The sequence below is a fragment of the Notolepis coatsorum genome, assembly GCF_963971535.1.
Source record: "Notolepis coatsorum genome assembly, chromosome: 10".
Lineage (NCBI taxonomy): Eukaryota > Metazoa > Chordata > Actinopteri > Aulopiformes > Paralepididae > Notolepis > Notolepis coatsorum.
Genome location: NC_140174.1, coordinates 73,812,957 through 73,957,135, shown reverse-complemented (window position 1 = coordinate 73,957,135; position 144,179 = coordinate 73,812,957).

The following is a 144,179-nucleotide window of genomic DNA, read 5'->3' as shown; positions in this document are numbered from 1 at the left end:
ATAGGGAAAAAAGCTCCACAGACAGTGTGGAGGAGAGAAACCTTAGAAGGGCCATTCAAGGGGGGATCTCCCTTCTTAGATGTTGGTGATAGTAGTGTTGCAGACGGACAGTTGGTAACATGCACTCATGTGTGTGGTGAAACACAGATGAGTGCATGCAATAGCAACTGTAAATTTTGAAAAATTAAAGATAGAGCTAATAGCGATAGCAACTGAACATTTTGAAAGATTAAAGATAGAGTTGATAGCGGATCTATTTGAGGCACAGGGGCGGCGCAAAGAGGGTCACGTCCTCCCCGTCTTAGTCACGGGACATTCAACACTCCGGTCGTTGCTCAGGGACAGCCGGAGACAGGGAGATAGGGGGTGGCGCAGAGAGGGTTGCGAACTCCCCGACATCATCGCGGGACATCCGGCACTCCGGTCACCACTACGAGACCTCCGGAGACAGGGGGGCATGCAGAGGGGGTCGCAATCTCCCGGCCTTCGTCACGGGACGTCCAACACTCCGGTCAACACTCCAGGACAGCAAGTCATAGGAAGACAGGGAGACGGGACAGGCGTTAGACAGCTCATGAGATTGTAGTAGGCGGACATAGCAATAGATACAAGTGGTAGGCATATATGTGAATGGAGTAGATATATGAAGTAAGCGTATTATGTGAATAGAATAGAAGTACTTAACCCAGCAATGAAACCGCGTTGACTGTTAATCTGTTAACAGTCTGTTAATCAGTTGACAGGACCACAGACAGACGGCGGTGAATAACTGATCCAAGGCCTCGGAGGTGCATGTAGAGCAGTCACTACAAGCTTGGCCAAGACCCCGAGGCATCCATCACCTTAGTCAGCGCCAGGAGACGGGTACTCAGAGAGAAGGGGGAGGGAGGGTGGGGGGGAGGGGGGGGGGGGGGAGGGGGGGGGGGGGGAAGAGTTAGAGAGTTCCCATGTTTGTGGTGCTGCAAAGGAGCAGACATGCATTACCCTGTAGTGCCATGTAGTACCCCGTAGTGCCATGTAGTATCCTATAGTACCCCATAGTGCCATGTAGTACCCCGTAGTATCCTGTACTACCCTGTAGTGCCATGTAGTACCCTGTGGTGCCTTGTGGTACCATGTAGTACCCCGTAGTGCCATGTAGTTCCATGTAGTGCCATGTAGAGCTATGTGGTACCATGTAGTACCCTGTACCCTAACTAAACTACCCTATAGTAAACTACCCAGTGGTACCATGTAGTACCCTGTACCATAACTAAACTACCCTATAGTAAACTACCCAGTGGTACCATGTAGTACCCTGTACCATAACTAAACTACACAGATTAATCTAAAGGTCAGTCCCCGACCAGGTGAGATCAAGGTAGGTTGAAGGAGAGAGAGAAAAGATGAGTCTTAAGCAGGGATTTAAAAGCTTCGACAGAGCAGGCGCCCCTGATGACGGCAGGTAATTTGTTCCACAGGTAGGGAGCGCGGTAGACAAAGGCCGGCGGATTTCTTTTTAACCCTAGGGGTCGATAGAAGCCCCGCATTTTGTGAGCGCAGAGCACGAGCGGGCGAGTATCGGGAGATGAGATCGGATAGATAGAGCGGTGCAAGCCCATTTAAAATTTTGTAGGTGAGGAGTAGCACTTTAAAGTCAGAGCGGGCTTGGATAGGAAGCCAATGTAGCGCGGACAAAACTGGTGTGATGTGATCAAATTTTCTAGTTCTAGTTAGTATCCGTGCAGCCGCATTTTGCACGAGTTGAAGATTGCATTTTGCACGAGTTGAAGATTTTTGATGCTTGAATTAGGTAGGCCTGAAAAAAGTGCATTACAGTAGTCCAGACGTGATGAGACAAAAGCATGAATCAGGGTTTCAGCATCAGCCAGAGTTAAAATGGGGCGTATTTTTGCGATATTACGAAGATGGAAGAATGCAATTTTGGTGACATTTTTTATATGTGCATTAAATGAGAGGGAGGAATCAAAAATGACTCTGAGGTTTTTTATGGTGGAGCTCTGGGATACATGACAGGTATCAAAGTTGAGGGAGATGTCCTGAAACAGGCCTCTGTGGTTTGGGGGGCCAACAATTAACATCTCAGTTTTATCTGCATTAAGGAGTAGAAAGTTTTGCGACATCCATTTTTTGACGGCAAGCAAGCAGGCCTCAAGGTTTTGTAGTTGGGAGGAATCATTTGGCTTAATAGGTATATATAATTGGGTGTCATCAGCGTAAAAATGAAAGTTTATGCCAAATTTGCGTATGATATCGCCGAGGGGTGGCCGATCGGCAGATCGAAACCGGATGTCAACCTTTAACCCGGTAGGACTCACTCTATATGGGGTCCGGGCACTCGCTAATGCTAGAGAGACTCCGTCTTCAGTTCTTCACACAGTGAACATCGATCGGTGGAAATAACTCGAAAAAACAACATGATGTGCTCAAGTTGATTGAGGACTTTGGTGATTTATCGGGATTTAAGATAAATTGGCCGAAGTCGGCTTTCCTTCCACTTAACACCCCTGCAAAAAAAGACACAACCCTCCCAGGACAGATACCGATGGTAAAACATTTCAGATGCTTGGGAGTGGAAATATTCCCTACCATAAGACTAACGGTGAAGCACAACTACACAAAAATCCAAAACAAAATCAAAGACGACCTTGATAGATGGGCAAAACTTAAAAACACAGTACAAGCACGTATATCAATAGTTAAGATGGATGTACTACCTAAAATCAACTTCTTCAGTTCAATGCTACCGTTACCCCCTCCAGAGGGTTACTGGAAAAGATTACACTCCTCCACATACAAATTTATTTGGAATAACAAACCACCACGTATAAAAAGATCCACCGCACAGAGAAATAAAGCAGATGGTGGCATGGCATTTCCAGATTTTTTCCTATATTTTAAGGCGTACACATTAAGTCCATTGACAACATGGTTTGACTCCCAAGCATTAGCATCCTGGAGAAAAATAGAAGAAAACATAGTAGCCCCACATAGACTGAAGGACATAGCATACACTAAACTACCAATCAAGCACTGTGAACGAAAATTTGGCCCCATAATTACTCATGCGATCCGGATATGGCGTGAATCACAAAAAAAAAATCCTAACCCACAAAAATGGCACAATCATACTCCCTTATTCAATAACAATGCACTCTTAATTGGAAAACGACCTATAAGATTCCCTATATGGGAAGAGCAAGGCATACACTCATTAGGGGATGTTTTTAACAAACAGGGTTTTTGTAGTGATAAAGAAATACGCAAAAAATTTAATCTCACCAAGTCCACATGGCTTTTTCACAAACAGTTAGAGCTTTGTTTGAAATCTCACGGTGTTCCATTAGACAGACCAATTGAACACCACAGATACCACAAATTCTTCTACGCAAGAGAGACATCGAGAGGTTTTGTTTCAGAATTTTATCATCAATTACTAACGTCCTCGTATGAAACCCTCCAACTGGACTCTGTCTGGAGGAGGGATATACCAGACCTGGAAAATGACTTTGATTGGCAAGGAGCCTGGGCAAATGTCCGACTTACATCAAGGAACCCGGATCATCAACAAATCAATCTTAACTATATTCACAGGACATACTTGACTCCTATAAGACTGTGCCGAATGGGGCTTAAACAAGATTCCAAATGCACCCAATGTGCAAATGGGGACGAAGGGACATTTATGCACATGTATTGGGACTGCTCACCAGTTAAGGCATTCTGGAAAGATGTGACCCAACAAATATCAAAACTCGTATCTTGGAATATACCTGTACACCCCTCGGTATTACTATTGAATGATGTTTTTGAGTTTGCAGTGAATCCACAGCTAAAGAGATTGGTTTTATCGGGTATCACAGTAGCCAAAAAGCTGATCGCATCACGCTGGTTTCAACCGGAAAAAATTTGCCGTAAAGTTTGGTTTCTTACATATCTCGATGTAATTTACCATGAAATATCTACAGCAAGAATTCTGGGTCTCAATGAATCCAAAATGTCAATGTGGTTAGAAGTGGTGGAGAGAATAAAAGCTAGCTTATAATGGTAGTGTCTGGTTAGGTGCGAGGGATAGTGGAGGTACTTCTCAAGGTGGGGTCCCGGAGGGGGGGGTTCGAGCTGAGCATATGTGTGTAGGTTTTTTTTAGATAACAGGTATTAGGGGTATATCTTATATAAGACAACTAACTAAAATGTGATCTCATTGGATGTGCCCTGACAATTAATGCTTGTATATCTTATCGTGTGTTGTCATGTTTGTTTATATGTTTGTTTTAAAAAATAATAAAAAAATAAAATACAAAAAAAAAAAACATGATTTGGACGTATATACTATTATACAACCTGGAAATAGATCGGGCATTTCTACATCCCATAATAGAAAAAAATCTGTTCCACGCTCATCTGCCAGCGGCGCGAGGAAGCCACGGTAAGATTCAGCGTTATATTCTAACGTGTTCTTTACTAACTGCTCTGATGAACATATGACCCACTCTGGATGAATCATCTAACGCTGCCCACGGAATTATAAACGATCCCCCGCCCATCCGGTCATCATCAGATGATACGTAGAAACTTCTAGAAGAACGTCCAATTGAAATTTTTGATCTCGCACAGATTCCTACCAAACTGTATTTCATCATCAATATAATGCATTTGGGGCTATAAATCACGTTCTGGAGAAAGCTGCAGAAAGAGATGAAAACATACTTATACTTTAGACCATATTTTAGTATGAATTAGTGAATGAAAAAGTTTAACGTTGCTACACCATGAACAATACATATAGGACCTTGAATGGGCCCTAATAATGGCAATCTAGCAATAGAATTTAAAAAGTTATAGCCCTGCAAAGAAGGGGAACTTCTCCATGTTAAATAGAGCTGGCAACGGATGGTATATCATGAATTTAACCTTAGGCAATCAAAGTGTTAATGGGCTATGAGCCTCTATATAGAATAAGCATAAACATTCTAAATGGGCTATGATCCTCTATATAGAATAAGCATAAACATTCTAAATGGGCTATGAGCCTCTATATACAGTAGAATAAGCATCAACATTCTAAATGGGCTTTCGCACAGGGAAAGCATTTGACTGCAATTTAGCCTACATGTATGTTTGTATGTGACGAATAAACTTGAACTTGAACTATTACCTTTGACTTGTGTTAGTGTGGGTTCTTTAAGGGTTAGTTCAGATCTTTGAACCCCTAACGATAGGTTATAGGTTATATATGAGTATTGGCTGAGCGTCCCGCTCAAGCCTATTGAGATACCCCTTATCTCCTTGTACCTACTGTACACCACCACGAAACAACTTATGCACCCACACCTGACCGGGTCCCGCCTCTATGGAGGCGTAGCCTATAAGACCATGGTCCTGGTCACCAAACACCCTTCCTCGCCAAAATCCCTTTCCAGTAAAAGATCCCTCAAAAGGGAACTCAGGGCCGCTTAGAGCGGGACGCTCAGCCAATACTCATATAAACTCATGTATATCGTTATATTTCGTATAAGACGTAAGACGTACCAAGAGAGCACAGAGCTCACCCACGCGTTTAGCGGAAGTGACAGCCAGTAGGAACGCGGTCTTGAAAGACAGCCGTTCCAACGGCGCCTGCTCGAGCGGCTCGAACGGGGCCAAGGACAACCGACCGAGGACCAATTGAAGATCCCAAGTCGGAGCCAAGGAGCGTTGCACCGGCTTAACGCGTCGAGCGCCAAGAGGGTGGCTGAACAAAACAGTCCCCTCAATTCCCTCATGATAGGAGGATATAGCCGCCGCATATACCCTCACCGTCGAAGCCGACAGTCTACCAAGAAGAGACTGGAGATAACTCAGGACAGCATCCAGGGGGCAGGAGACTGGGTCCCAGCCCCCCGCCTTACACCACTCTTGGAACACACGCCATCTGCCCGCGTAAACCGCGACAGTGGAGGGAGCATGCGCACACCGGATGGTATCAACCACCGAAGGGTCCATCCTCTCCAGACTCACCCTCCCACCAGCCACACCAACAGCCGTTGGCCCAACATCGGAAACTGGAACAGTGACCCGTCGTGCTGTGAGAGGGCCGTCGCCGACCAAGGAATGACCCAAGGAGGAGCGACCAGAAGCTGGATCAAGACCGGGAACCATACTGCCTTGCCCCGGTCCGGCGCGACCAGGATCACCGTCTTGCGCTCCCTCCGTATCCGCTCCAACAGCTGACTCAACAGCTGTACAGGAGGAAAGGCGTACAGAAGACCGGGCGGCCATGGAAAGGTCGAGAAGGCATCCACCCCCAAGGGGGGATGATCTGCTCGACTCAGCGAGAACCACAAGGGGCACTTGTGAGAGCGTCGGCAGATCTACCGAGGCCTCCCCGAACCGATCCCAGATCTGTCTGACTATGTCGGGGCGGAGTTCCCACTTGTCGTAATGAGGACCGCCCCAAGACATCATATCCGCGCCCATATTCTCTGTACCAGGAATGTGGAGCGCCCTCAGACTGGGCAGCCTGCGGGATGCCCATAGCCAAAGTTCGACCGCCGCACGAGTCCCACCCTGCCTGTTGATATACGCCGCTGCCGTCATACTGTCTGTCCTGACCAAAACGTGTTCGCCTACCACCAGGTGGTCAAACCGTTTGAGGACCAGGAGGACCGCCTTCAACTCCAACACATTGATATGCGGGGTAGCTGGGCCAGCATGACCCGTCCAGCTGCCCCCCACTGCGTGGGTCCGACACGTCCCTCCCCAACCCGTGAGAGAGGCGTCCGTGAAGACCGTGACGTGTGAGCTCCTGCTGCCTATGGGGACCCCAATGGTGAGGATACCCAGCCTCCTCCAGTGGGCGAGATCTCCCCATATCGACAAAGGAACCGTCAACCGTTTCCTTTTGTCCCTCACCGGATCTATTCTCATAGAGAGAAACCACCTCTGTATCCTCCTCATGAAGAGGAGGCCAAGAGGAACCACCGTGTGAGCAGATGCCATAATGCCTAGCAGACGCATCACTTGCAGCGCCGTGACCGTCCCTCCCAGACGGAAACCCCCGAGCGCGTGACGGAGAACCACCCGACGCTGCTCCGAGAGGGTTGCAATCATGGGCCTTGACCTCAACGTCAAGCCCAAGTACTCCACCTGTTGACTGGGAAGAGAGGTACTCTTCTTCCAATTCACAGCAAAACCCAGGCTGGTGAGGAATTCCACCACCAGCCTGGTATGAGACCTGGCAACCTCCACCGAACGACTGAGGAGTAGAATGTCGTCGAGATAGAATAGAATTCGTAACCCCCGACGACGTAAGGGCTCCAGTGCAGTCGCCACACACTTGGTGAATGTGCGGGGAGCCAGAGAATAACCGAACGGCATCCTCTGGTACTCGTACGCTACGCCCTGAAACAGGAACCATAGGAATTTCCTGTGAGGAGGGTAAATGGGGATGTGAAAATACGCATCCTTCAGGTCTATGGAGGTGAACCAGTCTCCCCTCCTGACCACAAGCAGAAGGAGTTTGACGGTCAACATTCTGAACGGTCTCGCTACAATCAACCGATTGAACGCGGACAGATCCAGTATAGGTCTGACCCCCCCTGTTTTCTTGGGTACCAGAAAATAACGGGAGTAGACGCCTGACATTGCGTCCTCTCTCGGAACCACAACGACGGCCTGCTTTGCCAACAGAGATTGGATCTCGTCGGCCAGGGCTGTCACTGCTTCTGACCCTGACAATAGGGTCGGCACCAAACCTGAGAACGGAGGGTGGGGTTGTGCGAACTGCAAAACAAGCCCCTCCCTCAATGTTCTCTCTATCCACTGATCCAGACGGCATTCCTGTCACCATATGTGAAAATAATCCCACAGCGCACCCGCCGTCAACTGACGCTGGGCCGCAAGGAACAGTAGATAGTTGGCCCGGTCCCTCCCGCTGTGCGACGCACCCAAGGGGGGACCCCGACAGAAAGGGCTGGTTTGATACGGGAGAAGCTGTCATCAAACTGGTTGACACACACCCCCCCCTGAACACCCCTCTAGCGCATGCTGAGGAGTTGTTCCGCAGCTAGACACGCAAGGCATGAGGACCCCATGGGCTCCTACACGCCGAAGCCCTGCAGTGATATTGCTACCACCCAAATCACGCTCGCCTCTCCTCTCCTTTTTTTTTTTTTTTTTTTTTTTTTTATTGCAAAACAAAAATTATTAAAAGTCAGTACTCAACACACAATGCATAATGAAACTAACAATCAAGGTGGCTAAAATGACATGCAAGTACAGAAACAGAAAACAAACAAAATAGTCTATAATAATATTTTACCGTATACAGTATATATCCAACGAAATTACCAATTATACCAATGCCTTATACAGGATATACCCCTAATACCTATTTTCTAAAACCCTACACACATATGCTCCAGCTCGAACCCCCCCCCTCCCGGACCCCTCCTTGGATAGTACCTCCATTATCCCTCACTCCTAACCAGACACTACCATTATAAGCTAGCTTTTATTCTCTCCACCACTTCTAACCACATTGACATTTTGGATTCGTTGAGACCCAGAATTCTTGCTGTAGATATTTCTTGATAAATCACATCGAGATATGTAAGAAACCAAACCTTCCGGCAAATTTTTTCTGGTTGAAACCAGCGTGATGCGATCAGTTTTTTTAGCTACTGTGATACCCGATAAAACCAATCTCTTTAGCTGTGGATTTACTGCAAACTCAAAAACATCATTCAATAGTAATACAGAGGGGTGTACTGGTATATTCCAAGATACGAGTTTTGATAATTGATGGGTCACATCTTTCCAGAATGCCTTAACTGGTGGGCAGTCCCAATACATGTGCATAAATGTCCCTTCGTCTCCATTTGTACATTGGGAGCATTTTGAGTCTTGTTTAAGACCCATTCTGTTCAGTCTTATAGGAGTCAAGTATGTCCTGTGAATATAGTTAAGATTGATTTGTTGATGGTCCGGGTTCCTTGATGTAAGACGGACATTTGCCCATGCTTCTTGCCAATCAAAGTCACTTTCCAGGTCTGGTATATCCCTCCTCCAGACAGAGTCTAGTTGGAGGGTTTCATACGAGGACGTTAGTAATTGAATAATAAAAACCTGATACAAAACCTCTCGATGTTTCTCTTTCATAGAAGAATTTGTGGTATCTGTGGTGTTCAACTGGTATGTGTAATGGAACACCGTGAGTCTTCAAACATAGGCGTAACTGTATGTAAAAAAGCCATGTGGACTCGGTGAGGTTAAACTTTGTGCATATTTCTCCATAACTACAAAAACCTTGGTTATTAAAAATATCCCCTAATGAGTGTATGCCTTGCTCTTCCCATATAGGGAATCTTATAGGACGTTTTTCAATTAAGAGTGCATTGTTATTGAATAAGGGAGTGTGATTATGCCATTTTTGAGGGTTAGGATATTTTTTTTGTGTTTCTCGCCATATCCGGATTGCATGGGTAATTATGGGGCCAAATTTCCGCTCACAGTGCTTGATTGGTAGTTTAGTGTGTGCTAAGTCCTTCAGTCTATGTGGGGCTACTATGTTTTCTTCCAATTTTCTCCAGGATACCAATGCCTGGGGATCAAACCATATTGTCAATGGTCTTAATGTGTATGCCTTAAAATATTGTAAAAAATCTGGAACTGCCATGCCACCGTCTGCTTTATTTCTCTGTGCGGTGGATCTTTTTATGCGAGGTGGTTTGTTATTCCAAATAAATTTGTATGTGGAGGAGTGTAATCTTTTCCAGTAACCCTCTGGAGGGGGTAACGGTAGCATTGAACTGATGAAGTTGATTCTAGGTAGTACATCCATCTTAACTATTGATACCCTTGCCTGTACTGAGTTTTTAAGTTTTGCCCACCTGTCCAGGTCGTCTTTGATTTTGTTCTGTATTTTTGTGTAATTGTGCTTCACCGTTTGTCTTATGGTGGGAAATATTTCCACACCCAAGCATCTAAAATGTTTTACCATAGGTATCTCACCTGGGAGGGTTGTATCTTTTTTTGCATGGGTGTTAAGTGGAAGGAAAGCCGACTTCGGCCAATTTATTTTAAATCCCGATAAATCACCAAAGTTCTCTATCAACTTGAGTAGATGAGGCAATGTGGTGTTGGGGCTTTGCATGAACAATATTACGTCGTCCGCATATAGACTAATTTTATGTTGTGTGCCCTTGATTACGATTGGTTCTATGGATTGGGATTGTCTTTTGTGCTAAAGGCTCTAATGATAGATTGAATAGTCCGGGACTAAGAGGGCAACCCTGTCTGGCTGAGCGTGATACCGGAAAGATTTTGGAGATGAATGTACCTGTTGTAATCATGGCCGATGGGTCTTTGTATAATACTTTAATCATATCAATGAATCCTTTTCCTAACCCCATCCTTTCTAATACTGCCCATAGATACGACCATTCCAGCCTGTCAAAGGCTTTCATAGCATCCAGGGACAGCATCGCCTTAGGTATGGTGTCTTCTTTGTCTGCATCTAGTACGTGCAGTATTCGTCTTATGTTATCAGTGATCAGGCGACCGCTTATGAAGCCAGTTTGGTCCGGATGAACTAAAGACGTCATATGCTTTTGTAATCTGATGGCTAATACCTTAGAGTACAGTTTGACATCGGTTCCGAGGAGGCTTAAGGGTCTGTAACTACCGCACTCGGTGGGGTCTTTGTCTTTTTTGAGAAGGACTGAAATGAGTGCAATATTGTCGTGTTTATGGAAGCTCCCCTCCTTGACTGAGTATAAGATCATATTTAGTAATAAGGGTCCAATTATGTCCCAACAAGAAAGGTACATTTCTGATGGGATACCGTCTCTTCCAGGAGCCTTACCATTTTTCATTTCGGATATGGCCTTCTTGAGTTCCTCTAGTGTGATCGGTGCTTCTAACTGTTTAGCGTCATCCTCCGAAAGTTTAGGGAGAATAATTTGATTAAGATATGTGTCCATTTTGTTTTGATCAAAGGTCGTTTCTGATTTATATAAGTCGGAGTAGAATTCTTTGAATGTATCGTTTATTATTTTGGGGTCTGTTTCAAGTACTTGTTGTTTTCTAATGGCAGTTATATCTGCAAATTTTGCATTAATTCTTAATCGCATGGCTAATAGGTGACTAGGTTTAGAACCTTGGGAGTACTGCTGTTGTCTTGTGCTGCGTATTTGCATTTCCGATTGTTGTCTGTATATGGCATTGATCTCTGTTTTTAGTACGTTAACTTGATTTTCTAGTCTAGTTGAGTTGTTGTATTTTAAAGAATTAAATAACGTTGAGTAAAGCGTTTCCAGTTCAGACAGTTTTGTGCATTGATTCTTGCGCATTATGGAGGAAAATCTATCAGTGAAATCCTTGATCATACCCTTTACCGACATCCATATTATTCTGGGGTCTTGCACCGCGTTTGCATTCTCCCGTAGGAATACTCCTTTGTAGACCACTGCCGCTGTGACGGGAGTGGGAGGCATCAGCGCGATACCCCACCTGGCGAAGGCGAAGCCGGGGTAACCCCTGCTGTGCATTCAACAGAAAAGGCCTCGAGTCCCCCAGCTGACCACTGTAGCTAGTGGCAGCTGTAACACCAGGCTCATCCAACACACAACGTGTGGTGCAGGAACCACGCAATGGAACATTCTCACGGACAGACCCAGGCTCAGCCATCAACTGGGTGTCAGCCCCTGTCCCCATGAGAAGTGAAGAATGGGGCCGCATACGCTTCAATGAAGGTTCGCGGCCCGCAGCCAAAGGAGAACGATCAGAGCCCCGCTTCCGTGGGTAACAGAGAGAGGATTGAACGGGGAGCGGGCTGCTTGCGGCAAAGTGACGACGGCTTGTTTTACCAAACTCGAATTCACCCAAAATGGCCGATCCCTCGGCCGCCAAGGCTGTCGGCCTTGTGGTACCCTGTTGACTCTCCACCCAGGGCACCACTGGCGGGGGAAACATGGCCACCTGTCGAGGATCTCGCCACAGTCGTTGACGAGACCGTACTCCCACCTCTGGCTGCACAGCGTGAGGCGGTGTAGGACCCAGATCAACAACCGCCTGCGCCTCCACAGAATGCCCAAAAAGACTATCTGTGGAAAAAGGAGTCGTGAGGAGAGAAAACCTATCCTCTTCCCCAAGAGGAGATTGCTCCAACCAAACATGCCTAACAACCAACGTTGATAGCATCCTAATCCTCCCTGCAGTTATAGCTTGCGACTGAGTCAAGATCTCCATAACACCACAAACATGAACCATGTTTACAATGTCGGCTGGACCCAAAGTCCTACTACCCGACGCCAATGTGGATAGGAAACTAGCCAGCTGAGCCATAACACTGGCCGCCGCCAAATACCATCCTGTAGCAGTATACAACTCATCCGTCCATACTGCCACCCTCCGAGCCGATTCGCTATCAAGCATCGGCCGGGCGGGACGTCGTTCATCCCCGCCGGGGCACAGGAACAAAGCTACCTGGCTGCTTAGCCACGGTACACCCGGCCTGCACCCTGTTGTTAGCCCGTTCACCTGTAAAAAAGGTAAATAGGACTCAGCGAAACCCCCCACATCAACCACCGACTGACCTTCATCAATGAAGCTGGTAAGAGGAGGGAAAAGCGGTATCCCGCGGCAGGGATTATTAGAACAACGACCCATTTCAGCGTCAATGTTAGCATTAGCAGAAGTAGCAGTAGTAGCATTAACGTTAGCAGCGTGCTCCAGGATTGCCAGGAAACCGTCCACTGCAGTGGAACGATCACCAAGCCGCCCCGGCCCTGGCGCCGAAACATACTCCACAGCATTACCAATACTGACATTGATGCCTAATGACACAGGCCTTACCTTTGTACAAGCCGACTTGATAGTCAAACCTTGTACGCTGCCCCTCGGTCTGCCGTCGTCAGCCGAGGAAACATCAGCACAGGCCCAATGTGTCGCTGAAACATGCTCCGAAGATGCCAGGGAAAAGCAAACATCCAGTAAGCTTTAAACATTACGAACCTTCTCTAATCTTTTCATACTACTAGTTACATACGGTGCACAGCATCCAATATGATGGAACGAAAATAGAGGAAGGGTGTTTGGTGACCAGGACCATGGTCTTATAGGCTACGCCTCCATAGAGGCGGGACCCGGTCAGGTGTGGGTGCATAAGTTGTTTCGTGGTGGTGTACAGTAGGTACAAGGAGATAAGGGGTATCTCAACAGGCTTGAGCAGGACGTGATAGCCATACGAAATATAACCCTATTTCCCAGGCACCAGTGATGTTGTCGATGTTGTCCTTTCTCAGCACAATCCATGCTGTTCTTCACACTGGACACCCGCAGCATTGGTTAACTATAGCACAACGTATGAATGTAAAGTCATGGGGCCACATTTCAGTCTGTACTAGTCCTGACGTAAAGACTGAAACCCACTCCACCGTACCGCCGAAGCATAGTAAAAGTTTGTTTTCAAGTGTGTTTAAGTGCTTTTCACAGTGGCCCCATTAACTTTGTATTGTGGCTAACTAAGGAGGTGCTGGGTATCCAATATGAAGCTCTGCCTGGATTGAGCTGAGAAAGGACTAGGCTGTCCAAAGTTCTGAATTGATCTTTTAAGGAGATTACGATTATTCTATTGTCAGTGTAGCTATAACTATAAGACTATTTAAATTATTTGGTAACACTTTATAATAACACTCAGTTATAAGACCTTTATAAGGTATTTGTAGATAATGAACGAATCATGAACAAACCATTTATATACATTCGTAAATTATTATTAAATCATTTATAACTATATTTGTATAACATTTACAAATTAGTTACTACATTATTTATAACTCATTATCAACATTTTTGTACTTGCTTTGTTCATCATTAAATAATGTTGTTTAATGTGTAGTAACACATTTGTAGATGCTTTGAAAAATGGATATGAAAAAACAACTATACTGTACGCGTGTATGCTTTTACCAACGCATTTGTGTTTCCGGGTTCCCGTTTTGCGCTCTGATTGGCCACTGACCTACACGCGTACGCCCCCCTTGCTATCGCCTTTGGGGCGTGAGATATGAAGACAGATTTGCCTGGGTATAGGAAGAGTGAGTCTGCGACAACAACCCGAAACAGCTATTACCAGACAATTACAACAGCAGTGGTGCCTGCTTCAAATGTCACGTATTATAGGCTATAAGCCCATGTAGATCTATTCGGAATAATAAACATATATGTGATGCCCACTAGAAGTGGTATCATGTTAATATCTTTAGATTATGTGTCAAAACAGTGTGAACATATGGGTACAGGATTACCTCCATCAGAAACAAGTTAGAAGAGTCATTTATATGTAATGGGAGACATTAACATAATCTGGTCAATAGGTGGCGGTATAGGACTGGTGTTTAGTGACTTCGCCTTCCAGGGACCCGTTACTGTGTGCTTAGGAACGCACGAGGCAATCTCAGCCTCACAACCGGGAGGAGCCAGAGTCAATAACATCGTGTCTGCACCTCTCCTTTGTCAAATGATTAACTACAACCTGTTTCATAGGTGGGTAATATACTACAAAACACACATAAAGGTTAACAAGGATACATGCAATGTCGAGGGTTCAAATGAAGTAACTATTGTCGATGTTTGAGTCAAGTTTAAGAAGTTTAAGACGACAGGTAACGTGGTTGAGAAGCAGACCGTCTATTGATGGCGCCACGTTTCGTTGGTACATTTAAATAGTGTTGGAACACAATTGTCCATTTAAGCACTAACGTGTCGAAGTTAAGTATCTCCAAGGGGATTATAAAGGTTTATGTTTTGAAATACATACTGTGTTGGGTTGAATTGCTGTGTAGTAAATGTGTATATTGTGTACAAGATGGTTAGAGGGAAAGTACTTTAGCTTACCCTACCAAGAAGGTAGCTAAACACCGGGGCTGTACCACATGCTCTCTCTCTCTCTCTCTCTCTCTCTCTCTCTCTCTCTCTCTCTCTCTCTCTCTCTCTCTCTCTCTCTCTCTCTCTCTCTCTCTCTCTCTCTCTCTCTCTCTCTCTCTCTCTCTCTCTCTCTCTCTCTCTCTCTCTCTCTCTCTCTCTCTCTCTCTCTCTCTCTCTCTCTCTCTCTCTCTCTCTCTCTATTGCGCCCTCAGTTAAATGTAAATATAAATCTATTCCCTTGAGTTATACCATGGTCACGGTTTAGCAAATTCCTAGTAGGGTTGAGAACGGCCCGATACAAATATATATATAAATGTACTTTCAGTGCACATTTGAGTTTCAATAGAACTTGAGACAGGAACACAACTATGGATAACACTGAGGTGTGGAGGTATTTCGGTATACTAGAGAATAGTGGATATGACTGATGATAAGTGACTGATGATAAAGGTAACACTTATTGGTGATTTAAGGAATTGTTTGACAGACAATGAGAATGACAGTGTTGGTTAAAAGACATACTATGGTCCCTTCCAACATGCCTAGACATGTCTAGACAGAGGTTAACAGGATAATGTTTCTCTTCACACGTGCTTATATTTAAGACGCCAAATATGTATAAAGACATAAGTAATCACAATGTACAGTATATAATACTGGATAACTACATTTAAAAGGAAAATGCTATTGAAGTGAACCAGGGTATCCTAAAAGGGTAGAATGTGTGTTGCAATGATGAATATGCTTTTGAATTAATAACAAGTATGGGATTATAATTGAATGTATTGAAGTAATGTAACTAATTGAACTGGATGATGATACAATGATGATACAATGATTATACAATGATGATACAATGATGATGATGATTGATTGATTATTCTATTGAATGAATAAATGTTGTTGAAATATACAACCGGGAGGAGCCAGAGTCAATAACATCGTGTCTGCACCTCTCCTTTGTCAAATGATTAACTACAACCTGTTTCATAGGTTAAACATATCTCTGCTATCAGGTGCCATATCCTGGTACCTGTTACAGTTTATTGGGGGCTCGTCCGGGATCAGCGCCACCTGCTGGATGGGAGCTGATCCAGAGATCTTGACACCTGGACCAACCGCGACCCGATGAACCAGGAACCAACGCCCGGTGTAAAGGTCGTCGAATGAGGGATTGATCTGCGCAGTATCGACAGCAGTGAAGTGCCTCATCTGATGCCAGACGACAACGAGAGCTGCGTCCACTACTCTACCTGACGAGAAGGAAGACCGGTGTCGTGTAGAGGAGATCCACCCACCACGGAAAGTCGTCACAGTGATCCTGAACTGAGAGCCAAGTGCGAGGAATCGGGAAGCAGCCATGGGAGACAGCGAGAGGAAAAGCTTGGTGTGGGACATCAAGAAGAGCCTGCTCACTCTACCTGCGGATGAACTGTTTTGCCTTGCCGAGGCATTGGAACTGATACCAGGACTGGAGACGTCTGACCGAACCCACCTTACCGTAGACGACGTGGAGGGGTGCTTCAACTTTATCAACGACTACCTGTACAGTAAGGTTTTACTAGAGTTAGAGGATACAGGGTTGTCTTATTTATTACAGATAAAAGATGTGACTGATGGACTTATGCAGAGTGAGGTGGTGGGTCTAGAAGAGGGTAAAACCGAGGGCCTACGGTCCACCAGTCAAAGTGATGCAGTACCAGTCGACCCCGTTAGCGTCTTTTATGATGTAAGTGAAACCATTGAGGGTGTGCCCACTCCAAAAGTAAGCAACCAGGTTTTACAGTGCCTGCCCAGTGTACCACCACCCACAGCTCAGGCTGTGCCATTGAATAAGAGTGTAACAGACACCGAAAGTAAACAGGAAACCCCTGGTGTGTCGCCAGATAAACTAATATCTTTACGAGAACTGTCGTACCTTCACCGCAGGGAGTTTAAGCTCCAGGGAGGTCAGATAGGAGACCAGGGATCAGACATTAGTTACAACAGTGTCTGCAAACAGATCGACGAAGGTCTGAAGGAGCAATTCAGCGATGCAGAGGTTGTTAGAGCAGTCTTGAGAGTGATCAAAGCTGGCAGCTTTAAGGATATGTTAATGGTAAAAGACGATTTGACTATCAATGAGCTGAAGGGTTTTCTCCATTCTCACCTCGGTGAACAAAGTAATACAGAGTTGTTTCAAGAACTCATGTGTACAAAGCAAAAGGATAGTGAAACACCACAGCAGTTTTTGTATAGAGTCATAGGACTCAAGCAGAAGATTTTACTAGCATCAAAATATGCTGCTACTGACGTTAAGTACAACGAACGAACCGTTCAGGATGTCTTTCTCCACACTGTATATCAAGGTTTAGGACACAAACATGATGACATTCGTAGGGAACTCAAACCCTTACTTGAAGACAGAGTACCTGATGAGGCCATTCTCAGACAGATGAAAAAGGTCATGAGCGATGAGAGTGAAAGACAGCGACGGTTAGGGCCTACCAATCGCAATAGACCCCCCCATGTACATAGTGCAGGTGCTGAGGTGAAGGGAGCACAGTGTCCCCCCCCCACTAGGGAAGAAAATACAGGAAAGAAACTTAAACTAGACCCGATCCAGCAGTTAACAGAGAAAGTAGAGAAACTTACCAATCTAGTGGATCTCCTGCAACAACCACCCCAGGTCAGAACAGGGAGGATAAATAGGCAGAGGGACAGGCCATATGGCTGTATCAAATGTGTAGCACAGAATTTACCTAATTGCCCTCACTGTTTCCATTGTGGCGAAGAAGGCCATAGAGCGTTAGGCTGCCAAAAGAGACCACCACGTCAGGGAAACTGAGGCCGGTCACTGCAAGAGGACAACCATTGACCGGTTCCCCTTTACTGTCCCAACCTGACAACCGTCGTACTAGTGAGCCTGAGAAGGAAAGAGTAAGAGAGGAGAAAACTGCACCTAGAACAGGAACCAAGACGGTAAACCAGATACAGAAGCACACAGACCCCCCTAATTTACCAAACACTAAGAGTGAATGCCTCGCCAAGCTCGTAGGGAGAAGAGCTCTCACCCATTGTAACCTAAACGGTTTAGCAGTCCAAGTCCTGCTTGATACAGGGGCCCAAGTAAGCATGATTGACAGAACTTGGAAGAATAGATACTTACCTGACATGCCAGTCAGACCCCTTAGCGAAATCATCGAAGAAGAAGAAGAAGAGTTGAAAGTCTACGCGGTAAACGGTGAGGTCCTCCCATTTGATGGTTGGGTGGCCCTTACGGTGAACTTAAAGGGGAATGAAGATCCTAACCTGTCAATCACTGTGCCTTTCCTTGTAAGCAGCCTTGTCCTTGAGAGACCCCTACTGGGTTTTAATGTGCTGGAAGTGATGATACAAGAACAACCTGGAAGACTGATCCCAACTCTCACCAGCCTGCTCTGTAACGCCATGGTGATACCAGCCGAGAAGGCAGAACTCCTGGTGAGTTATATCCAGACTGACAGACCCCCTGTCCAGGTTGGTCGCCTACGAACAGGTAAACAAGCCACTGTCATCCCCGCCGGTCAAGTGGCCTGGGTCAAGTGCCAAATCCCCCCCCACGTGGACCTGTCTGACCCCACCTTCCTGTTCGAACCAGATGACAGCAGTTTAGCGCTGGCAGAACTGGATGTTGGAGAAGGCCTGCTGCAAGCGCAAAACCCCAGGAAACCGTATGTCACCGTGCCTGTGGGAAACAACACAAGGCATAACGTCACTCTCTCCAGGAAGACAGCTCTGGGCAGCATCCATTGTGTTGGGAAAGTCATCACGACAGACTCCCCACGGCAAACCCCCATCCCAACCTACTCACCTGAAATCTCCCAGCCCACGGTACCCCCCAACCGTGCTGCTACAACGTCGGCTGTGCCCAGCTCCATCCTGTTCAAACCCCCCGTCGATCTCAGTCACCTCGACGACGAACAACAGACAATAGTCAACCGGATGCTTTGTGAAGAGGCTGGGTCCTTTGCACAAGACAGTGGTGACATTGGGTGCATCCCGAGCCTGCAGATGACAATCGCTCTCCATGATACTGTCCCGGTCCAGAAGACGTACTCATCAGTACCAAAGCCACTGTTTAAAGAAGTAAAAGAGTACATACAGGAACTGTTAATGAAAGGTTGGATAGTCAAGTCAAAGTCTCCATATTCTGCCCCAGTAGTCTGCGTCAGAAAGAAGGACGGCAGCCTACGGCTATGCATCGACTACCGCCTCCTGAACAAAAAGACTGTGCCCGATCGTCATCCACTACCTAGAATACAAGACCTGACTGACACGCTTGGAGGCTATACCTGGTTTAGTATCCTAGACCAAGGGAAAGCCTACCACCAGGGCTTCGTCGCCGAGGGTTCACGACCCTTCACCGCCTTCATCACTCCTTGGGGTCTTTACGAGTGGGTGCGCATCCCATTTCGACTCTCGAATGCCCCTGCAACGTTCCAACGGAGCATGGAGGAGATGCTAGGTCCCCTCAGGGACGAATGCTGTATCCCGTATCTTGACGACGTACTCTGTTACGCAAAGACATTTGAAGAACATGTAGAGACCCTCCGCAAGGTTCTCCAAGCCCTTCAACGTCACGGAGTGAAATTGAGACCTGAGAAGTGTGACCTCTTCAAGCAAGAAGTCAGATACGTGGGTCGCCTTGTGTCAGCAGAAGGGGTCAAGATAGACCCACGAGACATTGAAGCCGTGAAAGCCCTGTCAAGTAAGACACCCAGAACTGTCGGCGAAGTGAGGAAAATAACAGGATTCCTGGGATATTTCCGTTCATACATTCAGGATTTTTCCCGAATTGCCAGACCCATCTACGAGCTACTCCAAATCAAGCCAGGAAAGACCCCAGCCCCAGCGCGGAGTAAGAACATCAAACGCCCCCAGTTGCCCTCCAGAGAGCCCATAGAGTGGACCACGGAACAGCAGAGAGCACTTGAACAACTAATTGACCTTCTCACAAACCCCCCTGTCTTGGCATATCCTGATTTCAACCTACCCTTCAGGTTGCACACGGATGCCTCCGACCAAGGCCTGGGAGCTGTTCTGTATCAACATCAAGATGGAAAACTGAGAGTCATCGGGTACGGGTCAAGAACATTGTCACCAGCCGAACGAAATTACCATATGCACAGTGGGAAACTGGAGTTCCTTGCATTGAAATGGGCTGTGTGTGTGAAATTCCGTGACTACCTGTATTATGCCCCACACTTTACTATCTACACCGACAACAACCCGTTGACCTATGTAATGAGTACTGCCAAGCTCAATGCAGTCGGTCATCGGTGGGTTGGAGAACTGGCAGACTTCCGGTTTGACATCAAATACAGACCCGGAAAGTCCAACATAGATGCAGACACACTTTCCCGCCTTCCCCTGGATATGGAGAGATATGAAAGGACCTGCACAGAAGAGCTCTCTAATGAAGCAGTACGAGCAACGTGGGAAGGAAGCCAAGCAGCTGAAAGGAAAGACGTGGCATGGGTTGCGGCGCTCAACATCGCGTCCCCAGACTCAAACCAGCAGTCTCACCCACACCTACAAACAATCAGTCACGATGAACTGGTGAAGGCCCAAAAAGAGGACCAAGCCATCAACACGATCAGGGAGTTGAAAGAGTCGAACACGAAATTGTCAGACGACGTACGAAGAACCGTAAGCGCAGCAACCCGAAAGCTACTTCATGAATGGAGCAGATTACATATTGAAAATGATCTCCTTTACAGAAAGACCAATCAATACCAACAGTTGGTCCTCCCTGTAAAATATAGAACACTTGCCCTGAAACATCTACATAATGAGATGGGTCATGTTGGAACAGAAAGAGTGATCCACCTTGCAAGAGAAAGATTCTACTGGCCTTTCATGTCCAGAGAGATTGAAGAATATGTGACCCGAAGATGTCCTTGTATCAAGTCTAAGAAGCCGGTCACCCATGTCCGAGCTCCCATGGGCAGCATTACCTCCAACTTCCCATTAGAACTTGTGTGTATCGACTATCTACATCTGGAAACCAGTCGTGGAGGGTATGAATATATCCTAGTGGTGATCGACCATTTCACAAGGTTTGCCCAGGCATACCCCACCAAGAACAAGAGTGGGAAAACAGCTGCAGAGCGTATCTTTAATGACTTTATACCCAAATTCGGTTATCCCTCGAAATTACATCACGACCAGGGTCGAGAATTTGAGAATAAACTGTTCCAAGCACTGCAACGGCTGTCTGGGGTCGGCCACTCTAGAACATCACCCTACCATCCACAGAGCAACCCAGCGGAGCGGCTCAATCGGACCATACTACAGATGTTGAGGACATTGACTGAAAATGAGAAATTGCGGTGGAAGGACCACCTCCCGCATGTGTTACACGCGTACAACTGTACCAAACATGAATCAACGGGTTACTCACCTTTTTTCCTCCTCTACGGTCATCATCCACACCTCCCCGTTGACCTGTTGTTTGGGTTAACGAAGAAAGAGGAACCGTACTCACCCAGAGGATACGCGGAGCAATGGGCTGAGAAGATGTCTGAAGCCTATCGGATTGCTTGTGAACATAGCAAAAAGTCCAGTGCAAGAGGAAAAGTAACTTATGACAAGAAAACAAAAGGAGTAGTACTGCAGTCAGGAGACAGAGTTCTGGTGAGAAACCTCAATCAGCGTGGAGGACCAGGCAAGTTGAGATCGTACTGGGAGAAGGCGATCTACGTGGTCAAAAGCCAGCTCGCTGAGAGTCCAGTATACATTGTCTGCCTTGAACATGGAGACCAGAAAAAGACCAGAACATTACACCGAAATCTCTTACTGCTGGTAAATGATTTGCCCGTGGAAATGACTCCACCACCAGCCAGAACTGTCCCTGCGAAGAAAACGAATGACAGACCAAGACAGGGAAGAATGTCAGACACACAAAGACAAGTAGAGACAAGGGACAGCAATGACAGTGATTCGGATGATGACAGTGACAGAGGATACTGGCTAAGGATACCTGTTGAAAGGACAGAGGAAAGATCACTTGGACACCGTGAACGACGACCTGAAGTCATGCCAGGCCTGCGCCCTGAGAGTGAAGACGACAGGGGAGGAAACATGGATGGGAATTTGCCTGTCTTGGCCAGACCGGAGGGAGATGTTAGTGAATCAGGGGAAGAAGAAGAAAGGGAGACCCCCCGAGCTCACTCTCCAATACCCCAAGCTCACTCTCCAATACCCGAACCCCACTCCCAAGCTCACTCTCCAATACCCCAACCCCACTTCCAAGCCCACTCTCCAATAGCCCAACCCCAACCCCAAGCTCACTCCCCCGTAGCCCAGCTCAATCTCCGAACCCCTCCACTCTCACCGGTAGAACAGGTCCAGTCAGAGGTTAGGAGGTCTGCCCGTGACAGAAGGCCTAAACAATGTCTCACGTATGATATGCTAGGTGAACCGTCAGTGCAGAACAAGGTGACCGTGAATTCAGTAGTACAGTGGCCACCGATGGTGCCCGCACCACACCACAGTCCACTAAGACGTCAATTGATACCCTTCGTAATGCCATGGTTGCATTCAATTTTTTACAGCCTTCCACAACATGGCCAGTATGCTTACCGTCCAGCCGTCACCCACGGTCCGCCCATGGGAAGTTTGTTAGGGGTCCACGCCTGAGGGTGATATTGGATGGGTGTATTTAGTGATTTTCGGAAATGTCAGGAGCCATTTTTTTAAGGTCAGGGAGTGTGTGATGCCCACTAGAAGTGGTATCATGTTAATATCTTTAGATTATGTGTCAAAACAGTGTGAACATATGGGTACAGGATTACCTCCATCAGAAACAAGTTAGAAGAGTCATTTATATGTAATGGGAGACATTAACATAATCTGGTCAATAGGTGGCGGTATAGGACTGGTGTTTAGTGACTTCGCCTTCCAGGGACCCGTTACTGTGTGCTTAGGAACGCACAAGGCAATCTCAGCCTCACAACCGGGAGGAGCCAGAGTCAATAACATCGTGTCTGCACCTCTCCTTTGTCAAATGATTAACTACAACCTGTTTCATAGGTGGGTAATATACTACAAAACACACATAAAGGTTAACAAGGATACATGCAATGTCGAGGGTTCAAATGAAGTAACTATTGTCGATGTTTGAGTCAAGTTTAAGAAGTTTAAGACGACAGGTAACGTGGTTGAGAAGCAGACCGTCTATTGATGGCGCCACGTTTCGTTGGTACATTTAAATAGTGTTGGAACACAATTGTCCATTTAAGCACTAACGTGTCGAAGTTAAGTATCTCCAAGGGGATTATAAAGGTTTATGTTTTGAAATACATACTGTGTTGGGTTGAATTGCTGTGTAGTAAATGTGTATATTGTGTACAAGATGGTTAGAGGGAAAGTACTTTAGCTTACCCTACCAAGAAGGTAGCTAAACACCGGGCTCTCTCTCTCTCTCTCTCTCTCTCTCTCTCTCTCTCTCTCTCTCTCTCTCTCTCTCTCTCTCTCTCTCTCTCTCTCTCTCTCTCTCTCTCTCTCTCTCTCTCTCTCTCTCTCTCTCTCTCTCTCTCTCTCTCTCTCTCTCTCTCTCTCTCTCTCTCTCTCTCTCTCTCTCTCTCTCTCTCTATTGCGCCCTCAGTTAAATGTAAATATAAATCTATTCCCTTGAGTTATACCATGGTCACGGTTTAGCAAATTCCTAGTAGGGTTGAGAACGGCCCGATACAAATATATATATAAATGTACTTTCAGTGCACATTTGAGTTTCAATAGAACTTGAGACAGGAACACAACTATGGATAACACTGAGGTGTGGAGGTATTTCGGTATACTAGAGAATAGTGGATATGACTGATGATAAGTGACTGATGATAAAGGTAACACTTATTGGTGATTTAAGGAATTGTTTGACAGACAATGAGAATGACAGTGTTGGTTAAAAGACATACTATGGTCCCTTCCAACATGCCTAGACATGTCTAGACAGAGGTTAACAGGATAATGTTTCTCTTCTCACGTGCTTATATTTAAGACGCCAAATATGTATAAAGACATAAGTAATCACAATGTACAGTATATAATACTGGATAACTACATTTAAAAGGAAAATGCTATTGAAGTGAACCAGGGTATCCTAAAAGGGTAGAATGTGTGTTGCAATGATGAATATGCTTTTGAATTAATAACAAGTATGGGATTATAATTGAATGTATTGAAGTAATGTAACTAATTGAACTGGATGATGATACAATGATGATACAATGATTATACAATGATGATACAATGATGATGATGATTGATTGATTATTCTATTGAATGAATAAATGTTGTTGAAATATACAACCGGGAGGAGCCAGAGTCAATAACATCGTGTCTGCACCTCTCCTTTGTCAAATGATTAACTACAACCTGTTTCATAGGTTAAACATATCTCTGCTATCAGGTGCCATATCCTGGTACCTGTTACATATACACGCTCTAGCAAAACATGACACAATGTGATCCTATCTCCGATAGAGCAGCTGGTCGCAGAGACGCGAGTTGAACGAACACATCGGGAGGAGAATGAATGAATGAATGAATGAATGAATGAACTTGATGTAAACAAGACAAAAGCCTTTCTCTGGTCTGCATCCCCTTAACAATTGTGTGTATTGAGCCGTACTGTATTGTACCCATTCTGCAATCTATTAAATAAAGTTCATTCATTCATTCATTCTCCTCCTGATGTGTTCGTTCAACTCGCGTCTCTGCGACCAGCCGCTCTATCGGAGATAGGATCACATTGTGTCATGTTTTGCTAGAGCGTGTATATGTTTATTATTCCGAATAGATCTACACGGACCAAATTTTTAGGTGAAGCACAAATTATTATATTATATATTAAATAATATTTTTTAAACATCCCCAACGCTGCAACACCCCCATTTCTCCCAGGTGTCAGGCTCCTCATTAGCTTCCATTCATTTTGGGGACCATGTTTAAATATCATCCTTCTGAAGTATAAACAAACTATACTGCTGTGACGATTTCAATAAAACAGACCTTTCTGAGTCAATGGTATGCAGTGGTGTTGCGCAATATGTCGGGGCCCCCCCGCAGGGCATACCACTCCCCTAAATCAAACCAAGCATACCATGGCTCGGCGGCCCGATCAAACCAAGCAGACCATGGCTCGGCGGCCCGATCAAACCAAGCAGACCATGGCTCGGCGGCCCGATCAAACCAAGCAGACCATGTACAGTATACAATGGCTAATATACTATCAATACTACTATTGAATATACATACACTATTCATTTCATTTACACTATGGGTCATTGACGGATAAGACTTTTCAATAGGCCAATTTTGAAATACAAAAAATAAGGATATATTTGGCCATTTTTCAAACATTTGGAATGCAGTGTATACATGCATTTATGCAAAAACCCCAAATTAAGAGATTTGAGTGTTTTTAAAGTTGAATTAATAGGACATGGCCTTAATAAAAGTCATTTGGGGCGACCGTAATTTTTCTCAAAATTAATATATTTCCTTAACATTACTAATATTTTAACAGGTATCAGTAATTAAATATACATCTTAAGAAAGACAGGCTTGTGTGCCCTTTAATTTTTTGTAAACCATGATTTCACAAGTTTATTCTATAATGGCAGTGTCTCCCTCGTAATGCAGTTACAATACCCATATATGCTCTAAAACCCATAAAACGGATTTAAAATGTGTACAGATAGTATCCACTTAAGCATAGTATACCAGTGATTAATATTTGAGCCAAAACTGATGGATATTCTATTTTGAATTTAGTACAGTTATTGACAATCATTGGTTACCCCGCATGACAAATGGTCGCCCCAAATGATGAGAGTAGTTAAAAGTCTATTTAAAATGTTACACAATGCAGTTCAGACAAAAGAAAACTGAACAATGTTTTATTACAATCTTTTCAAGTGGTCAACAAAAATATTCTTCAATTCATTCAAATATCACAAAAGTAAAACATGTTAACATGCGAGGGCCCACATGTGGGCCCTCTTGAGGAAGATTTTCCCACCTGCACTTTGGCAACCTCTACCGGCTCGGGTGTGCATATATTTTAATACAATATATATATCGAATTAAAGCCCTATTTGTTGCCTGTCGATAGCCATTTCAGGTGACACAATCCGTTCAGCGGTTCTCGAGTTACATGCCGATATGTGAGGTGTGCGCCGAAGTACACAGTGTTGTACAAATACAACACCGACTCCCGGGGCTCTAGCTCCGTCAATCATTTGGCACCGTAGGTTACAAGCTTCGTCAGGAACATTCAAATATCACAAATGTTAAAAACATTAAACATTCAAAAAGTTTAAGTGTAATATTACATGCTTCAGGAACTTGAACATTTCACAAATGTCCATTTTTATGTCCTCATATCATCATTGGTTTTGTCAATGTATGAGACCGAGAAGGTGGGTTAAGTAGCATCACTTTTGTGATGGTAGTCACATTGGACAGGGATTAACAATTTAAGTCAATAATAAAAGGTAAACAGAGTTGTATGTATGGAATAAAAATTAAACCACAACACAGTTCTATAGAGTCAATAAACAATAACCACCAACATAGTTGCATGGATGAAATCAACGCTAAACAACTACAACACAGTTGTATCAGTTCCTTTTAGGGATGGCACAATACCACTTATTCATGTCTGATACTGATATCACAGCCTTGAGTATCTGCCAATACCGATACCCATCCGATACTCCCTTAAAAAACAAAAACCTGTGTTTAACCTAGCCATCTATAAAACATCAAAAACTCCCCTAAAGGAAGAAATACATACCACACATGACTCAGTTATGCAATAGTGCTGCTGCTTTTTATTTTGTTCAAATTATTTAGTTAATACGTTAATAAGACTACAGCGATGTCATGACTGCTTCCTGTCCTCGCGTCCAGTGCTGAAAATATACACTTTGACTGCTGTTTTGATAGGGTTAGGGTCTTTACTCTTGGCTACATTTGAAAAAGAAACACAACATTGTACTTATTTGAGATAGCTGTGTCAGAGATAATGACGGTTTGGCAACATGAAGTGAGGCTAAGCGTCGGAAACCTACATTTTCAACAACAGAAAGGGGCTGGTCGTCCAGCACAATAAATGTGGTTATTTTCCCGGTTTTCTTCAGCTTTGCTTTGTTACTGTCTGCAGGGAGTTTCTCTCGCTTCTGAATGGTTTCCAGCTATGTTACTGCTGCAACAAAACTTTTCCTCTTGGCATTCGTTGCACATATGAACTCGGCATACTCCATTTCCATGATTAATCTGCAAGTGTTGTGTGGTGTTGAAGTTTCCAGTGTTGTTGCCACCCCTAGAAATACTTGCGTCGCAGATATTACACTCGGCTGTGTCGTGTTATTCCACAAGTATACATGCGAGTCCTCTGTATTTGTTTGTGCGTGTCTTCATTCTGTTAGCTCCACCACACAGGTCCGTTATTATCCGCTCTTAGTCTACTCTGCCCTGTGTACCTGTCTGTGACCCCAGTACGGTGGCCTGTACTCTGTCGTATTAATGCACACACATTAGCATAACACCACAGGCTGTTTTGCCTTTCTCTTCTTTGAGCTTAAAATAACTCCACACAGCTGACATGATCGCGGCGCGCTGCTAACAAGTTGACTTACGTTTAGCTAATGCTAACGTTGTTGTCACGCTACTACTGTTCACGTGATGGCATGCTTTACGGCCTGTATCGGATCGGAAAATACTTTTTCCGATATCCAATCCTGTGAATTTGGCCAGTATTGGACCAATACCGATACTGAGTATCGGATTGGTGCCATCCCTAGTTCCTTTTATATTATCTCATGGTAAACTGCAGGCATTTCAAATTGAGGTACATGTGCATGTTTTAACAAATCAGGCAACCTGAACACCTAGAATAAGAAGCACACCAAAAAACAAAACACTGATATTTTTTACATTTAGATTCATTATTAATGTTCGGTTATGACATCATACGGTGACATCACGAATGTTCCAGAACGTTCGATCATGACATCATACTGTGACATCAGAAATGTTCTAGAACGTGCGGTCATGACATCATACTGTGACATCACAAATGTTCCAGAACGTTTGATCATGACATCATACTGTGACCAAATGTTCTAGAACGTTCAGTCATGACATCATACTGTGACATCACAAATGTTCTAGAATGTTCTATTATGACAAATAAGATGGTTCAATGACTTTATCTAAATCCAATCAATATTCCTAATGCCGTGTCAATGTAAGGTTATAAAAATAAACATAAACATTCATACAATACAATATAGCTTTGGCTCCTACAGTCAACATTCCCCAAAGATATATCAAACACGAAACAAACTTTGATCAGATTATAATGGAGATGTTGCACAGTGCAATCCACTGAACATTTATTGTTGAAATATGTCACTGTTGATCATGAGCTAGATATATAACCTATGGTTTCAAGGGATGTTAAACCTACTGTAGAATCAAAGTAAATGTTAGTGATTCAAATCCTCGTTTAGAGGTAGGGGATCCACCACAGCTTGCCCTGCTGCTCTTCTCTACTTCGACACCAGCCAGAACTGGTGGAGTGTTCTCCATGGATGGTGGTGTCAGGTCCAGCATCGCCTTTTCCATCTTTTTCCTTCTCCTTGTAACCTCTGGATGCAGCCTTCTCCCTCTCCGATAGCTCATCTGACTTCACATATGGAATCTTGCCCTGTTGTTTTCTTCTCTAGTAGCTGAAACAATGGTGTATACTGTGATACTGAATCTGGTGGGCTAAATTACATACAAACTTAAGTTCAAGATATTACAGAAAAGGTCATTCCTAATCCTACTAACATGACAGTTTGAAATACACCAGAGAAAAATATACTGCATGTTACCTACCTATAGTTTTTTTTACCTTCTCTTTTCCCTGCAAGATAGTCGGCTCTTGCTGTAGGGTCTGCATTGACCCGCTGTCTGTAGTGAGCAGTCTTCTGTTTGCTTGTTTGTGCCATCTAGAAAATAGGTTAAACTAGTTAAACATGACTAATACATGTACAATTACCTAAATGGAATGTCATGTTATACCGTTTAAAAAAAAATCTCGTAAGATTGTACAATACTAAAAAAGAAACATTAATTCCTAAATTGGGAATGAAAAATTACAGAAATGTTGAAAAATATATGTTAAAGTATACAAAGAGTTATGCTAAAACAAAGAACTTTATGTATATAAATCATGAATAAAATATAACTATACAGAAACTACAAATACAGGACATATATCTATCATCTAAAACACTCAGCAGTGGTCGCCCCACATGATACTCGGTCGCCCAGATGATGTTTTTAAGGTCAGTCAAATATTACAGGCTAACCATTAGCTACAGAAACCAAACTAGCTAGCTCTTACCACATGTCACTATCAAATTCATCATCAAAATATAGATTTTCAGATCAAACGTATTATTCACAGTTTTGGGGCGGTCGTCCCACAAGACATCCAAAAGTGGCAACTACATTACAGCAGTTAAAAAAGAGATTAATTTGCCAATATGAAAGAGACTTACTAACCTGCTAGTTGTTTCTCTGGGTCCCTCACATGTAACTGGCTGATGCAACATCCTGTCCTTGAGGTGGTTTCAAAATAAAAGTCCCACAATTGTGTTTTCTTGATGGTCGCCCCAGATGATATTTCATAAAATTAACATATGCGGACAACATTCGTTTGTATATTATGATGGAAGTATATGTGCAAATGCTTCATAATTTTGTCAATGAATGCAAAACATGTTTGAAATTATGCCAAATAGGGCAAGGGAAATATTTAAATAGATTTAAAGTGATTTTAAGCCGGTTGTCCAAATAGAAGTCAATGCTGGACGGTCGCCCCACATGGACATTTGACACTTCAGATAGCAGAAAAATGACCAATAACTCAAATGTTTGGAGGAGTTAGAGTGGGTCTGTATATGGGGAAGGTATTAGAGATACATGTAATATTTTTATGAATTTTAATGTTTTTTTTAAGGTAAGAAATTCAGTGGGACAGAAAAAATAGGCGTCACGTCATTGACCCCTATACATTTCATCAAACCAGCATGTCATGTCTCCCTTAACTGTCGGTGAAAAGAGGGAGAACTACAATGACCAGAAATGCCTGGCAATGTTTACTTCCTCCTCCACAGAGGCACTAGTCACTAGATCTGATCAGTGCAACGTACGCTAGCCTAGCCACAAGCTAGCGGCAAACATTAATTCATTTAGGCAGCACCACTAACACACAGTGCACATAAATATTATCTGCAGGCTGCATTAGCAGCCAGCAGCCAACGTGATACATTACATTGTGTTTATAATGTGACATAGCCAAGTTAACAACGTTTCATTCCCTTATTCAAGTCTCTAAACAATTCGACTAGCTAACGTTAGCCATTAGCAAAGAACGCTAGCCTAGCCACAAGCTAGCGGCAACTAATTAATTTACACTAACACACAGTGTACATAAATATTATCTGCAGGCTGCATTAGCAGCCAGCAGCCAACGTGATACATTACATTGTGTTTATAATGTGACATAGCCAAGTTAACAACGTTGCAATCCCTTAATTAAGTCTCTAAACAATTCGGCTAGCTAACGTTAGCCATTAGCAAAGAACGCTAGCCTAGCCACAAGCTAGCGGCAACTAATTCATTTACACTAACACACAGTGCACATAAATATTATCTGCAGGCTGCATTAGCAGCCAGCAGCCAACGTGATACATTACATTGTGTTTATAATGTGACATAGCCAAGTTAACAACGTTGCAATCCCTTAATCAAGTCTACTACAAGTATGTATTGTTCTCTAAACAGTTAGCTAACGTTAGCATCCAGGCTAATCAGGCTTTCATTTTACAAACACTACAACTTACTTTTTTCTGATCCAGGTGCATAAGTCCACTTCTTCATGTTGCTCAGTTGCTGGTTTATACTTTGGTCCTAATGTTGGCGCAAAGTTTAATTTAGCCTACTGTGTGTTGTTACAGCTGTACTGTAAACTACTAGCTACAAGTTAGCTTGCCTTCACTGTCCAAGATGGCACGTTCACGTCAACTACAACTACACTAGTCTTCAACTGAGATTAAAAAAAAAAGATATATCATCCAGTGCACAACAATAAGTGAACAAGTGAATAAAGATCTTAAAATATGAATGATTATATTAGGCAAATTAATGTTCTTCTTCAGGCAAAATGCACACATGAGATGATGGAACACAACTTTGACTAGAACACTGACGCCAGCCCAGCTGCAGTTCTGCATGTATTTTACCACACAGACTCTGACTGGATTTGCAAGGCTGCCAATCATTCAACCTCTGTGTATTGGATGTCAAGGGCTGTCAATCATTAAATCCTCCATTCAATGGCAAGAGTTTAACTGCACAGTCCGTGCTTAGATGAAGTTAATAGCCTATTTTGATTGGCTGTTATTTATTATTTATTTAACAATGGGTCAACCTGTGAAGTATTCTGCACGAATAATTACTGCAGGCAATACTGCAGTGCAGGCCTGCTCAGAGCTGTCAATTTTTTATTTTTTTTTGCTCTGCGCAGTTTTGGCGCACCCCTCTATATCGGCAACCATTATTTTTACATAACAAATTCTAACATAAGGGAAAACATCGCCGCGCCACCAACCGGTTAACCCTTTTCACTGCGAAAATACACCGAAGGTTAAACCTTTCACGACCGTCGGTTGTGTGATAGTAAAGGGTTAACCCTCCGTCGTGTGGCAGTGAAAGGGTTAACAGTTATACAGTAAAGTACTGCACCTATAATTTTTACAAGCAAGAACAAGAGCTAAGAATAAATGTAAAATGCACACTAAAGAATTAAAACAAATAAACAACTTAGCTAACACACAATAATAATAATAATAATAACAAACAATAAAATAACGTGCAAATTTGCTTTAAAAGAAAATTATGTATTGTAAAATATGTTACACATATATAATCAAAATATAATATGCTAAATAAACAAACAAATAAATAAAAATTACAAATTCACTTTGTCTAAAGAACTATTTACATTCCACTCCCTATCATCACACTTCAAGGTTAGCCTGTAGCTCCTACTGGTTTCCATTTACAGTGCAATCCTTCTGGCCTTCCTCGCTGCAAAGTCATCAATCACATCAAATTGTCCAACTCCTGAGCCAGCTCCTTCCCATCCAAATCAGATTGCCCTCCATGGTTTAAGGTGTGTACAAGTGCCTCTGCTTGCTTCATCAGCTCTTGGTGTGGCAGGTCTTGGAAGTTGTACAAAATTGCATACCTTTCACCTTGGCACGTTTCTCGTTTTCTTCTTTTCTTCTCTTTTTAAACTGGATGGCCTGATGGCTTTTGCCTTTTCATAGTTCTCTAACGTTAGTCTTTCTTTCCTCAACGCTCAATTCTATAAACACTTGACCGATAGAACATGCTAGAGCACTGTGCATTGATGGGTGACTGTGAACACCTAAAGCTGAGGCTCATAACAAACTATCATTACACATGGGCAAAACAGAGTCCATTCTCTTCGGTTCAAATAACAAACTCAGCAAGACCGACGGCTTCTCAGTTACAGTGGGTGACAATATTGTCACAAGGAAAGATGAAATTACATACTTCCATCCTAGAGGCAAATCTTTCCAAGGTAATAAAAAAAGTCAACCAACGAACTAGATTATTGTACCGGATCTCCTCTCTGGTGAACAAGAATACCCTGAAGACACTGGCAGGAGCACTCATTCAAGGGTACTACGACTATGCTTGCACCTCATGGTACCAAAGCACCTCAAAGGCGCTAAAAACAAGATTACAAACATCACAAAACAAACTGGTCAGACTACTACTTGACCTTACTCCTAGAACCCACCTCACCCCTGCCCACTTTGACTACCTAGGATGGCTTAGAGTAGACGACAGAGTACAGCAACTTGCAATGGGCCTGGTCTACAAGATACACTATACAACTAAGGTACCCATGTACATGTCAAAATACTTCCCAAATGTCAGTGAATACCACGACCACAACACCAGAGGGAGCTCAACAAATCATGTTAAACCCAGATTCGGCTCAAACAAGGGACTAAACACGTTTCGCAATTATGCCACATCAATGTGGAACGCCCTACCCAAAGCTAGTGTAAAGGAATGTGAATCCCTACCCACATTCAAAACCGCTCTTAACGAGCACCTACGGGAGGCTGCAATTCGAAACTGGCCACCGTAAATGTCCAAACCCACCCACCCCCACCCCATCCTAATAGACAGTCTACTCCCCACCGTATGTATATATTCTCTCCCCACCGTATAATAACTTTTAATAACTTTATTTGTATAGCACTTTTCATACAGAGGTTGCAGTTCAAAGTGCTTCACAACAGTAAAAAATACAGGCATAAGCGAGGATAATTTTTTTTAAATGTAAATACAAAGAGATAGAGAGGTAGCAAGGTTAGGCAAATCACAGTTCTTCAGCTATACAAATAATAAAATAGAATAGATTTGTCATAGTCACAGCACAAGCGTACTTCACTCCCCCTCCTTTTCCCCTCACGTTCACCACACACTCCTCTTCATCCTCCTTTCCATCCACCACACACTCCTCCTCATCCTCTCTTCCTCCACGGAAGCCTCACACCCTTATATGGCCAGCATCCCTTCACTTCCCGTCACTCAGCCCAGCTGCACCTCATCCCTCTGATTCACACGCTGTCAGGCACCTCACTCCTCACAGCTGTATCCCATCCCCCGTTGATGAAGACCCTACTTCTACTTGACGACGCTGACCAGAAGTCGTCGTGGTGTTAAACATCACTACCTAGGTACGACGTCTCGGCCTGAAGCTCTGCTAACCTGCTCTTGTGTATTCCTTGCTCTAATCCGTTTCTCTTGTGCCCCAGGATCCCCGTTCCAGTGCGCCTTCCTGCCTGGACACGTGTATGCTTTTAGCAACCCAGTTGTGTTTCCGGGTTCCTCTGATTGGCCACTGACCTACACGCGTATGCCCCCCCTCGCTATCGCCGCTGGGGCGTGAGATATGAAGACAGATTTGCCTGGGTATAGGAAGGAATGCGACAACAACCCAATAATAAACACTCGAAACAGCTATTACCAGACAATTACAACAGCAGTGGTGCCTGCTTCAAATGTCACGTATTATAGGCTATAAGCCCGTGTAGATCTATTCGGAATAATAAACATATACACCCCTCTAGCAAAACATGACACAATGTGATCCTATCTCCGATAGAGCGGCTGGTCGCAGAGACGCGAGTTGAACGAACACATCGGGAGGAGAATGAATGAATGAATGAACCTGATGTAAACAAGACAAAAGTCTTTCTCTGGTCTGCATCCCCTTAACAATTCTGTGTATTGAGCCGTACTGTATTGTACCCATTCTGCAATCTGTTAAATAAAGGTTTCATTCATTCATTCATTCTCCTCCCGATGTGTTCGTTCAACTCGCGAAGGGTACAATACAGTACGGCTCAATACACACAATTGTTAAGGGGATGCAGACCAGAGAAAGACTTTTGTCTTGTTTACATCAGGTTCATTCATTCATTCATTCTCCTCCCGATGTGTTTGTTCAACTCGCATCTGCGACCAGCCGCTCTATCGGAGATAGGATCACATTGTGTCATGTTTTGCTAGAGGGGCGTATATGTTTATTATTCCGAATAGATCTACACAGGCTTATAGCCTATAATACGTGACATTTGAAGCAGGCACCACTGCTGTTGTAATTGTCTGGTAATAGCTGTTTAGAGTGTTTATTATTGGGTTGTTGTCGCATTCCTTCCTATACCCAGGCAAATCTGTCTTCATATCTCACGCCCCAGCGACGATAGCGAGGGGGGGTGTACGCGTGTAGGTCAGTGGCCAATCAGAGGAACCCGGAAACACAACTGGGTTGGTAAAAGCATACACGCTGCCTGGACGTCCCATACCACGCAAGAAGTGCTCTTGCTCTCTCTCCAGACACAGACCTGTGTCCTCTGCCCACAGCTGCAGCCGGAGTACATCTATCCTCACCCCCCCAAGAACATTCTAACCCCGTTCTATTGCACATTCCTGTTGTACTGCTGTCTGCTTGGGAAATACAATTAAAACCCCTTGAAACGCTCCATTCTCCTCTCCTGTGTTCAGCGATTGGGCTGTGTTCCTAAACCCACTTCTCACAGAACACCACGACCAAGATGACAGAACCAGCTGCACACGAGATCGAGGAATGGAGGAAATTTCAGAAGCAGTCCGTGAGTATAATCAACGGCCAGGCCGCTCGAGTGGACCCTCGCCCTCTCCATAGAAGCAGTCACACTCTGCTCCACGGAGCGAGAAAGACAATACGACTGTTTCGAGGCATACGTCGCGGCTCAGCAAGCTCCACCAGCCTCTCCCCCCACTGCTGCGATTCCCCCGCACAGGGAGCCTCATGTCCCCGCGCCGGAGCGTTATGACGGAAGCGTCTCCAAATGCCGAGCTTTTATCTTTCAGTGCTCGCTAGTTTTCGGACAACAATCACACACATTTCACAGCGATAGGTCTAAGGTAGCTTACCTGTCGGCCCTGCTCACGGGCGCTGCGCTGGAATGGGCCACCGCTCTCCACTTCAATAATTCTCCCCTCTGCGAGTCATACTCTGCGTATATCGATGACATGTGCAAAGTCTTCGACCACCCTCCAGGTGGCTCGGATAGAGCCTCCGGCTTGTTTACGATCCGCCAAGGAAGTCGCAGTGTGAGCGAATACGCTATCGATTTTCACATCCTGGCAGCCGGCTCTGAGTGGGGGGACACGCCACTGCGAGGCGCCTTCCGACAAGGCCTGAGCGACGTTTTAAAAGACGAACTCGCGTCCAAAGAGAGACCTAAATCCCTAAACGAGCTAATCCATTTGGCCAGGGAACTGGACATGCGTCTCCGTGAACGTCGCAGAGAGAAGGCTAGAACCGCTCGTCCACCTATACCCTGCCCAACCCGCTCTCCCTGCGCCGTCCGCGCTGAAAGTAGTTCCCCCGAGCCCATGGACCTTGACCGCTCACGCCTCCCCCCAACGAACGCCGTCACAGGCTCGCTACGGGGGCATGCCTATACTGCGGCCAACTAGGTCACTCCGTTGTCTCATGCTCGCTTTGCCCAAACGACGGAGCTCAACAGTAACGCTGGGCGTCTGTTCGAGTCTTGATATCGCTCCCAGCTCCGGTCCAAACATGCTATTCAGCGCCACGCTGTGTCTCAATGGCCAATCACTCCCGCTGTCCGCCCTGGTCGACTCAGGGGCAGACGAGAACCTCATCGGCGCTGGGGTAGTCTCCCGCTACCACATCGCTACGGACGCCCTGCCGATACCCTGTGACGCCCGCGGGTTAAACGGAAAACTGCTCACGCGAATAACTCGCCACACCGTACCCCTCCGCCTCCTGTTATCCGGAAATCATAGCGAGAATATTCGTTTTCATGTTACCAGCTCTCCCCACAATCCCATTGTCCTTGGCATGCCTTGGCTCAAATTACACAACCCTGTCATCAACTGGCCTACCGGCTTAGTGACAAGCTGGAGCGATCACTGTCACGTTGCGTGCCTACAATCAGCTCGGCCGCCACTAGGGGTTGCTGGTTCTCACCTCCCCAATGAAACTATTGACCTACGACGTCTCGGCCTGAAGCTCTGCTAACCTGCTCTTGTGTATTCCTTGCTCTAATCCGTTTCTCTTGTGCCCCAGGATCCCCGTTCCAGTGCGCCTTCCTGCCTGGATGTCCCATACCACGCAAGAAGTGCTCTTGCTCTCTCTCCAGACACAGACCTGTTTCCTCTGCCCACAGCTGCAGCCGGAGTACATCTATCCTCACCCCCCCAAGAACATTCGAACCCTGTTCTATTGCACATTCCTGTTGTACTGCTGTCTGCTTGGGAAATACAATTAAAACCCCTTGAAACGCTCCATTCTCCTCTCCTGTGTTCAGCGATTGGGCTGTGTTCCTAAACCCACTTCTCAGAAGATTAGATAGAGTAAAAAAGTGCGGTTTGATTCAGTTTAAAATAGGCTAGAAATAATAAGATAGAACGGACAGTAAAAAGTGTGATAAGATTGTTCAATAAAGAAAAATATATAACAACAGAGCAGTGTATTGCTCTTAGTACTTTGAGTTTCCATCGCTCTTAACACATTGGGGATGAAGCATGGATATATCCGGCTTTCGAATCCATGCGTTGTGGACAGAATCACAGAGATATCCGTGGGAAGTTGTTATTGCTTTTATTCCATTTTAATAACCTGTTCAAGGTCGCCGAGCGGCACTGCAGATCTTCCCTACTCTATGAATTCGACAATGTGCAATACCGGCCAGATCCTCTTAGGGGCGCTATCGCGCTACCGCAATGTGCCCTGTGGGCGAACGGATCAGTCTCTTTGTTGTCTTTCAACGGAGATTTGAGTAGCACGATTCTGGATCTGCAGCCTGTAGCTTGGATTACGTTTCGAATCGTAGATTTCACCATGCAATAAGGGGATTTATCATCAGCCAATGGACATATCGATCTACCAGATGGCGATCGATAACGGGGAAATGCTCGGGGGGATCCCACCGGCTCATGGTAAGATCTTTTTCATGTAAATTACAGCCCGATCAGAGCTTGCTATGATACTCAACCAGCCGACCAGCGTATGTGGCTACTTAGACAAACACGGTTATTGGTAATCAATAATAATAAACAACGTACCCCGCCCCCCCCCCCCCCCTTTCATGCATACATGCTTTGGGATCGTCCGGATCATATGCAGTTTGAGTTATTTCTGTAGCATCTGTAAAACGGAAATGCCATTGGATATAACGTTAGCAGCTATTAGCTATTATAACTAGCCTTCCAGAAAATATACTAGCTCAAATCCGCTATAAAGCTTATATTCACGGCGCTATAAAATGAGAACCTATTGATGCATTTTTCTTTAAGCCATTTTGAAGGGACGGTTTATGCACTCAATTGACAATGAGAATGGACAGATAGCAATACTATAAAGTATAGATTTAGCTGTACAAAAAGCCACACGTTTGTTTACAAAAGCTGGCCCTCAACCATTATATTAGACGGGCCCCAGTGGCCGCGAAAGTGTTAACAATTTGAGTTTCTTTACAAAGTACAGTTCTAAGTTACCTTAAAGAACAAGAGCAGTGTGTCGCTCACAACAACAGAGCATCACTCTAACATCATAGAACCGACATGTGAATTTCATTGGAAGTGTATGAAAGTAGGTAGGGTAATAATAATAATAATAATAATAATAATAATAATAATAATAATAATAATAATAATAATAATAATAATAATAATAATAATAAAAAGATAGACAGATAGCAAGGTATGGTAAATCACAGTGTTTCACATTAGGATCTAGCATCCCAATAGGCTCTCTGTTTACAGTTTGATTCAGTAATACAAATAATAAAAATAGTTTAAAATGATTCAGTTTAAAAATAGTCATCAGTAAGAAGTAAAAAGTGTGATAAAATAGTTATCTTAAAATTACAGTGCATACAGTAGTGAGATAAAATTAGCATAGAACCGACACATGAATTTGATAGGCAGTGTATAAAAGTAGGCAGGGTAAGAATAGTGCAGGTAAGTACAATTTGTGTCAGGATATCCCTGATGTTTCTATAATAATATTTCCCCTTGCTACTAGGTGGTAGCAGATATCTATCTTGAAATATTTGCCTGCATTACCCCACAGTGAAATGCCTGAGCAAAGAGATAGGTTTTAAGCTGTCTTTTAAAGATGTCTAGCGAGTTGGCTTCTCTGATGTTTTGGGGTAGTTTGTTCCACAGTTTTGGGGCATAGTTGATAAAGGCTGCATTACCGATCCTCTTTTGACTGTTTCTGGGAGCCTCTAGTAGTCCAGCAGCTGATGATCGCAGTGTTCTTGCTGGTGTGTAATTTATTAGAGTGTTGGCGATGTAGCTAGGTCCCTGTCCATTTAGAGCTTTGTATGTAAGGAGAAGGACCTTAAAGTAAATTCTAAATGTTACAGGAAGCCAGTGTAAAGCAGCTAAGACTGGACTAATGTGATCTCTCCTTTTGGTTCTAGTTAGCAGTCGGGCTGCAGAGTTTTGGATTAGCTGAAGCCTCTCTGTGGTTTTCTTAGGGAGACCTGTGAAAAGTGCATTACAGTAGTCTAACCGGCTAGATATGAATGCATGAATTCACTTCTCAGCATCGTTCTGATTAATAAATGGTCGTACTTTTGCTATATTTCTGAGATGGAAGAACGATGTTTTCGTCACTTTGCTAATATGAGAAGTTCAGTTCTGAATCTATGATAACCCCGAGACTAGTGACCTCAGATTTGATCCAATGTATGTATATTTCTCTCCCACCCACCCACCCCATCCTAATGTAGGCCTACAGTCTCCTCCCCACCGTATGTATATTTCTCTCCCACCCACCCACCCCCTCCTAATGTACAGTCTCCTCCCCATCATATGTATATACTCTCTGTTAGGATCTATGGGTAACAGTACTGTATATTTGCATATCGTATAGGTCACAAATGTAACAGTACTATATACCTGTATGTCATGTATGTCCCTCCCTATGCCATATATGTCATGATGTCATGTATGTCATAAATGTAACTATGAATTGAAAATGGGGACCCTGATGTAAACAAGACAAACGTCTTTCTCTGGTCTACATCCCCTTAACAATTGTGTGTATTGAGCCGTACTGTATTGTACCCATTCTACAATCTGTTAAATAAAGTTTTCATCCATCCATCCATCCATCCATCCATCCATCCATTCATTCATTCATTCATTCATTCATTCATTCATTCATTCATTCATTCATTCATTCATTCATTCATTCATTCATTCATTCATCCACCACAGAGCAAGCCTTCCTCACCAGCTTGTTCAGTTTGTTGGTGTCCCTCGAGTTGATGTAGCATGCCACAGCATAGAAGAGGACGCTGGCCACTACAGACTGGTAGAATGACTGCAGCAGTCTATTGCAAACATTGAAGGACCTGGGTCTCCTCAGGATGAACAGCCTACTCTGTCCCTTCCTGTAGTGGGCATCTGTATTGTCCGACCAGTCCAGTTTATTGTTCAGGTGTACCCCAAGCAGGGCCGCCTCAGGGGGTGTGTGAGCAGTGCGGTCGCACAGGGCCTCGCGGGAAGGGGGGCCTCGCAAAATAAAAAATAATTTTTTTTTTTTTTTGCAAGGCCCCCCTTCCCGCGAGGCCCTTTTTCATCACAGACCTAAAATCTAGTTTTGCTTATATGCTTATATATTTCACATTAGACACGTTTGTAGAATGTGTCTGACTTGTTCCTGCCTCTGCGGCTCTGCAGACTGCAGTGTTCCGGTTTCTGCGGCTTTGCTGCTCTACAGATTTTAGGATAGTGTTTCCGGGCTCTTCTCCCGTCCGCCGTAATACACCAAATAGAAGAAGAAGAAGAAGAAGAAGAAGAAGAAGACACACGAGGTAGAGGGATGATCTAATTCAGCGCTATTCAGAGGAGCGAGTGGATGTCTTTTCAAAAGCAGCATGGATCAGAAGAAATTACACCGTGGGCCAAGAAAGTCTCCTTCCAACTTTACCATTGGCATTGATACTGCGTTATGGTGAGTTCATGCAACCTATTATTATATTCCCGCCGTGGATCTCTCTCTCTCTCTCTCTCTCTCTCTGGAGCCAAACTGGTCGACTAGCTGTAGCCTGTTGTAGTATGGAGTTAGTAGCTAACGGTGTGTGGCCTGGTGTCAGCGCCTGTATTGCTTTTCTCATGTTGTAGTTTCAGTGGTAGTGCGTTAGCTAATGGTTAGCGATAGCCGGGTTGAGCTAACTGGCTAACTGATAGCATCAAAGTAACGTGCGCAGCCAGCAGCTAACGTCGTAGCTAGCTGCCGGCTAGCTGCCGGCTGCGCACGTTACTTTGATGCTATCAGTTAGCCTAGGCTAGAGTTAGCTCTTAGCTTGTGCTACGAGTCGACCATTGACATTAGCCGTGAGAATAGCAGGGGGTTCTGGCTTATTTTGTCCCGCCAGCGAGAGGCCTTTCGTCAACGTGCAGACCTGTGTTGCGGCCTTTCGCCCTGCGTTCCTTGGTGCAGGTAAGATTAATGAAAATGTCATGACATTACCCCACTCTTCCTTCCTTCCCCTCCCGAATGTTTTGTTAATAACGATGTTTTTTTCCAGGCAAAACATATGCTACTTCACAACATTTGGAGATACGACATGTGCTGTGTGTGAATGTCTTGGTCGTTTGTGTAGCTTGGGTAGCGTTGGGCCGTTGGCCAAAGCTGTGTGTGGCCTGGTGTCACAGTACCTGGCTAGCCTATTTAGCTGATGTCGGCCATTGGCTCCTTGCTGCTTTGGTTTTTCTGGTATAGACCCTCTTCTCTTTGGATTTAAGTGTTGATATTTGTCCTTTTGGATCTCTCATACATGCTCTCTCTCTAACACACATGACAAACACACATGCTCTCTCTCTCTCTCTCATACATGCTCTCTCTCTAACACACATGCTCTCTCTCTCTCTCTCTTTCTAACACACACAGTCTGCCTATGGCGGCCTTTCTCGATGGCTAGGCTGTGCTCGCTGAGTCTGTACATAGTCAAGGATCTTCAGTCACAGTGCTCAGGTATTCTGCCACTGTGTACTCTCTGTTTAGGGCCAAATAGCATTTCAATTTCTTTCCAATGTGTCTCTCTCTCTCTCTTTGGATTTAAGTGTTGATCTTTGTCCTTTTGGATCTCTCATACATGCTCTCTCTCTAACACACACACACATGACAAACACACACATGCTCTCTCTCTCTCTCTCTTTCTAACACACACAGTCTGCCTATGGCGGCCTTTCTCGATGGCTAGGCTGTGCTCGCTGAGTCTGTACATAGTCAAGGATCTTCAGTCACAGTGCTCAGGTATTCTGCCACTGTGTACTCTCTGTTTAGGGCCAAATAGCATTTCAATTTCTTTCCAATGTGTCTCTCTCTCTCTCTCTCTCTTTGGATTTAAGTGTTGATCTTTGTCCTTTTGGATCTCTCATACATGCTCTCTCTCTAACACACACACACATGACAAACACACATGCTCTCTCTCTCTCTCTCTCTCTTTCTAACACACACAGTCTGCCTATGGCGGCCGCTAGGTACATGCTCTCTCTCTAACACACACACACACGACAAACACACATGCTCTCGCTCTCTCTCTTTCTAACACACACAGTCTGCCTATGGCGGCCTTTCTCGATGGCTAGGCTGTGCTCGCTGAGTCTGTACCTAGTCAAGGATCTTCAGTCACAGTGCTCAGGTATTCTGCCACTGTGTACTCTCTGTTTAGGGCCAAATAGCATTTCAATTTCTTTCCAATGTGTCTCTCTCTCTCTCTCTGTACACTGTATATTGACTGTAGGACGGGAGCTCTCTCTCGCTCTCTCTCTTGCTATATGTTGACTGTATCATGCCCCGCCTCGGGCAGCGCTATTATTTAAGAATATGTTGACTGTATTAAAAAAAAAAAAAAAAAAAAATATATATATATATATATATATATTTTTTTTTTTTAACCTTTTGGAGGGGGGGGGGGGGGGGGGGGGGGGCTCGCGTTTAAATCTCGCACAGGGCCTCGCATTTCTCCCAGGCGGCCCTGACCCCAAGGAACTAATATATGACTCCACCACCAAGTCAGTCCCCCCTCAATAGTGAGTGCCGATGCCACTGATGAACTAAACTCCTTTTACGCCAGGTTTGGAGCGAGCAGTGGCGACGTTAGCTCACTGGCTAATGACGTCACTGAAGTGCCGGCTGCCGCGGGAAGGGGGGGCTCATCCACGGGGGGGACACTCTCTCATTGACGGAACACAGCGTGAGATTGATGTTTAAGGGTATGAATACTTGGAAAGCGGCTGGCCCAGATGGGATAACAGGACGAATACTTAAGTCCTGTGCAAACCAACTGGCCCCAGTATTTACATCCATATTCAATATATTCCTGGCTGAGTCCATGGTCCCTGCCTGCTTCAAAATGTCAACTATAATCCCTGTGCCAAAAAACTCCTCTCCAACAAGCCTGAATGACTACAGACCGGTGGCACTCACCTCTGTGGTCATGAAATGCTTTGAGAGGCTGGTCAAGGATTATATTTGTGCCTCTCTCCCTAGTAACATAGACCCACTGCAGTTTGCATACAGGGCAAACAGGTCCACTGACGATGCGGTCTCCCAAGTACTGCACAACACACCATCTCACATTGACAGTCAGAAGGGGGGCTATGTGAGATTACTGTTCATTGACTATAGTTCAGCTTTCAACACCATAGTCCCCACCAGACTGGTTGACAAGCTGATCGATCTGGGTCTATGAGCTCCGCCATGAGCGCCTGGATCCTGGACTTTCTAAGTGACAGGCCCCAGGCGGTCAGGGTGGGGGGGTCATACCTCCAGCAAAATCACCCTGAGTATCGGGTCCCCCCAGGGCTGCATTCTGAGCCCCCTGCTGTACTCACTGTACACACATGCCTGTGTCCAGGTTTAGCTCCAAATCCATAGTGAAGTTTGCGGACGACACGTGGTGGTGGGGCTGATCTCTAACAATGACGAGAAGGCCTATCGGGAGGAGGTTGATGAACTGGCACGCTGGTGCCGGGACAACAGCCTACTCCTGAACATTGGTAAAACCAAAGAGCTGATCGTGGATTTTAGGAGAATACAGCAGGGGACACACACGCCGTTGTGGATAAACGGGGCTATCGTGGACAGGGTGAGCAGTTTCAAGTACCTGGGAGTCCACATCACAGAGGACCTGACATGGTCTACACACATAGATTCTGTGGTGAAAAAGGCGAAACAGCGCTTCTATCACCTGAGACAGCTAAGGAAGTTCAGAGTATCGGGGAAGATACTCCACTCCTTCTACTCCGGGGGTTTGGAGAGAGCATTCTGACTGGAAACATCACTGCCTGGTTTGGAAACAGCACGGCAAAGGACAAGAAGGCACTGCGCTCAGCTGAGCATACTACGGGTATTGCACTACCACCCCTGCAGGACTTATATAACAGGAGGTGCAAATCCAGAGCCTGCAGAATTATGAAAGACCCTCACCACCCAAACAACAGCCTGTTTAAGCTGCTGCGGTCAGGCAAGCGCCTACGGTCACACGCTGCAAGAACAGAGAGACTCCGACTCAGCTTCTTCCCCCAGGCCATCAGAACACTGAACTCTCCACTCACAAATACACATGAGCACACACAGACACAACCACCCACACACACCACTCATGCGGCAACCGCTAAAAAAAGAAATCACTTTAAACAAAATGCCACTTTAAAAAAAAATGTAATCTTTAGAAACACTTTAAAAGAAGGAGGTACTGTATAGTTTAGATACATTAAGAGTTAACATTGTAAATTGTATATTGCATAGTAGTGTATATAAGAACCAGTTTCTCAGGAACCTAGCATGTCTTTTTTTTTACCATGCATATCTTGTGTCTTATCTATTTTATTTTTCTATGCCTATTTTATTATTGTATTTTGCACAATCAATGCGGGCAAGACCACCCACATTTCACTGTATGCTCTGGTATGTATGTGACAAATAAACCTCTTGATTCTTGATTCTTGATTCCACCTCCTCCCCTCGGATGGTGATGGGAATCGGGGAGGGCCAAAACTTAAAAACTCAGTACAGGCACGGATATCAATAGTTAAGATGGACGTCCTACCTAGAATCAACTTCTTCAGCTCAATGCTACCGTTACCCCCTCCAAAGGGTTACTGGAAAGAATTACACTCCTCCACATACAAATTTATTTGGAATAACAAACCACCACGTATAAAAAGATCCACCGCACAGAGAAACAAAGCAGACGGAGGTATGGCATTTCCAGATTTCTACCACTACTTTAAGGCGTACACTTTAAGACCACTAACAACATGGTTTGATCCCCAAGCATTAGTATCCTGGAGAAATTTAGAAGAAAATATAGTAGCTCCACATAGGCTGAAGGGCATAGTATACACCAAATTACCAATTAAGCAATGCGAACGGAAATTTGGCCCCATAATCACTCATGCGATCCGGATATGGCGCGAAACACACAAAAAATATTCTACCCCACATAAATGGCACAATCATACTCCCTTATTCAATAACAATGCACTCTTGATTGGAAAACAACCTATAAGATTCCCTAGATGGGAAAAGCAAGGCATACACTCATTAGGAGACGTTTTCAACAAACAGGGTTTTTGTAGTTTCAATGAAATACGCAAAAAAATGTATCTCACCAAGTCCACATATAATTTTTACGCACAGTTATTGGCATGTTTGAAGGCTCACGGTGTTCCATTAAAGATACCAATTGTACACCACAGATACCACAAATTTTTCTATGAAAGAGAGACATCGAGAGGTTTTGTATCAGATCTTTATCATCAATTACTAACGGCCTCGTATGAAACCCTCCATCTAGACTCAGTCTGGAGGAGGGATATACCAGACCTGGAGACAGACTTTGACTAGCAAGAGGCCTGGGCAAATGTACGACTTGCATCAAGGAACCCGGACCATCAACAAATCAATCTTAACTATATTCACAGGACATACTTAACTCCTATAAGACTGAACAAAATGGGTCTTAAACAAGACTCCAAATGCTCCCTATGTACAAATGGGGACGAAGGGACATTTATGCACATGTACTGGGACTGCCCACCAGTTAAGATATTTTGGAAAGAAGTGACCCAGCAATTAGCAAATCTCTTAACTCTGGATATACCTGTACACCCCTCTGTATTACTGCTGAATGATGTCTTTGAGCATGCAGTACCTCCACAGCTAAAGAGATTGGTTTTATCCGGTATCACAGTGGCTAAAAAGCCGATAGCATCACAATGGTTTCAACCGGAAAAAATTTGCCGGAAGGTCTGGACTCTTACATATCTCAATGTGATTTATCAAGAAATATCTACAGCAAGAATTTTGGGTCTCAATGAATCCAAAATGACATTGTGGTTAGAAGTGGTGGAGAGAATAAAAGCTAGCATATAATGGTAGTGTCTGGTTAGGAACAAGTTATAATGGTTGGATTATCCAATGGGGGGTCCGGGAGGGGGGGGTTCGAGCTGGAGCATATGTATGTAGGTTTTTAGATAACAGGTATTAGGGGTATATCCTGTATAAGACATTTGACTAAATGGTAATTTCATTGGATATGCACTGTGAATGAATGCTTGTATATCTTATCGTGTGTTGTCATGTTTGTTTATATGTCTGTTTAAAAAATAATAAAAAAAGAAAATATAAAAAAAAAAACAGTTTCTCAGGAACCTAGCATGTTTTTTTTTTTACCATGCATATCTTGTGTCTTATCTATTTTATTTTTCGATGCCCATTTTATTATTGCATTTTGCACAATCAATGCAGGCAAGACCACCCACATTTCACTGTATGCCCTGGTATGTATGTGACAAATAAACCTCTTGATTCTTGATTCCACCTCCTCCCCTCGGATGGTGATGGGAATCGGGGAGGGCCTCTTCTTGCCCCTCCGGAAGTCCACCACCAGCTCCTTGGTCTTACTGGTGTTGAGTTGGAGGTGGTTGCCGTCGCTCCACCCCACAAAGCTCTCCACCAGGGCTCTATACTCCTCCTCATCGTCGTCGGTGATGTACTGTAGCTTACGATGGAGGAGTCGTCAGAGAACCTCTGCAGGTGGCACCCGCTTAAGTTGTGGCAGAATTCTGAGGTATAGAGGGTTACACTCTTGAGTGCGTAGTAGTATAGACATATTAGCAAGATAGGTAGTAAAAGAAAAGTAGCATAGTATTAGGGTACATAATAGTAAAAAGACAGTAAGTAAGTAAGAGTTTTTCTTTTTAAGATATTATTTCAGATATTGTTTGAATTGAATTGTTGTTTGACATTTACATTTTAAATTTAGTAATTTAGGTGATTCTTTTATCCAAAGTGACTTACAATTGTCAACAAGAAGTCAACAGAAGGGGTACATTGTTCGTCAAACTGTGTCAAACTTGAGTGTTGCACACTTGAGTGCATGATAATAATACGTTTGAATTAATAAAGTGGGAAAATAGCAATTACAGTGAACTTTTTTCAAAATCTTAAACTAGGATCGCATTGGCGATCCTACAAACAATGCATGCGTGTGTGTTCCGGTGTGTGTGTGCTAACTAACCGCTGTGAGCCACTAACATTGAGTGTCGTTGCATGCCAATTAAAGACCTCTGCGACAGGTCCTGCATTATATTTATATTATTATTATTAGTTACAAGTATTCAAAAAATGTGTGATGGTCTATGTAGCAGATAGCAAAACACAAAAAGTTAAAAGGTCTTGAATTGTCCAAAAAGTAAAGAGCAAAATGAGATAGTCAGTTTATTTATAATGAAACACAAGATACTTGTGCCCTAATGATAAGGATAAGTGCCCAATGAAGAAACTCAAACCTCTTGCCAAACATTTATACTACTCATAGTGGTCAAATAAAAAGGTCATATGGGTGTGTGTGTGTGTAGGCGGGGGTGGTAGGATACAAACTCGGTTTAGGGTAAGGGGTGTGGGTGCAGGAGGAAATGGTTAAAATGTGAGCTCCACGTATTGACAATGCCGATGCTACATAACCTACCACATGGCCCCTAATGGCACACCACAACCCAACCTGTAGATCAGGGCTATTCAACTAAATTGTTCAGGGGGCCACATTGTCAGAAACCCAAGGGGCCAGGGGCCGGACTGCCACGGCGCCTCCCCGTGCTATGAATATATGTACACTTGACACAACACGCAACCACATTTTCACAACTTTTATTTAACTACATTGCAAAAGTAGTATACTTTTCAAAAAAAGTGCTTCATTTATGTGCCACATCTGCAACATCTCCTGCAAAAAGCGCTTCATTTATGACTGTGCAACAACTGCAACATCTCCTCTTCAACATTTCAATATAAAAATAAAATAAAAAAACAAACAAGTGCATGATGCATCTGAACATTCTAACATCAACACTTGAACAATTTATAGTGCAGCTGAGCTTATGAAAAAGTGCTTCATGTCTGTGCAACAACAGCAAATCACAGCATCTTATTAGCACTTATTGTCCACTCTTAACTCTCAAACATCAGGGGGGTGGGGGGCAGACAGGCCTAGCCTACATACACACATCTAATGAGAGCGATTGCACTTCTTTGACTGGGCAATGGCAGTGAGGGCTACCCGCAAACAGTGATGCAAATGCTCATTTGTCAAGGAGGCACGGTTGCTTGTTTTAATGGCATTCATGTGAGAGAAACTGGATTCACAGGTGTATGTTGAGCCAAACATTGTTAGCACAGATATTGCCAGCGTTTTTATTTTGGGGAATGTCTTGACATGAATACACTTTATCCAAAATGTTGTGGTGGAGTCATTCTCAAGTGCCTGCTTCAGAGCAGATGATGCTTGCATGTCAATTATTTCAAGTTGCAGGAGACCTTCATCAATGTGAAGTGATGCAAGGAACTCTTGTCCTTTTGTGGAAATAGCAGCTACATTGGCAAATGGGTTGCTCACAAAATGCATCAATTCTCTGGACATGTCAAATTCATCAAATCGACTTGCAAAGTTTTCCCTCGATTTATCAATGAAATCTGTCATTAAGTGAGTGACTTTTGGCTCAATTGTGCGTGTTAACGTTGACATGAAAAGAAAAAAGTCTGAAAAGTGCTGAAGTCTGGGGAAACAATTATAAGTCTACACTACAACCACTTTTTATACTCCAAAAAAGGGCCATAAGGATAGTTCACATTGCAGGTTATCGTGATCACACTAACATATTGTTTCTGGAGTCAAAGACATTGAAGTTAAATGATCTTGTGGAATTTAAAACGGCACAATTAATGTATAAAGCAAAAAGTCATGCACTTCCAAGAAACATTCAAGAATTGTTCTTTGATAGGGAGGGGGGTTATAATCTGAGGGGAGAACACAATTTAAAGGTGCTAAACGTACACACTACCATGAGAAAACACTGCATCTCAATATGTGGAGTGAAACTGTGGAACAGTCTAAATGTGGTGCTAAAGCAATGTCCAAACATGAGACAATTCAAACTGATGTATAAGGAAATTATGTTCACAAGGTACAGGGATGAGGAAGGGACTTGATATTCACGGGGTGTTTACATTTTTATTTTGTTTTCTATTTTATTTTATTTTATACATATATAGTTTTTGTTTTTTGTTTTGCATATATATATTTTTTTTTCTTTTCTTTTTTATGTTTAAAATAGTACACTCATTTGAGTAGTGGAAAAGGGGTAGGATTAAATAAGTGTATACTTCTTCCTACTCCTTTTCGAACATGCAGATTGAGTTGTTTTTCTTTTTTTTGTTATTGTTTGTTGTATTCATTGCATGTTCGAAATAAAGACTTCAAATCAAAAAAAAAAAAAAAAAAAAAAAAAAAAATTATTATCATGTAATCTTTGGCGGGCCGGTCAGAATCATCCCGCGGGCCGGATCTGGCCCGCGGGCCGCCAGTTGAATAGCCCTGCTGTAGATAGATAGGCAGTGAGGGCCAGCATATCACCAGGGTTATCAAGTGGGCACCTCCCTTCACATGGTGTTTCATCAAGTTAGGCCCATGACACCTCGGAAAGGCTCAACAGTTAGTTCCAGTGTCCCAGAACCACCCGCCTCCGCGCTAGCTCCCTTTCCCATGATATCCACATGTTGAACCGCCCTATGTTATCCTATGTCAAAAATAAAACAATTGCTGATACCAATATCACACATGAAACGGTAACAGAGAAGAAAAGGAATACTCTTACCCTTTGGTTTACTTTGGCCCCCAGCTGACATTATTCTTCAACCAAATCCACTGACATACAAATTAGGCTGTGGACCCATTTTATAAGATTTGAGACCCCCATCTGATTAGATTTGAGTTGAGTTAGATATTATTTACTGTATTTAAGTGAAACGTATGATCAGAATAATACTCTTGTACATTCTCTCATTGAGCTAACATTTAGCTACATGTTATAGTGAAATTAAACCCATGTTGAGACCCAAGCAGCAAGACACTAGGAAATATGCATTCCTGACTGCCTTGTTACTGCCTACCCCCCAAATCAATTTGCAAATGAAACTATACAGTGAATATCGAAATACCAGAGCCAATGGCCCAGACATAAATAATATAAATTTCTATAGCAAGTTGGCCACGCTGCTATGTCCATCTCATGATAGATTTGCAATTGAAAAGTCAATATGATGGGACTAGAGCAGGGGTTCTCAAACTTTTTTACACCACAACCCCATTTTATTTAGGATTTGTTTTGGGGACCCCACACTTAATGTATTGCGTAATTTCAACGTGAAATTAAGGAATATCAAAACAAAAGCCCACGTTGTTGAACTTGATCATGCATGCATATTTATTAGAAAATTTTATTACAGCACTATGTTATCAATACACATTTATAAAACGAGGCATATTTAGCCAAAATGTGTAATGTTGTATGTATGTTGCCAAAACATAAATTTGTATGGAAGGTGGCAGGTGCTCCATACAGTCCATGAAGCAAGGAATACTGACCATTAAGTGGCCGCTGGAGAGCCTGCAATACTACTTGTTTGGATGGGAATTTGATCTGGAAACGGACCAACGACCAACTCCATGAAGGACCACAACAGCCCGATGGTACCAGCCTTTTAGGTTCAGCATCCGACACCGATTGGCAAGGCCAATGTGGTAGCGGATTACCTGCGGGCAGCACACCAAACATTCCCCGCTCCCTTCAATTCTTTCTAAGTACATCAAAAACCTCACCATTATCCATCTTTCCTTTACTGTTTCAGTAGCGCGACCACGGGTGCACACTTGGGAGTTCCATGTTATATTTTACTCTGTTCTAAGGTAATTATTGCATTCTAAAAGAAACAAGTAAAAAGATAAACTAATAAAAATCCCTGGATGTTTTAGTTAACCAGAATATAAGTGGAATACTTCCTCCTGTTAAAATGATATGCCTGTGTTGAAACCGTCAGGGACGGCGTAGGGATGTTCCACACGGGGACTCATCAGACATTGAGAAATTCAAAGCCTAACCTGCCTGGTAACAGGCATAGGCGGCGGGTATATAAGGCCAGGGGGGGCTATGCCTACCCAAAATATTATGCTGGACATTTTTAAATGTATATATAATATATGTGTGCAGGCTGCTGGCTATTGTGTGTATCTTGTGCTGCAGCCCGCTGGCCGAGGTGTCAACAACGAAGGTGTCAGTCGGCTAGGTGGCAGCGTTTAACATTCCAGGTACAGGCAGTAACCAATCACGCATAGGCTTAGGTTAAATAATGTAGCCAATCACATCATTCACATGATCATCCTGATCCCGCAGGCAGAGTAAAGCAAACATCTGCGTTCTGAATCTCCACCCGCCGATCGCTTTGTAGCAAACACCAGCGCACTATTTTGAGTCAAATTTCAAAAAGCTAAATGGATATACGGTATTTTCCCAAGGCATATAAACAAAGTAATTTAGAAGCTGCACCGGGCTGCCCCTGGGCATAACTACACGGATCACCTGAGGCTATATGTTGCGTTATCTTGGCAAACAAGGGCTTGCTCTAAGAGGACATGATGAGACTTTTTAGAGCTACTGTATGTACATTGTTTTCAAAGCATGATGAGATCTAAATTACAAAAGACGTTCCCTTCATTGCTGTGAGCACTGCAACTTGTGATTCAATTCGTGAACGGTCTCTCAGCAATGAGGCACATCACATCCAAAACTGACTAAGAACAACAATGCGCCAGTCTGCTTCACATTGAAAGTGATCTCACAGACAAAGTTAAAGCAGAAAAGAGCATTGATGAAAAGAAAGACGAAACGTCGCATTTTGCTGCATTAAGGTAAGACAATGGTTAATCTATTATTGGATGCCTTCATTTGAACACTTAATTTGCACTGTGTATTGACAAAAAAGGAAAAAAAATTGCACGCTCCGCGCTATATAGCCTATACCCTAATGTCCGGTTCACGCGCCGCCTATGGTAACAGGATAAGCCAGCAGGTCACAAGTGGTGTCACCTTACTTACAGTTTGATTGTAGAGTCAAATTATAATTGTTTTGCTTAAAAGGCACCCTTGATGAGTTATAGAAATTAAAATGTACAAAAAGAATCTATTTGGTAGTAGTTTCTATTCAGTCATCATCACACACAACACAATACAATATGCACAATCATTCAACAATCTTTGATTTGGCAGTGACTGAAAAAGGTACAGGCTAAAGCATGCTTATACATGCCTGTCCAATATTCTTAACAAATTAAGACTCCAAAACAGAACAGAAATAATATGGTTATTTTGAAGTGCAAATAACTAGTTCTGTCAAGTAAAGATTTTTTAGGCCACTCTTAAGTTGGTGTTAAGACAGAAAGGAATCTTGAAAGTGGCTCCGTAGAATCAGTAGAGAAGATACATTCTAACTAATATAAATTGTAAAAAGGACTGGACCTAAAACAAGCGGCGCTCTGGTCATTGCCGAGGCTGTTGTGCTCAAGGAATTCAAGCGCATAAACGTACACAAAGCAGCCGGACCAGACGGCAGGGAGTAAAGCTAAAAATATCCTATATTCTTCTTATTTCAACCTCTACTGTATATTTTTTTATTTAATAGCGTAAGCGTTTTAAGAGAACTAGATTATTTTGAACATATTTTCTTTTGCCAGTTTGCTTTTAGGTAATATCAATGCTGTTTTCAATTCATTAAATAAAACTGATTTGCAAGGGTTGACTCTGACTTTGTCATACAAATAATCAACCATCTACATACTTTTCAGTGCACGTTTTATTTACATTGTGACAACTGAACAATTAAGCTTATGGCTTGAACAAGGAACTAAACAAGGGAAACAGTGCAATAATACATAATGCAATTTTACAAAAGCAAGAAGTGCAGCTTACATACAGAAAACTCATAATTCTGGGTTTTGTCCTGCAAAATTAATATTTTTAAAGAGAATGTAGGGTATATCAGGCTATAATTTTCAATCCCACAGGGTGCGTCATATAGCCTAGGTGTGTATCCTATTTAATTTTCTTAATCCGTAGCCTACAGGGTTAATTTAACGCAGGTCGGTCTTTAGAATTATAGCCTTATAATTGTGTTTTCTTTAGAAGGCTATAATAGCCTAATAATAATAACAACAACAACAACAACAACAACAACAACAACAACAACAACAACAACGTGTTTTCAGCTGATTTTGCATCACAGTGCCTGCTTCAGAAAAGATTAATCACTATCAGGCTAAATCCAAACAAATCCACAGATGGTGCAATAGCCACAACACTCTACAGCGCCCTCAAGGAAATAACTCATATGTGAGAAATGAGAATGCTATTCGATGACTACAGATCAGAATTCAACACTATAGTCCCTGCCAGACTCAACACCAAACTGAGGAACCTGTGAACTCAACCTGTGCAGCTGTATTCTAGACTTCCTCTCACCAGGGCCCAGTAGTTCATAACTTTTCATCCTGATCGGATCAGATTTGGATTTTGGTTAGTTCAAAACCAAAAAACAGGATTAGGATCACTTTGATATCCAATCAGATCAGGAAATCAAATCCAAGCTTTAATCTGGATCAAATCTTCAAAACGGGTAGTTCAAACCGACAACACAGGATTGGGATCAGTTTGATCCCCAAATAAATTGATTATCTTGATCCCACCAAAGGGGTGGATTTCCAGTGGATTACCAGAGCAAAGTGTACTATACAATTTATTTAAAAATGGTTTCAATATAAATAAGATGGCAAAGTTTGTTAACTGAAATAATACACAATGTTTAGCCTTCATGGCAAATACATTTGATTTTTTATCCTTTAGTCATGTTGTTTTCAACCAAATGTTGATGACATAAATGTTTATGCTCATAAAAGTATCACAACAAAGATTGTCAATCACAAATGTCATTTAGATTAAAGAAAAAATATATTAAACAAAAAAAAGTCCATCATCTGTCATCACCTTCAGCAAACTGAAACCTAATTTAGAATTCAGCTCCTCAAAGCACGCCTGGATGATCCAGCTGCCTTTGAATTAATGTTTTTTTGTTGTTAACACTTTGGCTGCCATGGGTTAAATTCATTATAAACCGTAGGTTGCCGGCTCTATTTGTCTATAGAGAAAGTCCCCTTCTTTGCAGGGCTATAACTTTTTAAATTCTATTGCTACATTGCCATTATTAGGGCCCATTCAAAGTCCTATATGTATTGTTCGTTGTGTAGCAACGTTAAACTTTTTCATTCACATATTCATAGTAAAGTATGGTCTAATGTATAAGTATGTTTTCATCTCTTTCTGCAGCTTTCTCCAGAACGTGATCTATAGCCCCAAATACATTATATTGATGATGCAATACAGTTTTATGGCAATCAGCGCGATATAAAAAATTCCAACTAGACGTACTTCTAGAAGTTACTACACGTCATCTGATGTTGACCGGATGGGCTAGGGGGCGTTTATAATTCCGTGGGCAGCGTTATACCAATCATCTAATGTGGGTCATATGTTGATAATAGCAGTTAGTATCGAAGACGGTAACTTTACACGCTAAAACTCACCCCAGTCTCCGCGCGCCGTTGGGCGATCATCGTAGAGTAGAAATTTTATCATTATGGGATGTAGATTTACCCGGTCCATCTCCAGCTTGTATAATGGTATATACGTCCAAATCATGTTGTTTATCGAGTTATTGGCAATCGATCGCTATGTAGTGTGTCGAGATCGAGTCCCTGAACCTATAGCTAGTGCCCGGAAGTAATACGGCGACCAGCACAATCTCCGTAGCACTTCCTGTTAAGCGATTGCGCCGATCGGCCACCAGATGGCGCTCCTGAACCGCCAGAGAGCTCAGTGGGTCCTCCTGGTGGATCTCAGGCCAGCGGAGGGGACATATGAATCCGATCCCAGATTTTTGAAATATTGATATTAAAGACGCTGTAAGGCGTCTTCGGCAACTTGAGCATGGCCGGGAATGACGTGCTTAGGCGTTTCCCGGCACCCAAAGTGTTAATTACAATTCCATTATGATTTTATGTCCTTCATGTATTTAAAAATATAATTAGACATTACAGTATACTGTAGATGTCTCTGCAATGTGGTATCTTGTCTTCCTTGTATTATTTTTCATATCAACTAGATGGAGATCGGTAGGGTCAGCAGTTTAAAGTTCCTCTGTGTTCACTTCACAGCTGGGACTTCTACTAATGCGCCATAGAAAACACACTCACTAAGCTGCATCACATTCTGGTACGGCAACTGCTCTGCCTCGGCCTGGAAAAGACTGCAGAGGGTAGTGAAAACAACCCAACGCATTCACTGGTACACCACTCTTCAGCTGTAACCATGGTGAAGGAATCTATGTTTTTCAATGCGTATATAATGTATATATCGGTGGGTGACAGCATCTACTCAGACGGATCTATAGATCTTAAAAGTAGCCGGCAGTCAGTGTGTGTTAGCAGCAGACTAATAGCAGAGCCCATGGCTCCGAGGTAATCAGCAGGTTTGTAACAAAAACACTGATAAGCACTGAGAGCAGGCAGGTTTGGTCAGAGAGAACTATGGGGAGAGTTTGACATCGATTGAACGGACGTTTAGTGTGTTAAAGGTGAAGAGCAGTTGCCATGGTAGCGTGTCACGTAGTAACGAGAAGAGGGGGCGGGCCCGATGTTATGGGGAGAATGTTATGAGCCATGGGTTCCATCTAGGGTACGTTTAGATTGAGATACGACGCACAGACGAGCAGACACGTTGATCAGACTTTGAGAGGCTCCCTCCACCCCCTCGCTAACAGGGAATGGTTGTTGGCTACAACAAGGCCCAGAACCATTGGATTAATGAGAAGAGACGGTGGAGAAGAATGAATTAAGACTGTTCAAGGACAATACAGAATGGGTTACATGTGATTACGAGGCTATGAAAATAAACATGAGAATCTAAGGAAAGAGATCACGTTGCAGTGTCGTTTCTGATGACTACGGACGTACTAACAGGGGTTGATACAGTGTGTGACAGCTAGGGCTGACCTTCGAAGCTTTTTTTGGCAATCTAAGCTTCGGGGCCGAGCTTCGATTTTAATTTGAAGCTTCAAAAAAAGAAAAAAAAAAAAATCTTATGTTGTGGGACTTGTACAGCACTTTGGTAAACTTTGTTGTTTTTAAATGTGCTCTATAAATAAAGTGGATTGGATTAATTAATTAAGTAGCCCCTTTCGTGACTGACGCAGCCAACAAGGTTTCACTCGGCTGCGCTGCCTGGGTGCAGTGGGGCTGCTCTCACAGCCAACGACATGACATTACATAATTATGTTGCAACCTTCGTCTATCAAGCAAACAATTATATAAATATTTATATGTAGTTGATAGAGACAAAGGCAGAATTCGACTTAATTAAGCATGTTTTATTAAGACATATTTTTATATGGGTCAGGACACTTTAAAAAAGCAGCACAATGAACACAAAAAACAGTCTTAAATAACAAACGGCATTGCTTCACTTCTTCGTGGACATGTCTGCTGCACATGTCCTTGTTTTCAACACAGATAATCTCCACATGCTTGTTGTAGAGAGGTGGAGTCGAGGCGCCGCTTACTTTCGTTTAATTGGAATGGAGGCGGGAAGGCGCCACTTACTTTCGTTTCATAGGAATGGAGGCGCAAGATTTGAGGCAAAAAAATAATAATAATAATAAAAAAAAGATTTATATTATATATATTATCTGAATAAAAAAATAAAATAAAATAAATAAATAAAAACTAACCCTAACTAACCGTACTGTCATGCACTGCTCCCCAGACCTGGAGTTTATCACGATAAAATGTCGACCCTTCTTCCTCCCAAGAGAGTTAACGTCCATCATCCTCATCGGAGTGTACATTCCACCACACGCGAACACTGAGGTCGCACTTTCAAAACTTCACGACGAGGTAAACAAACTCCAAGCAGCTAATGTTGACGCTGCCATTTTGGTCTTGGGGGATTTCAACAGCGCGCGTCTTAAAAAGGTGCTGCCGAATTTCTATCAGCATGTGACCTGTCCCACCAGAGGCGAGAACATATTAGACCATGTATACTCGCAATTTAAGAATGGGTACAAGTCACAGGCTCTTAGTCCATTCGGTAAAAGCGATCACGCCGCCATTTTCCTTTTGCCTAAGTACAAACAGAGTCTCAAGCGAACGCCGGTGGTCTCGCGAGAGGTTAAGCGTTGGGCCGTGACGTCAGTGGAGTCACTCCAAGCAGTGCTGGGAAGCACAGAATGGAGTGTATTCCGTGATAACACAGCCAATATTAACGAATACACCGAAACGGTGATTGACTATGTCTGTACTCAGGTAGAAGTAATAATCCCCACCACCAAAATTAATATCTACCCAAATCAAAAGCCCTGGGTAGACAAATCCGTCCGTGAGGCTCTGAAAGTGCGCACATCAGCATACAACACCGGGCTGGTGACAGGCAACATGGAAGAACACAAGATGGCAAGATACAACGTCAGGAGAGCAGTAATAGAGGCAAAACGGCGTTACAGGGATAAAGTTGAACTTCAGTTTGAACAGGCTGACTCTAGAGGCATGTGGCAGGGCCTCAGAACAATGACAGACTACAAAGGAACCCCCCTCAAACTGAACAGTGACATCTCCTTAGCAAATGATCTCAACTCCTTCTATGCGAGGTTTGAGGCTGTGAACAACAACACCAGCCTACAAACCACGGCAATGGGGGGGGGGGGGTCTGCTGATGGAGACTCAGTGTTCAGGGTAACAGAGCATGAGGTGAGACGGATCTTTAAAAAAGTGGATATCAGGAAGGCAGCAGGACCGGACGGCATCCCCGGCCGCGTCCTAAAAGTCTGTGCCGACCAACTGGCCCCGGTATTCACTGACATCTTCAACCTGTCCTTGGAACAGGCCGTCATCCCCACCTGTCTGAAGAAGTCCACCATCATCCCTGTACCCAAAAAATCTACGCCCGCTTGCCTCAACGACTACCGCCCTGTAGCCCTCACCTCCATAGCCATGAAGTGCTTTGAGAAGCTAGTGAAGGGCTACATCTGTTCCTCCCTCCCCATCAACCTGGACCCTCTGCAATTTGCATATCGCCCCAACAGGTCCACGGAGGACGCCATAGCCCATGTGCTGCACACAGCAGCATCACATCTGGACAAGAGGCAGGGGAACTATGTGAGAATGCTGTTCATCGACTACAGCTCAGCATTCAATACCATAGTCCCCTCCAAACTCATAGCCAAGCTCAGGGACCTGGGCTTGAACTATGACCTGTGCCAGTGGGTCCTGGACTTCCTGACGGGCAGACCCCAGGTGGTAAGAGCCGGCAACTGCACCTCCTCATCCATCACGCTCAACATAGGGGCCCCCCAGGGCTGTGTTCTGAGCCCCCTCCTCTACTCCCTGTACACACATGACTGCGTAGCACAGCGGAACAACAACACCATCATCAAATTTGCTGATGACACAGTAGTGGTGGGCCTGATCTCTGCCAACGACGAAAGGGCCTACCTGGAAGAGGTAGAGAACCTGTCACAGTGGTGTCAGGAGAACTGCCTCTCCCTGAACGTCAGCAAAACAAAAGAGATGATTGTGGACTTCAGGAGGTCGGGGGTCAAGGACTACAGCCCCCTCAGCATCGACGGGGCACCAGTTGAGAGAGTGAACAGTTTCAAGTACCTCGGAGCCCACATATCCGAGGACTTGACATGGACCACACACATTGACAGTGTTGTGAAGAAGGCACGACAACGCCTCTACTTCCTCAGGCGCCTAAGGAAGTTCCAAGTCAGTCAGAAGATCCTTAGGAACTTCTACTCATGTACAATAGAGAGCATCCTGACCGGCAACATCACCTCCTGGTTTGGGAATAGCACTGCAAAAGACCGTAGCAGACTACAAAGAGTGACACGTTCAGCCGAACGCACAATTAGAGGGGGGCTTCCCACCCTCCAGAACATTTACAACAAGCGGTGCAAGGGGAAGGCTAAGAGAATTATTAAGGACTCGAGCCACCCGAACAACTGCCTCTTTGAACTGCTGCCGTCAGGCAAGCGATACCGGAGTCTTATGGCGAGCACAGAAAGACTCAGAAGGAGCTTCTATCCCCAGGCCATCAGGCTGCTAAACGAAAATAATCGCTAAACGAACAATAATCACTATGCAACAACCATCAAATGCACACAGCACACACACCCACACGCACACACTCACTCAAACAAACAACACACTGCAGCACCCACTCTCCACACTTTAGATCACACAAACACACTTACACTTTATATTTATTGATAAAGGATTTGCACTACAACTCGTACACCTACTGTGAATTGTACCTAAACTGCACCTCGTCCATTTATGCCTTGCACTATATAGTATTGTATATTAGTACACTGCACAGTATTGTATATTGTATGGTAACTACGTCTACGAACATTGTACATATGTCTAAACTGAACACTGTGACCTCTTTTTTTACTTCTAATTTTTACTATTTTTACTATGTTTTTATTTCATACTTATCTTGTCATGCACAGTCTCTGGAGCGCAACAGTAAGAAGCATTTTGTACAAAAGTATTCTGTACTTCTGTATGACAACTATTAAAGAAACTTGAAACACTTGTCCTAATAAACTAACCTACACTGTAGCACTCAACACTTTGATGAACATTGTTGCTCAGCTGATAGTTGTGCCCTTCCTGATGGCTTGTCGTACAGAACATGTAAGTCGCTTTGGATAAAAGCGTCAGCTAAATGACTAAATGTAAATGTAATGTATATATATAATTTTTTTTAAACTTCGATTTTTTTTTTATGTTCGAAGCTTGTGCCATCGAACGAAGCTTCGAAGCTTCGAAGTATTTAAGACAGGCCTAGTGACAGCCAATGTTAAGTATTGAAAACAAACAACGTAGAACAGGGAGTCACGAAGGAGATGACGAGATGAGATTGGCTGATTACCGAACTATCTTTCAATGGTGACAGCCCACACACCACCACCTTGATACCTCCCCCATAACAATCACTCTAGCTACTCCAGAACTCTGAACTGTTGCATAATAAGCTCAATCTATACCAAATCAACTCTCTTTCTCCTTCTGCAGCTTTAAAAGCAGAATACATCAAATAAATTTATCCCCTGGTTGAGAACCACTGGCTTAATACATGAAAGCCACTTCCAAATCCTCTGTTTTGATGCTCCAGAGGCTCCGGCTCTGGTGGTGGTAGCTACCTCATAATCATTCTGTGTCCTTCAGCAACATGGAGTGACATAAAACAAATTACATAGGGTTCCTATTGTGCATACTGCTTAGTAAAGGTACATGGGGTATATATTAAGCATACATACATGATATTCCTATTGTGGATACAGCAAACTGTGTTTTGGAACCTGTTCTTTCTTCTTTTCATGTCTATTGTCAGCTTAAACTGAACAACTAAATGGTTCCTCTCCTGTATGAGCTCTTGTGTGTTTCTTCAGAAGTGATTTCCGACAGAACCCTTTCCCACAAACTAAACAACTAAATGGTTTCTCTCCTGTATGAGTTATCATGTGTGTCTTCAGACTTCCTGTCTGACGGAATCCTTTCCCACAAACTGAACAACTAAATGGTTTCTCTCCCGTATGAGTTCTCATGTGATTCTTCAGACTTGATTTCTGACTGAACCCTTTTCCACAGACTGAACAACTAAATGGTTTCTCTCCATCATGAGTTCTCGTGTGATTATTCAGACTTGCTTTCTGACTGAACCCTTTTCTACAAACGGAACAACTAAATTGTTTCTCTCCATCATGAGTTCTCATGTGACTCTTCAGACTTGATTTCTGACTGAGCCCTTTCCCACAAACTAAACAACTAAATGGTTTCTCTCCTGTATGAGTTATCATGTGTGTCTTCAGATTTTCCTTCCGACTGAACTCTTTGCTACAAACTGAACAACTAAATTGTTTCTCTCCATCATGAGTTCTCGTGTGATTATTCAGACTTGATTTCTGACTGAACCCTTTTCCACAAACAGAACAACTAAATGGTTTCTCTCCTGTATGAGTTATCATGTGGGTCTTCAGATTTTCCTTCCGACTGAGCCCTTTCCCACAAACTAAACAACTAAATGGTTTCTCTCTTGTATGAGTTATCATGTGTTTCTTCAGATTTTCCTTCCGACTGAACCCTTTTCCACAAACTGAACAACTAAATGGTTTCTCTCCTGTATGAGTTATGATGTGTTTCTCCAGACTTACTTTCTGAATGAAACCTTTCCCACAAACTGAACAACTAAATGGTTTGTTTCCTGTATGAGATCTCATGTGTGTCTTCACATTTCTCTTACAATAGAACCCTTTCCCACAAACTGAACAACTAAATGGTTTCTCTCCAGTATGAGTTCTCATGTGATTCTTCAGATCTCTCTTCCAACTGAACCCTTTTCCACAACAACTAAATAGTTTCTCTCCAGTATGGTTTTTTATGTGTTTCTTCAGATCTCCCTTCTTGCTTAACCCAGGCCTGCTGTTGGACAAACTTTGTATTTTCTCTGTCTTCTTTGGTTTCAGAGTCATAAAGCCTGGTCCTCCACCCTCCTTCCAGTCATCGCTGTCTTCAGTCTCAGTTTCAGAACTGGCATCATCACTGTCATCATCACTGTTTTCAGTCTCAGTTCCAGAGCTGTCATCATCACTGTTTACCGTTCCATAACAGTGTGAAGAGAAGAGCTGACCGTCTGTAGTTGGTTCTAATTCACCAGCTGGATCTACATTACTGGCTGGTTCTGATACTCCACAGTCCTCTCCATCAGGTTCTGTTTTCATCTGTTCAGTTGAGGTGCTGGGTAAAGAGTAAACTTCTCCGTTTGTCTCCCTCTGGGTTTGAAGAGGCTGGAATGGTAGAAAGTTCTCTTGATCATCTTCACATTTCACTGGGTGTACTGTGATCTTGGAGTGATCACCTTCTTCCAGCACTTTATGTGGTTCATCTTTAATCTGTAGCTCTGGGTCCTGGGTTTCGCTGAGCTGTGAGGACAGAGTATTCTCACCATAACTTTCATATTTCACAGGATGTAAGGTCATATTGGAGCCATCAGCCTCTAGATATTGAAATAGTTCCTCTTGTTCCTCTTTAATATGTAGGTGCTCTGGGTCCTGGGTTTGGTTAAACCATGAGGACTGAGGTTTCTCTTCATCATGTTCACTCTTCACATGGACAGTGGTGGGTGTCAACTTTATGATATCAGCCTCCTCCAGACCTTGAAGCTGCTCTCCCTCCTGACTAGCCAGTAGTTCCTCCTGTTCCTCTTTAATCTGTAAGTTATGTGGGTCCTCCTGGCCCAGACTGGGGCTCCTCTCCTGCTGCTGATGGGGAACCTCCTCTTCACAGATAAACAGCTGTAATGTGAAGTCTAGAAAAATGGAATAAAATAATTAACATTTTATGTAACCATTGCTTTTGAAAGTAACACAGGGACAGGTCACTATTTCAAACTACACTCTTACCAGGAAAGTAACACGTTGAACCAATATATAGGGATCAGGGTTGGGTACTGAACTCTGCACTTTTAAGGGTACCAACCAACTGAATTACATCGGTACAACAGAGTACCGATTCACATTAGATCAATCTGTGCCACGTCTGTACCGGTCCCAAAATGGCATCTGGTCATAAATCAATCTTTTTCAGAGTGTTGCAAAAAAGTTGTGATTTTAAAATCAAACGTATTCAAGTATTAACATGTCACAAAAGCATGTAGAATGTATATTATCATCAATACGTTAGTTTAGCAATAGGTTAAAGGGGAGATGAAGCATAGCGATATAAACATAGTCATAGCATCAAATTAGTATTTAGATAAACCACAGAAAAAAAATCACGTTATAAAAATAAGCAGTTTCTAAGAAAAAAACGATTTGTTGTCCTTTTTTGAAGCATTTATCAACATGGGCGCCGCCATTTTGTTGCTGACGTCACAGAGATGGTTTCACCGGCTCTGCGGCGCTACAGCTGCAGCCTGCATACTATTGCCAACCTCAGAGAATTGCACGCTGTAGCACGCTGACCTCCAGAGGCTGTAGTTAGAAATGGATCTGGAAAGTTTTGACGAGGTGGACAGACCCACAGAGAGTATAAGAAATCCAGTGGCCTATGCCTTTGAGCCAATTAGATTGACAGCAGTGAGACATTCTCCTCCTGTCGAGCCGGACGATGATGGAGAAAGTGGTGCGCAAAACTTGCCTGAAGATGATGATGGCCGTGTCGGGAACACTGCCTGGTGCCACTGTGGATATTGTATCCCGATGGAAACGCACGTTGAAAGCGTGTGCTGCCAAGATGAGCACATGGCTAACTTAGAGCATCTTATAATCGACAACTGCATAACGAGGAGTCCAACTTATAAAATGTTGTGTCTTGCGAGAGATGTCCTGGAGGTCTCGATGTTGTCGTTGAAGGATGTCCGAGCTGAGACGCTGGAACGGCCGATTAGTAGTAGGTAAGATTATGCATAATAACGGTAGCTAACGTCAGACAGTAGCTAACCTGAATGAATGAATGAATGATCAAATTGTTTGGACCACTGCTAGCCTCTGTAAAACGGCAGGGAGCATAACACATTGTAAAACAAAATAAGGGAGTTTTGAAGCTGTAAGCAGCACAATCAATACCTGTATAAGAATTAAAAACGCATTGCAAGGAGAACAGGTTATTTGTTGTTTATGTGTATACAAAACCCTTGCAATAAATGTGAATGAAAAGCACAGCCTAAATAGCACAGAATGCTGCTCTGGATACAGGTAGCTATATATCGTGGGTGTTAGTCACACCCCCTCCAAATTGTATCTTTCTGCATAGTAATGATGCATGATGCAGAAGCCAGATAAAAGAAAACCTATACAAGAACTTTTCCCATTCAAGTTATGACTATAACAATAAGATAATTTAGTCACATGGGTAGGCCTATAGCTTTGACAGTGGTCCAGTGCACACAGCTAGGTTGTAATATATTTTGACATACTGGAGAATAACTGCCTGGGGCCTCATTACAGAAACTTCCTAAGTCTAAAAGCCTATCTTCTTTGAGGATAGGATGGCATTTAGGCATTTCGGTATTACAGAAAGATGTTTTCCTAACCAAATTTAGGGTAGAATCCATGGACAAACTGTTAGGATTTTTTTCTGTAATGAGGGCCCAGGTTATAGAATGCATTCCATGCCATGTATGCTAACACCACTTATTTTCCCTTTCTTTTCAGGCTGACAGCCTACAGGCAGTTCACACTTTGGTCCAGAGGTCATCTGGGGAGGAGGAACAGAATTCCATTTCCGGCATGTGCTGTCAATGCCATCAGGAATGTCTTCCCATCCTTAGAATATGTTGGATTTGAGTACAATGACTTGTAAAAATTTAATTGTTTTATGATCCTTCATTCTCATAAGACTGTTATTATTATTAAAGTTAGAGGTTCTATGTAGATTTATATTTAGCTGACGCTTTTATCCAAAGCGACTTACAAGTTCTGTACGACAAGCCATCAGGAAGGGCACAACAAGCCATCAGGAAGGGCACAACTCTATCAGCTGAGTAACAATGTTCATCAAAGTGTTGAGTGCTACAGTGTAGGTTAGTTTATTAGGACAAGTGCATGACAGTATGGTTAGTTAGGGTTAGATTTTATTTTTATTTTTTTAATTCAGATAATGGTTGAAGAAGTGCGTCTTTAGTCGACGGCGAAAGATTGGACGTGTTTCGGCTGTCCTAACTGGGGTGGGTAGTTCATTCCACCATTGTGGGGCAAGGACTGAGAATAGGCGACTTCTCTTTGATGACCCTCCCGGAGCTTGGATAGGAGTAGGTCTGAGGCGGCCAGAAGATGCAGAGCGTAGGAGTCTTGAGGGTGTGTAGTTAGAGACCATTGACCGGAGGTAGGCGGGAGCGGTTCCCTTTGCCGCACGGTATGCTAGGTCGAGGGCCTTGAAGCGGATTCGTGCAGCAATGGGGAGCCAGTGCAGGTCGCGTGAATATTAAAGGCAACCAACTTGTGTTCAGCCTTTCGTTCAGCGTTTCTCTGATTGGCCACGTGACCGCGCGGCAGAGAGTTGCGCCGCCCGCGTTTAGCGGCCGTCTTCCGTTGTAGAATTGTTTACATCAGGGTGAACGCTATTGTATTAGCAAATATGAGAGCCAGCAATACGCAGCTCCAGTTAACCTAATTTATACCGTAATGAATCATTAAAAAAATATACCGTTAACTGGAATATGTTGTTTCTTTACACAAATGTTGGGATTATGTAATTGGTTTGTCATGACAAAACAATAAAAATCGCTACTTTACATCAGGGTGAACGCTGTTAGTAACGCTGCCACCACCCACTTCAATGACAGAGCTCTCATATTTGCGAATGCATAAACTATATCTTAAATTATGGCTATGTGTCTAATATGGCTGTCGCGAAGTCATTGATAAGCGACAGCCATATTAGACACATAGCCATAATTTAAGATATAGTTTATGCATTCGCAAAATATGAGAGCTCTGTCATTGAAGGGCTTCTACAACGGAGCACGGCCGCTGCTGCTGCTGGAGCTGGACCGAGTCAAGCCGGCGGCGGCGCACGGAAGCCGGGGACAAACCACCGCATCGCCCCGCTGGCGCTTCAGCAGCCTCCACGGATGTACAGTGACGAGTGAATCTGGTAGTTGGTTTATGACGTTAAAAACGCGAAATAATAACGTTACAGCGTACAGTTCCACACTGATGTACAGTGACACCCAGAGTTTCTAGTTACAGTAGTGACGCGTGAATCGAGATAGTCCTAACAGTGTTTATTATTAAGAGTCAGATAGTCCTAACAGTGTTTATAGTCCTAACAGTGTTTATTAGTAAGAGTCAGATAGTCCTAACACTCTAACAGTGTTTATTATTAAGAGTCAGATAGTCCTAACAGTGTTTAACAGTGGCCACTGTAAACCAAATCGAAAGAAAATAACTATTCCGAAAGAAAGAAAGAAAGAAACAGAACACCAGGCACCATTAATTATGTCCTTACTTATGATCCATTTAGTTACGTTATCAAGTCCACAGTCATGAAACACTGGCACATTCTATCATCGGATAGAACGTTAAATGATCGCTTCCAACACCCTCCACATTTAACACATAAAAGGGCTACAAACCTGAAGGACCGCCTTGTCAGAGCGGACTCGTATTCAAAGCCAGAACCTTTTATTCATGGAAGCTTCCCATGTAGATCATGCACATCTTGCAGCCACATGATCAAAACAAACACATTTCACGACTCCCACATCGGGAAGAATTACAAGATCAGATCGCTAATAACATGCAATTCCACACACATAATTTATCTATTATTCTGCCCATGTAAAAAATACTATATTGGACAGACATCCCGCAAATAAAAATCAGATTGAACGAACACAGAAGCAATATAAAGCGGACTGACATTAATTCCCCTGTGGCACGACATTTTAACGAAATGGATCATAAAATTAATGACCTCAAGTGCATAGGTCTAGAGATGGTTTTTCTTAATAGAAGAGGTGGCAACCATGAACAACTGCTTTTGCAACGGGAATGTGTATGGATTCATCGGCTCAAATCTATGTATCCAGTTGGGATGAATGAAGAGTTCAATTTGACTCCATTCCTCTAGCTATCATAAGCTATCTACTGTATAAACAAAAAACTAGTACACTGATTAATGAACGGTCTTACAACCTGATACCCCCAACGTACTGTGTTTTTTGTTCCATACAGAGTGCCTCTGTGACCGCAATGAGGGCTGTCTCTGTGGAGTGACCAGTCCTGAAGCCTGACTGATTAGGGTCTAGGACAGGGGTCGGGAACCTATGGCTCGCGAGCCATATATGGCTCTTCTGGTGACAGCATATGGCTCCCAGAAATTTGTGAGTAAAAAAAAAAACATTTTTTTTTTCTTTTAAATACTTGTGATATTTCTTAATAATACTGTGTCATTTTAAAGTAAACAGAAATTAGTTTTGAAGATACAGCTAATAGTATCTGTAGCTGAAGATATAGCGAGCAGAGCTGGCGAGGGAACACAAGTGGACAGAAATGAAAAATCTTCAACCTGAAGACCAGCTGATTCTTAAAACTTGTAACGAGCTTCCTGTGACATACCACACAATGCAGCGTGAGTATTGCCGTATTGACCATGTTTGGCTCTACATATGCATGTGGGCAGTCATTCTCGCATATGAGGAACATTAAGACCAACCTACGCTCACGTTTAACTGATGGAAGCCTCAACGCCTGCATGAAGCTCAATCTCACCACGTGTGAACCAGATTACAAGGCCATCAGCAAAACCATGCAGCACCAGAAGTCGCATTAAAAGTAAGACATATTTAATTTATTATATGTTAAAAATACTATATGGCTCTCAATGAAATATATTTAGAAATATTTGGCTTTTATGGCTCTCCCAGTCAAAAAGGTTCCTGACCCCTGGCAGGGGTCGGGAACCTATGGCTCGCGAGCCATATATGGCTCTTCTGGTGACAGCATATGGCTCCCAGAATTTTTTGAAAAAAAAAAATACTTGTGATATTTCTTAACACTTTGGCTGCCTAAGGTTAAATTCATGATATACCATAGATTGCCAGCGCTATTGGTCTATGGAGAAAGTCCCCTTCTTTGCAGGGCTATAACTTTTTAAATTCTATTGCTACATTGCCATTATTAGGGCCCATTCAAAGTCCTATAGTATTGTTCATTGTGTAGCAACGTTAAACTTTTTCATTCACATATTCATAGTAAAGTATGGTCTAATGTATAAGTATGTTTTCATCTCTTTCTGCAGCTTTCTCCAGAATGTGATATATAGCCCCAAATGCATTATATTGATGATGAAATACAGTTTGATGGCAATCAGCGCGATATAAAAAATTCCAACTAGACGTACTTCTAGAAGTTACTACACGTCATCTGATGTTGACCGGATGGGCGAGGGGGCGTTTATAATTCCGTGGGCAGCGTTATACCAATCATCTAATGTGGGTCAAATGTTGATAATAGCAGTTAGTATCGAAGACGGTAACGTTACACGCTCAAACTCACCCCAGTCTCCGCGCGCCGTTGGGCGATCAGAAATTCTATCATTATGGGATGGCGATTTACCCGGTCCATCTCCAGCTTGTATAATGGTATATACGTCCAAATCATGTTGTTTATCGAGTTATTGGCAATCGATCGCTATGTAGCGTGACGAGCCAGAGTCACGGGACATGTACCGAGTGGCCGGAAGCAATACGGACGTCTAGCACAACCTCTATGGCACATCCTGTTTAAGCGATTGCGGCGATCGGCCACCAGATGGCGCTCCTGAACCGCCAGAGAGCTCAGTGGGTCCTGCTGGTGGATCTCAGGCCAGCGGAGGGGACATATGAATCCGATCGCAGATTTTTGAAATATTGATATAAGGACGACGTAAAGCGTCCTCCGGCAACTTGAGCATGGCCGGGAATGACGTCTAAAGACGGTTCCCGGCACCCAAAGTGTTAATAATACTGTGTCATTTTAAAGTAAACAGAAATTAGTTTTGAAGATACAGCTAATTAGTATCTGTAGCTGAAGATATAGCGAGCAGAGCTGGCGAGGGAACACAAGTGGACAGAAATAAGAAATCTTCAACCTGAAGACCAGCTGATTCTTAAAACTTGGAACAAGCTTCCTGTGACATACCACACAATGCAGCGTGAGTATTGCCGTATTGACCATGTTTGGCTCTACATATGCATGTGGGCAGTCATTCTCACATATGAGGAACATTAAGACCAACCTACGCTCACGTTTAACTGATGGAAGCCTCAACGCCTGCATGAAGCTCAATCTCACCACGTATGAACCAGATTACAAGGCCATCAGCAAAACCATGCAGCACCAGAAGTCGCATTAAAAGTAAGACATATTTAATTTATTATATGTTAAAAATACTATATGGCTCTCAATGAAATATATTTAGAAATATTTGGCTTTTATGGCTCTCCCAGTCAAAAAGGTTCCTGACCCCTGCCTCAAGGGAACACTAAAACCCCCAAAGTATCTGACAGACTATGCCCGGAGAGGAAGTGACGAGGATGACAGTACACTTACCACCATTGATTACTGCTACAGAGTAGTCAGTGGGGTACCTCAGACCTTTAAAGAGGCCATAGTGTCCCCTGAATCAAGTAAATGGGAGAGAGCAATGGATGAGGAGATGAGGTCCCTAGAGGTCAACCACACCTTTACTCTAACCAAGTTACCAGAGGGCAGACAGACAGTGGGAGGGAAATGGGTGTATTCAATCAAGGAGGGTATTGATTGATTGATTGATTGATTGATTGATTGAAAACTTTATTAACAGATTGCAGAATGGGTACAGTACAGGCTGGGCGATAAAACGATAACGATAACTATTGCGATAAATTATTTCCTCGAAATAAACATGAAACGTGGTCGCAAAGTTTCAATATATCGATTTTCCAAGCTTGGATATGAGCACGCACTAACAACCAATCGGTGAAGGAGATGGCCGAGAGCGAAGGAGACCAGGAAGGAGACCCAGCGCTGCACCTCTGGGTAGAGAGGTAGGACTCACTCAACAACAAGGCTTGCTAGGCTAACTAGCTTGCACGGCAATGTTTTATATATTTACGTGCCGAATATGTGTGCGGCGTGAATTCTGAGGCCACGTTCATAGTAGTGTGTGGTATACAGTGGACGTCGTTTCAATATATTGTGGCGAAAGAGAGTATTTTAGTGTCATATTTATTACACTGCCATGAGATACTTCGCTTGTCGGCTAACTTCTAACGTGCGCGGACTGATGACGACATCAACTCGACTCGAGACATTCGCAGCAGCATAATAAGACAACAGGCTGGCTAGGCTAACTAGCTTGCACGCCGATGTTTTATATATTTACGTGCAGAGTATGTGTGCAGCGTGAATTCTGAGGCCACGTTCATAGTAGTGTGGGTATACAGTGGACGTCGTTTCAATATATTGTGGCGGAAGAGAGTATTTTAGTGTCATATTTATTACATTGCCATGAGATACTCCGCTTGTCGGCTAACTTCTAACGTGCGCGGACTGATGACGACATCAACTCGACTCGAGACATTCGCAGTCTCGCATTCGCAGCAGCATAATAAGTTAATTAAACTTGACATACATTATATCGACGATAATTATCGATATCGAATTATATGAAAATAATTTTATAATTTTATCGCGATAACGTTTTTGGTCATATCGCCCAGCCCTTGTACAGTACAGCTCAATACATACAATTGTTAAGGGGATGCAGACCAGAGAAAGACTTTCGTCTTGTTTACATCAGGGTCCCCCATTTTCAATTCATCGTAACATATATGACATACATGACATACAGATAGACAGTACTGCTACATCTATACATTTATGACATACCAGATTTGCAATTACAGTACTGTTTGTGATACAAAAAGAGTCCAGAAAAAAAAAAAGTATATACATTTGACGTAGAAACTGTACATTGGATTGGGTAGGTGGGGGTGGACTGTACATTAGAGGTGGTTGGGTGGGTGGGGGGGGGGGGGGGGGTTGGGTAGGAGTGGGGGGGGGGGGTTGGGTAGGAGGGGTGGGTGGGGGACACTGTACAACTGTACAAACAAAACTGTACATTGGTTTATTGACAAGACCATACTTGGTAATTTACTGTACATTGGAGGGGGTTGTGTTCGGACATTTACAGGGGCCAGTTTCGAGTTGCAGTCTCCCTTAGGTGTTTTTTGAGAGTGTTTTTGAAAGTGGGTAGTGATTCACATTCCTTTACAGCTTTGGGTAGGGCGTTCCATTGAAGGCCACGACAAGTACAAAGTGAGGTTCGTAGCTATATGCTTAAATGCAGGAGGAGGATACTCCAGGTTTAAATACAGAAGGAGTAGATTCCATGTTTAAATACAGAAGTGGATGATTTACCATATTCAAAATGATTTAATAATGTGGAAAAGATCCTGAAACGTTTTGACTGTTGTAAAAAAATACAGAGAAGCTGTGGGTAGCCTCATTTATTTGACAACGTGTACTCGCCATGACCTATGTTTTGTAGTGAGTAAATTGTCACAGCATTTAGCTGACCCCACAGAGGAGCGCTGGATTACAGCAAAACATGTTTTTCGTTATCTCAAAGGTACATCAGATAAACAGCTGTGTTTCAGAAAAAGCAGCCCACAGTGGCACTATCAACTTGTGAAGCCGAATATATGGCTCTAGCTATGACAATACAGGAATGTATTTATCTAGAACAACTGCTCGAAGGAATGGATACCCATGTATATAAGAAGACTGTTGTTTATGAGGACAACCAGGGAACCATTGCGATTGCTAGAAACCCTGTGTGCCGGCATAGATGTAAACATGTCGATATAAAATATAATTTCATCAGATCCGTCATCAGAGAAGAAAGAATGAGACTGATTTATTGTCCAACGGACGACATGGTAGCAGACACTATGACGAAACCTGCTTCCAAACTGAAATTGAAGAGATTTGCAGGTCGTGTTTGGTGTGTAAATATTGACTGCCATATTCTTTTTGATGTTCTGAACTGTATTATTTTCTTTGTAAATTGTTTTTGAAGAAGTTATACAGTGTGCTATACAACCCTAAGTGGGAGTGTTAAAGTTAGAGGTTCTATGTAGGATTGCAAGTAACTGTCTAACTGTACACAACTGTTTCCACTGACTGCACATAACTGTTTCCACTAGAGGGCGCTATAGGCGGAGCCGCTAATGCTACGACCAGGTGGAGAGTATTTAAGGAGATGTCTCCTCCCGCTCTACCTCTTTCCCACCTGCCTCTCACGGAGAGGAGAACTCATGTACTGCTGCCTTCCCATGTAAATAATAAACCACGCCGATTAAAGGCTGAAGGTAGAAACCATGCCTCTTGACCACATTATTGTCGCCCCATAGCCAGACTCTGTCAACAATTATTTTACCCCACATTCCCTTATTATCGATCAATGATAACACTTGCAATGAATGCACAAAAGGAAACATGATAAAACAAGGGAATAATCAAATGTTTATTAATGGATTAAATAACATCAAAATTCAAAATCTCATTGAAAAGAAAGGCTAATTATGTCTGCTAAAACTAGGGGTGCACCGATATATCGGTCGGGTATCGGTATCGGCCGATAAGTGCCTTGTTGACTGCTATCGGCCTATCGGCCGATAAGCTCAAATGTGCCGATAGCAGTCGCCGATAACTAACCATCCATTTGTGTAGCGTCAAAAGGCAAAAAAAAAAAAAGTTCACTCGCGACCCACCTGCACAACGCCCGCCGTCCCCCCCACACACACACAAGCTACTGCATCAAAGTTACTATTTATGATTAACAAGGCATTCGTTTTGTGGCATTAACGTTATATAGTTAGTGTTACACGGACAATAACATCAGCATATTATTATTACCCATAGCAGCAAGGCATTACTCCGAGTCCGTTCATAGCCGGGAGGCAGAAGACTAACGTTACTGGTGAAAATGTGATTTACGTTGGAATACTCCTTTGCCAACTTGCTGTACTTTGCTTGCAGGTCTGCAGCCATTATTACTGGATTAAGAATAGCCCCAACTTTAGCCAACGTAACGTTATGGCTAAACCTTTAACATTAGTTAACCCTAGCTTTCGGTTAGCTGTTCAATGCATAGTAATAACACAACCAAGCGAATCCATCAGAGCTCCCCATCAACACCGCTCTGTCGGGAGGATGGCATTTAAGAAAGTATCTGCTGTTAAAATGACACAAACATTCGTTTTGTGGCATTAACGTTATTATAGTTAGTTACACGTTCAATTACATCAGCATAGTATTTACCCGAAGATAGCAAGCAAGCCGTGCATAGCTCGGTTACATTCCGTTGCTCATTCCGTACACAACTACACATTCTGCAATCTGTTAATAAAGTTTTCAACCAGACAAATGTATAGAAAGGCTTTGTTTTATTATAACATTTGTTGCAGTAAAATCATTGTGTCTCGTTTGGCCATCCTGTGGAGCGCGCTGGTCGGCGGGCACTGCCGGGCAGCTAACGTATTAGCTTGTTGTGGTTCTGAGTTTGACTCGCATTCTCGCAAGCAGATCATCAATGGCGGCATGCCCCGAAGTAGAAAAATGAATAAACGCTTGGTGGTAAGCAGGAGGTGGGTGCTAGCGGTGTGGCGTAATTGGCCAAATCGACTGTCAATCAAAATGGTTCCATTGCATTGGTTGAAAGCTCTGGTTGAGAGAATAGTATCCCGCTGCAGGCCGCCAGAATGGTTCCATTGCATTGGTTGAAAGCTCTGGTTGAGAAAATAGTATCCCTCTGCAGGCCGCCAGACGATACTGGGAGAGGGATCAGTGATACCATAAACATATTTCTTGATGTTTCCTTTTTTAAATAAGTAAAGAGGCCTACAAATACAAACACACATACAAATATACAGTAGTTTCATTAAAAAAATAAAAAAAAAAATATAAAAAAAAATATAAAAAAAAAATTAAAAATACTTATTTTTTGCCACAATTATCGGTATCGGTATCGGTATCGGCCGATTGTGTTAGTTGAACAATCGGTATCGGTATCGGTGGCCAATTTTCATATCGGTGCACCCCTAGCTAAAACATGAACAAAACTCTGTTTTGCAATAACTGTTGATTTGAACTTTTTTTGGTTGCCATTAGACTGAAATTTGAACTTGAAATTCTTGATTAAAAAAAGGGCCATAAGGATAGTTCACATTGCAGGTTATCGTGATCACACAAACATTATTTTTAAAGTCAAAAACATTAAAGTTAAATGATCTTGTGGAATTTAAAACTGCACAATTAATGTATAAAGCAAAAGGTCATGTACTTCCAGGAAACATTCAAGAATTGTTCTTTGATAGGGAGGGGGGTTATAATCTGAGGGGAGAACTCAATTTAAAAGTTCTTAGTGTACGCACTACCATGAGAAGACACTGCATCTCAATATGTGGAGTGAAACTGTGGAACAGTCTGAATATGGTGCCAAAGCAATATGAGACAATTCAAACTGATTTATAAGGAAATGATGTTCACGGGGTACAGGGATGAGGAAGGGACTTGATATTCACGGGTGTTTTGCATATATAGTTTTTGTTTTCTTTTGCACATATATATATATATATATATATTTGTTTTGAAATGTTTTAAATTAGTACACTCATTTGAGTAGTGGAAAAGGGGTAGGATTAAATAAGTGTATACTTCTTCCTACATCCTACTTAGTGATCGGCTGGAAATCTACTAAGGTGTTTCGCTATTGAAAGTGCCTTGTCTGGTTTCTGGATTCCTTTATGCTGCGCGATGGTCACTGCCTTCTCTGTTGCATGCTCCCTTAGTGCTGCCCGGATGGAGATTGCCTCGCAGCGCTTCAGTGTTCCTGCCACAATGTCCTTTCTGAAGCTGTAGTCTTTTGCCATCTTCACGGGTGCCACCACATGCTGCCCAGAAGCCTTAGAAAAGTAGTGCTTCATTTGTTCCTCTCCTTCTTTTGTTTTTGCCGTTTCTCTGATCACATTGAGGTTGTGGTCCAGCGCAGCTACATGAAGTCGAGCCTCAAAGCTTGCTCTCATGAACTTTTTTCTTTTTGTGGCATACTTGGTGTAGAGGGAGTGGAGGCTCTCAAGTTGTCCGGTGTGGATTCCGTCTGTCACTTTGTCCAGTTTTTTCATCAGCAGTTTGTCTAGGACCACCTTCTTGAGATGAGCAAAAGCAGCAGAGCCAGGATCGAGCCATGGCCGTAGGCTTTCCTCTTCAGGACTGTAGGGAGGGTGCTCACATTTTATCATTGTCTCCCCTGAGTTCCAGTTGTGCACGTTGGCGATGTGGTGAAGCACAGACATCCACTTCTCTTTCAGCCTGCTCGCACTTCCATCACATGTGGTTGCACAGTACCACAGGTGGTTTGTAACCATCCTGATCCACTCGAGTAGGTCCTCACTTTTGCACTTCAACAGACTCTTCTTCATATTTTTCACTGTATGCCACAGATCATATTCATGTTTGATGTTGTCATGCTCCTCTCACATTACTTTCTGGACAAATGGATGGCAGTCAGTTGCTAGCACTGAGACGGAGACCCCATAGTCTTCCAGCTTAGCAAGGCATCTCATCAGACCTTCTACCTCTAACCAGTAACTGTTTTTCACCTCTGTGACGTTCACAGTCTCCTGGGCTACCACCAGCCCTGACTTTGTGTCCAATAGTGAATAGGTGCCACATGATGCGCTGTGACCCGGGCTGTCATACCTCCCATCACAAGAAACGACCAGGGGTTCATCAGCAGCTGCATTCATTATTGCCTCATTGTGTACAGACCATTTTTCCTCTACTTCAGGAATGACAGGCCTTCTGTATGTTGAACCACTGCCTCTTAGAGAGGCTCTGCAAGCCAATTGCTTCACAGACCTCTAGGAAAGGTGTACACTCATTCCCTGTTACAAACACTGCTGCAGAATTAGACACATTGCACTCCATCACACATCCTCTCAGCACAGGCTGGGAATGCCATGTATAGCTGTGACCATCGATGCACTTGGTTTTAACCGTCAAACCGAATCCACTTTTTTTAAGTGTTGGTGACTCCACAAGACATTTCCTGCAACTCTCCCAGTGACACACATTAAACAGTTTCAGCAGCTCCTAGGTATTTACAATATTTTTTTAGTCTTCTGAGAGATTAGGCTCTTCATCCTAATTTCACTTTCTTCACTTAGTTGAAATTCCTCATCAGAGTAATTTATGCTCATGTCCTCTGCACTTTGCTCCTCACCTGAACTCTCACTGCTCATGCACACCTCACTGTGCTGTGGTGATGATGATGCTATTGGCAATGGCATGTCAATCATGTTTAAGTCATCTACTGATGTACAGTAGGAATGGTCATTGGTGACTATTAACCTATTGCCTATGTCATCAGTGACTGTGCCTTTGCTCACAAATCCCTTACTCTCATCCATCAGATCAGTCTGAGTACTGGCATGCACATGGTTGATGTCCACACCTCCTGTCTCCGGCACCTCCACCAACAATTCTTCTCTGACCTTTGGGGAGTGTAGAAGATCATTCTTAGATAAATAATTTTATCAACCTACTATATATTGGTACTAAAGAGCTGTTGAAACTTAGTAAAAGAAAAAAATTTCTTTAACCAATGAGACATAAAATCAGGGCTGGTGGTAGCCTAGGATACTGAAAGCTGACTGGGGATAAAAACAATTACTGGTTAGAGGTTGAAGGTCTGGAGAGATGCCAAGCTGGAAGGATATTATAGGTAGAGCTGCCGCGGTATCGGTATTACCACGGTATCGCTGTTACATCACGCCCACCGCAGAGTTAGGCTGAATAGCGCATCACCGCTGTTTTTTATAATAATAATAAAGTACCCTGCTCTCGTTGGGCTTGCGGCTCTGCAGATATACCCTACTCCTCTGTCGAGGTTCCAAGCGACCCTATTGGGTACCAGAAAAGTCACGTGAAACACTGCAGACCACTGATTGGTCAGAAGAGAGACGAGTCACACGTTGGAGCGTCCTGCAGTGTGTTACCACCAATCGGCAAGCACGTATTCGGTTTTTACTTCCAGAATGTCAGCCATTGATCAGAGCTCACAACACGGCTAATACGTTAGCTCCCGCCGGAGTGGATTACCGTCGCTCCTCAGGAGTACTAAACGAGGCATAATGATTTTACTGCAACGAATGTTATAATAAAAGCCCTTCGTTCTATACACTTGTCTGATTGAAAACTTTATTAACAGAGCGCAGAATGGGCACAACTCGGCACGCTCTGAGCAAAGAAAGGAACTGAGATATGAATTGAGTAATGCTTGCCTTGCTATGGTCCGGTAAATACGCTGATGTTATTGAACGTGTAACCATATAACATTAATGCCACAAAACGAATGCCTTTGTAATCATAAGTAGTAACGTTATAATAAGAAGAAGAAGAAGAAGAAGAAAGGGTCGGGGGGTAACCGCCGGGCGCGCCGCTACCACCCCTGCCCGCGACACAGAGTGAACGGCGCACGACCAGAGGGGGGACTTCGAATCAGTGTTTCACTTTCAATAACGAATGCGTGCTTGCCGAATCCCAAACAATATTCATGCTGCAAAGTCATCTTCTAAAGATAGACATTTAGACTAGAGGCAGGCTCTATGCTATAAAGAGTAGACTACAAAAAAAATAAAAAATGCATTCAAACTTAATAACCTCACCGGTATGAAATATTTCGCAAATTTGTGCGGTAAGGAAAACATCAATATCGCGGCAGCTCTAATTATAGGGTCACCATCTCTGTGCTAGCAACTGACTGTCATACATCTGTCCATAAAGTATGTGAGAGCAGTATGATATCAAACATGAGTATGATGAGACTGTGGTATTTTGTGAAAAACATGAAAAATAAACTGGAGTTCCACAATGAGGACCTACTCTAGTGGATCAAGATGAACCACCTGCTGTTCTGTGCAACCACATGTGATGGAAGTGTGACAAAGCTGAAAGAGAAGTGGATGACTGTGCTTCACCACATCACCAACATGAAATCTGGGGCGACAAACCAAATGTAAACGTAGCCTACGGGGTACGGCCATGGCTTCATCATCCCTCTGCTGCTTTTACTCATCTCCAGAAGATGGTCCTGGACAAACAGCTGCTGAAGAAAACTGGAAAGAGTGACCCACACCGGAAACTGGAGTACCTCAGGAGCAGGTGGGAAAATACTTCAGCTTCAGAAAGGATACACAGCTGATATCAGCTGGTATTCTGCTTCGGAGTAGCGTTGCTATTGACAGTGCTTTGACATTTCTATTCATAATTAATAGTACAAGTTACTGTCTAAACATTCACACTGTTTACTCTGCATTTACTAGCGTTTAGTCTATTTATTATGATATACATAGTGTAACTGAGGGGTACAATTCCCTGACTGTATTGATAAGTATGGTATCATTAAACCACTACCGCTTTATGTACTTTAATTACTGGCCATACAGTACACGATATATGAATATGATGAACACTTCCCACAATGAAATCGGTTCCAGTCAAAGGTATAATCAAGTATTTAATGGAGCAAAAGGTACATAGGATACTTTACATTATTCTTTGAATGCACTTGTAAGGCAAAGGAATATGCGTAGGCAAATCAATACTGAATGTCCATTCTCTGGTTACGCAGGAGGTAATTATACGACCTGAATCTTAGGGAATTATATCTATGGTACACTAGTAATATAGCGGGAGATACTGGAAGGGGTTCCCCCTGGTTGTAAGCCAGCGGGGGGGTAGAAGATCTGTCGGTAGTAGGACGTCTGGTCAACGATGACTAAGGAGACTTCAGGTACAGAAGCCGGTTCAGTAGCCTCTTGATCCACAGACGAATACAGCTGTTCTCCGTAGACTGTAGACTGTAGCTCCACAGTGAAGAAAGGTAGTCGGCCTCAGGCTCTCTGAGGCGCCGACTCGACTTGACTCCTCGCGGGGTAAATCCAACACGTGCAGGCGTCGGCGATTATCCGCTCCATAAATCACAGGACCAAAGCAAATATATTCCAGCCGCAAAGGGCTATGTAGTCGTCGGGTAGATTAATCCAGTGTACATGTCCATACGGTTCTCGTCTAGGTCTCCTCGGGTGAAAGCGCCATGTGGTCAGCCCAGCCTGGATAAGAACTCTAGCTAATACGAGGAAGCGTTGGAGATGCTGGTCACTGTAGAACTTTAACCGCACAATACACTATACACAAATAGACTATTATTGACTTAATAGAAATATGTCGCACTCGACGGTATAGCGCCAAACTCTGACAATTCAGTTGCTAATTCGCACGCGGTCTCAATGCTCTATTCTGGGGCCAAACAGGCCATACTTCACCGCACGTTGTATCGTGGGTGAGGCTTCAACTTATCGGTAACATACTAAAAGGACGAAGGGTAAGGGGGTAAGGGGCTTCTATATTCACCTGTGCCGTATTTATACGCACGGTGAACAAACTAGTTCCAATCTCATTTCTGTCGCGTATCCCTGGGCACGGCCGGGCATGTCCAGACACGTCTTGACGGTGACTTTGAACCTGACCCCGGAGGCCGGTCCCTGGCGCCGGTGGACCGCTGTCCAATAGGAGAATGAACTATTATGGTCTGGGCTAAAGGGATATTCCGTGTATATGTACAAGGAATATACAGGGGATATCAAACGATATACAAATACTATGCAATATATATCAATAAATAAATATATATATTCGGTTTAATCTGATCCTTTGTAACACATAGCATACATACATATAGCCAAAAACATGGCCTACTGCACTTCACTGCTAATAATACTTTTTTTGCACTTCTGGTACATGCTTAAACGGGACTATAATACTAAAACCAGACTATTATAAACAGGGGCGTAATGTTGGAAGGTAAATCGTGTGTTTGAAATAACTCTCCTTTACTTTGTTTTGCTACTCGGCTAGGACTAGATTGATTGATTGAATTTAATTTAATTAACAGATTGCAGAATGGGTACAATACAGTACGGCTCAATACACACAGAAAGACTTTCGTCTTGTTTACATCAGGGTCCCCCATTTTCAATTCATAATGACATTTATGACTAACGTTATGATACAGAAAGCTAACAAGGTATCAGGTGAGACTAGTCATTTAATAAGCTAATGTTATGATACAGAAAGCTAACGTTATAGTTAGGGCTGTCTTAAATACTTCGAAGCTTCGTTCGATGGCACAAGCTTCGAACATTAAAAAAAAATCGAAGTTAAAAAAAATAAAAATAAAAATAAATTCAAAAACAAATTTTCAAATTATTATTTTTTTACTTCGGTTTGTGTGCGTGTGCGTGTGTGTGTGTGTGTGTGTGTGTGTGTGTGTGTGTGTGTGTGTGGTGTGTGTGTGGTGTGTGTGAACTACCCATCCCAGTTAGGACAGCCGAATCCCGTCCAATCTTTCGCCGTCGACTAAAGACTCACTTCTTCAACCATTATCTGAAATGATTAAAAAAAAAAAAAAAAAAATCTAACCGTGACTAACCTTACTGTCATGCACTTGTCCTAATAAACTAACCTACACTGTAACACGCAACACTTTGATGAACATTGTTACTCAGCTGATAGAGTTGTACCCTTCTTGCTGTCTTGTCGTACAGAACTTGTAAGTCGCTTTGGATAAAAGCGTCAGCTAAATGACTAAATGTAAGTGTGTGTGTGTGTGTGTAGGTGTGTAGGTGTGTAGGTGTGTAGGTGTGTGTGTGTGTGTGTGTGTGCGCGCGCCTTGTAGAATTCCACACATAAGAAAGAAAGATACTGGGATGAATAAACAAAATAGGAAATAAAATGTAGAAATGCATGCAATACATAAATAAATATGAATCTCCATATATGAAATATAACATTTAGATAAGGTGCTACTGAGATGTTTTGATGAGTTCTTTGTTTTTTTGTGGAAGTTGCCCTTCTTAAAAATGCATGAACATTCACTGATAATTGGTCTGTAGTGGAGTCTACAAGGTCTACATTGCCGGACCATGTAGAATCCGGACCTTGTAGACTGACATAATTCTGTGCATAGTTTAGTCTACACAGGCCATATTTCAAATAATCAAAATCTTACTTCATTCATCTTAAACATTCTTGATTTGGGGGATTGGTAGTTCCCATGAAATCTGAAGTTGTTCAAACGACAACAGCGATCCACCTTGAATTAAATCACACAGCCGAGTGAAACCTGGGGTGGACGGTATAAACGGTATACGGTATAAACGGTATGAATTTGCTCTACGGTATGGATTTTGACTATACCGTGTAACCGGTAGTGCAGCTCTAAAATAGCAATGACGTCATGTAACCACAGCGCGACTATTTCACTCGCATTTGCCCCTAAAAATAGATAGAATTAGTCATAGATAATAGATATGTGCGAACTGGAAAAAGTTATTTAGGAGGCTTCGCGCAGTGGGCGTGCCAGCCCCTACCGCACGCATGTAAACACGGGTCTAGGGAGCTGTCGGGAGGACGGCGGCGTCTCCCTGAGCTAACGTTAGCTTAGCTACCGTTACAAAATGACCCAGTCAACTATTCACTTTTAGTTTAATACATGATGGGGCATTGTCTAACCGAACGGTATCTAGTCGGCCAGCTACCGATAGCTCCTGACATCAACAAACGCTCCACAAAGTCTAGTACTAGAGACATGTATGCTACCCGTTAGCTCACGTTAACGCAAGTTAGTTCACCGTTCAAAACGAAATGTCCCATTGAACTAAATAATTCACTGAGGCGTTGTATTAACGTTATATATGCAGTAGCTACAGATAGCTCCTGATATCAATGTCTTATACACTGATTCGATGCGTATTCGAGCTGAGGGCTTGCTAACGTTATACCAATACAATAGGGTCCAGGTGCAGCGTCGGAAAATCCTGGCCGTAGCTCTGCTCGAGGCTACTCGAGTATAGGTCCAGGTGCAGCTCCGGAGAATCCTGGCCGTAGCTGGAGGCTACTAGAGTACACACAGACAGTGGAGCTTGTTGCGTGGTGGCGATGTCTCGCAGATAATACAAGTACAAGTCTAATTATATAATATATATATTTTATAAAAAAAAAAAAATTATATAAAATTAAAAAAAATGTTTTATCAAAAACGATGATACCGTGATATATACCGTTACCGTCTATGCTTCAAATTATACCGTGATATAAATTTTAGACCATACCGTCCACCCCTTGGATGCGTCACAGTCACGAAAGGGGCTACTTAATTAATTAATCCAACCCACTTTATTTATAGAGCACATTTAAAAACAACAACGTTTACGAAAGTGCTGTACAAGTCACACAACATAAGATAAAAAAAATAATAATAAATTAAAAAGGATATTAAAAAAAAATATTTTTTTTTATTTTTTTCGACGCTTCGAATTAAAATCGAAGCTTGGCCCCGAAGCTTCGATTGCCAAAAAAAGCTTGGAAGGTCAGCCCTAGTTATAGTACCTACTGCATATCACTACAGGTGGCTAGTCTAAATATAGACAGTCTGCAAAGATGATATGCGAAACACTGATCCAACACCCCTGATTATACCTCTCGCTCTTTTGCGGTACAAGCGCGTCTTTGAGCTCTGTCTCTCCGGCGCAGGGCTGATGCTGGCCGAACTGCCTGGGCTGGTCTGTCTGTCTGTCTCTCCTCCTGCACTATAGCCACTGAAGTCGAAGACCGAGGGAACCGCATCGGGCTTCAGCTGATTAGTGGTCTTCTGGACAAACCGCCCATCCTCTTCAAAGACACCCTCAACAACATAATCCGAGGCAATGAAATGTTCGCTGCAGATCTTCGTCCCCTGTCCAACAGGTGGATCGCGCCACTTGAGTGCAGCCAGCCAACGTGCCAACAACACTGTTTTTTTCACTGGTAGTTTGTGGAAATGAACCAACTTTCATCTCTTTCACGCGGTAAAATTCGTTTGAACAGCCGGGAGCAATACAAAAAGAACCACTGCGGTCCCGTTGTTTTGTAGGCAACGTTGCATTTACTGACTGACCTTCAAGACACTCCATGTTTACTAGGCAGCTAACCAGCAGTGTATACCAGGAGCCAGACCAAACCATCACCGTGACGTCAGCAACAAAATGGCGGCACCCATGGGGAAAACAGGGAAATTATATTTGAGTTTTCAGACAAATAAGCAGGATTTCACATTTGATTATAGGACCCTGTATTACACAAGGTACACAACAAACAAACTAGGATCACATTGTTCAATGCTTCATCTCCCCTTTAAAAGTGCCATTAGATAGTTTTAAGTTTTCGATTTGCTGAAGTCTATTGGTAGACGCTGGCGACCATTTTGGACATTTTTAACCATGGGAATTATAGTCTTTTTGCGGCCACTTTGAAGATTTTTCCGAACTACACTTCCTGGCAGATTCTATGGGGGTTCAAAGTTCAGCGTTCTGAATGAATTGAATTGAATGAATTGAACGGTTATTATTCGGCATAATAAGCCACAAAAGGTAACGTTTTTGACAAATATTGAAACGCAGTTAGTTTCTCCTCCCTATTGTTAGCATGTAGCAACAATTAGATCTGAAATTAGTTTCAAAATGGTTGCACTGTGGTGAAAATAAAAAAGTACAGTAAATTACAGTAGATATCATTATCTGTTCTTATGCACGCCTGGTGATACTAAATCCAAATTGAACTCGGGCATTTGAAAGATAATATATGTATATATATTAGGGCTGTCAGTTTATCGCGTTAATTAGATTAATTAATTACACAGCAAATTATCACGTTATGAAAATTTACTAAACATTTATTTAAAAACGTTTTTTTTCTTATCTCATTCATTCCATAAGAACATATAATATACATTACAGACTTTTTTTTTTAAATGGTCCATTTGCATGTTCTTGGTATCTGATTCTAGGGACATCTACCGGTATATGGATCTCAGGGAATGTATTCCCATGTGTCAGAAATAATGTGTATGTTACTAGGCTTGAGTAAATTGTAATGAACCAAATGAGAATATCAATTAAATTAAATTGTTTTTATCTTTGACTGTGAATAACACCATGCTAAAATTTACCAGACCTGAAAAATCTAAGCAAATGAATAAATGGAAGATGATTAAACAGAAGGTTTTGTAGATACAGTACTGAATTCTGCCATCCAATATCAGGCCTAAAATGGTTATGCGATTAAAATGCGATTAATTAGATTAATTAATTACAAATCCTGTAATTAATTAGATTAATTTTTTTTATCGCCTGACAGCACTAATATATATATATAAATGTGCGAATTGGCTATAATAAGGTAATTTATAAGCCTCCTATTCTATATTCTATAATAATATTTCAAATTGCATTGGTCCGGAATCAATTCAGTACTGTATCTACAGAACCTTCCGTTTAATCATCTTCCCTTTATTAATTTATTAATTAATTAACTATGACCTCTGCCAGTGGGTCTTGGACTTCCTGACGGGGGGAGACCCCAGGTGGTGAGAGCAGGCAACTGCACCTCCTCATCCATCACGCTCAACATAGGGGCCCCCCAGGGCTGTGTCCTGAGCCCCCTCCTCTACTCCCTGTACACACATGACTGCGTGGCACAGCGGAACAACAACATAATCATCAAATTTGCTGATGACACAGTAGTGGTGGGCGTGATCTCTGCCAACGACGAGAGGGCCTACCTGGAAGAGGTAGAGAATCTGTCACAGTGGTGTCAGGAGAACTGCCTCTCCCTGAACGTCAGCAAAACAAAAGAGATGATTGTGGACTTCAGGAGGTCGGGGTCAAGGACTACAGCCCCCTCAGCATCGACGGGGCACCGGTTGAGAGAGTGAACAGTTTCAAGTAGGGATGCTCGATATTGGCTTTTTTACCGATACCGATATTCCGATATTGTCCAACTCTTAATTTCGATACCGATACCGATATCAACCGATACCGATATATGCAGGGTTTCCCCCCAAAAAAACGGAATAATTTCAGGTAATTAATAATTTCACTGGATGCATTCAAAAGGCTTTCTAAATGTAAGCATTATCTGTGCAAAATATGATAATTAAAAAAGTTAAAATTAACATTACATATCTCTTGTTGTTGAATTAAACCAACATGCATACTTTTGACAATAAATAAAATAAGAATTGGTTCTTACTTGCTTGCCTGGGTAAATAAAGGTTAAATAAATGTTAAATTTTTTTTTTTTTTTTTTTTTTTTTGATACCGAGCTTGCCTGGGTAAATAAAGGTTAAATAAATGTTAAATTTTTTTTTTTTTTTTTTTTTTTTTGATACCGATATTTTCCGATATCACATTTTACTGCCGATATCGGCCGATAATATCGGTCGGCCGATAATATCGGACATCCCTAGTTTCAAGTACCTCTGAGCCCACATATCCGAGGACTTGACATGGACCACACACATTGACAGTGTTGTGAAGAAGGCACGACAACGCCTCTACTTCCTCAGGCGCCTAAGGAAGTTCCAAGTCAGTCAGAAGTAGGGATGGGAATCGAAAACCGGTTCCCGTTGGGAACCGGTTCCTAATTGGCCGATGCCTGGAACCGTGTGCCTCCCGTGATTTTTCGATTCCCTTATCGCTGCCAGGTTTTCAAAACAACGTTAGCGTTAGCATGTAGCCATGGCAGACTTATTTGATTCCTTAAGGGCTCGAAATTGCCTGGATTTTGGTAATATGCTCCCGAAATGCTCCCGCTGTTTGGCTACTTCTATGTGCAGTGAAAACTACTTGAATGCTTTAGAACCTAGTCATTGATTTAGGTCAGGGTGAGCAAAAATTTGCCGCGGAGCTAACGCTATCTAACGTGAGCTAACGCTATTTAATCAAGCTCACAAAGAGAGATAAACAGCTGACAGCGGATAGTACAGGTACAAATACAATAAAACAGCAGGTGGGGGCTGTTGTGTAAACCTTGTACTCTTTAGTTCACATATAATAAGAGCCGCAGTGTTTGTTAACAAGTCTACACTGTAAGCCAGGAAGTACCATGGTGGTGCAACATACAAATGTGTCCGTGTAGCAACACAAGCCAATACCTTATAGGACAGGGGCCCGGGGAGGGAGCTGGGAGCTCTGTGTGTGTGTGTGTGTGTGTGTGTGTGTGTGTGTGTGTGTGTGTGTGTGTGTGTGTGTGTGTGTGTGTGTGTGTGTGTGTGTGTGTGTGTGTGTGTGTGTGTGTGTGTGTGTGTGTGTGTGTGTGTGTGTGTGTGTGTGTGTGTGTGTGTGTGTGTGTGTGTGTGTGTGTGTGTGTGTGTGTGTGTGTGTGTGTGTGTGTGTGTGTGTGTGTGTGTGTGTGTGTGTGTGTGTGTGTGTGTGTGTGTGTGTGTGTGTGTGTGTGTGTGTGTGTGTGTGTGTGTGTGTGTGTGTGTGTGTGTGTGTGTGTGTGTGTGTGTGTGTGTGTGTGTGTGTGTGTGTGTGTGTGTGTGTGTGTGTGTGTGTGTGTGTGTGTGTGTGTGTGTGTGTGTGTGTGTGTGTGTGTGTGTGTGTGTGTGTGTGTGTGTGTGTGTGTGTGTGTGTGTGTGTGTGTGTGTGTGTGTGTGTGTGTGTGTGTGTGTGTGTGTGTGTGTGTGTGTGTGTGTGTGTGTGTGTGTGTGTGTGTGTGTGTGTGTGTGTGTGTGTGTGTGTGTGTGTGTGTGTGTGTGTGTGTGTGTGTGTGTGTGTGTGTGTGTGTGTGTGTGTGTGTGTGTGTGTGTGTGTGTGTGTGTGTGTGTGTGTGTGTGTGTGTGTGTGTGTGTGTGTGTGTGTGTGTGTGTGTGTGTGTGTGTGTGTGTGTGTGTGTGTGTGTGTGTGTGTGTGTGTGTGTGTGTGTGTGTGTGTGTGTGTGTGTGTGTGTGTGTGTGTGTGTGTGTGTGTGTGTGTGTGTGTGTGTGTGTGTGTGTGTGTGTGTGTGTGTGTGTGTGTGTGTGTGTGTGTGTGTGTGTGTGTGTGTGTGTGTGTGTGTGTGTGTGTGTGTGTGTGACAGAAGTCGGAGGAATAACGACCTGTTATTCAATAGATTAAATTAGTTTAAGAATAAAAAAATAAATACATTTTAAGAGAATCTCAAATACATTATTTTATTTAAGTGTAGGCTATAGTTAATGTTTTATTTTTTACAGTTTTTGTATTTTTCTGACATGGGGGCTCAACAATAAATGACAATCAGAAATGTCAAGTTGCATGTTGTTATTCTAACCAGCTTAGACCCCTACGCTCTGCATCTTCTGGCCGCCTCAGACCTACTCCTATCCAAGCTCCGGGAGGGTCATCAAAGAGAAGTCGCCTATTCTCAGTCCTTGCCCCACAATGGTGGAATGAACTACCCACCCCAGTTAGGACAGCCGAATCACGTCCAATCTTTCGCCGTCGACTAAAGACGCACTTCTTCAACCATTATCTGAATAAAAAAAAATATATCTAACCCTAACTAACCGTACTGTCATGCACTTGTCCTAATAAACTAACCTACACTGTAGCACTCAACACTTTGATGAACATTGTTGCTCAGCTGATAGAGTTGTGCCCTTCCTGATGGCTTGTCGTACAGAACTTGTAAGTCGCTTTGGATAAAAGCGTCAGCTATGACTAAATGTAAATGTAAATGTAGTTCTGTTGCATTTCCAATTTATTTATGTAAATTATAAATTGAGCAGGTATCGATAAGGGTATCGATAAAGAATCGAATCGATAAGCAGAATCGATAATGGAATCGTATCGATAAAATCCTATCAATTCCCATCCCTAGTCAGAAGATCCTTAAGAACTTCTACTCATGTACAATAGAGAGCATCCTGACTGGCAACATCACCTCCTGGTTTGGGAATAGCACTGCACAAGACCGTAGCAGACTACAAAGAGTGACACATTCAGCCGAACGCACAATTGGAGGGGGGCTTCCCACCCTCCAGAACATTTACAACAAGCGGTGCAGGGGCAAGGCTAAGAGAATCATCAAGGACTCCAGCCACCCGAACAACTGCCTCTTTGAACTACTGCGGTCAGGCAAGCGATACCGGAGTCTTAAGGCGAGCACAGAAAGACTCAGAAGAAGCTTCTATCCCCAGGCCATCTTCTATCCCCAGGCCATCACTTAAACAAACAACACACTGCAGCACCCACTCTACACACTTTAGATCACCTAAACACACTTTACACTTTATATTTATTGGTAAAGGATTTGCACTACAACTCGTACACCTTACTGTAAATTGTACCTAAATTGTACCTCATCCCATTTCTGCTCTGCACTATATAGTATTGTATATTAGTACATTGCATAGAATATTGTATATTGTATGGTAACTCAGTTACTTCTATTCTGCATCGAACATTGTACATATGTCTATACTGAACACTGTGACCTTTTGTACTTCTATTTTACATGCTATACTATTTTATTTCATACTATCTTGTCTAGCACAGTCTCTGGAGCGTAACAGTAAGAAGCATTTTGTATAAAAGTATTCTGTACTTCTGTATGACAACTATTAAAGAAACTTGAAACTAATTTCCTTAGATTTTTGTACACATGATCTCAAGAAGGTACTGAACGAGATCAGTGGCAGTTTTTTTATGTTTGGTCATTATTAGCATGGTGTTATTCACTGTCAAAGATGCAAAGAAAAATCATAATTCATATTCTCCTTTGTTTCATCACAATTTAAGCAAGCCTAGTAATAGACACAATATTTCTGACACTGAATACATTCCCTGAGATGTACCTAGATACCAAGAATATGCAAATGGACCTTGTAGAAGTGGAGCAATATTCCATTTACCTAGGTATATATTTTAGGCGGATTTTCACCACGGGTGGAACAGGTTAAGACCCGCCTAGGTAGAAAATTATCTGAATTCCAATGATGCGCTTGTCCTTTCATAATGCACACAGACCAGCGTGGACCTTCAATTTTAGAAGCTATGACATCTACAGTACCTATTCAGCCCTGCGCTCGACAGCCCTGTGACAACTCATCTTGCAAGTTGTGCTGTTTCTACGTGCATTTTGATATAAGATTACAAATAATATAAGATATGGGGGGTTTTATTTTGCCAATATTGTTAAATAGGTGCACAATATGACTAGGCAAATGAGCTAACAAGGCGAAAAAGGCATTTTCATTTCAGATCATCAGTGATGTTCTTGTCATATTTGGTTGACAAAATCATAGTAACGAAATAACAAGTTGTTTTTGATCTGGTAACTAATATTATTACTGCAATGGAGGAAGTAATTTGTTACACTACTCTGGGAGTACATTACTGGGAGATGTAATGTTATTACTGTAACGCGATACTGCCCAACACTGTAAATACGTCACATTCTATCCTTGGCAGCCAAAGGAAATACAGTGTAGTGACAACACAGTGTAGTGTAATGTTAGTGAGTAGACCCTCCTGTAGGCAAATCCTATCTATTTGATCTCCTTTATTCGACTCTCGCCTCGTCAAAATATACTGCTTAAAGCCAAGTTGATACTAGATACAAGAGCTTGGGACTTCTACTTTGAAGACCAGGAGCACTATCACGTGCCAGAAATAATCAACACACCAGTGTCATATTGACAGGGAGCTGCAATCTAGTGTCTTACTTAAAAGACCAAATGCATCTTATTCGATTGCAAAAAGAAACCCTGCATGGCTTCAAAGACGGCTCTACACAAACTGGACACTCTTCACCATTCTGCCATCCGCTTTGCCACCAATGCACCCTTTAATACACATCACTGTGACCTTTACAAAGTGGTTGACTGGCCCTCCCTCCACACCCGCCGACTCCAACATTGGTTCCACTCCATTTACAAGACAATCCTGGGCAAGACCCCACCTTATCTTTCCTCCCTGCTCCACCTTTCTCATAGCACTTACGGCACAAGATCAAGCGAACTCATCAAACTAAACATCCCAAGATCCAAGACCACCTTCGGCCGAAACTCCTTTCACTTTGCAGCAGCTTATGACTGGAAGACACCCTTAAACTTACAGCTCTTACTTCACTGACTGCCGTCAAGAAAATACTCAACACGCTCTTAGTAGATCCTAGACACACGCATCTGTTTGCAATGCATGCACATGCACGCACACACACACACTTTCACCCCCCCACCCCTAATCCTCCCGTTTATTTCTTTTGTACATAGGCTGTGCATGTGTTTGTTTGCATGCTCCCTTCCTCTTTGTGCTCTATACTGCAGACACAGCGAGGCCATGTGCCATATTGTAGCATCGCGGTTTCTGACAAAAAACATATAAATAGTGCGGCCGGGTAGCGCAGCGGACTAAGCGTCTGACTACCACCGCAGAGAGAGTGGGATCGAATCCAGCTGCCGTGGTACCTGCGGCTTGGTCGGTCGTCCATACTGACACAATTGGCAGTGTCAGCGGGTGGAAAGATGGTGGGGTGGGTCCTGGTTGTTGTAAACAGCGACTCCTACAGGTCGGTCGGGGCGCCTGCTCAGCGAGGAAGGGATCTGAGTGAGGTAGTGTGATCCTCCCACGCGTTACACTTACCCAATGAGAGTCCTCGCTGTCAGGTGAAAAGAAGCGGCTGGCAGCATCCACATGTATCAGAGGAGACATGCGATAGGCTTCAACCCTCCGTAGACCGGCAAGTGGGGGGCAAATGCACGCAACAACCAGGAAGGGGGGGAATTGGCATAACGACTAAATTGGGATGGGAGAAAAACGGAGGAGAAAAAATATAGAAAAAAAAACGTATAAATAAAATCATTAAAAAGGCTAGCTCAGTGATTGGCCTCCCTCCTGATTCCCTGGAGATCATCATAGCCAAGCGAACTAGAACTAAACTGAACACCATTTTATACTTTGAAGGCCACCCATTGTTCAGTATTTTTGATGCTCTGCGAAGCTCATTCAGTGATAGGTTGTTGATGCCTCAATGCTCTACTGAGCGATTGAGAAGGTCCTTTGTTCCTGCTGCGGTTAAACATTTTAACGAACACGGTTAGCACTGTGTTGAGAGGCTCTCTTACTGTGTTGTGTATCCTGTATTATACAACGGCATGCAAATTTCTCGATTCTGATTGGCCATTTACACGTCTTTATTGGCAACAATCCACGGTCCTGGGCTCAGGACCCGCCCACAACCGAATCACATATCACTCCCCGGCTCACTCCGGGAGAAAACAAGATCGCGGACAACAAATGGATATGTTGATAGCACCATAACGACTAAATATGAAGCGATTCTGTCAAGGGGAATGTGTTAGTCCTTTAAACAATGTTGGATGATGTAATTGATGGGTCTTGAGTCAATCTAGAACAAAAGAAAAATCGCGGATTGATTGATTGATTAATTGATTGATTTAAATTTCTACTTCCTTCCCACTGACTGCAGCGTTCACTCTCACACTGTCCGACGCTGGCGTACCCACAAACACACACAAACACATACACACACATTCACACACACACACACACACACACACACACGCACACACACACACACACACTCCTGTCTGCAACAGCGGGGGAGTCAGACTGAGAGAGAAGCAGCGCTGTTTTAAGTGAGCATGGTCTATTGAATTGATTGATTGGTTGATTGCTAATTTTATTACTGTACCCCTGGTTTCCAACTGGTTAAGTTTAGGCTAAAAGAAATAAATAAAAAAATAGGGCAAAGAAAACGTTTTTTTCCTATAGGGCAAAGAAAACGTTTTAATTTGTTTTACCTACTTTATATAGAAGCATCTAAGAATGAAGTTCTATGGAAAGTAGGTCTGCATTCCCTTAACAATTGTGTGTATTGAGCCGTACTGTATTGTACCCATTCTGCATCTGGTAATAAAATTTTCAATCAATCATTCCAATAATACACAGTTGGATGTGTTAGTTGGTTGGATGCACTTCAAGCTGCTTCCACATGAGGCAACTTCTCTCAATCATTCCAATAATACACAGTTGGATGTGTTAGTTTGGTTGGATGCACTTCAAGCTGCTTCCACATGGAGGCAACTTGTCTTTTTTGTAGTTGTGGGAACTACTTTTTCTGGCGGATGGTTTTTTTCAATAAATCTTCGATTAATGTGTGTTTATTGTATAGAAATAAGGTTGGATGAATCTGGCAGTTGTATAAAAGCTTTACACCACTTGTAGTCGTGATTTGTGACCAATAAACCATGCCTAGGGGGGTCTAACGACCACCCCTAGGCATGGTTTATTGGTCACAAACAGGGGAGGAAACTAACTTTTTGGCTTACCAGCCAACTGGCGGGTATCTGATTTTTTTTACCAGCCAAATAGATTTTTTACCAGACAAAAAAAATCGCTAATTGTGATAATTACTTCTTTGTACGTCTTCGTCTAAATTGATTTTCAATCATAGTAAATTAATCACACTGTCTCTACTCTTCAAAATATTACATCATTAAATCACATATTAACATGAAAGAGGGAACTATTCTGGACTGGGTTGGGCTGAACTGGGCAGTGAAAGATGCTGGGTTGGGCTGGTCTAGGTTATACTGAATGATGAATTGAAAATGAATTGAAAATGGGGGACCCTGATGTAAACAAGACGAAAGTCTTTCTCTGGTCTGCATCCCCTTAACAATTGCATGTATTGAGCCGTACTGTACTGTACCCATTCTGCAATCTGTTAAATAAAGTTTTCATTCATCACAGCTCAACTACTAGGAATGTGTGTCTGACTCTTAAGTGCAGGAAATATTCATCAGAAAGGGGGGACATGATGGAGGGAATGGAAAGAGCAGGTTTGACAGGAGCAGGGTTGAAGGGATTGATTGATTGAAAAGTTTCTTAACAGATTGCAGAATGGGTACAGTACAGTTCAATACATACAATTGTTAAGGGGATGCAGACCAGAGAAAGACTTTCGTCTTGTTTACATCAGGGTCCCCCATTTTTAATTCATCATAACATATTGGAGTGTGGAGGAAGTGGACAAGGCATTAAGCAAACAGGACTGAAATGGGGGACCCTGATGTAAACAAGACTAAAGTCCTTCTCTGGTCTGCATCCCCTTAACAATTGTGTGTATTGAGCTGTACTGTATTGTACCCATTCTGCAATATGTTAATAAAGTTTTCAATCAATCAATCAATACTGGGTTGGGCAGTGAAAGAACCAAGCATTTCACTGTAATGTAATAGCTAAATAAAACAACTTGAACTTGACTTGTTACATTTGCACTCTGGTTGTATGCCAAATGTATTCTGGTTGTACTGTACTTGTGCTGTAAGATGACAATACATTGGAACCGAATCGACAACGCTAGGGGTTCAGCAGGTGTGTTCTGAATGCCAAATATGACAACATCACCGTTGTGAAGGGCATATGGGCGAGTGGTGATATGCTGGGAAACCCGGTAATAATAAAATGTCACTCGGCTGCATTTAAGCAAAGCCGCTCAGTATAGTCGTCCACTATGTTGAATGCGCGTTATGGTAGCTTGTTACATGCTAGGTAGCTAGCCGGCTAATGCTGGTTGACTGTCATTCTCATCCGACTCGAAGGAGACGCGTCGCGTGCTGTTGTTCGCCCCCATGTCAGACCGCACCGATATCCGAAAGCGACGACTCTACATGCAATTATTTTCATCCACTCATGTGTTTTTGTAAGTTTGTCTACGTTGTCAAGCCGGCTGCCGGTGGCAGGAGTTAGTAGGTCTGCGCGCAGTGGTATGTCCACTTCCCCTAGATGGGCGTCATCTTCTAGAAAACGAGTGTTCATTGGAGGAGCTTAGAGCGCATCTGTACAACGATGATGTTCATTGGTTATGGTCTGATTATTATGTGGCGCAAATGGGAGGAATCAAGGGGGGAGTCAGAGTTCGGTTTGTGTCAGTGAGCGAATCAGCAGATTGCAGAATGATTTTTTTGTTTTGTTTTGTAATTACTAGTACTCGCCAGACTGGCGAGTGCTCTTCATGAATTACTCGCCAAACGTAAAAAATACTCGCAATTGGCGAGTAAAGTGGCCTAATTTCCTCCCCTGGTCACAAACCACTCCTGCGCGTGATGTAATGCTTAATTGTATCATGTAATTGTTTCCTTCATGTTTGTATATTTGTATTCGCTCTGGTGGCAAACCATGTTTCCCCTGCTCTGGGATTAAGAAATAAACCATACCATACCAAATTTGTTTGTTTATTTGCTTATGTGTATGATTCTTAACTGTGTTTTTATTTTGTTATTGGTGTATATATATATATATATATATATATATAATGTATATTTGTACTCCTGTTGGGGCCTCTTGGACCAGATCGACATTGTAAATAAGAAACCTGTTCTTAATGTTTTATCTGGCTAAATAAAAGGTATAAAAAAAAAAGGCGAGAATAAAAGTTATCAAACAGAACCTGATCATACCTGGCATACCGTGCAACGTCCCACCTACCTCAGGTCAATGGTCTCTAACTACACACCATCAAGACCCCTACACTCCTATTTGAGCTCCTGGGGGTCATCAAAGCGAAGCAGGCCATTCTGTCCTCGCTCCATGTTGTACACATGATAGTAGAATGAACTTACAACCACAGTCAGGACAGCTGAAAAAACCCCAATTATTCGCTGTTGACTATATTACTACCTACTATGCTAATATGTCTATACTGCTATGCACTCAAGTTCGGCAATGTTTGATGAACAATACCACTTACCATTAGCTGCCAGAGAGCATCCCTCCTACACAACCAAGGTACCCATGTACATGTCAAAATACTTCCCAAAGGTCAGTGAATACCACGATCACAACACCAGAGGGAGCTCCACAAATCATGTTAAACCCAGATTCGGCTCAAACAAGGGACTAAACACGTTTAGCAATTATGCCACATCAATGTGAAACACCCTACCCAAAGCTGTAAAGGAATGTGAATCACTACCCACTTTCAAAAACACTCTCAAAGAACACCTACGGGAGACTGCAATTCGAAACTGGACCCCACAAATGTCCTAACCCAGTTGTACAGTAAATGACCCAAGTATGGCTTTGTCAGTATTCCAATGTACAGTGTACAGTGTCCCCCACCCACCCCCTACCCAACCCAACCCCACCTCCAATGTACAGTCCCCCCCCCCCACCCACCCAACCTCCTCCAATGTACAGTTTCTACGTCAAATGTACACTCTTTTCTGGACACTTTTTGTATCACAAACAGTACTGTATTTGCAAATCTGGTATGTCATAAATGTATAGATGTAGCAGTACTGTCTATCTGTATGTCATGTGTGTCATATATGTTATGATGAATTGAAAATGGGGGACCCTGATGTAAACAAGACGAAAGTCTTTCTCTGGTCTGCATCCCCTTAACAATTGTGCTGTTCACTGTACCCATTCTGCAATCTGTTAATAACGTTTTCAATCAATCAATAAATCCTGCTGACTTGTTGTACACAATTTGTACGTCGTTTTGGACAAAAGCTAAATGACTAAATGTAAATGTATGGTCAGGGATTGTCTGGTCGAGTCTACCAGCTAGTGTAACGTTAGCTATGATAGCTAGCATTAATCAGTTAGGCAGTCTACATAACATTGTCACATTACTCACCGGCAATAATGTTACACAGCCTTTTGTGGCATGCAGTCTCATAAGAAATTGGCTCTAGAACCCAAATAGTTCTAATAGCAATGCTGTAAGATTAATGACCAAGTAAATAACCTTCTGATTCAACAAACCTGTTTTGTGTTTCTTCATCTCACTTCCAGGCATCATAACGTTCAGCAGTTTATGGTGGCGATCAAAGATCAAAGTCCATTAAAATACTTCGAAATACTCTAGTTTAAACTCTTCCTTCGTCCATTCAAATATCTCTTCAGCAGCTCCAGTTAGTCCGTTCTTTACACGATCTCTGCATTCTAGATATGTTCAGAGAATAAGCTATTAGCATTAGCTCATTAGCCATAAACAACGAGGAGAAGAAGCTACAGTAGACAGAGAGCGCAGGCGCGGACATTGACGTAATTTCCGCTGGGGCAGGAAGTGCGTAACATCTATAGACCATAGATATCTATATATCTATATCTATGCTATAGACCCATAGATATATATAGAACATAGATATCTATGTATAGACCACTACACTTCCGCGTTACATTGAAATCGGGGAGGAGATTGCGGGGGGAGCATACGAGATAAAGCTGGGAACGAGGTTAGCATATGAATGAATGTGGATCAGAGCCGTTCCCTCTCTCGTTTACGACACACATACACAACTTAACTTTCGTCTCGTTTACATCAGGGTCCCCCATTTTCAACTTAACTTTCGTCTCGTTTACATAGACAGTAATGTTACATCTAGACATTTATGACATACCAGATCTACAAATATACAGCACTAGTTCATTCCACCATTGTGGGGCAAGGACTGAGAATAGGCGACTTCTCTTTGATGACCCTCCCGGAGCTTGGATAGGAGTAGGAATAAACTGTACATATACAGCACTGTTTGAACCTGGCACACAACATACTTCACATGTAATTTTTCTTTTTGTGGAGACGAAGATGATGAGTACCAGTCTTCTCCTCAGACATATAAAATCAGTTTTTCAATCAAAAATAGTCGAGTACATTAACCTGGCACACAACATACTTCACATGTCATTTTTCTTATACAGTAGACCCCCCAGTACTTTGTGGAGACGAAGATGATGAGTACCAGTCTTCTCCTCAGACATATAAAATCAGTTTTTCAATACAAGTACGACTCAAGACACAGAACATTAGTATGCAAAATAAAAAATGAACACAGATTTTGAGTGTGAATGAAAACTTTATTTTAACAAGATTGCAGAATGGGTACAAATTACAATACAGTACGGCTCAATACACACAATTGTTAAGGGGATGCAGACCAGAGAAAGACGTTTGTCTTGTTTACATCAGGGTCATATCGACATAGGGACATACAGGTATTTAGTACCGATACAGAGAAGAGAAGGGGCGTGGCGCTTGACAGAATGATCGATGGGTGTTTGAGGAACTTTTGCCTAGTTGTAGCTGCTTTAAATAGGCCATAATCACCGCCGCTGAGCAATGCAGAGAAAGCAATTAATTATCCTACCCTCCTCCATCCATAAATTGGGCGATCATGATGCTGACTTACTTAGTATTTGAAGTAAACCTGGCTATAGTCATGACAAACTTAAACAGTTGGTTGGGAATGTATGTCCATACATTGTTTGCTGGCTACAAGACTGGTACTCATCATCTTCGTCTCCACAAAAAGAAAAATGACATGTGAAGTATGTTGTGTGCCAGGTTCAAACAGTGCTGTATATGTACAGTTTATTCCTACTCCTATCCAAGCTCCGGGAGGGTCATCAAAGAGAAGTCGCCTATTCTCAGTCCTTGCCCCACAATGGTGGAATGAACTGTATTTTCATCAATACTAAACAACATGGCCCCCCTAAGAACCACCAGGGTAAAAAATCGCGCTGAGCCATGGATGCACACTGAAATACTGACCGCTATGAAAGCCAGAGACAAAAAATGCTCTGAGTTTCGTAAAAGTCAGTCAAAGCTTACCAAAAGCACGAGCAGTGAACTCCAAGACCACGTGACTGAACTCAAACTAGAAAGAAACAGACTAAGAAATGACGTAAACTCCATGATCAAAACTGCTAAAAAAAATTTCATCAATGACAAAACCGAGGAAAACAAAAATAAACCATGTGAACTTTGGAAATTACTCAACAATCAACTAGGCTGCAGTAAAAAACTCAAAACCAGGTTCTCAAACATAAACATAAAGACGGACAACACGCTCATCACAGACAAGCTGGATGTAGCCAATTACTTAAACACTTTCTTCACAAACATAGCCACAACACTGGTAAACAAACTACCCTCCCACTCAGGGCAGTATGGGGTAGAACACATAGTAGCATACTACAAGAACCTAGGCGTCCACAAAGACGACTTCAAACTGGAAATGGTAACTACAGATGAGGTACTCAAAAAACTGAGCGCCCTCCAACCAAACAAGGCCACTGGCCATGACAACATCCCCTCCAAATTCCTCAGAGACTCAGCAGCAGCCATCACCCCAGTCATCACACACATAATAAACCTCTCCATAAAACAGGGACACGTCCCCAAGGACTTCAAAATTGCGAGAGTAACACCCCTGCACAAAAAGGGCAGCAAATTAGACCCGGGTAACTACCGCCCTGTTTCTATCCTTACATCCATCTCGAAAGTCATGGAAAAAATAGTATACGAACAGATCGAAAAGTACCTCGCGGAAAAAAATCTAATCTACGAATTCCAATCTGGCTTCAGAACATCCCACTCCACTGACACATGCCTTCTCTACTTGAACGACCACATCAAACAAGAGGTGGACGCGGGCAAATACTGCGGCATGGTCATGCTGGACCTACAAAAGGCCTTCGACACTGTCAATCACACCATTCTGATTGACAAGCTAAAAGCAATTGGTTTTGATAGTTTATCAGTGAGCTGGATACAATCCTACCTGGAGGGGAGGGAACAGATGGTGGAAGTAAACAGTACCCTACCCCCCCCCCTCACAGTGAGCTGTGGTGTTCCACAAGGAAGCATAATAGGACCGCTACTATTCCTAATTTATGCAAATGACATGTCGTCAGCTTGTGACTGCAACTTGTTCCTGTTTGCGGACGACTCAGCCCTGCTGGTCTCTGACAAGAACAAGTTACAGGTTGAAAAAGCCCTCAGCTCGGAACTAGGCAAAATCTGCATATGGCTCGCCGACAACAAACTATCATTACACATGGGCAAAACAGAGTCCATTCTCTTCGGTTCAAATAACAAACTCAGCAAGACCGACGGCTTCTCGGTTACAGTGGGTGACAATATTATCACAAGGAAAGATGAAATTACCTACCTGGGTTCCATCCTAGAGGCTAATCTTTCCTGTGACAAAATGGCATCCAGTGTAATAAAAAAAAGTCAACCAACGAACGCGATTCTTGTACCGGATCTCCTCTCTGGTAAACAAGAATACCCTGAAGACTCTAGCAGGAGCACTCATTCAAGGGTACTACGACTATGCTTGCACCTCATGGTACCAAAGCACCTCAAAGGCACTAAAAAACAAATTACAAACATCTCAAAACAAGCTAGTCAGACTACTACTTGACCTGACTCCTAGAACCCACCTCACCCCTGCCCACTTTGACAACCTAGGATGGCTTAGAGTAGACGACAGAGTACAGCAACTTGCAATGGGCCTGGTCTACAAGATACACTACGCGACCAAGGTACCCATGTACATGTCAAAATACTTCCCAAAGGTCAGTGAATACCACGATCACAACACCAGAGGGAGCTCCACAAATCATGTAAAACCCAGATTCGGCTCAAACAAGGGACTAAACACGTTTCGCAATTATGCCACATCAATGTGGAACGCCCTGCCTAAAGCTGTAAAGGAATGTGAATCACTACCCACTTTCAAAAACACTCTCAAAAAACACCTACGTGAGACTGCAATTCGAAACTGGCCCCTACAAATGTCCTAACCTAGTTGTACAGTAAATGACCAAGTAAGGCTTTGTCAATATTCCAATGTACAGTGTAAAATGTGTGTGTGTCCCCTACCCAACCCCCCCCTTCCCCCCCCCAACTCCAATGTACAGCCCTCACCCAACCCACCCAACCCCACCCCACCCAACCAACCTCCTCCAATGTACAGTTTCTACGCCAAATGTATATACACTCCTTTTCTGGACACTTTTGTATCACAAACAGTACTGTATTTGCAAATCTGATATGTCATAAATGTATAGATGTAGCAGTACTGTCTATCTGTATGTCATGTATGTCATATATGTTATGATGAATTGAAAATGGGGGACCCTGATGTAAACAAGACGAAAGTCTTTCTCTGGTCTGCATCCCCTTAACAATTGTATGTATTGAGCTGTACTGTACTGTACCCATTCTGCAATCTGTTAATAAACTTTTCAATCAATCAATCAAACTACCCACCCCAGTTAGGACAGCCGAAACCCGTCCAATCTTTCGCCGTCGACTAAAGACGCACTTCTTCAACCATTATCTGAATTAAAAAAATTAAAATTAAAAAAATCTAACCCTAACTAACTTTACTGTCATGCACTTGTCCTAATAAACTAACCTACACTGTAGCACTCAACACTTTATGAACATTGTTACTCAGCTGATAGAGTTGTGCCCTTCCTGATGACTTGTCGTACAGAACTTGTAAGTCGCTTTGGATAAAAGCGTCAGCTAAATGACTAAATGTAAATGTAAATGTATTCCCCCTCAAATGTATATACTCTATTATTACTATATTTTTGTATCTGTATATTTGTAGATCTGGTATGTCATAAATGTCTAGATGTAACATTACTGTCTATGTAAACGAGACAAAAGTTAAGTTGAAAATGGGGGACCCTGATGTAAACGAGATGAAAGTTAAGTTGTGTATGTGTGTCGTAAACGAGAGAGGGAGCGAGCGAGAGAGCCCCCCCCCCCTCATCTGCATGCGCAGTAGTGCAAATTCTTGTGGCCACTAATACTTGTCTACGCCACGAAGCCCCGCCTCAAACCCGTCCACGCCTGGGCTCTGTGGCTCTGCAGATATCCCCTACTCAATGTGAGTGGCTACAGACCGCTGCACTTAAATATAAACATTAGTCTACCTGGAGACTCAATGAGGTAATTGTAGATGTCGCCATAAGACGCGTCTGGCCATTTAGTGGGATCATTTTTTCATTATCCTGTTCGGCTGAAAGGACACTGGCCACCGAAGCTCCCCCCTCTGATAGAACAGTCCACATTCATTCGTGCGTCATCTCGCGTCGTCCAGACTCCATGGGCAATCTGCGCATGTGCATGGAGAATAGGTGCTTTAAAATGGGCTTTTTCTCTGCCGATTTAGTTCTGATCGATTAGGAATGGGTCACGCCGTGTTCAGGAGATTGAGGCGCATAAACGTCTATTCGATCATGTCTCTAGCACCCCCACAGCCGTATCGGCAACCACTTACATCACGGCTCTGATCCACATTCATTCATATGCTCCCCCCGCAATCTCCTCCCCGATTTCAGAATCCCGGAAGTGTTGCGGTGGACCATAGGATAGGCGTGATTACGAAACCTAGCCGCATTTCTCGGAGACGCTCTCTGATTGGCCGACGCCTGTTTCTACACTGGTTAAGCTTAGGCACTCTTCGAAGTTGGTTAAGGTTAGAGTTTGTCTTAGAGCGTGACGGCAAGTTCTTTCGACGGTTAAGCTTAGGCACTCTTTCGAAGTTGGTTAAGGTTAGAGTTTGTCTTAGAGCATGGCGATAGAACGCCAGGTAGTTTGCAGGCTGTTTGACGTGGAAATGGGCAAAGACACAGCTCGTCACGGATTGGGCAAACGCGTCAGTGGCCAATCAGAGAGCGTCAAAAACACTCTGAAAGAACACCTACGGGAGACTGCAATTCAAAACTGGCCCCTACAAATGTCCTAACCCAGTTGTACAGAAAAAGACCAAGTATGGCTTTGTCAGTATTTGAATGTACAGTGTACCCACCCAACCTCCTCCAATGTACAGTTTCTACGTCAAATGTATACACACACTTTTTCTGGACACTTTTTGTATCACAAACAGTACTGTATTTGCAAATCTGATATGTCATAAATGTATAGATGTAGCAGTACTGTCTATCTGTATGTCATGTATGTGTAGCAGGGTGGATTATCCCTGCTTCGTGGGAACGGGTGTGCACCGTCACTGGGTAGCGGGACACAGTAGAGCTCCGTCTGACTGCACCCTCGTCTTTGGGCCTGGAGCGTCAAACTGGAGGCCGGCAGTGAGAGTGGATGGGGCCCGGGATTTACCAACCTGGTCTGGTACTCTGGTCTTCCTCGCCTTTCCGGGGCGGTCAGCAGCACTCCCCAACTTGCTCTCACTTCCCCCAATACCTCCGTAACCCTCCCACACCTAGTGACTGATAGATGAATAAATAGATTTGTTCCTCCCGCAAGCAGTACCCTCCCTTGATGACCACTAGAGACCTTAATGACTGTAAGGGGAAAGGGTTAAATAATAATAATATTACCTGCCTCAAAAAGGGTTAGGGTTAGACTCAATAATGGACACGCACACACACAATTCCCGTCTTAGTTCGTTTAGTGTTACTTATACTGGGCAGTGACAAGTATTACTGGCAGTGAGTCAAATGGCATATCATATTCTTATCCCTAATTACTAATAATTATAATAATAATATATATATAACACGTATACAATAATACCTTTCTCTAAGGCTTTACATATTACGGCAGCATTAATGTACCCCAGGAAGACACAGGGTTAACTAGACGGGAAATCAATAGGCATGACCATACACGTTATCACACTCAAAGGAAATGAAAAGGTGGGCCCACTTTACCAAACAAAAGTCCTACACTAATGCCGGCATGTAATGTTTATGGGGTACCCCTATGAACTGTAGTTAGCAACATTAGCTTCGCCCGTAGGCCGCGCCACACTGTGTACTGTGCAATAGGATCCTGAGCACCGAAGCGCCAGTGTACTCAACCAAGATGGCGGCCTCGCCGCACCACCACTGTCCGGGTGGTAAGATGGCGTTGAACGCTCTCGTCTCAGGAGCTAGCAAGCTGTGTTAGGCAGAGGGGCAGTAGCGGGCTGGCGGCGACCTCTGCTGGACGGGACGAACTCCCGTGCTAGGCTGACGACCGCCGATGCAGAGCAGATGTACAGTAGACCGCCGGCGAAGACAGGCTGCTGGCTGCCGGTGCTGGGTTGACGCGCAATAATAATCTGGGGCTACCTTAACTGAAGCTACTCTGTGGGTCCTAGACAGCCCTCCTGCTAGCTGAAACATGCAACAACGCACAGTGCCTCTAAGCCCCAGTTCTCTTCAGGCAATCTTGCCGGGCACCTCGCTGGAGGGGATAACGTTAACATAAGCCAACTCTTGGCTATACCGCGTTCTTCTAGGATAACTCGTTGTATCACTAGGGTTATTCAGTGGGGATGTTCAACACGCTACTACGCTTATATTTCTAGTATAACCCGTAATATATTCAAGTTCAATACGTTCGCCCGTGTGGTCCACTACGGGGCTCTTCCAACGACACGACCACTCAGGTCCAAGTCCAAAGTCGAAGAGGCTGGCTCTCCCCACTTCCGTTTCAGTTGACTTGCTTCTCCATGCCTCTCTCGTGCGCTCCGCCTGCCACCGCCGCCCCCTGCTGGTACCGCCAACTAGCCCCACAGGAAGAACTGGGTGGATTGAATATGAGTCAGTTTACTGTTTATAATCCATATTCCAGCCGGTGAGAGAAGGAGAAACTCGCGTCATTGTTCGAGAGAATATCAATGGAAACTAGTTAATATGTCTTTGTGCACAAAGGGGAGATAAAAGGCAAGTCAGCACTTCTGAATAATAGTCACATATTCAGGGTGCTACATATGTCATATATGTTATGATGAATTGAAAATGGGGGACCCTGATGTAAACAAGACGAAAGTCTTTCTCTGGTCTGCATCCACTTAACAATTGTATGTATTGAGCTGTACTGTACTGTCTGTACCCATTCTGCAATCTGTTAATAAACTTTTCAATCAATCAATCAGTCAGTGCCAATCAGAGAGCGTCTCCGAGAAATGCGGCTTGGTTTGGTATTCACGCAGACCATAGGCGTGAATACTTTACCCAAGGCAGTTGTTCTTCCGCGTTCGGTTTGCGCGCCCTGATTGGCCTCTCAGCGCCCAATCGCGTTAGCCCTACTATCGCCGCACTACTCGCTCAATATACTACTATCACTTAACTCGCTACTGCCGTGCATCAGCTTTCAGTTCCACAGCCCAAGTCCTCGCCCATTTCCTCTTATTGTTTTCATCTCCGCCGTGCATCATATACTAAAACTAACTATCACTCAACTCACTATCACTCAACTCGCTACCACCGTGCATCATATACTAAAACTAACTATCACTCAACTCACTACCGCCGTGCATCATATACTAAAATTATTAGCCTACACCAAGGTCCTTGATGGAAATAAGTTGATATAGACTGACTTTATTCTGTCAACCTTGACAATGTGCTATTGATGTAGACTAATCAAAGTATTTTTAAATGCTTTATGTCTAATAAACTAGACTAAATTTGGCCTATAGAACAGATTTTTACAGCCTAACGTTAATATAGAGAGATGAAAACAATACGTTATTTATATTGATGTGATGCCGATTGATATGAATAGCGCGTTACGTTAATATAGAGAGATGAAAACACTACGTTATTTATATTGATGTGATGCCGATTGATATGAATAGCGCGTTACGTTAACTCTTTCAGTGCCACTCACGAGATTTCTCTGGTTTTTTTATAGGTGGTTGCGTGCCACTCACGAGATTTCTCGGAATTATTATTATTATTATTATTTTTTGCGATCTGAAAAATTATTGCATCACCCGAGCCTACCCGAGTATAGCCGAGCTGCGCCGGTGATCACTGTGGAAAAAAGCGCCCCCTGTCGTCTCCCACATGACATAAGTGATTTTGGAATGGACTCAATGAAAATGAATGGGGAAAAAAATCCGGTACTCCACATTTTCCAGTTCACTGATCCAGCCGGGGTTACCACAGTTCATTCTGGAGCCTCAGATCCCCGCGGATCATGGAGATCTACAGTGTCGCGTTGGATCCATACACGTATCGATTTTTTCGAATGGTGATCAGGAATTGGAATATACCAGTTGGATACCATCTGATGTCAGGTAAGGACTCTATGTTATCAGTGGTAGGATAATCGGAGTAAGTTTGATGAAGTTATAACCTGTTTTGTGAAATGTCTTCTTTCGGTTTCACTGTAAAAGTCTGTGAGGAAATCAACGGAGCGATTATCAGTGCGCGGCCATAATGTGCTTGCGTGCACGTATAATATTGATCATCTAGCGTTTATTTGAAAACGATTCATAAAAAGGCAGACGAATATCAACGTTGTGGAATATTCCACTAAAAGACGATTTTCATAGAATGCTCCAGAATGAGCTGTTTTTTATATCAAAACGGGGGCTTTTCTAACTGCTCTGAAACGGAAACAACGCGATAAAAAAACAATCTGCCTTCACAGCACTGACTGGAAAATAGTCTTTGATAATGCGATGGGCAGATTAGACACATAGCCATAATTTAAAACATAGATTAGGCGATATTAACGTTAACATTGGCGCCGATGGTGGCATTCAAGCGGTAAAACGGAAAACCAGGCGTGGCACTGAAAGAGTTAATATAGAGAGATGAAAACACTACGTTATTTATATTGATGTGATGTCGATTGATATGAATAGCGCGTTACGTTAACACTTTGAGTGTCACGTCGGAGAATATTCGGGTTTACGACCCGACCGTTGAATGCCACGTCACGGCTATTCTCGGGTGTTTTTATAATTTTTTTATTATTAGCGATCTGAAATCATATTGCATCACGCGAGCCTACCGTTGGAGATCCAGGGACCGCCGGCGATCAGATGTGAAAAAAGCGCCCCCTATCGTCTCCCAGATGGTAAATCACCCTTTTGGAATGGACTCAATGAAAGTGAATGGGAGAACGGATTTCTGACTCCACATTTTACTTCTCACTGATGCAGCCGGGGTCTACCAGAGTTCATTCTGGAGCCTCTGAGCCGTGCGGATCATGTGTTCTACTGTATACACGGTTGATCAATACATTTATCGATTCTTTCGAATGGCGATCGGAAATTGGAATAAACCATTTGGATACCATCTGACCTCAGGTAAGGAATCTATGTTATCAGTGTTAGGATAATCAGACTCGTTTTCACAGAGATATAAGCGTTTATGTGATATGGCTGTTTTTACTGTAAAAGCCATGAGGAAATAAGAGCAGCGATTATCAGCGCACGGCACGAGCGTGCGTGCGCACACATATACTGTACTATCGATCATCTAGCGTTTATTTGAAAACTATTCATAAATAGGCCGACAAATGACAACGTTCTGGAATATTCCAGTAAAAGGCGATTATCATAGGCATGGGTTGTTTTCCCCGGAAAACGGGTGATTTTCAAAATGCTATCAAACGGAAATGAAGCGATAAAAATACAATTTGCCTTGCCAATGTTGACTGGAAAATGAGTCTTTGATAAGCGACGGGCAGATTAGACACATAGCCATAATTTAAAACATAGATTAGGCGATATTAACGTTAACATTGGCCGTGGACCGTGGCATTCAAGGGGGTAAAAAGGAAAACACGGCCGGCGCTCAATATAGAGATGAAAACAATACGTTATTTATATTGATGTGATGCCGATTGATATGAATAGCGCGTTACGTTAATATAGAGAGATGAAAACACTACGTTATTTATATTGATGTGATGCCAATAGATATGAATAGCGCGTTACGTTAATATAGATGAAAACACTACGTTATTTATATTGATGTGATGTCGATTGATATGAATAGCGCGTTACGTTAATATAGAGAGATGAAAACAATACGTTATTTATAGGGATGCTCGATATTGTCTTTTTACCGATACCGATATACCGATATTGTCCAACTCTTAATTTCCGATACCGATATCAACCGATATCAACCGATACCGATATATGCAGGGTTTCCCCCCCCCCAAAAACGGAATAATTTCAGGTAATTAACATTACATATCTCTTGTTGTGGAATTAACACAACATTATGCATACTTTTGACAATAAATAAAATCAGAATTTGTTCTTACTTGCTTGCCTGGGTAAATAAAGGTTATAGAAATGTAAAAAAATAAATAAAAAAATTTGAAAACCGATACCGATATTTTTCGATATCACATTTTAATGCCAATATCGGCCGATAATATTGGTAGGTCGATAATATCGGACATCCCTAGTTATTTATATTGATGTGATGCCGATTGATATGAATAGCGCGTTACGTTAATATAGAGATGAAAACACTACGTTATTTATATTGATGTTACGTTAACACTTTGAGTGCCACGCCGGGTTTTCCTTTTTACCCCCTTGATGCCACGGTCCACTTCAATGTTAACGTTAATATCGCCTAATCTATGTTTTAAATTATGGCTATGTGTCTAATCTGCCCGTCGCTTATCAAAGAATACTTTTCCAGTCAGTGCTGTCAAGGCAGATTGGTTTTTTATCGCTTCATTTCCGTTTCAGAGCATTTTGAAAAGCACACGTTTTGAGGTAAAAAACAGTTCATTCTAGAGTAGACCATTCTGTGATAATCGTCTTTTACTGGAATATTCCAGAACGTTGATATTCGTCTGCCTATTTATGAATCGTTTTCAAATAAACGCTAGATGATCAATATTATACGTGCACGCAAGCACATTCGCGCCACGCACGGATAATCGCAGTGTTCATTTCCTCTTGGACTTTTACAGTGAAACCGAAAGAGCCCATTTCACAAAACAGCCTATATCTTCATCAATATTTGTCTGATTATCCTAACACTGATAACATAGATTCCTTACCTGACATCAGATGGTATCCAACTGGTATATTCCAATTCCTGATCACCATTCGAAAAAATCGATAAGTGTATGGATCCAACGTGATACAGTGGTACTGAGAGGCTCCAGAATGAACTGTGGTAACCCCGGCTGGATCAGTGGACTGGAAAATGTGGAGTACCGGATTTTTTTCCCCATCCATTTTCATTGAGTCCATTCCAAAATCCCTTATGTCATCTGGGAGACGATAGGGGGCGCTTTTTTCCACATATGATCGCCGGCGGCGCTCGGGTATACTCGGGTAGGCTCGCGTGATGCAATATGATTTCAAATCGCTAAAAAAAAAAAAAAAAAAAAATCAGAGAAATCTCGTGAGTGGCTTTCAACATAACTATCGGAAACCCGAGATATCTCGTGTGTGGCAGTGAAAGTGTTAATATAGAGAGATGAAAACAATACGTTATTTATATTGATGTGATGTCGATTGATATGAAAACAATACGAGGAAATGGGCGAGGACTTGGGCTGTGGAACTGAAAGCTTTATTTATATTGATGTGATGTCGATTTATATGAAAACAATACAAGGAAAAGGGCAAGGACTTGGGCTGTGTAACTGAAAACTAGGCGCAACACAATTGGCCGCTGAGAGGCCAATCAGGCAGCGCAAACCGAACGCGGAAGGACAACTGCCTTGGGTAAAGTATTCACGCGCCTCTGTGTGATGTAATTACTTTACCATGGTAACCAAGTAAGACATTTATTTATCAAGATAGACATTTAAAATGTTACTTTCGGATATGTTAGGTTGATTTGACTTGTCATTGGTTGCTTCTTTTGTGCTTCCACAGAATAATACAAATAACATCTATATACCATAACATGGTTGAGCTGTCACCATGGTGCAGTAAATTATATTGACCATATTGACCATATTGATCAAATTGTTTACACTGCCTGTGTTGTCTTTTACTACCTGTATACTGTGTTGTTTTACTACCTGTACCCCTCCCCCCCTCCCCCCCATGCTGCTATGATGCCTGAATTTCCCCAAGGGGATCAATAAAGGAATATCTTATCTTATCTTATCTTATCTTATGACAGCTGAGGAGAAGAAGCTCTTCAAGGACTAAAGGAGAGCCTGCTAGTCCTGGAACTGAGATGTCTGTAGTGTATCCCAGAAGGGAGGAGGGCAAACAGTCTGTGGTTGGGGTGAGAGGTGTCCTTGGCAATACTGTGTGCCTTCCTCAGACAGTTTATGCTGAACAGTCTCAATTGCAGGGAGTGGTGTACTGGTGATGCGTTGGGCGGTTTTCACTACCCTCTGCAGTGCTCCTGGGAGGTTGGTGTAGTTAGTCTTGAACTGGGCATAAAGGTTGTTCAGCTCACCCGGTAGGGAGATGGCGATGTTGGCTGTGGTACTGGCTTTCCCTTCAAGGTCTGATATTGTGTGTAATCCTTGCCACACATTATTTGAGGCCGCTCTTTTTGTGAAATTTTCGAAAGCGTTTGATACAGTTGATCATCCTTTACTCTTATAAAGGTTATAGTAGGGTCATCTGTGGCACTTCCGTGACCGTGGAGAGCGAAGGTCCGTTTCTCAATGGATTTGTCATCTAGGAGGGTTAATAAACAAATTTAGCCGGGGTGTATTTTTTTTAAAGGCGGGGAAAATTCGTGAGAGACCAAAATCCAAAATGGCTGCCGTGGAAATAAACTTTTTAATGGTTTGACCTACAATGATGCACAATACATGGTTTCAGAGCTTATTTTGATCAAGGAATACATATTTGGTGTTTATATAATGATTTTACCTATTGTTGACCTTCAAATGCAAGATGGCTGCCAATTTTGAGCTCCAAAAGGGATTTCTTTCAAAATCGTCACAGAGCCTTCATATTAGGCTCTAATGAAAGCTCTGCTCATGATGAGTTGAGTTATGGACAGAGGGGATAGGTGGGTATCTTCCACCATACTCCATCCATCTGTGAAAGTTGGAGACATGATCACCCCTGTTTGCTTCAGCAGGGTGGGTTATTGGCCCCAGATGCTGTTTCCACAAGGTTGTCTGACTGCTTTGTCTGACCTCTCACCCTAGACCTGTCCGGTTTGGTTGATTTGATTTTTGATTTGATTTGAAATCTTTATTTCGAACATGCAATGAATACAAACAAACAATAACAAAAGCAAAACACAACTCAATCTACATGTTCGAAAAGGAGTAGGAAGAAGTATACACTTATTTAATCCTACCCCTTTTCCACTACTCAAATGAATGTACTATTTTAAAACATAAAAAAGGTTAAACCTGCTAGGAGTTTCCTCCTATACTGGCATAGGTCTCAGGGTTCACTGAGGTACTCAAGATCCCTTACCACGACAAGGTGAACAGTCAAAAGGGAGGTGTTTATTTTTTTTTATATGTTTTGTAACTTTTGTATAACTATGGTGCTTCAACAAATAGCACTCCAAAATAATAATTGATCAACTAGTAGCCTAATGGCCTTAAGGGCAGATTTGGAGGCAACAGCATCTCCGCCTGGCTGACACAGCAACTGAACCATGTAATGTCAAACTGAAAATATAATTGTTAGAATAAAACCCAGTAATGTTCACATCACAATATTAAAAAATAAAGGAAATAAGGGTGGAGAGAAAAGGCTGGTAGAAAACACAAAATACAGCGTAGGGATGGATATAAAGTAAGCTAAGCAGACGATATAACGTAACAAATTGTTGTTGATGGATGATGAGAACCGGAGACAGAATCACTATTCTTCATCAGAATCTGTTGATTTTCCACACCGACTCCATTCATCATCACTGCTACTCTCATCTGAGCAGTCATGAGATGTGAGCTGCTGGGGCAAGGGGGGAAGGGTATGACGCACTGGCCGGCACTTCCCATTCACTAGTTCCCAGCCGTGACCAATGGGGGAAGGATGTTCTTGAAGGTTGTAATATGGCAATATGTAATGTAGTTTGTCCTTTCCACATGAAGATCCAAGGAGTCCTCATCAGGTGGGAGACGAATCGTACACTTCTTCTTCAATTTGTGCCACTTGGAAGCTCTGGCCTGGCCACACGTAACATCTGCACTCTCAGCGTAAACAATTGAGAGGACAAATGCTTTCATATCTGCTCTCACTTCATCTTTCAACTCCAGACTCTCACCCACTTGTCCCAGGAGCTCTCTTGCCTCAGGAACAAACATCACCTTCTCCAACACCTTTTTCTTTCCATGCCCATAGAAGCCTGAGGTGTGGTCACTGCCAGTGATCACATGGAGAGGTATGATGATAAGCATTGCACGGCAGTTGGTTAAATGCATTCTTGCGCTTGATCAGCAGATCACCTCTGATTTGTTGTGAGACATAAGCTGCTTGGACAAACACGTCTGTGTCTCCGCAGTCTAGAACAACAGGTCCAGTGTAGTTGGTGGTCCTCACCTTTGCATAGGCGGAGAGCAGCATTGTATCTGCCTCTGGATGTTTGAAGACATAGTCTCCATTAGGCACGCCAGTGCTGAGGTTGGTTGACACTTCTCCCTCACAGTATATGATATCACCCTGCACTTGTGTTTTCAGCTGTTCTTTCACAAGTTTTTGCAATATGACCTTGTTTCCTGAGTTGACCATGAGTTCACTGAATTCAGCAGCACCTGGGAACCTGTCTTCGGGTTTCGGGAAAACATTTGGGACATGTGGATGTTTTGCTGCCCGACGATCATCCTTGATGCTGAAGGGAAGGTCATACTTGTCGTTGATGAGAATGATGAGGTAAGCATTGGCATGATGTGAGAAGATGATTGCGCAGATTTTATGCAGATAGTCAATCCAGCGGTACTCTGAACCATCCCGCTTCCTAGCCTCTCGGTCCTCAGGTGTGGGGGTGGCAAGCCGCCATATCAGACCCATGTCTACAAGGCTCACGTAGTTCTGCGGTTCCTCAGGAACTGGTTCTAGGGTGAAAAGCTCTAACAACTTGCTGTTCACAGTCTTGCTCATTGACCCATCCACATTGAAGAGTGAAAGGCACTCCTCTGTCACTCTTCTCTCAAGGGATGATTCAAGTTGTATCATACCAGATCCCTCTGCTAGGTCCACCAGGGCCGCTAGTCCTGATCTCTCCATATGGGCCACCTGCATATGAGCACCAGAAGGTGCGCAGCTCTTTTCACTTGCAAAATTCCATCTCTTATTCCTGTGGATGGTTGCAGTAAGAGGCTTGATCTTGGTGAACACCCGCTCTTGCAGAAAATTCTCAACCTGAGCTTGGCCATCTGGAATTGCAGTCTTAAGGTCATGCAGTAACTCTGGTGAGGCGACCAGGCCAGACTGTAGTGACCTCAGTGTAGGTGAGGAGATGTCAAATGGGTCAGCTTCAAAATCCCTCATGCATGCCTGCAGGTCCTGAACTGCTTCCTCATCCTTCTTCATCCTTGCTGGCTGGCATTCGACATGCTTCCTGTGATGACGGTGGCACTGGAGGCCCCGCTTCACAGTAGACTTCACCCTTGCAACGTTGTTTGCATTCCTTGTTGTTGAGAACAGTTGTTTCTCATTCTTTAAAAGCTGAGTCCATCTTTGCTTTAGCTTTGAGTTCAGATTCATAGTTGTTTCTATCCAAAGATTGAGGGACTGGCAGGAGTAGGGTAGTCCTGTCATCGACTGGGTAAAGTGATCGTTGAAGAACTCCATTTGCTCATCTGACAGTGAAGAGAGCATTGCCCAGTAGTCTGGCAACCACCTCCCATAGTCATGGTTGTCGTATGCCATCAGTCCTGGCAGCATGTTGTAGGTTGACGATAGCTACTCAGAGCCATTTCTTGCATGACATGCATCAAGACATTGTACAAGTGGGTCAGACATCTCCAAGAACGAGACCCTACAGATCGCTGTCTGTAGAGCCTCTTGAGTTTCAGTCAGTGCATTCCGCAGAATGTTGAGGTTCTCCTTGATGTCTTCCGATAGTTCTTTGTGCTCAAGAATCTTTGACAGTTGATTTGGGATAAGAACCTCTCTCAAGAGCAGGATGCACCGCACGCCCCGTCTGTAGTGCTTTCCTCGTAGTGCTTGGTCTATCGACCCCTCCACTACTACCCCTGCTGTAACCAGAGTGTGTGCCATTCCAGAGCCCTTGAATCTCTTGTAGATGGCATAGATGTAGGACATCAGCTGGTGGAAAGCTCAGAGGATTGGGATGATGTCCTTGAAAATGTCTGGATTCTCCGCCTTGAGCTGAGTGATCGTCTTGTAGGTGGGCAGGTCACCAACAAGAAAGGAGAATGGAATATTCTTCAGCCGCATAGCCTCCACATGTTTCACCATGATGTCATTCACCACTGACTTGCTTGGAGCATCTGTACTGGCAAATCTTTGTCAGTTATGCACACTTCTGCTTTAGCTGTGCAGAGATTTCCTTCTTCTTGGTGAGCGTTTCAGCAGTCTCTTTGCCTGGTTTCTTTTCATAGCTCTCTGGTTGCACGTACATGACATTTGTTCAATGGGCTCCTGTAGTAGGACACCTGTCATAGTGTCAATCTTGAAGTCGTCATTGTCGATGATCACGATAGCTGGCTTGCTGTCTGTGATCTCCTGTGGGCAGGTTGCTGATGCTTCCACATCCATCACAGCCCAGTGGTCATAGAGGAGCAGTGTATCTGCATAGCTGATGCAGACACCACTCTTGTGCAGAGTGTCTACCAGATCTTTACTCCTTGTCATGCCATGGACATTTACAGTACGCCCAGGTTGATAGCAGTGGTAGTGCGCTGTCCAGTGATGTGGTACATTCGGACCCAGAGTTTTTGTTAACACCAAAGTAAGATAAATAAATAAGCAGCGCACAAGGGTTAAATTCAGCTCAAGCAACTAACCTTGCTAGCTTTGCATACAGAATACTATTTTATGTTAGGCTATAGTGCAAAATAATTTTTGGTTCATTATGAAAATGTGATGGTTTCATTAATGAACTGGACACCATATTCTCAGTAGCCTACCCTATTTAATGGAAAACCGCAAATCAGTAACTGTTGTTTACACACAAACATTGACTTTATTGACCTCAGAAATTACTTATGTGTACTTATACTGTATATTATTCAACTCATCATAAGCAAAGCTTTCATTAGAGCCTAATATGAAGGCTCTGTGACAATTTTGAGAAATATCCCTTTTGGAGCTCAGAATTGGCAGCCATCTTGCATTTGAAGGTCAACAATAGGTCAAATCATTATATAAACACCAAATATGTATTCATTGATTAAAATAAGCTCTGACACCATGTATTGTGCATCATTGTAGGTCACACCATTAAAAAGTTCATTTCCACGGCAGCCATTTTGGATTTTGGTCTCTCACGAATTTCCCCTGCCTTTTTAAAAAATACACCCTGGCTAAATTTGTTTATTAACCCTCCTAGATGACAAATCCATTTAGAAACGGACCTTCGCTCTCCACGGTCACGGAAGTGCCACAGATGACCATACTATTATGTAATTTTAGTTTAGATCGAATGGCCTGTGATTGGTTTCAGAGCTATTTATATGAGAGACGTCAATGTGTGAAATCCGGAAGTGTCCAATCGAAATTCTTGTCAATATCAATACAAAGGGTGTCCCACAAGGATAAATTTGAGGTCTGGTTCTTTTAATATTTTATATTAATTATATTGTATCTTCTTAATGGTTGTCAATTTTAGTGTTAACTAACTGGAATTGATCTCAGCTTCTATTAATCTTTAATTGGGACCCTTCTTTATGGTCCACTGAGACTGCGGGAGAACCCTGAACAGTCTACATGACGCCTACTACTGATAGGAGCCATTTTCAAGATTTCTCCCCGTCTTAATACCAAAGGACGCTCCTTAACTTAAGAGTTACCTAAAATGTCTTTACTTGACAAAAAAAAAGTGTACCGGTATTTCAATTCAGTATTATTTTTTAAAGGGGAACTATCTTACTATTTCTTTCACTATTTGGGCAATTTTACACAATTCCTGTGAGTCTATGGAACACATCTGTACGTTTTTTTCAAAGAAATTCATTGTTTTGTATTTCTAATGAAGTACTGTCTAGAGCAGCATTTTCTGCACTTCCAGATTCCAAGCTGTTTTTGGCTGGGCTCCGCCCATACTCGCAATGCACTTTGAGTGACAGTCACCCACAGTGTGCACTGGCAGATAACTTGGGGAGAGAGAGATAGAGAGGGAGACTAATTAATTTCGCCGCTGGGGGGCATAATCCCACGGGACAATGCATTGGTAACTTGTTTCAAGTGACAATATATACCCCTGTGAATATTATTGCATGGATTGGAATACGCGTGAGAGTGTGCGCTATGATATTTTGCAACAGGTTGATGTGACGCGAGTGCTGATACGAGAGAGCGAGAGAGAACAAGCGAGTGAGAGATAGACAGAGAGAGAGAGAGATAGAGATGGAGAGAGAGATCGCTCTGAGAGCGTGCGTGTGCGCGCTTCGGGTTGCGAGTGTGTGTGTCGGGTGCGGGGGTAGGGACAGGGGAGAGATCGCTCCGTATGAGCTTCTCTCTCTCTTTTGGGGGGGTGCGGGTGTCTGACAGGGAGGCCGCTTCCGCATTGTTTCCACTCGCTCCGTTTTGGTCATTGTTGATTGTGGGTGGTGGCTACAACCACAGAAGGAGCTGAGGTATGCAGATGAGAATTCTTACACGTCACAGATACGCATAAATTCTAATGGCTTGGTTCAGTGGGGGAGGATCTTGTCTCCTCTGAACTGGAGTAATGCGCAAAAACGAGAATCTGAGACATAGACAGTGTTGGTACAACCCGACATTGCTAGAAAACAATGCTAAACACTGGAAAAGGCTATTTGTAAGATAGTTCCCCTTTAAATCATTTGACTCCACAATCAAACTGTAAGGTAACACCTCTTAAAACCTGCTGGCTTATCCTATTACCAGGCAGGTTAGGCTTTGAATTTCTCAAAGTCTGATGGGTCCCTGTGTGGAACATCCCTACGCCGTCGCTGACGGTTTCAACACAGGCCTATCATTTTAACAGGAGGAAGTATTCCACTTATTCTGGTTTAAGAATAATAATAATTAAAAGAAAATTATTAAAGGTTCCTCCTGCAGTTTTATTAATTAAAATCTTAACTTTTTTTTCTTTGTATAGAATGTAATACCTTAGAACGGAGTAGAAGGTCCAATCAAATAAATGTGTTTTTATTAATCAAATTGAAAAATGCCAATTACAGTGAACTTTTCTCAAAAGCAGTATTAAAAAAACATGATAATCTATGTACCTTTATAGCACAACACACAAAAAGTTAAAAGGTCTTCAATTGCAAAAGAGAGAAATCAAAGAGAAGAAAAAAGGAAAGCAGAGAAAGCAAAATTTTCAAATTGTTTTCTGGAATCATCTTGTAGTCTGTTGTTATTGTTCCTCCTTCATCTTGGTACTCTATGGATATTTGTGACTCAGTCGGCTGATTGTCCTGGTCTGGTTACCACCTCATGCTGCTCCTCATTGGTCCTGGTGTTGCCGTGTCATAGTCCCAGACTGTTGTAAACTGGTTTACTGATGATCTTTTCCCTCCCCTACTCTTCCCGGCTGAGATAACAGGGGCCTGATAACTAGGCAGAGGTGGATTGTTGACATTATGGCTCTGAAAATGTTCATAATTCCCATATATGATTTGATTTCCCGCTGCAGGATATCTGTATCACAGATAGTATCCTCTGTTTACAATCAGAGACAAGTGTCTGACCAGAAAGTGAGAAAGAGCTCTGGTCAGACTTGCAAGTAAATACACCAGTTTGGAATGACAAATGAAAACAAAGATGGGTTTAGGGGTTTTGTCGTATCCGACACAACATTGATATGAAACAAAAGACAACAAAAAAAAAGGACAAGATGACATTCTAAGACAAACTGTCCTGGGCCTTGGTCGTTGTTTTAAGAACACTTAAGACTGTCGCCCTAGTGTGTCTGAGCAACTGTATACTAGTTAACTATATAACTAGTCAAGGCTGTACAGAGAATATGTATTTAACAGAGCTATAAACATGCTGTCTAGAGTACTAATAGGCCCAGTAAGCTGTACAAATTATGTAAAAGGTTGAAACAAACATTTCCATAACACCACGCATAGCTCCAACATGGTAATTAAGTTTGCCAATGACCCACCACTCTACCTACTAGAACTCTGAATTCTGTTACCTATACTCAACCTATATCGTAAGAACTTTAGAGTTCATGCTCTAAACCGGTTCAGATGAGGACCAGTGTTACTCCGATAAGGACCATAATTTATAGTCATAAAAAACGAACGTATTAGAGCACATGGATCATCTTTAGAAGGGTGCAAAATAATCACTAACGTTTCAAAACAAACGTGACTTCTTCAAGGTTCCATACCATATGAACTCTGTCGTCTATACTCAATCCATACTTATCCACTGCCTGCGATTGTCTAACACTGTAGTCATACCTACATTAATTATACCCATATCCATATAACAGACAGAGTGGTTGAAACGCTTTGGTCAACAGGGGGGTGGTTCATATAAAACACATAGTTACCCCTAGTAGCTTCCATACAGCATATTTGATCTCTCCTTCTGCAGCTTTAAAAGCAAAATACACAAGATTATATTAGATTAAATGCATTAATCCACAGACTCCTGGTTGAGAACCACTGGTTTAATACACAAAAGCCACTTCCAAATCCTGTTTTGAAGCTCCAGATACTAGCAAAGAGGGTCTGGCTCCAGTGATAGCCACCTCATAATCATTGTGCCTTAAATAAAAAGTACATGGGGTTCCTATTTAGTATACTGCTTTGTAAAAGTACATGGGGTTCCTATTGTGTATACCGTTCTTCTTTTCAAGTCTACTCTCCACTTAAACTGAACAACTAAATGAGTTCTCTCCAGTATGAGTTCTCATGTGGCTATTCAGATATCCTTTCTGACTGAATATTTCCCCACAAACTGAACAACTAATTTGCTTCTCTCCAGTATGAGTTCTATGTATGTGGCTATTCAGGGTTCCTTTCTGGCTGAATCCTTTCCCACAAACTGAACAACTAAATGGTTTCTCTCCAGTATGAGTTCTCATGTGTCTCTTCAGATCTCCATTCCGACTGGAAACCTTTCCACAAACAGAACAAGTAAATGGTTTCTCTCCAGTATGAGTTATCATGTGGCTATTCAGTTCTCCTTTCCGACCAAAAACCTTTCCACAAACTGAACTAAATGATTTCTCTCCAGTATGAGTTCTCATGTGTCTCTTCAGTACTGCTTTCCGACTGAAAACCTTTCCACAAACTGAACAACAAAATGATTTCTCTCCAGTATGAGTTATCATGTGGCTATTCAGTTCTCCTTTCTGACCAAAAACCTTTCCACAAACTGAACAACTAAATGGTTTCTCTCCAGTATGAGTTCTCATGTGGCTCTTCAGATCTCCTTTCCGACCGGAAACCTTTCCACAAACTGAACAAGTAAATGGTTTCTCTCCAGTATGAGTTATCATGTGGCTATTCAGTTCTCTTTTCGAACCAAAAACCTTTCCACAAACTGAACAACTAAATGGTTTCTCTCCAGTATGAGTTCTGATGTGTCTCTTCAGATCTCCTTTCCGACCGGAAACCTTTCCACAAACTGAACAAGTAAATAGTTTCTCTCCAGTATGAGTTCTTGTGTGTTCCTTAAGCTGTGACTTCATCATGAACACCTTTCCACAAACTGAACAACTAAACAGTTTCTCTCCAGTATGAGTTCTCATGTGAGTCTTCAGATCTCCCTTCTTGATGAACCCAGGCCTGCTGTTGGCCAAACTTTCTATTTTCTTTGTCTTCTTTGGTTTCAGAGTTATCAAACATGGTCCTCCACTCTCATTCCAGTTATCGCTGTCATCCGTCTCAGAACTCTCATCACTGTTTTCAGTCTCAGTTTCAGAACTCTCATCATCACTGTTTTCAGTCTTAGTTTCAGAACCATCATCACTGTTTTCAGTCTCAGAACTGTCATCATCACTGTCTTCAGTCTCAGTTCCAGAACTGTCATCATCATACAGCCCTTGATGTAGTTCATCTTTCATCTTTCGGAGCTCTGAGTCCTGGGTTTGGTTAAACCATGAGGACAGAGTATTATCACCATCATTTTCATATTTCACAGGATGTAAGGTCGTCTTGGAGCAATAAGCCTCTAGATCTTTAAATAGTTCATTTTGTTGATGTAGGTCATCTTTAATCTGTTGCGACTCTGGGTCCTGGGTTTGGTTAAACCACGAGGACTGAGGTTTCTCTTCATCATGTTCACTCTTCAAAGGGACAGGAGTAGATGTCAACTTTATGATATCAGCCTCCTCCAGACCTTGAAGCTGCTCTCCCTCCTGACTGGCCAGTAGTTCCTCCTGTTCCTCTTTAATCTGTAGGGGCTGTGGGTCCTCCTGCCCCAGACTGGGGCTCCTCTCCTGCTGCTGAGGGGGAACCTCCTCTTCATAGATAAACTGCAGTAAGGCAAGGGAGTCTAGAAAGAAGGGTATACAATTATTTAAATGTAATCTGTTGAAATGAACAATGGGACATTTCACACTACACTCTTACCAGGAAAGTAACATGTTGAACCATTATATGGGGATAGACAGATCCTATAACCAATATCGCTACCAGGCCAATACTAGCTACATGTGATGGATCAATATCAACTACAGGTGGTCTGATCTAGAGCCCAACCGATTAATCGGTCAGCCGATATTAGCCTATCACAGACATATTGGCGTATATGTTGGCCAATAAGATCTGATATGAAAATGTTTTACAGAACTGAATGCAGAAAAGGATGCTTAGAAATGGTGTCATCACTTAGTTTGACCAGCAGAGCGCACTCTGACTCCATTGTTTACAATACTCTCAGTCAGCAGACTCAGCACTGTCCACAGCACATGTGGCAGAGTAGCATCACAGCTGAGCAGAGCAGACTGTGGTGTGGAGTCACGCAGTGTCTTCACTGTAAATTGCTAACTAGTTTGTGAAATACATGGCTAGAAAGTTAATATTCAATGACCCATCATTTTCCCTTTTCAATATAACTCCAATGTATAACCCTGACAAACGCCATGTCACTGTTTCGTTTGTTTCTTTATTAGTTGTCATACAGAAAACTTTTGCATGAAATGCTTCCTTCTGTTTTGCTCCTGAGAGTGTGCTAGATAAAATAACAAGATAGTGTAAAATAGTATAATATAAGTATAAATAGAAAGGCAAGTACGTAAACAAGTGTAAACAAAACAACAATTTTCAATATACATATACAGTCAGTGTTTCCCCTGAAAAAATATTCAGCAGCGGTGCTGTGCCTCTAGGGGGAACATTTTAAAGTTAAATGCATCAATCTGGTGCACTTTGAGAGCAAAATAAAGAGGCTAGATCTCATGGGAAACATACATTTACATTGCCAAAGCCAAACAAAACAAAACAATCAAACAGAGAAAACAAAAGAAATCAGTACATTACAGACGGAATTTCTTGTACAGTCTTTATGGTGGTTGCATTCCGCTGGATGTCCTTTTCTTGTCACAGCAGCTCACAAATCTTGCTGCTGTGTTTGCACATTATTGTATTTCTCCCAGTAGGTATGGGAGTTTTGAGTTATTGTCCATGTTTTCAAAGTCTCTTTGGGTGTTTGCAATTTGTGGGAAGTATATGTCTCTGATGTCTTGGTATAGGGGGCAGGTTGTTAAGAAGTGGAGCTCGGTTTCCACCTCATCTTGTGTGCAGTGGGTGCATAGTCTGTCTTCGCTTGGGAGCCAGGTCTGCCTATGGCGGCCTTTCTTAATGGCTAGGCTGTGCTCGCTGAGTCTGTACCTAGTCAAGGATCTTCTTAGTTTTGAGTCAGTCACAGTGCTCAGGTATTCTGCCACTGTGTACACTCTGTTTAGGGCCAAATAGCATTTCAATTTGCTCTGGTTTTGGGTTGTTTCTTTCCAATGTGTCAGATAGTTTTCTTTTTGTTTTCTTATAATTTGATTTAGTCCAGTGTGGTTTCTGTCTGGGGGCTCTGCTTGTGTTTGTGAGCAGAGTCCCAGAACCATCTGGCTGAGTGGGCATCTATCGAGGGTCTCTCTGTGGGTGAGGGCTATGTTGTGGAGTGTGTCTGGGTCGCTTTCTTTTAGGTGATTGTGGAATTTGAATGCTCTTTTTAGAATTTTTATGATTAGTGGATATTTCCTAGTTCTGTTCTGCATGCATTATTTGGCGTTTTCCGTTGGGTGCGGAGAATGGATTTGCAAAATTCTGCATGCAGAGTCTCGATTGGGTGTTTGTCCCATTTGGTGAAGTCTTGGTTTGCAAGTGGGCCCCAGACTTCACAACCATATAGGGAAATCGGTTCTATGACAGAGTCTAATATTTTGAGCCAGATTTTGACTGGAATGTCTAACTTGATGTTCCTTTTTATGTCAGTGCCCATGTCTGTGAGAATTTGTGCAGAAGGTCAAGGTGCTGTTGTAGCCCTTCTTTTGTTGGGGACAGCAGCACCAGGTCATCTGCGAACAGTAGGCATTTGACTTCTGTGTTTGCTAGGAGGATGCCAGGTGCTGCAGTTTGTTCCAATGTTTTTGCCAGTTCATTTATGTATATGTTGAAGAGGGTTGGACTCAAACTGTACCCCTGTCTAACCCCACGGCATTGAGGGAAGAAGTGTGTGTGTTTTCCCTCAATCCTCACAGCACATGTGTTGTTGGTATACATTGACTTTATGAGGTCGTAGGTTTTCCCTCCAATGCCACTATCTAACAGTTTGTACGGATGCCCCTTGTGATAAATAAATGAGTCTGACTCTCTGACAGGCTGAAATCTTGAGGCTGGAAAATGATGCTTTTGAGTACTCCATTAGAAATATAAAACAATGCTTTTTTTTTTTTTTTTAAATAAACCTTACAGATGTCTTCCATAGACTCACAGGAATTGTGTAAAGTTGCCCAAATAGTGCTAGGAATAGCAATGCAGGTCCCCTTTAAGATCCAAATTCAAAGGCAGAGGGACTGGACAACAGGGTGCAGACTTGAGCATGTGAGGTAAAACATGCACTGGAAAAGGAGCCACGCCCACAGGAAGCAGAGATAGAGGGTGTGACAGAAATAATCGTTAGTTGCAGCCCTAGTTGGTTACTGATGCTCGTCACCTTCTTGACCACCTGGTCTGTCCAGAGAGAACATAGGTATCTCTGTTTGACTCCAATTATTTTGGAGCACACTCTAGGTTTCAAGTTCAAGTTTCTTTATTAGTTGTCATACAAAAATACAGAATACTTTTAAATGAAATGCTTTTTTCTGTTTTGCTCCTGAGAGTGCTAGATAAAAAAATAGATAAAGTATAAAATAGAAAGTCAAAAGTATGTAAACAAAGTGTAAACAAAAGTGTTCAATATACACATATACAATACAGAGTAGAAAAAAAATTAACTGAGTTACAATACAATATACAGTACAATGCAGAAATGGGATGAGGAGTAGTGCAAATCTGTTTACCAATAAACTAACTAACTAACTATGTTCTGTAGGCTGTTCTTATCTTTAATAGATAGACCACTGAACAGATAAAAGAAAATGTTAAGAGGCTTTCAATAAAAGAACCATAACAAGTGCTCAGGATCTTCTCACCAACATTAAAATAGTTCAGCTTTCTCAACAAGTAGATCCTCTGCTGACCTTTTTTAACAATGGACTCTGTATTTAAGTTGAACTTCAGTTTACAATCAAACAGTTCCCAGATACTTGTAGGATTCAACAATCTGGACATCCTCATCGTGAATAACACTGGCTTGATGATCCGAGTTGTGTCTGAAGTCAATTATTATATCTTTAGTTTTAGAGACATTGAGGTCCAAGTAATCATCATCACACCATTTCACAAAGTCACGAAGTACAGGTCCATGATCAGTCTCGGTCGGAGCGCTGCAGTAAGGATACAAGGACGCCAGTGTTTCCCCTACCATCGCCTTGAAGGGACCCCCCATTTATTATTTTTTTTATTAAAGCTTGCTTTAATCCCAGTAACATTAGCGAGCTAGCTAAATTATACATAAATCGGTTTTCATATAAATCAATCTTCACTATGACTTTAAAACGGTGGCACGGCATGGTCTACGGAGACGCGAAAAAAAGCGACCAAATCCATTCCGAGACAACGGAGCGCATTTAAGCCATTCTCCCTTTCTGTGTGTGTGTGTGTGCGCATGCGCGTGCGCACGCCCGTCCCAACTCTGGTCTTTGGAAAGACCAGATGAGGTCAGAGGAGTTTGATAGTATTTACTGAGGATGGCCAGATAATGTTGATATTTAAACTTAAAAAATTATTATACAGAGAGAAGCTTCAGCAAGTACAAAACGCTGCTGACCAACAAAAGAGAATCCCTCACTGAGGAAAACACAAAGGCCTAACCATCATGTATCACAATGGTGATGTCAGCCAGAGATGGGAAGCATGAACCTTTAAGGGACATCTCTTTGAAAGAAATTACATTTTACAGTTTGTTTCTGATTTCTTTTAAACAAATTATTATTTTGTATTATTTAACTATTTAATTATTATTTAGTTATTGCACTGCACTGGCAGTTGAACTGCATTGAACTGAACTGAATAATAAAATAAAAAAACTCATAACTGAACTGGCACTGAACATTGAACTGCACTGGCACTGTTTGCAGATGTACTGTTATTAAAGTTAGTTAAACACATAATTTTGTATATTTTGGTTAAATCCAAAAGGAAAAAACATAAAATCAGAGAAGTACCGAACAAATACAACGGTATGTTAACCACTAACGACCACCCACTGGGGGCTGTTTTTTTCCCCAATCTAATATGTTTCTTTTTTCTTTTTACAAGTCGATTATTAATTTCGATATAGAATATTCGTTGACAGCCCTACAAGTACAATTAGTTACTGCACACTACATCACCCCTGAGTGGAACATGGAAAGCAGAACTTTCCCCCACTGTACCGAAAACCCGTACCGAACCGTGACTACAAAACTGAGGTACGTACCGTACCGTGGTTTTTGTGTACCGTTACACCCCTAATGGCTAGGGGTTGGAAAGCAGCCATGACAGTATGATAGTAGAGTTGGGCGATGTGCTCCATATTCACATCGTCCTATAGTCACCCTGCGAGATTGCCAATAGCCGATGCTATTGTCCATATTTCTTCTCTCTGTCTCTCTCTTTCCCCCTCTATCTCCCTCCATCTCCCATTTTCTCATGTGGACTGGGTTGACAGCGGTCCAGACAGTCTAGGTTATTGTTCAAATTGCGCGAAAACAAAACATGATTTCTCCTGTGGATTGTATTGACTAATACATCTGTTGGTCAGATGATCTTTATTTTATTTATTTTTGTGTACATTTTAAATGTAGTAAAAAAAATACTTGTTTGCATGATCTGGTTGGATTGTCAAAACTTTGCAACTGCAAGAGAAACTTGGGCTGGAGGAGGTGAGTGAGAGAGATAGTGTGGTAGAGAGACATCCACTGTAACAACATTAGAGCAACCGGTGGAATGAAACTCAGCACAGTCAAAGTCCAAAACTGTCAAACCTAATCAAAATAGAATAGGTCTATATGCTTTTATGACATTGTATTATGCTCTAGTGTTTTATTTGATTGAAGATCATGAGTCAACATATTAGGTTATTTTATGCAGTGTTTACCCTACCATCGACCCTCCAGAAAAAATTATAATAATTTTTTTTTTTTATAAAAACACATTTATTTTTTTATTTTTTTATTAAAGTTAGCTTTAATCACAGTAACGTTGGCGAGCTAGCTAAATTATACATAAATCGGTTTTCATATAAATCAATCTTCACTAAGACTTTAAAACGGTGGTGCGGCACAGTCTACCAAATCCATTCCGAGACAACTCTGAGACTGACTAGCGTTGCGCGTAACAAGTCTCAGTCTCAGTCTCTCTCTCTCTCTCTCTCCTTCAAGTAACCAAACCTTACACTATAAAAACGAACTGGATTGTTGATATAAGTTGATATATAAGCCATTCTCCCTTTCTCTGTGTGTGTTTGTGTGCGCGCGTCTGGTCTTTGGCAAGTTTGATAGTATTTACTATTTACTGAGGATGGCCAGATAATGTTGATATTTAAACTTAAAAAATAATTATAGAGAGAGAAGCTTCAGCAAGTACAAAACGCTGCTGACCGACGAAAGAGAATCCCTCACTAAAGAAAACACAAAGGCCTAACCATCATGTATCACAATGGTGATGTCAGCCAGAGATGGGGAGAAGCATGCACCTTTAAAGGACATCTCTTTGAAATAAATTACATTTCAGTTTTTTTCTGATTTCTTTTAAACAAATGATTATTTTGTATTATTTAACTATTTAATTATAATTTAGTTATTGCACTCCACTGGCAGTTGAACTGCATTGAACTGAACTGGAAAAAAGAAACCTCTAACCTAACTGGCACTGTTTGCAGATGTACTGTTATTAAAGTTAGTTAAAAACATAATTGTGTATTGTTTTTTTTTGTTAAATCCAAAGGAAAAAAATATTAAATCAGAGAAATCCGAAATCGGGAAAATTAAAAACCGAGAAATCCGAAAACAGGAAAATTCATATCCGAAAACAGGAAAAGATAAAAACGGATTTCATAGGGCCCTAGTTAAGGTGAGTTAATAAATTCACTCTGAAAATCTGCTCCGCTCTGTGACTCTTTGGTCAGAGCGTCCAGTGTGCACTTGAGCCCTCAGAATTTCCGAACAACTTGAGTGCACTCGCTCTGACACTGGTTGTAAATAGTTATGAGTGTTGTATGTGCCTCCCTGTATTGTAAATAGTTCACATTGTAAATGTGTGTTGTCACTACTGTATGTATAATTGTAAATAAGTAAATGTATGTGTTGTAAATAAATATTGTTAATATTTATTTACCTAATTTATGTGCAATCTAACAACCGCCTTACCAGTAACCTCGACACTGTTGACACCACGTATCTGTGACACGCTCGCCCCGCGAAAACACTTGTCGTTTTGGGGGCCTACCACCCCCCCTGAAAAAAATCCCAGGGGAAACACTAGGGGTGGAACGGTTCACAAAATCGACAGTTCGGTTCGTATCACGGTTTTAGGTTTACGGTTTTCGGTTCGGTATACTTTTTTTTTTTAAATGTAACACTCCAAAAATACCATACATCAACATAAGATATATAGCCTAAAAATAATCCAACTTTTCAGTTATTCTCAAGGACGTAGTCATGCAAAAACTGAAAGAATGAGGCCATTTGACATCAGGCACATTATTTTGACAGTGACGGTTAGAGCTAGGAGAGATTTTGGTACAGCAAGAGGGGAGGCATTGCTGATTTAAACATGCTTCTCATTTATTTGGTAAAAAAAAAGTTTACCTTTAATAATGTTTGGCACACAAAGACCAAACTGACTGAAAAAGGCAACATTTGTCAAAGTATTAACTTGTCAATATACCCCCCTTCCCCACTAATCGAACTGGTGTCGTGGAGTCACTTCTCTTTGAGCGTTTCCACGGTTAGCTTGCGGCTAACATTAGTTAGCTCACGGCTAAAGTTAGTTAGCTCGTAGCTAACGTAACGTTATATAACCGAACAATACACGCATGCCCCGAATGCGTACCGTTCTGTACGACCTCCACGGTTCGGGGCATGTGTGTATTGTTCAGTACACGGTTCGAATGCGTACCGTTCCACCCCTAGGAAACACTGTTATGTTGAGATTAGGGCTGCACAATTAATCGGAAATAAATCGCAATCTCGATTCATAGACCTATGGGATCTAATTTCTAAATTATGAAGATTTTTTTTGAATTTCTTTAACTTTTTACTAACTTGAGTTATTTTGTATGTTACAAGAGACTTAAGTTTAAGTCAAGCACTTTCATATATGTTATGTTTAAGTTTAAGTCAAGCACTTTGAACTAAGAAAGTGTGCAATAAATGATTATTAAAAAAATAAGAATCGTGATCGTGTGAGAGAATCGTGATCTCAATTCTTAGAGAGAAATCGTGATTCACATTTTAGCAAGAATCGTGCAGCCCTAGTTGAGATTATTAAACTATTGCAAATATGAATGCAATGTTGTCAGTGCCATTTTCGTGGTGGCACACTCATCTCTGGCAAAAGAACATCACTATTGATAAGATGACAGACATCCCTTTATTCATAATGGTGATATAACTCCTGTAGTGAGTTTGTGCTCATATGATTTGATCAATTTAGATTAACTTAAATCATTTTATAATATCTCACTTTGGAGAGAGCCATCTTCATAAGTGCAACATCTACATAACATTGCATTACACATCAGCAATAATGTTACCTTTTGTGGCATGCAGTCTTATAAGAAATTAGCTCTGGAAGTAAGTCTAACAATAGCAATGGCTCCAACATTAGCCAAATAAACCAACCAATACAGTAAGGTTAGTATGATAAACATTTGGTTTATTGTAATGCCTCATTCACTGTTTCATGTGTAAAAGAAATGTTTTCATTCGAAATATATCTTGTAAAATTAAAGATGTGGTTGCTTTTATTTTGACAAATAATTCAACCGGAAGTAGTATTCTTGTTCAAGCAGCAAGGCTGGTCTAGCTGGTCGATACATTATTAAACTTTAGGAAATTGTGAAATACCATAATCTCAAATGGGAGCATGTCACTATTGGTAAATTCTGTAAGAATAATGTCCAAAGGACCTTCTGATTTAGCAAACTTGCTTTGTGTGTCTACAATAGATCTAATCATGGTGTCAATACATCGCAACATGGTGTGATTGCTTATGGTATAAGTGACAGTGGGGGGCGAAAGTGGCTCGGGCGGTAGAGCAGTCGTCTGGTTATCCGGAGGTTACTGGCTCGATTCCCGCTCCTCCCGGGCAGCGTGTCAAAGTGTCCTTGAGCAAGACACTTAACCCCTAATTGCTCCCGATGAGCAGCTTGGCACCTTGCATGGTTGCATCCGTCATCTGTGTGTGAATGTGTGAGTGAATGGGTAAAAAGTGAGGAACAAATTGTAAAGCGTTTTGGATAAAAGCGCTATATAAATGCATACTGTACCAGGAGATCTTTCAAGAACTACTGTGTTGAGACCTTTAGGGAGCAGCTTAGGAAAATGGACTAGTCTGCAGTGTTGGAAAATGATTGTGCCTGGGATTTGTTTAACCACCGTTTCCTTCAGGTAGTGAATACTATGGCTCCATATAAGCAAGTTAGGTTAAAGCAGAGATCAAGCCCGTGGCTTAACCCAGAGATTCTAAATGCTATCTATTAAGCTATCTGATGAACCTCTCTCTTGAGCAAGGCATTGTACCAAGTGGTACTAAACATGCAAAGATAATTCCCTTGTACAAAAAAGAGACTAGATCTGAGCCTGGTAATTACAGGCCAGTATCCATTTTGAGTGTTGCATCCAAGCTTTTAGAAAGAGTGGTGCACAAGCAGATATGAGAATATGTTGGAAGGAAAATCTTCTATATGAATTCCAATCAGGGTTTAGGAAGTCATATTCTACAGACGCATGCCGCCTTTATCTAACTGATTTTATTAGAAAGGAGATGGATGAAGGGAAACTGTGTGGAATGGTCTTACTTGATCTTCAAAAAGGCTTTGAAAGAGTAAATCCTGGTTACTGCTACTGCTGTGAGAGGAGTTTGATGGTATTGACTGAGGATGGTCAGATAACGTTGATTTGAAATTTATTAGAAGGATAAACCCCTTGAGATATGCTATCTCGTTTTCGAGGGGGTCCTTAACATAGGATACAAAACCTACAATACAATACAATACATAACAAAACAAAACACAGGACAACAAATACACTTATACACTGACAGACTGACTCTCTCCGAAGCTCACCCCCACAATCCACACTGATTCCTCCCAAGAGGATCACCAATATATATATGTTCCCATATAAAACACATGTAAACAACATGTAAGCCCTAACACAGTAAATCAATAACAGGTGCAAGTAGTCTGTAGATGAGCGATCAAAGATATCTTGAATAACCGGTAAGAAGTGAGAGATCTGAGTGAACTAGGCAGTTTGTTTCAATCAGCTGGTGCTTTATATTTAAAGGCAAGTCGACCAATAGCTTTGGTCGTTCGAGGTATAGTAAAGAAAGGATGCGCGTCTTAAATTATAAGTTGAACTATATGGTGTTAGGAACTGCTTTAGATAGGGGGGATAATTAAAGTAAATACATTTGTAAACAAAAAGCAACCAATGAAAATGTCTTCTGAATTGGGGAGAAAGCCAGTTTAACGACAAACATAAGACAGTGATGGGTTCTATAAGGGCACCTCAATATAAATCTGCAAACACTATTATAAGTGACATTTAAAGGAAGGAGATTTGTTAGTGTGGTGTTCTGATAGACTGTCTGTGTAGTCCACTATTGGAAGTACCAGCTGTGTAATGATTATTTTCCTAACTTGAAGAGAAAAACAGTTATTAGAACGATACAATATTCTCAGGCTACAATCGACATTCTCGAGAGGAGCGTCATCTAAAAACTTAATCGACAACTGATTTGATATTTGCAACAGATTTGATCTAGTACCAAACAGCATACTATAGGACTTCTTATTTAATAAAAGTTTGTTAATAGTGTTAGATCCTGATCAAACTGGCCAGTATCACGTCTTCATCTGTTTTGGCTCTCCATCCAATTCCTCTGCGTTGTCATTTTAATGGTCCTGACGTCTCTCCGACACTGGCTGATAAGATCCTTATCTCCCCCGTTAGTGCAATCCATAAACCATACTAATTCTCCACCTCCGTAAGAATTCGACACTTCACTTCACAACAGTAAGAAGCATTTTGTATGAAAGTATTCTGTACTTCTGTATGACAACTATTAAAGAACTAGAACTTGAACTTGAACTTGATACCGTGAAATACCTTATGAGGAAAAGCGTTGTTTTATTGCTATAAACAGAACCTCATAATCAGATGTTATCAGATGTTATCAAATTGTATCGTCCTTGAAGAGTCTATTCTAATGATCTTTCGGTGTGTTCGTCTATCGTCCTTTTGTTATTCAGTCCAATAGTGTTCAGGCCTGGTCTTTAGCCTAACCCTCCTCGCGTTAGCCGAAGCTAATGATGATGTGGCATTCTTCCCCCCCCCCCCTCTCTGTTATGGGAGGAGAGAGCGTCTTCTGTGTGATCTCAGTCCTACTCGCTCTTGGTCAGATTCTAGTCTGCCTTACACCCGGGAACACCGTTCGACTTATAGATCCTCGCCGTAGCAACGATAGCCCACCCCTTTCTGGTTGTCATGTGCCGCGTTGTCATGACAACTGCGTTAATAACCTTTACACACATTTCACGTTTCATTAAGATGAACCTCTCTCCCTCCTGCTCTGGGAGACACTCGCTCTTATCTCAGATGTTCTTACAAGGAATGTCAACAAACAAAACCCCCTGCTCAGTGTGGTGCTCACTCGCTCTGAACCAACCTCTGCTAAGCCAAACACATTTCTGCCCTCTCTGACCTGGCACCGTTAGATGCTACCATCTTCCCCCAATATATACATCACATACATTGAAAAAGCACCCCAAATCCCTCAATAGCTAACCATTTCTGAACAGCATCAAAATGAGTCTGTAAAGCATACTGAATTAGTTGGATATCAGACTTAGAGGAATAAATCACTGTATCGTCAGCGTATAATTGAGTAAGACAGTCAGATGGTATCAGGGTGAGATCATTAACAAATATAGAAAATAATAATGGTAAAGATGAACCTTGAGGAACACCCTTCTCCATAATCAAAAAGTCAGACTGTTTACCCTGATATGATACACACTGGCGTCTATGGTGGAGATATGAATTGAACCAAAGTAAAGAATTATTAGAGACACCAATAGCACACAGTTTGTCAAGAAGAAGATAATGATCAACCAAATCAAAGGCCTTTGTGAGATCTATAAATATTGCACCAGTGACCATGTTATTGTCCATTGCTGAGTGAACATCATTGGTCAACTTCAGAAGGGCTGTAGTTGTGTAGTAGTATGGTCTGAAACCAGATTGGCATGGGGATAAAATATGAGATTAATTAACATAATGGGATAATTGATTAAAAATGTGTTTTTCAAAGACTTTTTCTATACTATTAATAATTGAAATTAGTCTATAATTATTGAGATCAGAAGGATCACCACCTTTATGCAATGGAATGACTTTTGCACATTTCCAGCTTAATGGAGTTTCATTAGTTGTTAAAGATAGATTAAATAAAATCAGACAAAGGATATGATAATACATGAGGCAAGTTTGATACCATACCATCTGAACCACAGCTAGTACCCAATCTTAATTCATCAATGACCTTCTGAACATCAAGCGGACGAATACTTCTAAAGGAAAAAGAGCTGTTGCATCTGGTGTTATTAAGAGGCACATCAGAGTAGGAGGGGTCATTACATTTTAGTCTGCAGACAGAATTAAAGTGCTGATTGACAACTTCATTATTAATTCTAATATGAGTGGGACTTATAGATGACTTCTTAGTTATACTGTTGATTCTCTTCCAAAACTGTTTTGGATTGCTAAAATCATTGCTTAAATAATCTTTGAAATAGTTGGATTTAGCATTTCTTGTTTTAGTTGTACATAAGTTCCGTATTTGTTTATATGCATTGAAGTCGGCAGAATCCTTTGTCAGCCGATGCATTTCCCAAGCCTTATCTCTTTGTTTAAACAGATTTATAAATGCACTATTAATCCAGGGCAAGTGTCTACCCTTGACTTTGAGTGTCTTCCAGGGAGCATGATGGTCAATAACATTAGTAAGCTCAGTGTAGAAGAAATTCCATGCATCTTCAACAAATGGAATTAATTTAAACCTGTCCCAATTTATAGATGTTATATCTTGAATAAAGTGCTCAATATTCAAATTCCTACATTGTCTTATCCTGATTAATTTTGGTGGTAGACGTGGTAGCTTTATCTTCCAAATGCAGAAGATGATAGAATGGTCGCTGAAACTATCAGGTAACACACCAGAGTTTGAGATTCTATCTGGATGTGAGACGAGAATCCAATCTAGCAGGGACTTGGATCTAGTATCAACTCTAGTAGGCTCACTAATGAGTAGAGTTAAGTTGATACTGCCAAATAGGTTTAGAACATTACTAGATGATCGATCTAGCCAGTTGATGTTAAAGTCACCCAAGATAATAATTTCATTTGGACGATCTAAAGAGTTAATGGTGGTTAATATATCATTTGTAGATTCAGAGGGGGAATCAGGAGGTCTATAAATATTTCCTATGGTCAACCGTTTATTTAAATTTTTCATGAAAATACATTTTAATGAAAAGACACTCAAAGTTTATAGGGTTTACCCTTGGCCTGAGGAGCTCAGATGTCAGGTTTGATTTGACATATGTAGCCACTCCTCCACCTCTAGAACCCCTATCAGCTCTGTACAGAACATAGTTGTCAAGTCCAACCTCGTTGTCAGAGATTGCACTATGCAACCATGTCTCAGACACAGTAATTACACTGGGATTATTGTAGACAAGCCAAGCTCTCAGTAGATACATTTTGGGGTACAGACTCCTTATATTCAGGTGGATAACATTTAAACCTTTAGAAGTATTCATCATACCAGCGTTGTATTAAAAGAAAAGAAAGAAATGAAAAAACGGGATATACAATCTTGTGCAAGGAGGGACAGTGGATATAGGGCAGGGCGTAGGAGAGCAACATACATTCAAGCACACACACACAACAGATAACATAAATACATGACAACACAAAACTAAATCCCAGCATGTCCCAGCAGCACCGGGCATGTCTATGGGAATTCACTATAAACTCAATGCTCTGTCTGTATTCTAGAGAAAGAAAAAGAAAAGATTGTAGCCTGAAATTTACAGGTGGCATCGAAGGCTTTAAATCTTTAATTCTGTTAAATCTCTACTATGAATTAGTCATGGTATACTATTAACGTAACGTACGCATGTAGGTGCTACTGAAAGTGACGTGTTTCTTCTGCGTCATTCAGAATATAAACACAACAGCATGTGTAACTGAGGGGTACAATTCCCTGACTGTATTACTAGATATGATACTTACTACCACTACCTTTGTACTTAATATTCGGCCACCCAGTACTCGGCATAAATATATTATGATGAACACTGTCACGTAGATGAAACGGATCCAACACAAATGTACGAATTAGAAATAGGTCTTTATTTCTACACAGCGATGGTGTGTAGAGCAAGCACTTAATCAAATCAATCACATTTATGAATGGGAATTAGTATGCACTTTTATGGCAAGAGTATTCGTCGGTATATCAATAGAGAATGTCCAATCTCTGAAGGCGCAGGTGGTACATATACGACCTGGAATAGTTAAGGAATAACAGCAATGATACTTTAATGATTATAGACTGGATACACTAGGGGGGGGTTAATCCGGTCGCTTGTAAGCCGACAGGAGTAGGAAGGGGGGGGGGGTAGAGTCCGGCTGCCTCATCCGGCCAAGGGTATCCCAGGTGAACCCACTGTAGTGCCGTTCAATGCGCCGGCGATCCTTGGACCGCAGATGAAAGCAGATGGACTCTTTGTGGGCCGGCGTCCTCCGGTCCACGGAGGAGAGACGTGAAGCGACCTCGTCTTGCAGAGCGTCTCCTCACCTTGCGTCCTCTCCAGGGGGGGGGGGGGTTCCAACACACGGCAGTGTCGGGGGTCTTTATCCATGGAATAATCAACGTATACAAAGCATAATCCGTGCCTGGGAAGGCGGGCTGTCGTCGGTAGAATAATCCGGTATACAGGTCCACTCGCTCGTCGGCTCTGGGGCTCCTCGGGTGCAATCTCACATGGGGTCGATCATCCTGGATAAACAGCCAGTTTTCTGCCCGAAACGATGGGGTGCTGACTACGGTAGTTGTGCTGCTTTACTCCCGCAGCTGGGGTGAAGGGATGAACAGGATGCCACTCAGTTGCAAAAAGCTTTTAATTCTTCCTCCAACAGGTTACAAACCTTGAAACAAGACACACATTCAATCAATAACTACCACAATACTACTATCATTCTTAAAACAAATCGCTTACACACATCCACTCACCGGTTCTCAATCGTCTCCCTTCGCTGCTGTCAAATTCCCCGCGACTTCCTGTATACAGTTTCACTGACACCACGTGACGTATCTCGACCAATTACAGCCCACTACTCGCTACATCCCTGGATCACATTGTGAAATGACTACATCTCCATTCACAACTTTAATCAAGCATACAGTGCCTCCATACATCCGAAAATGAAAACATAATTACAATCATAGCTCAACTACCACTAAACATTCACATAAATGCACAGCATAAAAAACACCACAAAACATTACTTATTTACACACAGACTAAAGTGCACCTAAACTCCACCACCACAATAGAAAGCTGCACACCTCCCACTTGGTATCCTGGTCTTTAGACCCAAGGAGACCACAACAAATAACCGCTCTCCTTTGGCGGTGGAATCTTCGGATCAACCTTCTCATGGGGTGCCGTTATTGCTCTTCTACAGGTAAGAGCACCACGAGTCTTCGGACGTCTCTGCTGAGGACAATAGAGAGTCTATGATCGCTGCTGATCTTCTCCGGACGCTTGCCCGAGGCCACTGGACAGCTGGGGCACGTTCTCACTTTGACATCACGGACGACCCCATTCACGTCAGGGGCCACCTCCACAACCCGGCCCAGTCTGAACTGACCCCTTAGCGCGTTCTGATCGGCAAGCCAAACAAGATCTCCGACTGCCACATTGCGAGCCTTACTATGCCACTTAGGCCTGATAAACAAGCCTGGTCCAACAAGCTGGCTCCACCGCTGCCAGAACTTGTTTACTTCAGTCTGGACTGCTCTCAATCTCACAAATGGGTAGCCCTGGAACTCGTAGCTCCGTGAGTCCCCTGTGGGTCCAGCCCTCCCCAGTAGCAGGGTGTTGGGGGTGATCACCTCTACCGCGTCATCTTGGACCTGGAGTCTGGCGCCGATCGGTCTCTCATTCGATAAGTTGGCTGCCATGTAGAGCATAGTTTGGAACTCTAGTCCTGTGAGGTCCCCGCCACCTCCCACATTACTCAGCGCTTGCTTGAGAATGCGGACTGCTGCTTCCGCCGCACCATTCCTGTGAGGTGAGTCGGCTGGGTGGAACACCCAGATCCACTCGGTTCCTTGTCTGGCAGCCTTTCCCCTTACTTCATCCTTGTCGAGACTTTCTAGGAAAACATAGAGTTCCTTCAGTGCAGGCCGAGCTCCAACAAAGTTTGTGCCCCGGTCTGACCAGATTTTCTTCGGGTGTCCTCTGAGCGCTGTGAATCTCTGGTAAGTGCCCATGAAGCTCTCTGTGGACAGTCCCTCCACCATATCGGCGTGCATAGCTCTAGAAGCCATACAAGAGAACACCACACCCCAGACTTTCATCCTAGACCTCTTCTTTACCACATCCCTGACCATGTATGGGCCAAACAGATCCAGAGTTGTAAACTCAAATGGGGCAGCCGGCTCAGTCCGCTCAGAGGGAAGGTCAGCCATAACCTGCTGGCACATCTTTGCTCTGGTCTTCCGGCAGGAGACGCAACAGTCCCCAACCTTCCTTGCAACCCGCTGAGCCTGAACCACCCAAGCCTTCCTCCTCATCCGCAACATAGTACCAGCGACTCCCTCATGGTTGGTTTCATGAGACTCTCGCGCCACGAGGGTGCTGACCCAAGCTCTATAGGGAACCAGAGGCACTCCTGACTCCCCCGCTGCCCGGGCCCTTCCAAAGCACATCAGAAGCCCTGACACCTCCTCCCTGACTACCACGAGCCTGTTCAGTGTTGACTCAGGGAATGCTACCCCTTTTTGAGCTGCCAAACAAAGTTCTCGGAAAGCGGCCCCAAGCTCCCATGCGTCGAGGACAGGCTTGCCCTCTTTCTCTTTTGAGTGCTTGGCCTCCCACTCTGCTCTCTCTATGGCTCTTCCTCGGATTAGCCACTTGTTCACCGCTCGGCGGACCCAGCTGATCACTCCACAGAGCTTGGTCAAGCTGCTGAACTTCTCAGGTTTGACGAGATTGACGATGGCTGCCCCCCAGAGCTTTTCCTCGCTTCCGGACTCGCTAGAGGGCTCTTTTTCTCCTTTCTTAGAGAGCCCGGGAGCCTTGTCCGCCTCGTTCGGAGATTTCTCGGACGAACTTGACGCCTTTTTCAGCTGGGCTCGAGTAAGAACCGCTGTGAACGCCCTCCTCTGGAGCCTACACACAGCCTCTCTGGTGTTAGCCGCTACCTCTGCCGCGGACTTCATGGGCCACTCTTCCACAGGCCTTATTAGAAACTCGGGTCCCTTTTGCCACTTGGAACCTTCATCCAGGTCTTCCGGGGGACATCCTCGAGTGACAAGGTCAGCGACATTCAGATCCCCTGGGATCCACCACCAGTCGGCTACTGGCCCTGCCTTCTGAATCTCCCCAACCCTGTTCGCAAAGAACGTCTGATACCCGTAACTCTCCCTCTGAATTGCTCCCAGTATAGTTTGGCTGTCTACAAAGTGAAACCACTTCTCTACCTCCAGACGGCCTTGCCTCTCCCAGAACCCTTTCAATCTGGCTGCAAAGACTGCACCACAGATCTCTGCTTTGATTACATCACCCTTCTGGTCAAGGGGTGTCAGCTTGGCCTTCGACGAGACGAGACGAGTGTCCACCCCTGCTGATGTCTCCCACCTCAGATACAGGACAGCTCCGAAAGCATCATCACTTCCATCAGAAAATGTCACACCCCACGGCCTCCCTCTCCATCCGGAAGGAGTGAGGCTTCTCTCAAAACCAACTTGACGAAGTCGACTGTACTCCTCAAAGAGCTTGATAGCTTCTGTTCGGAGGTCTGCTGGAAGAGGATGGTCCCACGTGTCTTTCTTCGAGCCCCCTCCCCCAGCCACCTGGAAAGCTCTCCTCACCAGAATGGCCCCTTTCTCTTTGACCGGGGTAGCAAGCCCGATAGGGTCATAGAGCCCTGCCACCTGACTCAGGAGCTCCCTTCTGGTCAGAGGATCTGGCGTCTGCTCTCTGACCTCCCCCTCAAGAAGGTCAACCCCTGTCCTCATCTTCTGCTTTCTTTTGGAGAAATTTATCGAGACCATCAGGAAGAGCCTGTCACTATCAACATAGTAGCCAACGCCGAGGGCCTTGTTGTCTTCCTGCCCTAGCTGGTTGGGCAACACCAGGGTTTGGAGCGCCATATTCGGAGTCTCAATAGATTGCTTGGGCTGACTTCTTTCACGCCTCCCACTTTGACCGGACCGAACCCATGGCTTGAGAGAAAAGCCTCCAGCGGTGAGGATCTCTTCCACTCCTCTCGTGATCTTGTCCAGCTTCCCTCGGTCATTGTGGGATGTGAGGATATCGTCCACATAGCTGTCCTCCTCAAGGACCCTCCTCTCCTCATCCATATGAGAGAACTTGGGAAGCCTCGCCGTTTCCCTCATAGCCAGCTGTGCTATGCACCCAGCTGGCCTGTCTCCGATGTTGACCCGAGTGATGGCGAAATCTTTGATCTCTTCCTCTGGTGAGTCCCTCCAGAGGAACCGATGAAGGTGGACCTCTCTTTCATTTAACCACACAGAATTATACATCTTTCTAATATCTCCTATGGCCGCATGCTCTCCTGTCCTGAACCTGAGCAGGACCGCCCGGATGGGATTTAGAACATCTGGACCCTTCAGCAGAATGCTGTTCATACTTGTCCCTTTGAACTCCTGGCTGCTGTTCCAGACAAGGCGCACTGGCGTAGTGACAGAATGTGGGTTTGGTGCGATTAGATGACTCGCATACCAAACAGGCCCTCTCCAACTGCTGATCATGTTCTTCTCCAACTCGATGGCTGCTCCTCTTTCCACCATCTCATGAACTTGTGCTGTATACGCCGTTCTCCATAATGGGTCCTTCATGAGGCGCTTTTCGGTCCTCAGGAACGTCGCTTCCACCACCTTCCTGTTGTATGGAAGCGAAACAGGATCTTCTGTCCAGGGGTATCCTGCATCCCAGTGAGGTGAGTTGCTATGGTTGTCAGTGGTCACATAGGACAGACCTTCTTTGATCTTTTCTAGTTCCCTTTCTTCTACTAGAGTCATCTCCTTTCCCCCTGGCTGGCAAGTCCCGCACCGACATCCCCCGCACTTTGGCTCGCAGGCGGCTCCGATGCTATCCCACCTCCACCATTCAAGAACTTCTTTGCTGGTCGTGGCTGTGTTTCTGACCTCCTTACTTTCTTGCTCCGGGCCCTGAGCCCCTTTTCTGGTGTTTACCAGCTCACAGGAGATCTCCTCCACCTTGACTGCCTTTGTTCTCATAGAACGTGCAAAATGAGTCCTCGAGTTGTGAATTGACATCTCCATCTCCTCAAACAGATCAGGGTGTGCTCCCCCCACAGTCTTCCCTAGTGGGCCGTCCCACAGCACCAGGTCTCCCACTCTTTTCATCCGCTGTGGAGCAAGCCGACCCTCCCGGTGGCTGATCAAGAGCTCGATCTTCTCTGGCCGGACCAGCTCCTCCGTCTTGACCTCTGGGAAGAACTTTTGAAGCTGCTTTGGGCTAACGACCTTGCCTGCTCGGGCGATTTCATTCAGGCCATAACAGACTATCTGGTGGGGACTCCACATGTCCTCTGAAATGCGCATCCTGACCTTGAGCAGGTACCTTTCAGTCTCGACTCTCACCTTCATTCCTCCAACCCCATGCACGACCAACGTTATTTTCTCCCCTCTCAGTCTGAGTCTTTCGGCAGCTTGGTGGGTTATGTAGTTAGTGTCGGACGCGAGGTCTACCAGGGTCCCAATAGTTTGCCCTCCGTTTGTCGTGACCTCCATGATCATCATAAGCACAGGATGCTCCCTCAGGCCAATCTCTTCAAGGAGACTACCACTCCAAGTGTTTGTACTCATTGACACCGTTGTTTGGTTGGTGAATGCCTTTATAATCTGGTCTGCTGCTTCGGGGGAGATATTAGCAAGCGCCCTCTGTTGTTCATCTGAGAGCGTTCCCGCGTTTGCGCCACTTGTTTCCACCCTTTGCCTTCCCCTTTTCCTCTCATCTCCTCTCTGCCCCCCTTCCGCAGAGCACATGAGGTAGTGGTGGTCGGAGGTCTCTCCCTTTTGGCAGCACCTTTTCCTGCAGAGGAACCTGTCGCTGCATTCTCCATCCTCATGATGGGATGCCAAACATCTCTGGCAGGCTTCATTCTTTTCGACAATGTCTCTCTTCTCAGCCAGACTGAGCGCTTTGAACTTTTTACAGAAGAAAATCCTGCCTCCGTGTTTCTCATCCCCACACACGCTGCATTCTTCTCCAGCCGCACCCTTTCCTGTGGCCCTTGTGAACGCCTTCCACTCTGGCTTGCTTGGCTTCTCGAATACCTCCGAGGGTCTTAGCTGCACCAATGCCTCAAGGACTACTTCTTCGTTTTTTAGAAATTTTAGGAGAGCGTCAAAGTGGCCTTCAGGGGTGACATTATTCACAGGTGCAGCTTTGAAGGTGAGCCAGCTCCTCAGCTCACATTCAGGCAGCTTGCTCTCAATAGATTTGATAATAAGTGGATTCTTTATAGCATCAATGCTCCCCAAGTCTGTCAGGTCAGTAAGGGCCTTCTCAACAGCTTGGATGAGCTCTATTGTTTTCCTCGGCTGGTTACCTTTTGCCACCGGCAACTTCTCCAACTCTTCAATTATTTGAATAGCGATGGTGGTCTTATTCCCGAACCGGTTTTCAAGGACCCTAAACATGTCATGAGCTGTGTCGTAGCTTGAGAGCCTAACGCCACTGACGACTCTCTCCTCCACACTGTCTAGGAGCTGGAATTTCTTCACTTCGGCTGACCCAGATGGATCTCCCTGTCGCTGGAGGTTTTCCCAGTCTCTTCGCCAACGGTGAAAGTCTCGCATGCAACCGTTGAATTTTGGTAGTTTTATTGGCTGGAGCCGAACTCTTGGTGAGGCTGATGCTTGCGAGCCTCCTGCTCCCAGGTTCGCCAGGCTAGCACTCTGTGCTTCCTCCCATGCTTTCCGCTGCCCCTTGGCCAGCTCGGCACGCTCTTCTGCGGCGGCCTCTGCCATTTCCAACTGAATCCCAGCTGCCTTTTCTCTGGCCTCTGCGGCCCTCTCCTCAGACCCAGCGCTAACTTCGGCTGCCTTAAGCCTGGTCTCGGCGGCTCTTCTTTCAGCCTCAGCGCCTCCCTTTTCAGCTTCTGCGATGTCAGAGGTGGCCTTTTGCCTGATTTCAATGGCTCTATCAGCCTGCTCTTTCTGGACCCTGCCGAAATCAACTACCCACCTTTGCCAGAGGTCAATTCTCTTGTCCTCCAGCACTTGCAGCTTCTTACTAACCTCGCACGCAGCGCCTTCAGGGATCCACCCTTCCCAGACAGCTAGCAGACTTCCTGCCTTGGTGATGAGAGATTCCACGAGTGTGACTTGTTCTTTACCATTTTCATAGGTGATTGTTTCCAGGTTAACTTCTCCCGCACCTTCATAGCTTCTTTCTGCCCGTCCAATGGCTGCTTTTAGCTCGGTCTCTGCATATTTTGACCAAAGGTTGGAATGGATTGCCTGCTTCACCTCTTTTAATGTTGTATCACACTCTATGGTTACCCTCTCCAAGTCTGCTTTGGCTTTATCATCCACAGCCTCCATGTCGCCTGCTTCATCAATCAGACAGGCCTCACAAACATAATTAGCTGCATGAAGCCTTTCTGCGTCCTCAGAAAGGGATTTCCACTCACTTTTCAATTCCTCTCGCAGCATAGTTGGCGCCATTCGCAAAATGCTGTTGGCTTTTCTTGTGAAAGCTGCCTTCACTTTGGCCCTCTCTTTCTTTAATTGATCCATTTTTATTTATTTTTATTTATTTATTATTTATTTGACCATAAAATAAATAATTGTAATGATAAATAACCCAATAAAATAATAACCTAATTGAGCGTACCCGTAACTCCTTATCTACCTTGTGTCTTCCGCCCTCTCTAGCTGCCTAAACTAGCTCAGAAGCTTCTTCCCTGACTATCCTAACCTAACTAGTCTTCAGCGGCGTTACCAGGCTCACCAGAGGTCCCCCCAGGGATACCGCCCAAAAATGGAAAACAATACAAATAAACAAAGTGGAGTAGGTTTCACCTTCTCCCGCCGGCTTGCTACCCGGGTACACTCAAACTAAGCTAAAGGTCTTGACATTAGAGGGCTACTAAATCATCTATACCTAAATAATATAATTGGCACCATCACAGGGCTAGTAATGAGCTATAGTTTTTTTATCTTTAGCTGCCTTCATGTTTGTCCACGTTAGTGTTGGTATGCTATTTGATAGTTACTTTCAGTAGCTTGGCATTACTCCTGATCGCATTTGACGTTAGCACTGACATCTGTCAAACACCGTTTTCATTCATTCACTGATTTAGCTGCGTTGCTTCTTGTATTTAGCATTTGAACCAGGTGAACGTTCCTGCTCGCTGACCCGTATGGCCTGATGCGCGAGTTATTTCATTTACAACGACACAGGACTACCTCATATCCCTCGGTTGTTTTGTCCTTATCTGACGGCGCGTTCAGCCACTCTTCTGCCGCCGCCCGCGGTTTGTAACTGTGCTGCTTTACTCCCGCAGCTGGGGTGAAGGGATGAACAGGATGCCACTCAGTTGCAAAAAGCTTTTAATTCTTCCTCCAACAGGTTACAAACCTTGAAACAAGACACACATTCAATCAATAACTACCACAATACTACTATCATTCTTAAAACAAATCGCTTACACACATCCACTCACCGGTTCTCAATCGTCTCCCTTCGCTGCTGTCAAATTCCCCGCGACTTCCTGTATACAGTTTCACTGACACCACGTGACGTATCTCGACCAATTACAGCCCACTACTCGCTACATCCCTGGATCACATTGTGAAATGACTACATCTCCATTCACAACTTTAATCAAGCATACAGTGCCTCCATACATCCGAAAATGAAAACATAATTACAATCATAGCTCAACTACCACTAAACATTCACATAAATGCACAGCATAAAAAACACCACAAAACATTACTTATTTACACACAGACTAAAGTGCACCTAAACTCCACCACCACAATAGAAAGCTGCACAGTAGTATTCTCACCGCACGAAGCACTATATATTAACAGACTATTATTAGCTTAATAGACTACGTCCAACTCGACGATATAGTGCCAAAATGACTATTCAAATATTAATATACACGATGTCTCAATACCGATGGTAGGCCAAACTTGGCCTTACTCCCACACGTGGCGTCGCGGGGAGGCTTTACGTCTGTCACTCTATTGGAGGGTAAGAAACTGGACTGAAAAGGAAGTCCTACTTTAGTAGCGCAGTATATATACGCACTATGAACAAATAGTCCCATTAGTGGTGCGGTAGCCAGATTCCTACGCGGAACTAGGACTTGTTCGTACATGTTGAGCGGTACGTTTGAACTGGGTCTGGGGGGTATGGCAGCCTGGCACCAAGGTCTCGACCAATAGTAGAATGGAGACTATTATGGGATGTTCAGTAGGCTAGAATGGATATTCAATGCATATTGTACAAGGAATATACAAGGGATATCAAGGAATATTAGAGAATATACAAATACAATTAAATATATATATATAATAAATATATATATTCGGTTTAATCTGGCCCTTCACAACAGCCACCCCCTGATTGGTCCCAGACCTAATCAGTTAAGCAGAGACAGATTAATCGCGTTGTCTATTTACACATAAGGGTTTGCTGTAGGGGTCAGTCAACTTCACAAAGTCATAGGGTTATAGGGTCATGGTCATCATCGATTGTGTCTGGGAGTCGGGGCAGTTCTATGAGCCTCGCCACGGGACGGGTGTAAGTGCGACCCTGGACGAGCACTTCAGCTGCTCGGACCTTGCCGTCGGCACCGGTGATCACTTTGCTTACGCAGCCGGCCGGCCACATAGCTCTGGGCAGTGATTGATCAATAATCATGACGACTGTTCCTTCTGTCAAATTGTCTCTCTCCTTTACCCACTTCTGGCTGGTCTGTAGAGACGGTAGGTAGTGCAGTAGGAAACTGCTCCAAAACTTGTCGGCTAATACTTGGCTGTACCTCCACATTCGTCGGCCGTTCGCTTCTTCAGGCCGGTACATTGTCTGGGGTAATGCAGGATCTAGCCGCCCCATCAGGAGTGTGTTGGGGTCTGCGGAGATAACAGTGCTCAATCCACAGAACACAGGCTTCTTATTCTCAGCCTCCTCCTGACTGGCTTCCCTCGGGATAGGCGTGGGCCACTCTCCCTCCGGGAGCTCTAGGAATGCTGGGCCGTCACTGTAGACATTGCGACGGGTGAGGTCATCTAGGGGCATTCCCCGGGTGATGACGTCAGCTGGGTTCTGTTTTGTATCAACGTAGCGCCACTCTGTTTCTCCGGTTAACTCTTCGGTTAAGTCTTGAATCTCGGTGACTCTGACTCCCACGAAGACTTTGTACTTGCATGAGTCCGATTTGATCCAGGCGAGTACTGTCGTGGAATCTGACCACAGGATTGTTCTAGACACCGGTATGGTGAGCTCACGTTGGATGAGCGTGGCTAGGTGCGCTCCGGCTAGGGCTGCGCAGAGCTCTAGACGTGGGATAGATTGTTGCTTGCGTGGGGCTATTCTCGAGCGGGCGAGGACAAATGCTGTGTAGATCTCTCCCCCCCTTTCTTGGGCCCGCAAGTAGGCTACTGATCCGTATGTGACCTCTGAGGCGTCACTGAAGACGTGTAAGTCCATTTTACATGTCTCTGGCCTCACCGTGGGTGGGAAGTAGCTTCGGCGCATATTAACGCCTGGGAGTGAGTGGAGCTCCATCTCCCACTCTCTCCAGGTGGATGCAAGGTGTGCGGGAATGGGGTCGTCCCAGCCCTGGTCCTTGTCCCACAATGCTCGTACAATCATTTTTGCCCTGGTGGTGTACGGTAGAATACATCCTAGCGGGTCATATTGTCGGGCGAGTGTTGTGTACACACTCCGTCTGGTGGTCGGCGCCGCCGCCGGCCTTCCCTGCTCCGTAGTCAGGGGCTTGTGTCTGTAGTGAAGCGAATCTGTTTTGAATCGCCACACCAATCCCAGGGTCATCTCCTGGGCTTCTCCCGGGATTGTAGCCATCCAGGTCTCGCTGCTGGCTGCCTTGTCCTCGGAGGAGAGGCTGCGCAGTACTTGCGGATCGCTGCTGGCCCACTGCCTGAGATCAAAGCCGCCTTTGATCAATGAGGCGCGGAGTTTAATCAGGAGAGCCTCGGCTTCTTCCTGGGTTGAAAGGCTTTGTAGACAGTTGTCTACGTAGAAGCTGTTCTTTACGCTGTGTCGGACCTCTTCGTCCGCTGCTGGGTCCTCTGCTACATGTTTCTGTAGTGCAAATGTAGCACAGCAGGGGCTGCACGTCGTTCCGAAGGGGAGGACTTCCCATTGGTAGATGGCTGGGTGCTCATCGCCTGGCTTCTCTCTCCATAGGAACCGCAACAGGGGCTTGTCCTCCTCTACTAATCTCACCTGCAGGAACATTCCTTTAATGTCCCTGCTGATGGCCACCTTTTCCTGGCGGAAGCGGAGTAGAACGCCGAGTAGGGAGGGGCCGAGTGTGGGACCGGGCAGTAACTCTTTATTCAGATTTTGGGATCCGATCTGGTAGCTGCAGTTAAATACTATGCGGTCTTTACCGTTGTGATGGACCTTGTGGTGAGGCACGTGCCACGATTCAGTGGTCTGGTCAGCCTCTTTAATGTCCATCTTTGTGACGTGTCCCGCTGTGATGAGCTTCTCAATCTCAGCGCGGTATACACTCTCTTGGGCGGGGTTCTTGGCTAAGCGCCGCTCCGTGTTTAGCAGGTACCGTTCTGTGGCGTCTGTCTTGGCGTGGAAAGTAGGCATTCCTTCTCGCCGCAGGAGTGGCGTGGCGTATCTCAACACGCCGTTGACCGGGACTCTCTTGGTCCCTGTCTCGAG